At 40.6% G+C, this 144,179-nt stretch overlaps 1 pseudogene; it reads right to left on the minus strand.

Annotated features, from left to right (window-relative positions):
• Nucleotides 1–77,577: 77,577 nt before the first annotated feature.
• Nucleotides 77,578–79,675, minus strand: LOC147457960 (uncharacterized; annotated as a pseudogene).
• Between the last annotated feature and the right edge of the window lie 64,504 nt (nucleotides 79,676–144,179).

The raw sequence follows: 144,179 nt of genomic DNA on the forward strand, positions 1-144,179 counted from the left end.
TTGGTTGACGTTGTTGTACGTTGTCATTGTTTGTATTTCTTGAGTCTTCACCGTCCTCAAGCTCCATGTACTCATCACCTATTTCTTTTGTTTGTTTTCTTTCCAAGTAATCTTTGTACATATTTTATTTGTTAAAAATTACATCCCTACTCCTAAACATTTTACCATCTTCAGGATTCCATAGGCGATACCTAAAGTCACCTTCTCTGTAGCCAATGAAGAAACACTTTTTGGACTTTGCATCTAGCTTTGATCTTAGGCTTCTATCTATGTTCATGAAAGCCTCACAACCAAACACTTTGAGGAATGAATAATTCACCGGTTTACCTGTCCATGCCTCCTTTGAAAATCCCCCATCCAATGCCGTTGAAGGTGACCGGTTGATCAAATACACGGATATACTAACTGCTTCCACCCAAAGATCAAACGGTAAGCCTGCATGTAGCCAAATGCTTCGTGCTCACTCCATAATTGTCCTATTCATCCTTTCCAAAATCCCATTTTGTTGAGGTTTCCTTGGGGTTTCTTTTGCCTCCATATGCCATTGCTAGCACAAAAGCTTTCAAAAGCTTGGCTGCAATATTTGCCTCCATTGTCAGATCTGAGGCATTTAACCTTAGTACCTGTTTCATTCTCCACAAAGGCTTTCCACTTGTGAAATATGGAAAACACATCAGATTTATTCTTCATTACATAAGCCCATGTTTTCCTAGTTGCATTATCTATGAATGTTACATAGTACAATGAGCCACCAAGTGATAGTGTACTTGCAGGACCCCAAACATCAGAATGAACCAGCTCAAGTTATTTATTTTTTCTTTCATTTCTTGAATTTTGAAATTTTACCCTCTTTTGTTTACCATAAACACAATCTTCACAGAACTCTAAGTCCACTTCTTTCAAACCTGGTAAAGCTTCTTTGTTTGAGGATTTTCATTCCTTTGGCACTGATATGCCCAAGACGATAGTGCCACACCGCACTGTCGACTTCCGTAGCTATTGCACAAGTTGTAGAGATCAAATTTTTACGAAGAGAAGGAACATGCCTAACATCTTTAAGCTTCCATTCATTTTCATTAGCAGTTTTGACACAAACTGTACCTTTGCCGATAACTTCACAAGCTTCATCATCTCCCAAGTATACATACCCAAAATTACCTTTAGTGTAATCTTGGAAATGTTGCTTGTCTGGTGTCGTGTGGAATGAAGCCCCAGAATCTAGTATCCAACAATTAAACACATTGTCTAATGAGAGAATTAGAGCATCTTGCTCTACTTTACCTGCCACATTTGCCTTGATGTTGGCTTGTTGTCTTAAGAATTCGACTCCTTCTTCTTCTTGGACCAGCAATCCTTCTTGACGTGGCCCTTCTTGCTGCAGTTTTCCAACATTCAAGAACTGACTTTGTGCATGACTTGTTCTGCCTTAAGCGATCACGAAATTTTTAGTTTTTGAACTTCTCCTTAGGCCTTCCTCTTGTTTCCACTGACAATGCAGCACTTGATGATTCTTGTGTGCTTCTCCTTCTCATTTCCTCTCTTAGGAGAACACCCATAACATCATCAAAGTTAGGAGTATTTGTGTAGAAGATAGAATTACTTACAATGATCACAAGGCTGTCCCAACTATCCGGTAGAGATGATAGTATAAGGAGAGCTCCTACTTAGTCATCGAAATTGATTTTCATTGATTGAAGTTGACTTATGTTGGTGTAAAGTCATTTAGGTTGCAACTGAACCATTCTCTCCCATCTTTAGATTGAACAAGCCCTTCATAAGAAATACCTTATTGGATGTTGATGGTTTCTCATAGAGGCCGTCAAGTGACTTCATCAAGTGCTCCGTGGTCTTCATCTCCGAAACATTGAAGGCCAGTGTTGATGCCAAGCTTAACCCGATTGTTCCTAGAACACCTATTTAGGAAAATAGGGAAAAATTCACACATTTGGGACGATTCTTTGTGTCTCATGGACTTGAGGTAAGGTTGTATTGTACTAGGTTGTTGCACATATGAAAACTGAGATACAATGTTTAGTGGATGCTTATGAGTCTGCAAGATCCAATATGGTCCGTTTTCAACAACCATACTATACACTAGAGTGTTTTGCACATGTTAGTTTACAAATACACACACACACACACACTCACACACACTCACACGCACGTGCACACACACACACACATGCTCATGTACCGAAAATTTTCTTCCCACACATGCTTCATTTGATAAAACAATTAAAATGTAAGTTGCAAGAAAAACTTGGGTGACTAATGTGAAAAAAAACACCATTCATATTGAATAATATTTCTTGAAGATTACAAAGGTGGGATGCCATTATCAATGTTGATAATGACCATAGCTATGGGTGGACTAATTGGACCCATTGCTAGAAGATTACAAAGTTGAAAGGCGAATGCTAAGCGATCATTCCTCTTCATTTGCATTGACATTTGATGGTGCCTCATGTTCATCAAGTTTCAACTGACTCTCTTTGGCCTTGAGGATTATTGCCTTTGGAATCTTGATTTTTTCAGGAATTCGTCCACCCTTGGGCTTCCATGCCCAAATGATGCAGCTAGTGTCTTCCCAACATTGAGGATCATTGATGTTCTCTCTCCAATACTTGTTCCAACAATCCTTGTAAACCTCCACATCACTTGCATTCTTCTTATTTGAAATTGGTGCCCAGTATTGTATCTTCACTTGAAGATAGGTTGCCGAGTCATTGTTCTGATCAATATCTGTTGCTGCCACTCCTAACCAAATTGGGTAATTTTCATCACAAGGTTGCACAAGTACAAAGTCTCCCTTTGCCACATAAAGAGTTGGGTTGAACTCCTCAGCAGGTTTGTTGCGCATTGGACCACAATAGTGGCCCTCTATTATGTCAAGTGCTTCATCTAGGCCATCTTCCAATGGAACTTCAAGAGGATAATCTTGTTCACGCATACTCCTTGGCCAAAAGTCATCAGATAAAGTTTTTTCACTTTGTCCAGGGTTTTTCATAGCTTGCATGAGATTCTCCTAGTACATAAGAACTGGGTTGATCCACCTAGCATACTCACTTTCATCTCCTTTCTCTTGCAAGTGATCTTTCCACCAACTAACATACTTCTTTATTCCTTCCATAACTTTCTCACTATCTTTAACGTACTCAAAGGGTGGTAATACTTTTGGAACACCTTCAGGAAGCTCGGCTCCTCCTTGGTCATTTCTCTTCCATAACTCTATACCATTTTCGGGTAACCAATCCACATTTTTTTTGTATTTCATCAAAGGTATTCCATCACTCATATAGAACCTAAATTGCAATGGCTTTGAATGACCCACTAAGCTATCTGCTCCATCATGTAAGAACCCCTTTACAAATCCTTTAAAGTCTGCCACCTTTTGTAGGAGAAAAGGTGCTGGATGCATGCTAACACACTCACTGAAGATCTTCATCAAATTTGGAATTGTAAAAATGGCTTGTTTTCTAAGCTTCTCAGAAAAGCGACTGAACAATGCATCAATGTCTTCATGAGTGTGACCAACCATACGAAATCCAAGTTGTACAGTGTCAAAGACTCCTCGTGCAACCAACAATGATAGGTATGCAAACACATATTGATTCTTATTTTCTGAACCACAATTGTCAAGTTGCAACAACAATGTTCTTGGCAACCTCTTGAACCCAAATACATTGCCATCCTCCTGTACATGTGCATTAGTACCAAAGATTGATTGCATCCTTGGAAAATCATTTCCCTATCTAGAAGCAAAATTCTCAGTGTCCACATTCACATTTGTGATTAGATCAGTCTCTGCCTCTTCATTCTGAGCACTATGTTCCTTGCAGGACTGGTTTTTCTCCTTAAGCACTTTCATATGGTGATAGAGAGAAGCTGTAGACAAAACACAATCAAAAAGATTTGCTCGTGGTTCTACACTTGAGTTTTCTAAGCTCAAGTCACTTCTTGAGCTTAGAAAACTTCTTTCTAAGTTTTTTAGACATTTTGAGAGAGATACAATTGTGAAGTTGGGATCACTCGGCCATAATCCCAATGCAAAGTGACCATAAGTTGTTTGTCCATGTCCATGAGTGAGCATTCCTATCAAGGATACTGGAAGCCTCTCAACTCCATTGAGAGATTTTGGAACTGGTTTAATTTGTGGTATAGCAGTCTTATTATGGTCCATCTTGTCATGTATAATGCACAAGAACTTGGTTGGATTCATTTCTGAAGAGCTCCTCCAAGCATAGTACAGATTTCTACAGCTCATTTGTTGCAACATGTGTGATCTCCTTTGTGCCATGTATCTAGCACACTCCACCTGATTTTTGGTAGACTCCAGCTTGACCTTTATGGATGTGCAAATGTCACATTTAGAGAATGTGCTTGATTTTGATAAAGTGGCTGTCTTGAAGACTGTGTTCCACAACCTTGAGAATGTTGGCTGTGACAACGTTTTGTATTCCATTGTGACAAGTGTGTCGTTTACTTCCCGCAAAATGTCCACTTGTTTGTACATCGTTGGTAGAACACGTTGAGTTTCCCGAGTGCCATGCATGGTTGTCCTTGACTTATGTGGCATTTGATCTGAATTATTATCTATGAAGCCTTGTATGAGTGCTTTTGCCATCTCAACATGTGTCAAGCTCTTCCTTATTATTCTACTATTTCCATGATTGCCATTGCATGCTCCATCCAAGAATTTTTTACGTAGCCTGTAAAATGTTGACTTTCCTATTCCATGCATTATATACCATGCTTTACTACATACCTTCTTTCCATAAAAAGTAAACTCAAAGCATTCTTCTTCTTGATCTTTTCTATGAGCCATGCTCATACAATCCAATACAAATGTGCATCGACTAGTGTAGATTTGTCCCCAAAAGTCTGCCCTCGCTTGCATGATTTTGGATCTGTTTCCAATCTGGCAGCATCGCATCTCACAACAATCAATTGTTGCAACTTTGTGAATGTTTGCAGCATCACATTGTTTGTTGAAAGCATGAACATTACTTTTTTTTCTAGGCCTAACTTTATGTACATAACTCCTTTTCTTACCTGTCCCATCTCTTATATCATAGTCACCGGAAATGGCATCCTTCTCTCTATCATTTTGCATATAAAGAAGAAGACCTAGTTCTGTACTGGTGGTACCTTCTTCAAAACTAGTTTCAGTGTTGTTATGTATGCCATCATCCTCACAGTCATCACTGGAAGCATATAAGCTATCAAGGGAATCTCCCGTTTCTTCCATGAGGAAATCTTGAATACCCTCAATGGCAGAAGAGGATCAAGTGTCTTTGATCAAGGGCTCACCATTCTCAAATGTGAGTTGCCTAATAGGCCAGCTTACCAAATTCAAACTTGAAATATCACTTTGATGTGGATGCATCGACCCTTCCACAATGACACCCAAGCTACTCTCACCTAGTTCAGTACAGTTTATAGCCTCATATGGGTGGACCAGCAATACCACTCCATTACCAAGTTTTGTAGATCTATGGTCAGCCCAAAGGATGACTCTTTTCTCTTTCCAGCTTGCTCTATCTATCAATCCATCTTCTTGACCAACAAGAAAATCCTCATCTATTGTGTGAGATTTTCCTTTGTCCATAACAATATTATGCAATGGCCATTTGATGATGATTCCAACTGCTTGAGACATGGTTCTTGCATCCATTGTGACGAATGGAATCAAGAAGGTGTCATCAAAACTTTATAGTACATGTATCGCCACACATGTTGTGCCAATCAATTCAAAACCACAACGTTGAGATGCATCAGTGGAATGAATAATCCCACGAGCTTTCCTTGTGGAACCATCAACAAGAAACACTGAATCACCTTGTTTTTGACCCTGCAATTTTTGAGAAAATCAAGATATATCAGCAAAATTGTATGTCTGAACATATAACTCAAAATTTAATGCATTCCCAAGATACACTCACAATTTTGGCAAAATATTGCATCCCATTCAATTAAGAAAATCTACACTGAGTCAATCCATGGAGGATGGTAGGAGGCTCGAGCTCAAGTTTGAGCTTATATGTACATCCAAGTGCTAGAAATATAAAGCTGACAAGAGTTGCAAGATAGGGACTATGTTACATTGCAGAGGCACCCATGGAATTTGATATGAGGATGGAGCTTTTATGCACATCCAAGTGCTAGAAATATATAGCTCACAAGAGTTACAAGATGGATCTCGAGTTATACTGAATCAACCCATTGGGGATGGTAGGAGGCTCGAGCTCAAGTTTGATCCTAAATGTACATCCAAGTGCTAGAAATCTAAAGCTGAAAATAGGTCCAATATGGTGACTAAGTTACAATGCCGGAGCATAGATGGAGCCTACATGTAGGTCTAAGTGCTGGAAATCTTTAGCTTAAAATAGTTGCAAGATGGATCTCAAGCTATAAGTCAACCCATGCACGACGGTAGGAGGCTCAAGCTCAAGTTTGATCCTAGATGTACATCTAAGTGATATAAATAACTAGATAAAAAGAGTTTCACAAAGCCAAAGTTTCATAGAGGCAAGCATGGAATTTTGTAGGTGGCTCGATCTCAAGGTTGAGCCTAAATGTACATCCAAGTGTTAGAAATCTATACTTGTCACACGGGTTGCAATATGTAGCCCAAGTTACATGGAGGCACCCATGGAATTTGGTAGAAGGCTCAAACTCAAGTTTGAGCATAGATGCACATTCAAGTGTTAGAAATCTACGAGCAACAACAGGTGTGAGAAAAAACCCAATCTATGTTGAAGTAGCGTTGAATTTGGAAGGAGACTCAAATTGAAGTTCAAGCTATATTATATATTTAAAGAGTTGTAAGGTGGAGCCAAGGTAATGAGGAGCTTTACATCAAACCCATGTTTCCTTGAATGACCTATCAAAAGAGTCGGAGCTTACAAGAAGGTGAGGCTTCAAGTAGTTGCATGAGTGGCTCAAACTTAAGTTCGAGCCTAGTTAGTCATATAGTTTTCTTTTAGGATAGGACATTAGTTCGAGTATAGGTGGCCTTGGAGATTATGCTATGACAATTGAGCGTTGATGGACATTCAAAATACAATGAGGTTTTTGTCTCAGTTGTTTATGTGTAAATCGATTCTTGGTGATTATAGTCTTGGTGTTTTACGTGTTGTAGCAGGACAATTTTACATGCAAAAAGGTGCAATGAAATCGGTTAAGGAAGAGGTTTGGTGGAGGTGGGTCCCTCACTCATTGATCCTAAGAGGTTTTAGCCAAGGGAAGTCAAAACTATGTCCAACTTGTGAGTATTATTTTCCCAAAACTCTCAAAAAACTAGTTCTAGGCACCCCTAACTTCGTTGAATTTTTTGACCCCTTAAACGTCATTTGTTTGAAAACTGTTCATAAAGCCTATTTGTAAACAACAGTTTTTTGAATAGGGTTTGTTCAGAAAAGCGTAGAGCCGCTCTCAAGCTACAGGCTCATAAAAAAAGTTTTGCAATTGGACTCCGTATGTGAAAGTTATGCTGATTTTCGTGAAAAGTTTTTTTTTTCTCTTCTTTTAAGCATCATGAAAACCATTAGTTTTGGTCAACGCATATGAGTTTGCTAATATAACCTTGGTAGGGTTGGTGGGAAAAGCTATTAAAGGCTTTTTAATGCTTTTAAAACCTTCTATATTATAATAGGTTTGGATTTTTCTACAGACTGTGATGAATTTGACGACGGCGCGATAGGTGAGATTCTTTACTCCCGCATCTCCTTGCCCTCTAGGAATCTGCTCACGGCCCCACAAGGCTCTTTTTCACAACTCTAGATTAATTCTCTATCTCTCTCTCTCTCCCTCTCTCTCTTCTACATTAAAACAGGGTTTCGGTTTTTGTGCAGATAGTGAAAAAAATGACGACGACGTGACAGGTATGGCTCTTTACTTTCCCATCTCCCTCTCCTCTATGAATCTATTTGCAGTCCCAAAACGCTCTACATTAACTCTGTGTGTGTGTGTGTGTGTGTGTGCATATCTTTCTCTTTTTGATTGCAGGTGAAGATCTGATTGCAGTTTAGATTTGAAGTTTGAATTTCAAATTCGAAAGGCTTATCCAGGTGCACTCCTTTGTCTCTCTCTCTCTCTCTCTCTCTCTCTCTCTCTCTCTCTCTCTCTCTCTCTCTCTCTCTCTCTCTCTCTCTCTCTCTCTCTCTCGTGTGTGTGTGTGTGTGTGTGTGATATCTTCTTCTAATCTTTCTGTGTAATTACCATCATCTCCTCTTAATCACTCCCTAATCTCTCTATGTAATCTCCCTTGCCTCCTCTTAATCACTCCCTAATCTCTTCTAATCTCTCTATGTAATCTCCTTTGCCTCCTCTTAATCACTCTCTAATCTCTCTATGTAATCTCCCTTGCCTCCTCTTAATCACTCCCTCCCTTCCTCTTAATCTCTGCTAAACCTGCATCTCAAAAGTCCAGTCCTCAATATCATTCTATTAGTTTCTAATCTCTATTTAATCTACTTCTAATGACTACTTATACTCATTATTTTTTGCTACCGTCTCCTTGATACACCTTTTAAACTCTATCATTAAGTTAATCAAACTACAACTACGTCTAAAATCACGCTCTATAAATTGAAAGTAAGTGGCTATTCTTTCATTAGAGTACTTAATCAATAAGTACTTTAATTAAATTTTTTTAAAACTATAATTAAGTAATTAATCTACTTAAAGAAAAAGATAGATAACAACACTTACTTGGTTGGGTACTGAGTGTGACACTTCCACTTGACGTAGATTCTTTGCTTTTGATATTTAGCTCATTTTTGGTGCCTTGTTTCCTTGTTGAGAAACTAGAACAATGTGCTGATGTAGCTTAAACCTCACCTTAAACCTCACCTTCTAATGCTCTCAAAGCACTAGCATATTCCACTCTAGTGTGACCTCATGAGCTTATTGTGGATATTTTAGCATGATAGCGTTGCCTCATGCAAGTGCTTGAGAGTTAACTAGGGCTAGAGCATAATAGCTCTAGGGAAAGTGGCTCAAATTTAAGTTCGAACCTCGCCTACATATGCTATTGTAGCAAGTCTGGCTTAATGGCATCCTTGTGGCTACTTAGGAAAAGAGGCTCGAGCTTAAGTTCAAACCTTGCCTACATATGCTAATATAGCAAGTCTGCCTTGAGCTTAAGTTTGAGACTCAACTGTATATGTTACTTTAGCACTAGGGTGTACGGTTAGCCTCATGACATCTGTGTGGCTACCAATGCCAGTAGGCTCAAAATTAAGTTTGATCCTCACTTGCATATAGTAGAGTAGCACCATCATGTAGGGCTTGTTGCTACACGGGGCATAGAAGAACACCTTTAGGCTCAATCTTAAGTTCGAGCCTCAAGTGCATATTCTTTAGAACTAGGATGCAAGGCTTGCCTCATAACATCCTTGTAGCTACCAATGGAAAGAGCCTTGCTTGATGTGTAGCCCTACTATGCAAGGGCACATCCTCATGACATCCTTGTGGCTATCAAGGACATGGAAAAATATCTTTAGACTCAAGCTAAAGTTTGAGTATTTCATACTGTAGTGCTAGGGGGAAAGGTTAGCCTTGTGAAATCCTTATAGCTACTAAGGTCATAGAATAGCATCCTTGTGGCAAACAATGGGAAAAAGCTTGCACTTAAGTGTAGAACTTGCTTACAAATGTTAGTATAGCACTACGATGCATGTATAGCTTCATGACATCCATGTGGATACCAAAGGAAAAGAAAACAACTTTGAGGCTCGAGCTTAAGTTCAAGCCTCAATTGTATAAGCTATTGTAGCACTAGGGAGTATGTCTAGACTCATCCTTTACAGATACTAATTCCAAGAGGCTCAAACTTAAGTTTGATCCTCACTTGCATAGGCTAGTGCAGCACTAGAATGCAAGCCTAATGCCATCCTTGTGGCTACCATGGGTATAGAATAGCACCTTAAGTTCAAGCCTCATTTTCATATGCTAGTGTAGCACTAGGATGCAAGGCTTTCCTCATGACAGCCTTGTGTCTACTAAGGGCAAGAGGCTCGAACTTAAGTTTGAGCCTTGCCTACATATGCTAGTATAGCACTAGCATGAAAGTCTAGCTTCATGACATCCTTGTGGATACCAAGGGAACATAACAACACCTTTAGGTTCAAACTTAAGTTTAAGCCTCAATTGCATATGATATTGTAGCACCAATGTGTAAGGCTAGCTGAGGGATATCCTTGTGGCTACTTAGGGAAAGAGGCTTGAACTTAAGTTCAAACCTCGCCTACATATGCTAGTATAGCAAGTCTAGCCTAATGACATCCTTGTGAATACTTAGGGAAAGCGGCTCAAATTTAAGTTCGAACCTTGCCTGCATATGCTATTGTAGGCTATCTTAATGACATCCTCGTGGCTACTTAGGGAAAGAGGCTCAAATTTAAGTTTGAACCTTTCCTACTTATGCTAACATAGCAAGTCTAACTTAATGTCATCCTTGTGTCTACTTTGGGAAAGCGGCTCAAATTTAAGTTCGAACCTTGCCTACATATGGTATTGTAGCAAGTCTGGCATAATGACATCCTTGTGCATACTTAGGGAAAGAGGCTCGAGCTTAAGTTCGAACCTTGCCTACATATGCTAATATAGCAAGTCTGTCTTGAACTTAAGTTTGAGCATCAATTGTATATGTTACTTTATCACTAGGGTGTAAGGTTAGCCTCATGACATCTGTGTGGCTACCAATGCCAGTAGGCTCAAACTTAAGTTCGATCCTCACTTGCATATACTAGAGTAGCACCAGCATGTAGGGCTTGTTGCTACCAAGGGCATAGAAGAACACCTTTAGGATCGATCTTAAGTTCGAGTCTCAAGTGCATATTCTTTAGCACTAGGATGCAAGGCTTGCCTCATGACATCCTTGTGGCTAGCCTTATTTGCATATGCTATTGTAGCACTAGGGTGTAAGGCTAGCCAAGGGACATCCTTGTGGCTACCAGAGGCAAGAGGCTCGAGCTTAAGCTCGAGCCTCACCTAGATATGTTAGTATAGCACTATCATGAAAATCTATATTCACTAAGTCCTTTTAGGATTCATGCAAGAATAGAAAGACACTTAGGATTGAACTTAAGTCTAGCCTCATGGCATCCTTTTGGTTACCAATGACAAGAGGCTCAAACTTAAGTTTGATCCCCACTTGCATATTTGAGTGTAGCACTAGCATGGAAGGCTAGCTTGATGACATATTTGTGGCTATCAAGGGCATAGAATAGAACCTTTAGGCTCGATCTTAAGTCTAGGATTGAACTTAAGTCTAGCTTCATGGCATCCTTTTGGTTACCAATGACAAGAGGCTCAAACTTAAGTTTGATCCCCACTTGCATATTTGTGTGTAGCACTAGCATGGAAGGCTAGCTTGATGACATATTTGTGGCTATCAAGGGCATAGAATAGCAACTTTAGGCTCGATCTTAAGTTCGAGCCTCAAGTGCATCAGGGAATAAAAAATCACTCTTAGGCTCAAACTTAAGTTTGAGATTCCTCTCCATATGATAATGTAGCACTAGGGTGCATGCCTAGCCTCATGACATCCTTCTAGCTAGAAAAATCATAGAGCTTCACTTTTAGGCTCAAATTTAATGTAGCACTAACTTGCAAGACTACTCTCATGACATCCTTGTGGCTAGCAAGGGTACAAAACAACATCTTTTGGCTCAAACTTAAATTCGAGCCTCGCCTACACATGCTAGTGTTTTTTTTTAAATGTACTATTTAACTTAAACATATGCTCCTTGTTTAGGTTCTAACATTGTTCTTTTTTGTTGTTTCAGGAATGGAGGCTTCCAATGTACCAAGTATACCAGAGCAGGGTGCACAAGTCTTCACACTCGATGTTCTTGAAATGTCCACTCACGCCAAAACTACTGCTCCAAGAATAAAGGTTGACAAGACCTTTGAGTTAACAAAATAAGAAGGAGTGAAGTGGTTTGTGGATACCTACGATACAGATGCAAACTACAAAGGTGACATCCATCTATATTTGTCACAAGGTGATATGAAATATGGAGACATGGGGATTGTTGTGGGTGTCAAAGATGATGTGGATGCAACAGCAATGCCATGCTTTGCATGTAATGTGCTACCTATTGGAGAGACCACAAAGGCAAACAAGTTTTTCTTATCATTGGGCACTTTTCATGTAGCAGACATGAATGGTAGAAAACTAGGAAAAGAAAATTCTATTGTAAAATTAGGATTGAAGATCTCCAGCTTCACTAATCAAGAAGACTCGGGTGTGGACTGTGTGGAAGACCTAGTGAAGGCAGTGAAACATGCAAAGCGAGTCTTGAGCTTACCAAAGAAGATTGTACCTGCAAAGAAACCAATAGGGGCACTACCTAAGAAAGTTGTGGAGAAGACAGGGAAACCATAGTTAGGAGTGCACTTGCAGCATCAAGAGGTGCCCGTGCAAGCGCTTCAACACATGTAGAGAAGATCACTGCCACCATTAATTTAGAGGAGCAAGAAGGTTCACAAGGGCAAGATGCACAAGGGCTAAGAAGAAAAAGAAAGGCAAAGGATGATTCTACTCTTGAGGAAGATCGACAAAAACTAGCAAAGAGGAAGATGAAAAAGAGTGCAGAAGAAAAAGAGGTTTCGGAAGAGGAGTTGATGGACATGGAAACTCCATCCAAAGATAACAAGGCACCGACCTTTTTAGAAATCAAGAAGGGATTCTATCCTTTTGGGATCAATGAAGTCTTTAGCATTGACGTGACAAGGTGTTTTTGTACAGAAGATTAAATCTAGATTGGGTCAGGATTTTGACTTTAGACTTCATTCAAGAACCAAAGCAAGAGGAGATACTAGCAATTTTGATGCCTTGTGATCCTTCCAAAAAACATCCTCTTGACAAACTTGCCAAAGAGGATGTTCACAATGTTGATTACTGGATCATCTTTTGACAACACTCCATTAGTGCTGCAAAACGTTTGCAAGGTGCAAACGTTGCAAAGGTTACCCCTCAATTGCGTCAAAAATTCAAATATAGACGATCAAATATTATTCTCAATTGCCCACCAAAGATCTCTCGTGAAATCTCCAAAGATGCGAATCTATCTGTTGCAATGTCAATGCAAAAGGAGCCATTTCTTGACCAACTTATGCAAGCACGAGCACAGTGGCATGCAAATGGTTGTCCTTCTAAGCCACCACCTGGTGTTGACCAAACCAAGAAGGACTTTGAGGCTTGGAAGGTACTTGTTTTATTCTTTGAAAACATGGATGTGAGTCTTTTTAATCAATATCTATTTGTAAACTAGAGTCTATCATAGGCTCAAGCAAGACCTCCATGTGCTCATTTAGAACTTAAATTGAGGTTTTAACTTATGATTTAGTGTCACTTGCATATGAGGCTAAGCGAGGCTCGAACTTAAGTTTGAGCCTCACTTACATATACCCATGTATTTTGGACTTTGCATAGATGTATGTGAGCATATAAAGAAACAATTCAATCTAGCTAGGCTTGAACTTATTAAGTATACGTCTCAATCCCACAAGCTAGAGACTTGTCAATATTGATGTTGGAATTTTCAATTTTGCAGACCTTTGTTGAGACAACAGAGCACACACTTCAAAAGGGATTTGTCAAGACCGACTTGCATTTGCTTCTATGTGATGAGAAGATATGGAAGAATTGGGTCAAGATCATGAGACAATATGCTCGAGGCTTGCTATCAAATACAAAGGGAGAAACAATTGACGAAGGTTCCAACGAAAATCCTAAATTTATAACTATGAAGGGTGGTCAGATTCGACAAGCATCTGGCACAGCAACACTGGCACCTGCATTGTTCAGGTGCATTTTAGGCCTCGAGAATAAATAATTTCTTGAACTACAAAATGCAATCCTAGACAAAACCATCTTGCTAAAGAAGAGCAAGAATACCCCTCATAGAATGGACATGGATGAGATGGCTTGGAAGCTAAAAACAGATCGAGTGTTGAAAGAAGCAATAATATCATTCTTCTTTGATTTGACAAGGGAAAATTTATCTTGGGATCAAGTTTGTGAGAAGTACAAGCTAGGAGAGCATGAGTACAATCAAATGAGGAGCTATAGCCAGTACTATGTCAAGGACTCCATCAACAGAGCAAAGAAGACTCCACCCTCACTTCCAAAAAGTGTAATAACTCTCCTCAATCATCTTTATAGAGCTAATATGGGCATAATATCTCAAGATGAGTCTATTCCATGGAGAATCAAGGGGGTGGGCTTTGATATGGGGAAGATCAAAGACTTTTGCAATACAGAGCACGTACCATTTCAATTGGTTCTCTTGGATCTTCATGGTACTAAAGAAAAGCTCTCTATAGATTTTTTTGCAAATTTGGCACTCAATCTAAACACATTGAATGCACAATACGAATATGTGATAGTGTGTTTCATTGATTTCATCAATATCGGAATGCTTGTTGAAGGGGTTTCTAGCCAGTCAACTAAGGTCCATATTGAATATGGAAATATCCAAGCAACAAGAGATGACTCATGGATAGATGGAACTATGGACTCTGCAATGGTTTCTCTTTTTGTAGCAAGGTTGATAGATTTGAGGATATTGACAAAGCTCATACAAAAAGAGTCTTTTTCTCAGGCTCTTGTGGCAAGGATCATGAATTTATTGATAGAAACTTCATTGATGGCCTTATCACAGGATTTTGTCCTGAGCAAAGCTATGTGTTGGAAATTTTTTGCGGTGGAGTTGTGTTGGAGCAAAGCTTGTCAAAGAAGAGAAGGGCAATTGCTCTATGTAAAGATGATTTTGAAGCAATGGAGTTAGAATCTCAATGCTCTAGTCTTTTGGAGAGCAATCCGTCCTTGCAAGAGTGGTGTGGTGCAAGTCAAGCATCACTTGTGAGACAAACAGTGGAGCTGGATGATAAAGAAAAAGAAGACCTTAACAATCTTGACATCGATGAGCAACAAAGCAGAGAGGATGTTGATGGAAATGAAGACAAGGATAACGTAGACAACACGAATGATAGTGAAGTTCAAGAAGCTATGAATTTTGATCATCAAGGGGGGGGCAGACAATGTTGGAGAAATGAGTCCAGTTGTGGATGTTGAGTGTGCAAAAGAAAATGATGAAGATAATGAGGATGATGATGCAGGCAATGAGGATGCACAAGAGGATGATAGAGCCCCTCAAGACATTGTAGTAGCTGATGAACAAGGTGCGAATGCTTCTTAGAGTATTTTTGATACTAGGTTTAATGATGCATGCCATTACCATGTACCCACAGACTCCTAAAGTGTAAAAAGGCAGGATAGTGTATTGAATTGATCAATTGTGATACTTTAGGTCCTTCAAACACTATTTTCTTAAAACTATCTTGTGTCTTTATCTAAAAGTATGTCATTTTAATTATATTTAATTGTTGTTGTTTTAAAAAATGATGGGGGGGATCAAACTTGAGTTTGAGCCATCACAAAGCACATGTCTTTATTTAAAGTGACAATTCACAAAGCATAGCTAACATATAGATGTGTTTTAAGAGTAAGAAATTTTGGTTTTGGTGAGACAATAATGAAGCATTACCAAACACTAACGAGGCTCAAACTTAAGTTCAAGCGTAACAAGGAGAGATAGTGAAGCACTTGTGTATGAACTTCAATCAAAAAGGTCATGTTTGGCTGAGTTGTTCTAAGTGAGACTTGAACTTCCTTATCCTAGTGTAGCACTTGCATATGTTACGTGAAACTCATAATGTCTTTGGACCTAAAAAGACATTGAAATTTAGTTTGTAGGCTCGAACTTAAGTTTGAACCTTGCCTCCACATGTTAGTGTAGCACTACCATGTGAGGCCGAGCTCATGAGCACTACCATGTTATGCCAATCTCAAGAGCATTGTAGTAATATAATCTTCCAAATAGCTATACTTATAGATCATGAAGTGAAAAGGATCATACCTTGAAAAATTCATAGTTAAGAGTTTTTTTGAATAGGCCCTAGATGTGCACAATATAATAATTTTATACATAGTGAATGCGTTGCGACTAGACATGGCTTGAGATTTAAGCCTTACACTTGAAACATAAGCTTAAGGTTAATACCTAAGCCTTAGGCATGAACTTAAGTTTGAGCCTCAAAAGTCCTTGTCATAGAATCCTACCTTCGTACTTCCAACTGAAGATTACAATTTCATATCCTATTGTAGCAATTACATATGTTAAGAAAGAGAAAGAGTCATAATCTATAACAAGAAACTGAAATTTATTTTGTAGGATCGAACTTAAGTTCGAGCCTTGCCTTTGTATGTTAGTATAGCACTACCATATGAGTCCAGTCTCATGAGCATCGTAGCAAAAAAATGTTACAAATAACAAAATACTTATAGATTATGCAGAAAATTGGATGATACCTTGAAAAATTCATAGATAAGGGGTTTTATAAATAGGTCTTCAATGCACATAGTATAAAAGGTTTTCACATAGTGAATGATGAAGACTAAAAAGGGCTTAGGACTTACATTTAAACTTCAAACATAAGCATAAATTTTGAGACTTAAGTTTTAGGCTGGAACTTTGAGACTTAAACCTTAGGCTGGAGCTTAAGATTTATAAGCCTCACTTTCAAATGTGCTTTAGGTATCATTCTAGGTTGGCATTTTTGTGTTAATGTGCTAAATGGAGCCTTTCTAGCATAAAACGTATGGGTTAGATGATGGAAATGAAATGGATTCTATGGTTATTGAAAATCCACTAGACTATTTTCTAAACAGGTAAAAATTTGGCTTTCTTCATCTTTCAAATGAAGACAACAAAATAGAAGACGGAGATAATATATCTCAAGCAGCACAAGTGCTACCCACCATTGTTGGAGAGACCGAGTTTCATAAAGGTGATCTTGTAGAGCACAAAAGTGATCTTGTAGAACAAACCTCTCAAAAAACTTCAAATGACATGACTAAAGAGAGCGAGAACATGCTACCTACAATTGGAGAGACCCAAATTCATGAAAGTGACATTAGGAATAGTGAAGAGGAGAATGTGGTTGTAGAGCATCAAAGTGAGTTTGTTGTGCAAAATTCTCCAAAACCTTCACAGGACACTAACAACATGACTCAAAGAGATGAGGATGTAGAGGGTAGTGAGAAGAAGGGTGAAGCCAATGAAGAGCTCCAAGCGACTCTTGCAACCAAGGACATACAAGGAAAAACTGACAAAGGGACAGGAAAAGTGACACCAAATACAAAAAAAGTTCAGAGCATTCAAGAAAGGGAGCAAGGGATTGAAGTTGGTGAGAAAAACAAAGGTACTTATTTGTCCAATGTGATTAGTATAGATATGGCCCTTTCTGGAAGATAATACAAAATTCTATTATGTTGTCTTTGTAGGTGAAATTGACATTCAAAATCAAGGATCTAGTGTGCCACAAGTAGACATCAACATTGAGGAGCTATATCCTGATGCACGAAAACGTAGGCCACTTGGAAGATTATATTCTTTTGAGAGAGATGGAGATAAACTAGTCTTTCAATCTTCCCACATCAATAGAGAAATGCAATCACTTTTAGGAGACATCATTATAGATGAGTATGGGAGTATGAGGCGTAAATAAACGTGTGCAATTTACAATTGTGTGCTGCAAATATATGATCCCTTGTTTTGAGATTTATAAGTGCAAAAACTTAAATTGTTATCATTCTTTTGTATCGTATGCAATTAGCATGAAGAAACATGCACTCATTCTTGATCTTAATGGAGTTTTACTCAGCAAAGAAGACAAGAGGCATCCATGTACAAATTGTGTCAAAATTGACCTTGGTCACACCACAATTGTTGTTCGTCCGGGTTGTTTTGAATTTTTGGATGAGATATGTCAATACTCTCATGTTGGTATTTGGTCCACCATGCTACAAAAGAATGTTTGCACTTATGTGAACACTCTTGAAAAACATGCACATAAAAAATATCATTTCTTTATGGTATGGGGACAAGAAGATTGCTACATCCATAATCTTCGAAAAGTGTATAGACCGGACAAGCCTAATGTTGAGGCTATGTTTAAGCCTTTTTTGAGGGTTTGGTATCACTGCAGGAATTTATGCAGTACAAAGAATACATTGCTCATTGATGATAGCCCTTTCAAGGGATGTATTAACCCAAATGATAACTGCTTATATCCTGAAAGTTTTCAAGGGAGGCTTGACTATCTTCTTTGCAATGAGCTTCTACCATACCTTTTAAATCTAAATAATACAGATGACATTCGATCTGTTATTTCACTCAATTGGCTAGGACAATCTCCAATCACAGAGGTTCATGAACTATTTACAAAGTTTCAAGACATTATCGAAGAATGGGACATGTTCAATGTCCAAGTTCTAAGGGAAGAACTTGACAACAATTCAGTCGAAGTGGAAATCTCATCTTGTGCATCTTCACAGCTACCATTGTGCAATAACAAGTTAAGTTATGTTCAAGAAAGTAGTTAACTCCTTAAGCAAGGATCCAGCTATGTTGGCATCCAAGTTTGGTGTGCCACTATTATCTTCAAACTAGTTGAACTTGTTAAAATTGTCTCACAAAACAAAAAATTTGAGTGATCAACATGATATTGCTTATGCTACTAGCTTGGGGTATGGTCGTGGTCATTTCATTAGCAGAGTTGCAGCAAAAGCATACATATCAAAGCTACAAAAGGCCTACTTAAGCTTATGGATAGGACTCACTTTAGATTTATCAAAAAATATAAAAAATAAAATCAAAATTTTATCTAATCTAGTATATTTGTTATTGCAGGTGGAAGAAAACAACCAGTAACGGCTTGGCGTGCGCGTTGACTCAATCACCTGGAATGTTCACATACAACTAGAGTGGTGGAAATGTGTTAAGAAGATTTTGACCAAAACAATGTGTTGGGCTCTAGTATTCCGGCCAAAACAATGTGTTGGGTCCAATTATTTGAACATGAACCAAATATGTACACTTTTATATTTCATCAACTAGATGTTATTCAGCCTTGGAAAAGAAGTCTCTCTTTTATCTTTGTGGTTGGAGCTCTTTGTACAAGATTTCTTCTGTGTATTGAAGAAAAATATTTTCTTTTGTTGTCTTCTCAAGGTTTAAGTCTATATATATCATGGATAAAATAAATAATGTTGGTGCACAGTGTGTTAATTGAAAATAATATCTCTTCCATTGACCATCATGCCTTTTTTTTGGAACAGGAGATTCTGAAGCATATAAATTTGATTTCAAATGTACAAAGCATTTACTATTGAGGTGGCACATGTCATTGAGGACTCATAGGCATAGAAGGAAATTGATTCCACCACCCTTAGATACTATACGGAAACAAAGAAGAGTATTGATCCTTGAACTCAATGGTGTTTTACTTAAGACCATTGAAATGCAACATGGTGATGTATGCCCAGATTGGGGAAAACATATGCATCTCGTTGAAGAGAGTACAAATGTGTGGCATTTTATTCACAAAGATGCATTCACTTTCCTTCATTTTTGCATGCAATGGTTTGAGGTGTGGATTTGGAGCACTAATAGATTGCAAAGGACTCGTCGTATTCTTGAGTTATGCTTTCCACAACACCATCAAAAATTTAATGTCATAGCAAGACAGGCAGCATGCCAAAAGACAGATCTTCTAATTGGATACTATTTGTATACCACAAGAACTTGGATGTAGCATGGAGAATTTTTCATGATCTGGATGGAAATAATACCTTAATTTTTTACGAGGCCCTTTACAGTGTAATGTGGAATATGCCCGGAACCTACTTGATTTTTCCAAAAATGTGGAATCAATCAAATGAAGAGCTTGAAAGTTTTTTGGAGAGAACAATCACTGCATGGTTACTTGGTTGGATCTATGCAAGGGACAAACGAGAGTATACTTGCAATATGTTGGTAAATGAAGCAGCTTGTGATAGAGAAACCTTGTACATATTGGAGCAATACATGAGAAAACGCAAAGTTTAATGATGTATTTATAGTCATTGAGCCTCTTGACATAGTATCATTTCCTCAGATGAGTTGTACAATACTTGGATCCATGTAAATATGTAAATTGGATTTTATTTTTTATCTTGGTGTTTCTAAACACTACACTATTTTGAGGTCCCTTCAATTCTAAAATTTGTTTTTTAATATTGTAGATTCTTTTTATGAGTGTTGATATAGCCAATTCTTTACCGTTAATGTCTCAAATCTGAGCTACTGATTCAAAGAACTTTTTCTACATGAATAATGTAGTATAATGCAAATTGAGTTAGTGCCATGATTCCCTCATTCTTTTGATGTCATTGCAGTTGATGCATATAAGTATGTATATAAATACACATATCCCTATAGATATGTGTTAAGGGGTATATGAAACATAGAGTGTAACCGTGAATAGATGATAGCTCAAACTACACAAAAATACTAAGTTTTTTAATAGAATTATAAGAAATGGGACTTGAATAATTCCCAAAATTCCTAAATAGGTCTTCTAGTGCCTTTTGGTCAAGGACCTCCTAGTGGCAAATAGAGGTCCATGTGTGGCCACCCTTGAGAAGACAAGTCCTTCTTTGAAATCAGCCATCGGCCATTGAATTTGGCCACCGGCCATTGGCCATTGACTTTTGACCACTCGCCACCGACCATTGACTAACAGCCATCGACCAACCGATTGGTCCTTTTTTGACCACTTTTTTATCACCATCCGGCCATAATATTCCAGCAAAAATGATTATTCCGGTGAGATTGGCCATTAAATTTTTTCTCGAGATTGGCCGTGGAAATTTTGGTTTCTGGCGAGTGATTTTTCTCCACGCACGATGGCTTCTCCCATAACGGGAGACTTAGAAATATGCATTTTAATACAAGAAACTACAAGCGGTAAATCAGGCTCGATACTTAACAAGTATTCCCCCCAAGCATGCCCCTAGATTCCTTGGTCCACCCCCCCTTGTAGCTCATGCTTGAAGCTCATTGGACCCCTCCAGGCCTAGCCAATCACAAGCAAGAGGTAAATCAAGTAACAAGGGTAGCCTTGGGACAAGTGTACCCCTTTCCCCTTTGAGAGATAGGACTTTATAAATGTAAAAAAATAATTAAGTTTGCTAAATTATCATTGGACCCCTTAGGTAGCCAACCAATAGGCTTTAGGTACACCATGAGGGCAACATGAGGAGGAACTTGACAAGTGTCCCTTTTGCTTTCTTTGTACCAAGCTTGCCTTGAGTGAGTGTGTGGGTGTTGTCTCTCATCCCCCATCTTGTAGGGCTCTCCCCCTCCTTGTAGGGAATAGTGTTGACTTTTGCACACCTCAAGCCACTCAACTTTGGATGCGGTTCCCACCACAAGCTTGGCCCTTAAGCCCCTCAAGCTTTGTCCGGGTTCCTACCTCAAGTAGAACCCTAGCATCTCAAGCATGACAAGCACCTCAAGCATCCAAGTCAGCAAGCACCTCAAGCATCTCAATCATCAAGAACCTCAAGAACCTTAGTCATCAAGCATGTCAAGCACCGTAAGCTTAGGCCGGGTTCCCACCTCAAGCTGAACCCTAGCTTACCTAAGGTCAAAGGACTTTTACACTAACTATTGGAGGTCTTCAATGAAGCTAACCCTAAGGTCTTTATGCTCATTGGTTAGCATTTCTCTTTGATAGAACATCTCTCATTTTGGCCCCTTTACCATTGTCCCCTCTTGTTGAGATAGATCTATAAGCACATGTCTATATCTTAACCCTTGGTCCTGTTTATTCTCTCACATTATATGATCAGTTTAATATGAGAAAATCATTTGGGTTGGTTAGATATTAGATTTTATGACACCATTACTCTCATCAAGATTCTTAGAATAAGACCTCGCATGTGGACTACAGTAGAAAAATGCCTAGAAAAATTTGGGGTAAGGATCTGACTTCACAAAATGCATGAAGGAATCAGAGAATTAGAGAAGCCTCACCTAAACATGCAATCGGTACCCTTAAAAAAGGTAGGAGAATACTGTGAAGGGGAAGATGGCAATACCATACTTCCAATGAAATTAGATGGTTTCACAATCATAGCAATTCTTGACAATGGAGCAAGTGTAGCCATTGCAACCAAGGATGTAGAAATGGGGAAATTCGCTTTGAGAGCCACCAGAATGAAATTGCAACTTGCAGATGGTTACATGGAGAGACCCATAGGGCTCCTAGAAAAGGTATATGTTACCTCTTGCGGCATTGATTACAAGCTTACCTTTGCAATAGTGGATTTTGGCAAGAATAATAACTACGATGTCATGCAGCTCCGCTTCCATGATGAGAAAATTACTAGAAGGATACACATTGTGCTTGATTGAAGTCTACTTGATTATTTATCAATGATCATGGCATGATAGCAAGCTAGTTTTACAGATTCCTTAATGATGCTAAAAAAGGAGTATGCTTGAATTGAGCACAAATGAGATAATGTGATCTAGAGCTACAATGCTTGAAGTGCTCTACCAGCTTGTCCTTACGGCTCGTCGATTGGAGCTACGGTGCAAAATTTATGGCAATTTGAAGGTTGAGTCAATTGCAGATCCGTACCGGATTGGGAAACTACATCTGAGGGGACAGAAATGAAATGAATGCATGGGCCTGAAGTGCTCACTTTGTGGAGCACATTGGTCTTTTTAGATCAGCGATCTGAGTTTCGGCTGCCAAGATATTGGTTGTTAAAGATTCGTTGAGCACATTGGCCTGAATGTGCTCACTTTGTGGAGCACATTGGTCTTTTTAGATCAGCGATCTGAGTTTCGGCTGCCAAGATATTGGTTGTTAAAGATTCGTTGGGGGGGAGCTCCGTACCAGTCTGGTCCGCTCGGTTGGTATGCCAATTGGGAGTTTTGAGCTTTATCCAGGTTTTGGAATGCGGTACATTAAATGCTCAAGGAGAATCTTGTCTAGAATGTCATCCCTTGCAAAGCATTGGTAGCAGGGAATGCTCGGTAGACAATAATTGAGCTCGGCATAAGTTCAGTCGACACATAGGACAATGGTAGGAGAATTTTGGATGACCTAGTACTAGGTCCAGGCCTAATGCGGTGCTTTAGCATTAATTTGGTTGATATGTGAGCATTGATTGCAGAGTATGTCCAAACTATCTACGACACAGATGCTCTGATGCTTTAGATCAATGTGAAGGGAAGGCCTTTCGTCAAAAGTAATCACCGACATTTGCATCTTAATGGCATGTGGCAACACCCGCAACATGGAATGGGCAGCAAAACTCACGATGATAATGTCAATTGATGGCTATTGGAGAAGTTGTTGTGCTTGGCAATGCCTTTATTTGCACTTTGCAAAGCCTCTGAGGACATATATGTTCAATGTGGTGCCCATGGAGTGCAATGGCCTCATGAAACTTTTGTCTGAAGTTCAGTCAAGCATACAAGAAACGCCGAAGCAAGCTCTTGCCAGAACAATGGTTCATATGGCTCTGACTCTACAAGTCCGGCAATGGCCCCAAGATGCTAGCATTCGGCCACCCATAAGGGCTTAAGGTTTTTATTGTGTGTGAAGTGGGGAAATAAGGTAAATGAAAAAGCGTGAGCAGGCAACACATGCAGCTAGGGAGGAAGAGGAGGCTCGCGCAGGCTGGGAGAGAGCTCGGGTGAGTGCGAGGAAGAAGGAAATTATACCCAGCTTGCAATGGCGGCCATTTCGATATTGGCCACATCAGATTTGGTGCAGGTCGTCATCCGAGGCTGCCACATCTCCAGGGGGGCTTCTTGTGCCCTGTCACGGCGGCGTGACAACAAAAGAGGAACGAGCTTAAAAATAGAAGGGGGGGAGACGTGTAACGAGGAAGGAGAGGAGATTGTGAGGCAAGAGGATTTGAGGAGGAAGAAAGCAAAGCAATAGAAGCTCTCTCTCTCTCTCTCTCTCTCTCTCTCTCTCTCTCTCGTTCTCGAGGAGGAACGGCAGAAGGAAGTTCGCTCTCTGTCTCTCTCATACTCGATTAGTAAAGGAAGGGGTCAATCTTGCTCTCTCTCGTTCTTGAGTAAGCAAGGCTCTCTTTCTCTCTTGCTTGAGAAGCAAGGTGCTCGAAGCAAAGGAAGATAGGGAAGACAATCTCTCTTTCTCTCGTGCTTGAGCAAGCAAGGCGCTTGGAGCAAGAGATAAGCAAAGAGGGGAAGTTGCATAAAAGATAGAAGGGAGCTCGCAGGCAAGAAGGGAGCCGAGCTCAGTAGGAAACAAAACAAGGGAGTCAACGACGATAACTGAAGATGTAAAGCTGAAGAAAATCGATTTAGGAAAACCAACACATAAGGATTTTTGTTCATCAACGACAGCTTAGGTTCACTTAATCTTTTTGATGAATCACGAATCCCTTAACGGCCCAGGGTAAACTGTAAAGGGAGCTTAAAGTCCTAAACCATCATTTTCATTAGTTAATGGTGTCGTTAACGGCACTACTTCATAATTGTTCATCAATTTTGTCGGTGTTACTAGTCTCCAAGAAATTTTTGTGCATTGGTAGCATTACCAAGTAACTAATAACTATTGTATTGTGCGGTGCGGCAATTCTTGGCTTTCAACTTTCCCATAGCCAATAGCCCAATGCTGACCTGGCTCAAGTTTGGAACACATATCTCCCAACAACAACATAATACTTGAATGACCATTCATGTGACAATGAAAGATGGTCCAAGATTGAGGATATAATCATATATATCTCAGACACATGAAAACCAGTATGAGAATAAACCTTAAGGACCATAGTTACAAAGCTGTGGACCGAGCCGCAATAGAGGAATTTGATTCTACTACGTTAGTAAAATTTGAGCCTCCAACTTGGCCAGGTAAACCAAAGGAATTATGGATGTGTGGGGAATCCAATTGTGGAAGCTTAAAACGGGAAGAATGTATTCTAGAAAGAGTTATTGAGGATAAGGAATACATTCCGAAACCTTTCCCAGAGGAGGCCCTAGAACCCTTAGAATGGATGTATATTCTAGAAACATTAGATGTGTGTGCTAATGCGAAGGAACTGACGACTAAGTTTTGTGACAAAGACGGTTATAATGTGGTTCCATACTATCTGGTTGATTTAATGGACAATGATGGTGGTGAACGAATCTCAGGACAACCAAGAAAAATTAAACACAAGGAAGAGGTGAATGGGGAGTTGTTCTACAGCTCTCCTGAGCATCTTGAACGAGACGATGATGCAAATAATGAATGCTCTGACAACCCCAGTGAGCAAGAGAAAATGATACCGGACGTGAGGTTTTACGATTTCCCAAATAAAAGACCTATAGGTCAAGCACACTACAAGAAAAATAAGGTGGCACACAAAGAAAGAGATAACCCAATGCCTATAATGAGGAACAAAACAAATTTTTTATCTCTGTTGAAATTCGAAGGCTACATTAAAAACAAAATTTCAGGCCAATTCTCTAAAGATCGAGACTCTAGGACACGAGACAGAGCTAGAGATGTGAGAAAAAAAACTCAGAAGTTGAAAACGGAAACTAAACCAAAAAAAAAGAAACAGAACTGAGCAAAATAAGAGAACCAAAATGGACTAAATTTGAGTGGCAAAAGAAGTACCAAGAGCTTAAAAAAACTTAAGGAAAGTATGGACAACTGAATTGGAAAGTGGAGAAGCTGAAAAAGACAACAGTGAACCATATGAGTGTACCGTCCCACTATAGGAGATTCACTATTCAAGACCGGAAGATAATATTGACACAATCCAGACGACAACAATGTGAGAAGGAGTCATATGATGGACCAAAGGATGCAAGGAAGATAGATTTAGTAGGACCTGGGAGGAACCAAAACCAGTCTATATAGCAATCGATCTGAGTCAAGAAGAGGAAGAGGAGCTTGTAAGCTTTCTTTGAGAATATAAGACGTGTTTGCAAGGTTTTATAAGGACTTAAAAGGGAGTGTATCCTCCAATATGTCAGCATACTATCCCCTTAAAATCTGATGCAAAACCTAGCAGACAAAGGCCATACATATTTAATGACACCTTTGCTAAGCGCATCAAGGAAGAAATTGATAAGCTAAAGGAAGCATAGTTTATCTATGAGATAGAACAATCAACTGGGTATCTCCAATCGTTGTGGTTTCTTGTCAAGAAACCATGCAATACATGGAAAATGGTAAGATGGTTCATCATATTGCTGGAGTTTGACTTTACTATAGTGGTTAGAAAGAGAAAGATGCATCTTTGAGAAGATCACCTTTCTAAATTTCCAAATGGACAAGCTCTAGAGGGAGTGGATGTTGATCTCCCAGATGCATATCTCTTCAATGTAGAAATGGTACCTAAGTGGTCCCAAGAGATAGTAAGTCTATTATCACACGACAGAGAAATCGACAAGAAAGACCAAGACCATAAACTATGAATGGTTAAGCAAGCTAAGAACTTTCAAGTTATGGTGGACATTTATATCATATCGGCTCCGACGGTATCCTACAAGTGTGCATAAATCAAGAGGAATACGATGCCTACTTGTTGGAAGCACATAATCAAGACTTAACATTTCATTGCTCATTCACAAAAACTTATCAACACTTGAGACATATAGGAGTCTTGGCCAACTATGCATGCTGATGTTCATAATTATATAACTATTTGTGCCAAATACAGATCAAACCCATCAGTAGAACATGCGACATTGTTTCAAATAACAGTTACACAAGAATGGAGTCAATACATTGTTGACTTCTTGGAAACACAAACATTACTTGGAAATAACACTAGAGCATGTCGTAGGGCGATAGAAATAAAATCTCATGACTTCACTTTGATTGAAAAAGAGCTTTATAAATGAGGAAAGGATAACCAAATATGTGCAACGGAAGGCATGTACCTTCCAATCCTTGAGTAAGTACATGAAGGAATAATTGGAGGCCATTTCTCAGGAGAAACGACAACAAAAATTTTCTTGACCGCTGGAATATGGTGGCCAATACTACATATGATGCAGACAAATATACAAAATGATGTGACTCTTGTCAAGATACCAAGTGCTGATAAAACGGGATGAGATTCCCTTACGGCCAATGATGGGAGCTAGAGCTTTTACTCAGTGGGGAATAGACTTTGTGGGACCAATTTCACCCTCCGCTCACAAAACACATGCCCAATATATCATTGTAGCCACAGATTATCTCACTAAATGAGTCAAAGCTAAAGCTACACAAAAAGATAATGCCAAGAATACTGCACAATTTCTATATGAAAATGTCTTTGTTAGATATGGTCTACCGATAGAAATAGTCAGTGATTGGGGCACACATTTTATAAATGAAGTAATTGAAAATCTTCTTGATGATGAGTTCATGGTACTTCATAAAAAGTATACTCTATAGCACCCACAAGCTAATGGGCAGGCAAAAGCTACAAATAAGACTCTATGTACAGTCTTAACCAAAATAGTCTCAGAATCAAGAACGGATTAGGATCAGAAGCTACATTTGATACTATGGGTTTATAGAATTGCTTATAAAACCTCGATTGGAACAACACCATACAACATGGTATTTGGTCTTAACGCTATCTTGTCTATGGAATTCCTAATCCCAACACTAAGAGTAGCCAAACAACTAGAGTGAGCAGTCCATGAAATGTCTTCACAAATAGATGACCTTGAAAGGCTAGATGAGCTTCGCCTAAAAGCAGTAGCTTCCATCTACGTGCAAAAACAAAGGCAAAAGGGTTTTTTTGATAAGCATGTACGATCAAAAGAATTCAAAATAGGCGATGATGTCCTGATTTACACTTTACAACAATATGCTAAGAAGCTAAAGAAGAGAGGAATCAAAGACTTATCACCAAGTGGTGCCATTAAAATTGCCACATTAGATGGTGATGAAATGCCCAACTCGATTAGTGAATTGGCTAAATAAATTTTATCTACCACTAACCTCGAGTATGCTTCTAAAAATCCACAAGGAAAAGAAAGAGACCCAAGAAAAATAGTAGATTGTTGCAGAAGCACAAGCAGAGGCCAAGGAAGAATAGAAAAGTGGAAGCTTCTTTGACAATAACTACAGCACGGGCCTCCCCTGAAGATTAATGCCATTAAATTAATAGACTTTCAAAATGAGAACATGCAAGATCCCGCAATTAGTGTCAAACTAGGATGAAATCAAGCGGAGGAGATAACAATGCTTGATTCAAGTGCTCAAGGTAATCTCATCTCTTACAACCTTTATAAGCAACTCCAACTTGACAATCAATTATAGCCAACACAACAAGATATCCACATTTATTTAGAGCACTCAATCAAGGTAATGGGTTGAACAATACTCTTGGTATAGGTTCACCAATATGTCTATCCGGATAAATTTTTTATGTGGTAGAGGATAAGCCAACACAACATCCTTTATGGCTTGGGAAACTGTGGTAGAGAGAGTACAATGTAAAACTTAATTAGAGCTCCAATATAGTCAACATCCAATTTGCTTCAGGGAAACAACAAGTTTCTTTTGCTACTGTAGCTTTAGACAAACCATCAATGATGCACTTGACCGATAAAGGTAAGCAACCCTTACAAACAACCATTGTCCAACAATGGAATCCAAAGATACCAACAACACAATCAAAGCAAGTCATTATAGCAAGTACTCTTTCCCAAGATGAGAGTTCAACAGGTAAGAAACAATCCATGGGAATTCACGACAAGAACCATGACAACCCCCACCTACATTGCAGGTGGATAAATTCTAACAAAAATTGCATACGAAGCCATTGGTGCACATGGAAGGTAGCCAAAACCACCACCTCAAAATGAGTGGCTAAGATTAAAAGAAGATGTGGAAGAGGATATCCCTGTGGCTACAACCCGTGCAATTACAACTCGACCGAGGAAAAAGCCAGACGGTTCCAGAAGACACTGAACAAGAGCTACCAAAGAAGAAAGGTAAAACAAAGATTACAAGGGGGGGAAAGCAAAAGGACACTAACAGTCAAAAATAAGCTTGCATTGAAAGACTGATCGAGCAAAATTCATGCCATAGCTTATGAAACCCGGCACCCTAAAGATACTGGTACAAACCTGTAATAGAAGTTAAAAATGTAATGGACTTGGTACTTTTGTGAGCATAGCGGGTGAGCATAATTGATGGTAGCAACATAAACATAACATTTAGTTAACTTGGCATGAGCAATACTTTTGCAAGAGAGAGAGTTTAGAGAACATGACAACAATTGAGGACCAGATTTACGTGGAGTCGGTCCCTCTCCAATAGGCATTTGTATTATAGTTTCTCCCATCAATAGAGACTTGTTACAATACAATATTTGTGTTCCCTTGTGACCTATGTGATGCAATAAAGATAGAAAGCTTCATGCATCACGAGCATAACATAAACTTGTGAAATGCTTTAAATATCCCAAGCCTTAGTCCCAAGACCTCAAACACCTTTGAAGGTGGAGAGAGCTAGCAGGGACTGAGGGTAGAGAAGAGGAAGAATAAATATTTCAAAGGAGAAAGAACTATTTCCTCACTTATCATCACTCTTCTTGCTAGCATACATAATAGCATAGTAATGAAGATGGAGAAGATGGAAAGCTTAAGCATTGAAGCATGGCTCTTGGGTGGATTTGCATTATATAGCCAAGAGTGTTGGTGTAGGCTCTCATCCCTCTACTTGCTTGGAGAAGAAGAGGGAACTCTTGCACTTTGCACTTCACACAATGAGTGTGTGTGTGTGTGTGTGTGTGGGGGGGGGAGAGTATACCCCACAAGCATGCACCTAGCTTCCTTGGTCAACCCCCCCTTGTAGCTCATGCTTGAAGCTCATTGGACCCCTGTAGGCCTAGCCAATCACAAGCAGGAGGTAAATCAAGTAACAAGGGTAGCCTTGGGACAGGTGTCCCCCTTTCCCCTTTGAGAGAAAGGACTTGAAAAATGTAAAATAAATAAATTAAATCTTTTTAATTATCATTGGACACCTTAGGTGGCCAACCAATAGGCTTTAGGCACACCATGAGGGCAACATGAGGAGGAACTTGTCCCTTTTGCTTTCTTTGTACCAAGATTGCCTTGAGTGAGTGTGTGGTTGTTCTCTCTCATCCCCCCTCTCATAGGGATCACCCCCTTCTTGTAGGGATTAGTGTTGGCGTTTGCACACCTCAACCCACTCAACTTTGGACCTGATTCCCACCACAAGCTTGGCCCTTAAGCCCCGCAATCTTGGGCCGGGTTCCTACCTCAAGTACAACCCTAGCATCTCAAGCATGACAAGCACGTCAAGCATTTCAAGCATGACAAGCACCTCAAGAATCTCTGCCATCAAGCAACACAAGCATCTTAGTCATCAAGCACCTCAAGCACCTTAGTCATCAAGCACGTCAAGCACCTTAATCTTGGACTAGTGTCGGGGGATATGTGTTCGAAACATGAGCCATGCAGGTGCCGGGACTCTGGCTGTAGGAGGTGTGAAAGAGAGAGAATAGCAGACACTGAAACATCTGACAAATACCATAATCATCAATTATTTGATCAATGCTTTGAGTACAACTTAATCCTTAGCCACGGCGGGCTGTTAACAGCACGGTCACTTGAATCATCTGTTAACTAGGAGTTTAAGCTCTCGTTTATAGGATTAACCGGGCCGTCAACGACATTGGACTTAAAAAAATGCTAAATCAATCTCTAGCTAATGACAGTGATGGAAATTTTTCTCTACCGGTTTAACTGCTTCAAATACCTTCAAGATTTTGCACTCCTCCTGTTCCTTGCTTAATCTCGTTTTTCCCTTGCCTTCTTAATCATGGCCGCTCATCTTATGCTCGACGAGATACAGACTTCATTCTTGCTTAGATCCGAGATCGAGAGAGAAGGTCGTTTTTTCTCCTCCCTGACTCCGTTCACCGACTTCTCAAGCTGTAACCTTCTTCCTTGTTCAAGCAACTCCTCCTCCGTTTTGCTTCAATCTCAGATCCTTGGTTTTTACTCTACCTTGGTTCTCAGGCACGAGAGGGAGGTAGCATGTATCATGCTTCAAACTCTCCCTTGCCTCTTTTTCTTTGCATGGCCTGGACAAGAGAGAGAGAAGGCTTTGTTTTCTTTTCCTTGCTTCTCCTTATCGAGAGAGAGAGAGAGACTTTTCTTAGTGCTTTTCTTCACCTCCTCCTCCCTCCGAGCTTTGCTTGTTTTGTTAGCTGATGAAGAAAGCGAGAGAGAGGGATCTTTTGCTTGCCGAGGATGAGAGCAAGAGAGAGCTTATCCCTTTGCTCCTATTTGAGGACAAGAGAGAAAGAGCTGGCTCCCTTCAAAGCCCCTCCTGCCTCTCCTCTCTTCGTTACCAGTACTCCTCCTCTAGTTCTTTCAGCTTTGCTTGCCGAGCATGAGAGCAATAGAGAGAGAACTTTGCTTGCTCCCAGCCTCTTCCACCTCCCAACCCTCTTCGACTTATGCCTTTCTTTCCTCCTTTGCTATGCCTAGAACAAGCTCAAGAGAGAGAGAGACTTTGCTTTGTGTTTCTCCCCACCTCCTCTCTCCGAGCTTTGCTAGCTGAGGACGAGAGGACGAGAGGGAGCTTGAGAGCTTTGCCTTGGTCCCTTCCCCTTCTGCCGTCTTCTTCTTCTTGCTGAGCCTTGCTTACCTTATTCTACCCCTTCTTTTCTCTTTATACTCTCCAAACCCTACCTCACTTACACCAAAATTGCAATGATAGCGTCCTCGATGACGTGGTTTGGGAGTCGAATCTATGACATGGCAGCCCGTTTTTCGGACAAAGCCAAATTCGGTAGAAGTGGCCCCAAAAGTCTTCACCCCAGCCCGCTCTTCACTTCATCCTTCTTCACCCACTATTTCTAGGCCTTGTAGCGACCGCCTCGATCTCCTCTTCCTCTCGCCTGCGTGGTGTTTTCTGCCTGCGCCATTTCGCCATGATTTTTTTTCTTTTATTTTCTTCCACACTCAAGCACTTACTTAGTTATTTGGACGGCCTATGATTTGGTAGGCGGCCACTAGCCCCCTTAGCTTTGGGTGGCCAGCCTTTAACTTAATTGAGTGGCCTAGCCACTTTGTAATGGTTAAACATTTGGCGTGCATATCAAGCAAGACATGCTTTCGTAAAGGCACCAGATTTAGCCAAAGCATTGCCTAGCATACTCCTTGACCAAGCATTGCCAAGCACTTCATCTTTCCCTAGTAGCATGTGTCAAGCAATCCCATCATGGGTTTTGTTGCCCGTATCAAGAGACAACCTTTTAGACAAAGAGCTGATCAAGAGCTTTTTGTGCTTACGCAACGCTACCACATTAGGCATACACTCCATGCTTTTGTAAAGGCAGCATAGTTGGTATATGCATGGGCCAAATCATTGTTCAGACTGACATGCTAGCCAAAGCATCCCTTCACTGAAAATATCATCCGGATCCCAAAATTCATCCTGCTCAGTTGTGCCGACTGCTGCTGACACCGGCCTCAAGCCATGCTATCTCATGAGCACGAACTCGGTCTGACCAGCCGTTAATTCCTTTAGACTTCTCAAACTGCATAAAACGCATAAAAATCATTCAGAGGCTGTAAAATTTCCAGATGGCACTTTGATTGAGTAGACCAAATTGGTACGGACCCGGCCCCCTGTGAATCTTTAACGGCCAATATCTTGGCAACCGGAACTCCGATCACTGATCTGAAAAGACCGACGCGCTCCACAAAGTGAGCACTTCAGGCCCGTGCATTCACTTCATTTTTGTCACCTCAGTTGCAATTGCTGAATCTTGTATAGATCTGCAATTGTTTTAAACTTCAAACTGTCATAACTTCTTCACCATAGCTGCAATCGACGAGCCGTAAAGACAAACCGGTAGAGCACTTCAAGCAATACGGTTCTCAATGATAATCTTGCATCTGTGCTCACTTCAAGCATACTCATTTTTGGAAAAATTGAGGCATCTGTTGGCCCTTTTAAGCCGCATTTGGTATACATTAGTCATTAAACTTGGCATGTTAACAAGCCATGATCACTGCTCGCTAAATGTGTAGGATTAAAACAAGCTTAGGTTGCATTTCTTTACTCTTTTTTCCATCATGAAAGCGGAGCTCCACGACATCCACCCCCTCTAAACCTGCACAGCCTCTGGTCTGTGCCAACTACACTTCAATCTGTATCTGCTATAGATACCTTAATCTCTTTGCCATCATCAGACTCACGTAATTGGTAAAGATATGAAAAATAAAATAAGGCTTATACCCTATCATCAATGTTCTTTCATATCAGAAATCTCTGAACCGTATCTTTCATATCTTCAAAGCATTCAATTATGAAAAACCTGTTTAGTGAACCCTACCAGACTTTAGTGCTCCAATTAATGATGCAAACGGCTTGACCATTAAGCTCTCTTTGAGGAACCCTATCAAGCTCAAGTATGCCGTACTCTGTCTGCACATGGAATGTTCGCCAAGTCCTTTGCCTCAAGTTCTGGTAGCAGAACCAACTCAAAAGATGTGAAGATACTTTATCAATTGTCCAAAGAAGTCAGCTAGAAGCCAACCATGTAATCTTATTGAACGCATAACCAGACACTCTTGTGACTTAGCATAATCTAGAAAACAAAACATGTACCATGCAACTTGCAACAACAGACATCTGGTATCACCAAATCGGCAACTTACACTTCAGTAGCCCCCCAGGATCAAATGGGATAAAAAGGAATTTCCCAACTACTAGAGCTTCATAATATCCACATGAGCATTTCTGGTGCAAATATGCTACCCCTGGTTCAAATAGCACACAATTACTATGCATACTTAATAGTATCCATCCACATTGTACCTGCTAACGAACATCCTTAGAATCTCTTGGATCAAACAACATTGAGATCACATAGCATTGATGGGCTCTACAATATACTAGAGCTTCATCTAAAGCATAGTGCAACACCCACATACCGTAATGCTCGTTACCAGAAATCATTAAAGAAATCTAACTCCCTTTTACTGGCAGCCAAGACATCATTGAAATAAGCATCATAAGGAATAACATCCAAATCCAGCCACATATGGCACATTGTCCAAGGAAATGAAAAAGCCTATGCACTTTATGTAGTATCAAGGATGGTTTAACTTCATGAACCCCTCTAGCTTCATAGCCATCAGGAAAAACCTTGGGAGTCTCTGGACCTGTATCATCAGACCAATTTTTATCTGTTGAAATTTCAACTTGATCATGGAAAACAGCTTTATCCTATAGATATTCATCCATAGCATCCTCGAGAAAATCACCCTTGGAACTCTCAACATTAATCAAAAGTGTAGGAGTTATCTCCTCATGCAGCCCATGTACAAGCATAGATGTAAAATCCCTGTCGATAACCTGTTCACAATCAGCATGATCTAGAAAGTCTTCATACTCATCTATATCATCCTCTGCTTCCTCATCTGCATCCATGTTACTTAGCAATCCATCATAGCACTGCAAAGGCTCATCTGGCACCCCCTCTGAAGAGGTTCACATATCAGAAATCTCTTCTATACTGTCATAATCATCTCCTTCAGATCTAGAAAAAAAGTCATCGATTATGGCATCTTCTTCCATGATAATAGCATCTACAAACATATGGTTAGTAGCTATGATAGGTTCATTGGCATCCTCAGGCTCATCCTGTGCTGGGTCCACCATCTTAGTCACTTCATCATCTACTGTGTATATAATAGCTTTTTTTATGCACTCATCTGCAGCAAACATATTGTCCTGCTTGGCTTTAATGCAAATAGTTTCAATAATATCTTGTAGAAGCTCATCTACTTGACCAACTCCTTTAGAATAACCCATATCAAGGTCAGCAACTTGTGAACCACTTGTTGTACAGTTTGTGTCTTCACTGAAACCATTATTGGAGGTAGCGTCCATGCGAGCAATCTTTGAAAAAAAATCATACAAATCTGTTTCAGCATTAAATTCATCGTTTGCCTTTTCTTCGTTGCTCAAAATAAGCTCCTCTGAAACTGAATCTACTACTTCGAGCTCAGCATTTTCTTTGGCTTTGCTTCTTGCAGAAATATGCTCCCAGAATTGATCGTAATTAAGGATCTGCATCTAATCCCCTTCACCTTTACTGAAGACAACCTGGCTTCGTTCACTAATCTCCTCTATTTCCCGATCTAGAATCCTTGAGATTTCGTAAATAAATTCCTCTACAAAATAGTCCCACCGTGTGGGATATGCTTCTGCTAGTTCTTGAACCTTCTTATTAAAATCTGAGTTTACAACCTCTTCAAAAGCTGCAATCATCTGATTTTCCGGAACATTTTGGCTCTTCATCTCGCCTTCATAACATGCAATAAAACCTTTTGGATCATATCCCTGAAAATTATGATACTGCTCACATACAACATTAAGTGCTAGTTCTACAGCATCATCAATCTGCTTTTTGATCAGCATGGCTTTCGTTTCCTGTAGACATCCCAAAAAATGACAAATTTGCAACTGCTAGATTTTTATCAAATCCATTAGAACTAAAATCATCAATAAACTCCTTTAATTTTTATGGCATCTTCATCTTTACCTCCACCCCGGCTCGTTTTATGTCTGGTTCACCAAAGATGTCGGGGGATATGTGTTCCAAAGGTGAGCCGACAGGCCTCTGGCTATAGGAGGTGTGAACAGACACTGAAAGATCTGGCAAATACCATAATTATCAATTAATTGATTAATGCTTTGAGTACAACTTAATCCTTAGCCAAGGCAGGTTGTTAACAACACCGTCACTTGAATCATCTACTAACTAGGAGTTTAAGCTCCCGTTTACAAGATTAACCGGGCCGTTAACGACACTGGACTTAATAGACTATTAAATCAATCTCTAGCTAAAGACGGTGATGAAAATTTTTCTCTGCCGCTTTAATTGCTTCAAATATCTTCAAGATTCTGCATTGCTCTTGTTCCTTGCTTAACCTCGCTTTCCCCTTGCCTTCTTAATCATGGCTGCTCATCTTATGCTCAACGAGAGAGACTTCATGCTTGCTTAGATCCGAGATCGAGAGAGAAAGTCGTTTTTTCTCCTCCCCGACTCTGACTTCTCAAGTTGTATCCTTCTTCCTTGTTCAAGCAACTCCTCCTTCTTTTTGCTTCAATCCGAGAGCGAGAGATCCTTCGTTTTCACTCTGCCTTGGTTCTAAGGCACGAGAGCGAGGTAGCCTGTATCATGCTTCAAACTCTCCCTTGCCTCTTTTCCTTTCCATGCCAAGGACAAGAGAGAGAAGGCTTTCTTTTGCTTGCCTTGCTTCTCCTTCTCCAAATAGAGAGCCTTTTGCTTAGTGCTTTTCTTCACCTCCTCCTCCCTCCGAGCTTTGCTTGTTTTGTTAGCTGATGACGCGAGAGAGAGAGAGGGAGCTTTTGCTTGCCGAGGATGAGAGCAAGAGAGAGCTTCTCCCTTTGCTCGTATATGAGGACAAGAGAGAGAGAGAGATGGCTCCCTTCAAAGCCCCTCCTTCAAAGCCCCTCCTTCCTCTCGTCTCTTCGTTACCCTTACTCCTCTTCGAGCTGCGCTTGCCAAGGACGAGAGCCAGAGAGAGGGAGCTCTGCTTGCTCCCAGCCTCTTCCCCCTCGCAACCCTCTTCGCCTTATGCCTTTCTTTCCTCCTTTGCTATGCCTAGAACAAGCTGGAGAGAGAGAGCCTTTGCTTTGTGCTTTTCCCCACCTCCTCTCCCAGATTAGCTAGCCGAGGACGAGTGGACAAGAGGGAGCTTAAGAGCTTTGCCTTGGTCCCTTCCCCTTCTGCCGTCTTCTTCTTCTTGCTGAGCCTTCCTTACCCTATTCTACCCCTTCTTTTTTCTACACCAAACTTGCAACGACGGTGACGTGGTGTAAGAGGCGAATCTATGACATGGCAGCCCGTTTTTCGGACAGCGCAAAATTCGGCAGAAGTGGCCCCAAAAGTCTTCGCCCCAGCTCGCTCTGCACTTCTTCCTTCTTCGCCCACTGTTTCTAGGCCTTGTAGCGACCGGCTCGATCTCCTCTTCCTCTCGCCTGCGTGGTGTTTTCTGCCTGCGCCATATCGCCATGCTTTTTTTTCTTTTATTTGCTTCCACACTCAAGCACTTACTTAGTTATTTGGACGGCCTTTGATTTGGCGGGCGGCCACTAGCCCCCTTAGCTTTGGGCGGCCGGCCTTTAACTTAATTGAGTGGCCTAGCCACTTTGTAATGGCACAACATTTGGCGTGAGTATCAAGCAAGACATGCTTTCGTAAAGGCACCACATTTGGCGAAAGCATTGCCTAGCTATGACCAAGCATTGCCAAGCACTTCGTCTTTCCCTAGCAGCGCCTGTCGAGCAATCCCATCATGGGTTTTGTTGCCCTTATCAAGAGACAACCTTTCAAACAAAGAGCTCATCAAGAGCTTTTTGTGCTTACGTAATGGCACCACATTAGGCATACACTTCATGATTTCATAAAGGCGCCATAGTTGGTATACGCATCGACCAAATCATTGTTCATAGTGACATGCCAGCCAAAGCAGCCCTTGATTGACAATATCATCCGGATCCCAAAATTCATCCTGCTCAGCTGTGCCAGCAGCTAAGACCGGCCTCAAGCCATATTATCTCATGAACCCAAACTCGGTCTGACGAGCCGTTAATTCCTTTAGACTATCAAACTGCATATAAAGCATACAAACCTTACTGAGGCTGTAAAATTCCCAAATGGCACTCTCACCGAGCAGACCGGATTGGTACGGACCCAACCCCCAATAAATCTTTAATGACCAATATCTTAGCAACTAAAACTCCGATCACTGATCTGAAAAGACCGACACGCTCCACAAAATGAGCACTTCAGGACCGTGCATTCACTTCATTTTTGTCACCTCAGCTGCAGTTGCCCAATCTAATACAGATCTGCAATCGTCTTAAACTCCGATTGACAAGCCGTAAAGATAGGCCGGTAGAGCACTTCAAGAACTACAGTTCGAGATCATAATCTCCTATCTGTCCTCACTTCAAGCATATTCATTTTTGGCATCAGAGGCATTTGTTGGCCCTTTTAAGCCGCAGAGCATGTTAACAAGCACAGATCAGCTCACTAAATGTGTAGGCTTCAAAGAAGCTTAGATTGCATTTCTTTACTCTTTTTCTCATCATGAAAGCGGAGTTGCATGACACCGGGCTTCCACCTCAAGCTCAACCCTAGCTTACCTAAGGTCAAAGTACTTTTACACTAACTTTTGGAGGCCTTCAATGAAGCTAAACCTAAGGTCTTTATGCTCCATTGGTTAGCCTTTCTCTTTGATAGACCATCTCTCATTTTGGCCCCATTACCATTGGACACGTGTTGACATATATCTATAAGCACATGTCTATATCCTAACCCTTGTTCCCATTTATTCTCCCACATTAAATGATCAGTTTAATATGAGAAAATCATTTGGGTTTGTTAGATGTTAGATTTTATGACATTACCTCTCTCTTGAAATCATAGTTTTCAAAGCCTTCATGATTAGTCAACCTACTTAGCAGGTAGAGGATCCCTTTTTACCCTACGACATCTTTTATAGATGGATGACCAATCCATTTGGTGCGTGCGGGAGACATAGCTGCCGCAAGCATGTCTTCTCTTTAGTCCATTTCATTCTCCCAAAGTAGAGTGACAAATTCTACTTGGTATTTGAGAGACGTCGTCATCACAAACATGATTCCAAGCATGCATACTATTTAAATTTGTGCACAACTACAATAGAATTAGTCTTTTAAGACAAAAAACATGGGTCATTTAAAAGAAATCTGTACATTTTCTTACTTTAATGTAGCATTTTCAGCATTGACAAGGTCCACACTATCCTTAAGATGTATTCCTTGCATCCATCTAGCATCTTCAAAAGGATAATTTTTGAAATTAATAAGATACCTTCGGATATATAGTACCTTGTCTTCATGCCGAAGGATAGCTTCGGGTTCTAGCACCTCTTCTTGGTCTTCAACTTCGGGAGGGTCTTCAATAATTGGTTCACTTGGTGGCTTCCCTTTGTAGGGCTTAAGTAGGCTCACATGAGAGGCATTGTGTATGAGCCAATGGTTGGGCAAATTGAGTGGGTAAGCAATCTCATTGATGGGCTTCAAGATTTGGAAAGGACCATCCTAACTTAGCATAATACTTTTGATGGCCACTATGATTTTTGCCGGTCGTTTGCCTCAATCGAGCCTTATGAAACTTAAGTAATATCCAATTATTTTCTTTGAACGTTAAGGCCCTTTTGTGCTTGTCAGCAGTAGCTTTTTGCGTTTGTTGAGAGATGGATATAGACTCCTTAATCTTTTGAAAAGATTCTTATAGGTCATGGCTAGACTCATCGGCAACGAAGATCTTCCCATGTACTTCGAGTAGCAAGGGACTTTTAAGTCTTCCCTTCATGATCTCCAAAGGTACTTTTCCATTAGAAGTATGTAAAATATTATTGTTGGCATACTCTACAAGAGTTATGTACTTTTCCCATTGTGAGCGTTGATCTACTTCGGTAACACAAGTCTTGAGTAGATCAAGTATCGTAAGATTTGATATCTCACTTTGGCCATCCGTTTGTGGGTGATAGGCCGAAGAGAAATTCAATCTTGTTCTTAAATTTTCAAAGAGACCTTTCTAGAAGTTACTAGTCATTCTAGGATATCTATCTGACACGATGGATGTTGGTAATCCATGGTGTTTGAAAATTTGAGATATGAAGAGACTTGCCATTTGGTGTGCCTTAATAGCCTTTTTTGACAAGAATAAAGTGTGCTTGCTTGCTAAACCTATCGACTATTGTCCATATTCCGGTACTCCCATGGATAGACTTGGGCTATCCAAAGATGAAATCCATGGATATACTCTCCCATGGTGAATTTGGAATAGGCAATGGCTAGAGTAATCTAGGTTGCTTCCCTCTATCATACTTGGTCTTTTGGCATACTACACATTTTGAAACATACTCTTGTATGTCCACTTTCATGGTAGGCCAAAATAAATACGTCTCTACTACTCTAAGAGTAGGTTGAATACCTCTATGCCGCCCATAGAGAGGAGCATGGGATTCATACATAACTATCTTAGGAAGGGAATGGGTAACAATTGCCTATTGCCGTGGAGAAGATAACCATCTTGCAAGGTAAATGGTTCCTCTTTATTCCCCAAATCAAGGGTTGACATTATGTCTCTATATTCAGGGTCAGTAGCATACTCATCTATCATAGAAGATAGATCATTGTGAGTAGCTATAGACACCGCATTAACTTTTGGTCATCATGAAAGTGCATCGGCCACTTGATTGTGCTTACCATCAGTGTGAGCAATATGAAAATTAAATTGCAAAAGAAAATTTTTCATTTGTTTGTTGGAAAGCTTGGTTTGTATCATGAAATACTTGAGACTTTGGTAGTCAGTTGGTAGAATAAACGGAGTCCCCAATAAGTAGTGCTTCCATGTGTCTAGGACATGTAGAACAGGTTAAAGCTCTTTCTTATAAATGTCAAAGACTCGTTCATCAGGATTCGATATTGAGCCTTCGTCTCTCATATGCTATCGCATGCCCTTCGTGAAGCAAAACTGCTCCAAGGCAATCACCAAAAGCATCACATTGGACCTCAAATGGCTTTGAGAGATTGGGAAGCATGAGGACGTGTTTGGAGGTAAGCTTTTCTTTGAGCTTATCAAAAGCATACAAGAAAGAAGTACACACGGTGCAACTACTGCCTCTTGAGTCTTCCTCAAAATTCTCCACAGTGGAAGTAACACACACTGAGGTGGTGCATGAATGTTGTCTCACAGCTTCCATGTGGCAACAAACCTTTGGACCAAATGAGTTAGTATGTATGCACGGATATCTGCAAGCACACAAGGTGCGTATCTTGGTAGATGACGGGGCTACTCACAATTTCATCAATTATGGATTGGTGAAAAGGCTCAAACTACCTCAAACTCCGAGTACCCACCGCTACAAGGTAGCAATGATGAATGGATATGATATTGAAATATGGGATACTCAATGGCAAGCTGTTCCATTGGAAGTACAAGGGTAATCTACTTGTTTGGATTTTCAGGTTATGAACATGGAAAGGGCTCACGTGGTTCTTGGTAGGGAGTGGTTTCATAGCCTAGGACCATCATTGAAGCGTAGCTATGAGCACAACAGCTTGATGTTTGAATCCCATGGCGCACATGTGTTGTTTTTTGGAGAAAAATATATACCTTCATCACCACTGATTTGTATTGCTGAGCTTATGCAACTCGTTTCTGATAATGAAATAGATCAGGTTTTCTTGTGTTACTCACTGTCTCATTTTCTTTCTAACATTGAGTCTGTTGAACATTCCTCAACGTCGCATAATTCTCTCTCCTCTATTCCACCAATTGCTAATTCTAAACAACCAAACGTTGCTAGTCAATTACAAAAATTATTAAAGGAATTTTAAGATGTATCACCAAATGATTTGCCATCAGGATTACCTCTGACACGATCAGTACAACATAGCATTGACGTGGCTGCAGGCTGTAAACCTGTTAGTAAACCACCTTACCGTATGAGTTACTTAGAGGCTGCTGAGGTGGAACGTCAACTTGTTGACTACCTTAGCAGAGGGTTTATACAACCCAGTTCTTCACCATGGGCTTCGCCTATCCTTTTAGTGAAGAAAAAGGACGGCAGTATGCGCATGTGCGTAGACTATCGGGGCTTAAATACGGTTACAGTTAAGAACAAATACCCATTGCCAAGAGTAGATGAGTTATTTGATAAGCTAACTCATGCTTGCATTTTTTCGAAAATCGACTTCGGGTCAGGATAGCACCAAGTCCGTATTTGGCATGCCAATATACCTAAGACTGCATTCCGAACATGGTTTGGACACTACGAGTTTTTGGTGATGCCCTTTGGGTTAACCAATGCACCCGCAACATTCTTGACACTTATGGATAGTGTCTTGAAGCCATATTTGGGCAAATTTGTCATTGTTTTCCTCAATGACATCCTAGTCTATAGTGCTTCTGAAGAAGAGCACTTACAACATCTCAGGCAGGTTTTTGAGTTTTTACGTACAAACAAGTTATATGCCAAGGAATCTAAATGTGATTTTCTAAAAGATGAAATTCATTATTTAGGGCATGTTATTTCAGCTCATGGCCTATATATGGATCAATCAACAAGGCAGGGCAAGGCTAGGTGGTGTGGAACGGTATTTCAACTAGGGCAAAGGGCCAAGGGCATGCCTATATAAAGGGTGGTTGGGTGGTGGACTCTCTGGCTCCAGTCACCCCTGTCTTACATTTATCCACTATCCTTATTTGATGATAGCCACTTTTAAGGTCAATTCTACTGAAGTAGGTAGAGCCTTGTAGCTTATCAAACATATCTTCTACCCGAGGCACGATTTTTTTTTTTTTTGATAGTGATATGGTTTAGTGCTCGATAGTCCACACACATATGGTACATTGTACCATCTTTCTTTTGCACTAAAAGGACTAGAGAACAAAAAAGGAGAGGAGATAGGTCTCACCATCCCTTTGTCTACCAATTTCTATACTTACCTCATGATCTCCTCTTATTGAGCTTGAGAGACTCGATAAGGAGGCTTGTAAGGCGGTGAGCTTCCTAGAAGGAGCTCAATTTGATGGTCATCATCCCCTCGTTTTGAAGGTAATTCCATAGGGATATCATCCATGAACACATCTTGGAATCCGTTTAGAAAATTAGACAAGTCTAACTCTTCTTGATTCCTACCATTTACATTTGATGAAATATTAGGATCTTTTAGAGACTCTTTGACAAAAATCATGTATGCAAAAACTGAGCTCTTCATTGATTTATCAAAAGCAGGAGGATTTACAAGTGGAATAGTGCGATTACGCTCACTAGAATCTATATACATGTTCTTTCCACTGTAGGTGAAGTAGATTCTTTTTTAGGGAACTTCATATTGGCAGCCATGCGATCAAACCATGGCGCCCCTAGGATAGCATCCTCATGTTGGAGAGGAGAGATGAGAAAGTCTTCTTTGTCGACATAGCTTTGGACATGAAGCCTCAAATTCCCAATCAAGGGAGTAACGGAGGCTTGCTATTTCTTGAAAGCTATGTCAACCATTACAATATCTCCCATCTTGAAAGCTTGAATGCCCAACTTGGTGGCAAACTCCGTTGATATGAAGTTGTGAGTACATCCAGGGTCAAACAAGATGAAGAAATCACGTTGTCTTACCTTTCCTCAAGAATAGGAAAGTGATGATTGAGCATCCTTTTTTGGAGCCTCGATGGTGGAAGCCCTAGGAGTGTCATTGTGAGCATTCTTCTTGGGGCAAGAACAATAGCCATGGCATTGCTCTCCACACTTGAAACACTTATGGTCCTTGCGAAAAGCTTCAAGCTCTTCATGAGAGAGTTTGTTTTTGCCTTTGTAAACTCCCTTCTCCTTGGACCCCTCGTTGTCACTTGTTGTTGGAAGTGCCTTGAGAAGAATTTTGAGCATTGGTTTTCCCTTTTGCATCATTTTTATCTTTGTTTTCCATGGGCTTGACATTTTGTCTAGCCCCTTGTTGGAAATTGATGTGTCAAGCAACCATGGTGTGATGGATTACTTCAGTCATAGACCCAGCTCGTTCAGAGTTGACATATTCGTCCATCTATTCAGGTAATCCCACACAAAATTATTGCTTTTGCTCAGCAAAGTCCATCTTTTGGAAGACAGTAGCCTTGAGATGTAAATCCCAAAACTTTTCTACATACTTGTGGATAGACCATGAGTGTCAGGACACCAGCATGGACGGACTAGACAAGGGCAAGGCCGGGCTAGGCAGTGTGGAAAGGGAGTCCAACTACGGCAAAGGGCCAGGGGCTATGCTATTTAGTGGGTGGTTGGGCGGTGGACTCCTAGGTTCTAGTTCCCCTTATCTAACATTGGTATCAAGAGCTTGGTTCTTTTTTTGGAAAGGCATAGCCGTGGAGGAGGGGAGCCACACAAACTTGCATAAGCAAGTAGCTGTTGGGATCACCAAACCGTGGAACATCTCTCTTGTGAGGAGGATGACAAGCAAGAATTCCATGGGCAACCCCCCTTGCCAGGAAGAGTGGCCGAGGTGGACCTGCACCAAATTCGTCCCTTGCGGGCTCTATGGCTTCGGGCTGGGCGGGGGAGCATTTCACGACCTAGGGCCAAAGCCCCTCACTTCGTACAGTGGCCCCCATGGCCCCCTTCCTTACTCGCGTGCTACTGTGAGCCGCTGCACGTTCGCTTTTTCACATTATAAGGGCGCCCAACCCCCTTCGGGGTTAGTGGCCACACCCTATTTTCAAGAACAAAAGGCGGTACCCACAATGGGGTACCCCACCCCCTTCCTTGTGTGCGGATTCGGCAAGGTCCGACAAGGTGCGGCATCTCGACACGGCGGGCATAAACTTCGAGTACCCAATTCTCTGTGTATTACCGACAGAAATAGAGATTTAAGAAAACCATTCTGACGGGAGTTCAAAGTACAATTACCTTTCAAAATCGATTAACAATTGCAACTATAATTGTTTCGGCTACCAAGGAATTGCGAAATTCCCTATACGACGGACAATTCGGATTGATTTCCATCGGGATACTATCAATTTTGACAGAATTAGCAAGGCTAATTACACTTTGCAAGTGCCCTCAATCTCAGGTATTTTTGCTGACTATTCCTTGCACAACATTGTGTCGCCATGGATTTGGATCAATATGACATTTGATTTTGAGCAAAGTATGCCTGATCATGCCAATGATGGCCCGTGGCCGGATCCTCTCAAGGAGAGTACCCGCGACGCTATGGCAGGTAAATTGCTTAATATTAAAGAATTTTGTGCACTTCAGACACGCATGACAGTCATGGATGAAAATTTTGTGCACTTCAGACACGCATGACAGTCATGGAGAGTACCCGTGCTATGACACTTACGAATTGCTTAATATTCAAGAATTTTGTGCACTTCAGACACGCATGACATTCATGGATGAAAATTTTAAAGCTTTAAATGCAAATGTTGCTAAACTATCCACATTAGTGATTCAATTAATGCAACAGCAGCCCAAGGGTCTTGCTGACACGCTCATTCATGAGCACATTTCTACGCAAGGGCAAGGCCCTTCTAATCTAGCGCAAGGCCCAAATGCTGATATTTTGCATACTGTCATTGTAAAAGAGGTGGATGAATTGTTGAAAAACACCAAACCACCGATTTTTAAGGGAGAAGATCGAGATCGCAATAAGGATGTAGTGAATATCTTTCTCAGGAAGTGAGATGGAATTCACTCCTTACGGCGTACTTTGGACGCACTCAGAGCTCTGCAAATGAGCTTAACTTTAGAAGGCAAGGCCTACAAATGGTGGATGTCTCTCAAGGAGAAGAACATCATACCACAGAGTTGGGCAGCTTTTGAAGATATGTTTAGCAAAGAATTTTTGCAGAAAAATGAGGCAGATTAGAATTGGATGGCTTGGGACACATGTTCCATGTGCCAATACCCATCATTGATTTAATATATCTCTCACTATATCGGGATGGCATCCTCAAATTGGAAGGCTTAGATAACTTTCAACGAGCTTAAGAAGTACGTCAAGACCCAAGACCCTAAAACACTTGAGGAAGCCATAGTGAAAGCACATATTCATAATGATCATGATGAAAAGAAAGCACGTAATAGTCACGTGCCTGCTAATACACATGGTAATACACGTCCTCAATATGGACATAATAAAAGAAAATTTATAGTTGCCAATTCAAACGCATCTAAAAAACCTAAGGGGTCTAGGGGTCCTCTCTCTCCTGAGGACTTTGATAAAGCTAAGAAAGAAAAATTATGTTTTCAATGTTTAGGAAGAGGTCATGGAAAAAAGTATGTCCCAAGGGGAAATCTATTGCTCATGCCTCAAGGAGAAAGCAGTGCACATGATGCAACTGCTACCTCTTGAGTCTTCCTCACGCTTCTCTATAGTGGAAGTAACACACACAGAGGTGGTATATGAATGCTGTCTCACAGCTTCCATGTGGCAACAAACCTTTGGACCACATGAATTAGTACGTACGCATGGATCTCTACAAGTCCACAAGGTGCGCATCTTGGTAGATGACGGTGCTACTTAGAATTTCATCAACTATGGATTGGTGAAAAAACTCAAATTGCCTCAAACTCCGAGTACCCACTGCTACAAGGTAGCAATGATGAATGGACATGATACCAAAATCTATGATACTCAATGCCGAGCTGTTCCATTGGAAGTAAAAGGTTACTCCACATGCTTGGATTTTTAGGTTATGAACATGGAAAGGGTAGATGTGGTTCTTGGTAGGAAGTGGTTGCATAGCCTAGGACCATCACTCAAGCGTAACTATGAGCACAACAGCTTGATGTTTGAATCCCATGGCGCACATGTGTTGTTGTAAGGAGAGAAGGATATACCTTCATCACCATTGATTTGTAACGTTGAGCTTATGCAGCTCATTTTTTATAATGAAATAGATCAAGTTTTCTTGTGTTACTCACTGTCTCATTTTGTTTCTAACATTGAATTTGTTGAACATTCCTCAATGCCGCATGATTCTCTCTCATCTCTTCCACCAATGGCTAATTCTAAACAAGCAAACATTGTTGGTGAGTTCCAGAAATTATTAGAGGAATTTCAAAATGTTTTTCCTAATGATTTTCCACCAGGATTACCGTCGACACTATCGGTGCAACATAGCATTGACGTGGCTTCAGGCTGTAAACCTGTCACTAAACCGCCTTATCGTATGAGTTATTTTGAAGCTGATGAGGTGGAACGTCAGCTTGATACCTTAGCAGAGGGTATATACAACCCAGTTCTTCACCATGGGCCTGTCCTATCCTATTAGTGAAAAAAAAGACGGCAGTATGCACATGTGCATAGACTACCGTGGCTTAAATGCGGTTATGATTAATAACAAATACCCATTGCCCCAAGTAGATGAGTTGTTTGATAAACTTACTCATGCTCGCATTTTTACGAAAATAGACTTGCGGTCAAGATATCACCAAGTCCGTATTCGACTTGCCGATATACCCAAAACTGCATTCCAAACATGGTTTGGACACTACAAGTTCTTGGTGATGCCCTTTGGGTTAACGAATGCGCCCGCAACATTCATGACACTTATGGATAGTGTCTTGAAGCCGTACTTGGGCCAATTTGTCATTGTTTTCCTCGATGAAATTCTAGTCTACAGTGCTTCTGAAGAAGAACACTTACAACATCTTAGGCAGGTGTTTGAGTTGTTACGAACAAACAAATTATATGCCAAGAAATCTAAGTGTGATTTTCAAAAAGACAAAATTCACTATTTAGGGCATGTTATTTCAGCTAATGGGTTATATATGGATCAATCCAAAGTGGATACCATATGAAAATGGCCTTCTCCTAAAAATTTGGAAGAGCTACATATTTTTTTGGGATTTGCAGGTTTTTACCGAAGGTTCATTAAAAACTATGCTAATATTGTTGTTCCCATGAAGGATCAACTAAAAGGCAAAGGCAAAGCTTTTCAGTGGGGATCCGCTCAACAGAGAGCTTTGATACGCTCAAGGATGCATTAGCTATAGCTCCCATACTGGCTATTGTAGATCCTTTGAAACCATTCGTTTTGGAATACATGGCTTTGTATACATGGCTTTGTTCAAGCTTATGTCTTGCATTGCCAAAAATGTCAAGTTAACAAAGCAGAGTGTCTGAAAGCAGGAGGACTCTTACATCCTTTGAAGATTCCCAATGGAAAATGGGAAAGCATCTCTATGGACTTCATTGTGGATTTACCAACCACTGTACGAGGACATGACCCAGTATGGGTGGTCGTAGACCGGCTGACTAAACTATGTAAGTTTATTCCAACCAAATCAACGGTTAAGACACCGTAACTAGCCATGTTATTTGTGGACAATCTATACAAATTGTATGGTTTTCCAAGTAACATTGTCAGCAACCGTGATCCCAAGTTTAACAGTCACTTTTGGAGAGCTGTGTTTAAATGATTGGGTACACAACTGAACCTTAGTACAGCCGATCATCCAGAAACAGATGGTGAGACTGAACGTGCTAACCAGGTGCTAAAGGATATCCTAAGAGCATATGTCATCAAAAAATAGTCAGACTAGGACGAATACTTATCTATTCTCGAGTTTTCCTACAACAGTGCTAAGCATGTCACAAGTGGATTTAGTCCTTTCATGCTCATGTATGAGTTTCAACCTAGGTCACTAGTTACGGTGGGGTTGGCAACCGAAAAAATCCAACAGGTTAAGGATTTTCTCCAAGACCACATGGATATGTTGAAACTCGCTCATTAGAATGTTCGACAAGCACAGGATCGGTATAAGAAGTATGCCGATGAGAAACGTCGACAAGTTACCTTTGAAGAAGGGGAGGAAGTATTTTTACGTGTGCCAGAACATTCAGAAAGTCTAAAAACTAGGCCAACACCTAAATTATCTCCACGATATTGTGGGCCTTTCAAAATACTCAAGCAAGTAGGTGATCGTGCCTACAAATTATTGCTACCTTCACATTATCGTATTCATCTGTTGTTTCATGTAAGCCGTTTACGTAAGCGGCTACATGGGGATGACAATGTCATTGACCAAAAGATTTTGGTTGATTTCATTGAACCTCCTACCTTACCGCATGAACCTGAACGTGTTCTCGATTATCATGAGTTGCGTACATGTCATCATGCACGTCAACAAGCCTTAATCAAGTGGAAAGAGGGACCTGAAGAAGGTGCCACTTGGGAAAACATTAGTTTTCTTAAGAAGAAGTTCCCCACTTTTGTTTTTGAGGACGAAAACTCTTCTTAAGGGGGGAGTAATTTCAGGACACTGGCAAGGCCCGACTAGACAAGGGCAAGGCCAGGCTAGCAGTGTGGAAAGGGAGTCCAACTAGGGCAAAGGTCCAGGGGCTATGCTATATAGTGGGTGGTTGGGTGGTGGACTCCTAGGTTCTAGTTCTCCTTGTCTAACAATGAGAGAGAAGCTTCAAGCTGCACCATTCGTTGAGCACTTTGTCCTTTGCATTGCTTGCAAGGAATTGCTTCATGATGGAAACTCGTAGAGTTTTCCATGTCTTTAGGGATTCATCGTTGCCACAAAGGATATCCCACCATTGATGAGCTGATTTTTGGAAGTGCATAGCTATATGGCATAGCTTTGAGGGCTCCGTGAAGCCCTCGTTTCCAAAGGCCACATCAAAATTGCTGGATGAAGACCAACATTTTGTTGGTAGCACCAAAGGTGCCATCATAGGTGAGAGAAGAGATACTCTTTCCTCCCCTCTTGTTTTCTCTAGGAGAATAGCCATAGCTTTCATCGGAAGAGGAGGAAGCTGAAGAAGAAGAAGAAGAGGGTGACCTTTTTCTAGCCTTTTTCTTCCTTTGTTTCCTCTTTTCCTTTCGTAATGACGAGGAGAAGGACTATGTGTTGATCTTTTCCTCTTGGGAGAAGTTGGCGATCGTCTAGATTTCCATCTTCGTGGAACCACATCTTTAGAGGAACTTAAAAGTTTCATTGCTTTCTTGCTCTTTGGATTCCTACTCTCGTATGGGGGAGAGTCTTCTTTTTGGAGTTTCTTCAAGAGGCCTCCTAAGCTCTCTCTCCACTTGGAGAGGAAGGGAAATCCCATAAGCGCGAAGTTGTTGAGTAACTTCGGCTAGCAAAGTAGGGTTGCCCATAGCTTGCTGCAACCTAGTTACGAGATAATTCACAAACATGGAAGCATCATCATTAGCACCTTCTTGTGCAAAATCAAGCTATCAATGTTCATTCTACTCTCTTGCTTATTGTCAGCCATGTTAACAAAATTTGTGTACGTACTTAGTATATGATTTGGCAACTCAAAACCTTAGTTGACACCCGGGGCGGTCACTTATCAAAATCTTCCTATATCACGTGCGTTCAAGAGGTTATTAATAATACCTCAATATACATACTATATTTACACTACGTGTCTATTTAAAGAAATCCCATCCCCCTCTGTATGTATACATTTTGATACATTTTGATCTTTTAATAATCCTCTCGCGTTAACTCACGTGATAGCATACACATTCTAAAAAGTGACCGCCCCGGGAGTTAACACTCCTCTTAGCCTTTGAAAATTGGCTCTTAAGTATATACACCCATGAATTGAAGTGGTTAGTTATAGAGAGTAGTGGAGTAGGTCTAACATAACAGAGTCGCCAAGGGCTACCTCCTTTCGGACTCTTATGGTTCAATAAGGGTAAATCCGTGGGCAAGTCTAAAAAGACTCCATTATTAAGTCCAAAGCTCCTCATGTGTAGACCATATCCCACATAGTGGGCTCAAAAAACCCGATAATAGATCCCAATTCCACTTACCCTAATATAATTAACAAAATCAACCATTTATAGGCTACTTAAGCAACAAAAGAGAAACCAAATGCTCTGATACCAATGTATTGGAATTGGCCTATTAACTTGAGATTAGCTAAAATAATACATAGTACTTTTGTGAAATTACTTGTGAGCATAGCGGGTGAACATAATTGATGGTAGCAACATAAACATAGCATTTAGTTAACTTGGCATGAACAATACTTTTGCAGGAGAGAGAATTTAGAGAACATAACAATACTTGAGGATCAGATTTATGTGGAGCTAGTCCGCCCTCCAATAGGCATTTGTATTATGATTTCTCCCATCAAGAGAGAATTGTTGCAATACAATATTTGTGTTCCTTGTGACCTAGGTGATGCAATGAAGATGGAAAGCTTCATGCATCACGAGCATAACATAAACTTTGATGAAATAGTTAACTATCCCAAGCCTCAGTCCCTAGACCTCAAACACCTTCAAAGGTGGAGACAGCTAGCAGGGAATGAGGGTAGGGAAATGGAAGAAGAAACATTTCATAGGAGAAAGAATTAGTTCCTCACTTATCATCACTTTTCTTGCTAGCATACATTATAGCATAGTAATGAAGATGGAGAAGATGACAAGTTTAAACATTGAAGCATGGATCTTGGTTGGATTTGCATTCCATAGCCAAGAGTGTTGGTGCAGGCTCTCAACCTTTCTACTTGCTTGGAGAAGGGGAGGGAGCTCTTGCACTTTGCACTTCACACAATGAGGGTCTGTGTGTGTGTTGTGGGGAGGGGGGGGGGGGGGGGGGGGGGGGGGGTATACCCAAAGCATTCCCCTAGCTTCCTTGGTCGAACCCCCCTTGTAGCTCATGCTTGAAGCTCATTGGACCCCTCTAGGCCAGTAGGAGGTGAATTTTGATTTCTTTGTACCAAGCTTTCCTTGAGTGAGTGTGTGGGGGTTCTCTCTCATGACCCCTCTCGTAGGGATCGCCCCCTCCTTGTAGGAGTTAGTGCTGATATTTGCACACCTCAAGACACTCAAATTTGGACAAGGTTCCCACCACAAGCTTGGCCCTTAAGCCCCTCAAGCTTGGGATGGGTTCCTACCTCAAGTACACTACTAGCATCTCAGTCATCAAGCACCTCAAGCATCTCAATCATCAAGCACCTCAAGAACCTTAGTCATCAAGCACGTCAGGCACCTTAAGCTTGGGTCGGGTTCCCACCTCAAGCTCAGACCTAGCTTACTTAAGGTCAAAGGACTTTTACACTAACTATTGGAGGTCTTCAATGAAGCTAACCCTAAGTTCTTTATGCTCCATTGGTTAGCCTTTCTCTTTGATAGACCGTCTCTCATTTAGGCCCCTTTACCATTGGCCCCTCTTGTTGAGATAGATCTATAAGCACACGTCTATATCTTAACCCTTTGTCCCGTTTATTCTCCCACATTAAATGATTAGTTTAATATGAGAAAATCATTTGGGTTGGTTAGATATTAGATTGTATGACATAAAGTAACCAAAGAAGTACAAAGATCCAAACTTGATAGTATGTGACCTCATCTTCAGTGCCTGTCGAAATAGGAAGAATAAGATTATCACCTTCATCATGCATAGCTTGAAGAACAACTGACACGTCGTCCGTGCCCAAGAGTAGGGGCAGGTTTGTATAGAGGTCATTCATGTTGTGAATGTATATAAAACCAACGAGCTGAGCTTCTATCACGCTCTGGAGGTGATTGGCATACTTGGCCATGATAAAGGCTAGCATTTTTCAAGCTAGAGTAAGAATACTAGAAGCGCTAGAGATAAAAACGTCAAAAGAGTGAGTTACTAAGTCAAACAATAAGTGGGCTTTTAAGCTCCCCACTTTTATTGAAATTACTACTGACTATCTTGAACATTCCAAAGGAAGAAACATTGAAAATACACTTACTACCATGCAAAAATGGACGAACGTTTTTCATGATTCTTTTGAATGAGTATCCTTTCTTAATGAGTAAAGAAATAAGATGGCATGACTAAACAACAAAAGCAGAATTGCTTAAACAAAGATGAGAAAATCTAAATAGTTGAGAGTAAATGACAAAGTACTTAGCTAAAAGAGAAATGTTCGAAGAAATGTGAGGCATACGGATGATATTTAGATTGGCATATTCCGGTTCAAGGGGTTTATCATAGATATCTGTTTCCAATCCCAAGGGAGTCTAAAAATCTTAAGGTCTGAAAAGGCACAACAATCACTATAAATACCTTCATAAGTTCAGAATAGTCTAAACTCACAAATTATAAGAGAGAATAAAACACTCATAAAACTATAAAAGCAAGGGACACAAGAAAAGAAAAGAAAAACAAAAATAAACTAAATCACTTTGTTTGCTACGAAACAAAACTAGATAAAACAAAACATTATTAACTTAAAAATGTTTTTAGAAAAGGCATGTGTAAAATAAGTTGACACAACTTACTTGGCTTAGAACAAGTACTCAACTTTAAGAAAAAAAGAATAAGACATCTTAAAAACTTAATCCTAGAACTCAAACTTCACACAACAACTTCAAACGGAACACATTCTTAAGTCCTTAGATAAGTTAAATACAAAAAGAAAAATGAATACTACTACAAACCTACGAAGAGCAAAGAACCAAACTTGACAATATGTGATCTCAACTTCGATGCTTGTCCTACAGGATGAATAAGGTCTGAACATCACAACAATCACTATTTGTAATGCAATTAAGTTCACAAAACTTCTTAGGATAAATTCCCCTACCTACAGAACTCGAATTCAAGTACATCAAATCTTGAAAAGAAGGAACTTCAGGAACAAAAAGATCATCTACAAAGCGTCTTACATTAAACAATTTGTGCAAAAATAATGGGCAAGTGTTAGCAAGAACAAGACGCTCCATAAAATAAAACTCATAAGTAAAAAGATAGAGATTAATAAGAAAATAAGCACAATTGGTGTCCATAGGGATACCAATTGTTTGCTTGAAAAGAGAGTCGCCGATGGTTACATATAAATTATGAAAAAAGAAAAGCTGGCCAAGATATGATGTCAATATCATCTACAATCCTAGTGAATCTCTTTCTTCTTTGGTCTACGTCTACATTCTTACTTTATAACCATAAGAAGTCAAGGTTCAAGGCTGATCTTTCTACTAGCAATGCCTTATACCTATCCTTCTTAAGCTTGTATGCGAAAACTTTTGAAATAAGAGACTTGACTTTGAATTTAAGGTCCTCCAAATTTAGCTTTGTACATAGCGTTGTAAAGTCAAAAGTTTGGAGACATCAAGGAGAAGATTTCTCCTTAAAGCTTCTTCAAGAGTTCAGAAACTTTACAACAGGAATCACACCTCCTAAATCATTTAAGATCCAACTTGAATCTATAGGTACCTCTACTTCCTTTAGCAGATTTTTCCACATGTCATCCGAGTGTTGCTTGCGTCCGAGCGTCCATATTAGCACTTTTCTCTCTTGTATAATTTATGTGAAGCTTGCCACCTCAAGACCTCCTTCAAACACACGGCAGTTCCTTGTCTGCCATACATTATGTAAGAAGACGTACTTGACGATTTGAGTGCTGACGAGGATGGCAGGATCACGTGAATTCTTCCATCCAAGGAAAAGATCAATCTTGTAAAAACCAATTTTCCATGTTCTTTGGACCCACTTACATATTTTCCCTGCGAGGCCTTTGATAGTTGGGCAATCCATAAAAGAGGTGAGCCACATCTTCACTAGCCAACCTGCATCCCAAGCATCGATCTGACCCAATCCCTCTTTCCTGAATCTTCAGCCCCATCGGTAGAGCACCCCAAATTACCTTTCACAAAAAGACCTTCATGTGCTGTGAAATCTTTGGCTTCCAGATGTTCTCCATTACTTGCACCCACCTTTTCTCCGGCCATTGTTTTTTCCATATCTTGTTAAGAGGGCTAGATCAATTCTTCTTATGCATCATTGTCTGGTAAATGTCTTTAGGATGGGGTTTCCAGAAGAGACTGCTTCTGGGCCATTTCCAAGCATTCCAGTCAAACTCCAAATCACAGATAGGCATCACTATATTGTCAAGCTCTTTCCTCACTTTGTGGACCAGCAAGACCTCCAAGCTATTCAGTTGGTACTGGGTAACTAGAAGGTCAATGGTTTTCCAACTCTTGTTGTCACTGTCCCAGAAATGCCCCAGCCAATTCAGACCCTTATTTTTAAGGGAGATTGAAATTGGAATTTGAAATGCGATGCTCAGGCTCGTTTCTCTTCTTCTATGGTGCGTTGATCTCATGCTATAGCAGAAGACTCCTCTTTGAATAAAGTCTCTTCATCTCTAGCACTTTCTTGCGCAATAGTTTTGTTGAATCTCACCTCTCCTTCGACAATGCCATCGTCTGTTGGATGCCTTGTCGACAATTTGATAAGTACTTTGTGCACTTGCATGCGTATGTAGGTGTACAATTACTACGCTCGCTTTTATTATGAAACTCTAGCAAGCTCACAATGTAATGAAAGTTGATATATAATTATTTTAATGAAATTGTCAGGTGGAAAAACCATGAGTGAGCTATGGGCTTTGCAGAAGGATATCAAATTTACATATATTTTATTAATCATGTGCTCTTTAAGAGCTACGACCATTGTTATGTACGTCTGAGCAGTCTGTTCTCACTTTGAGTATTCAAGAAATCTATACATAAATATATGCAAGACGAAAATGCTCACTCTTGGATGGGAGGAGATTGCACACAGTGCCTATGTTTATTCTTCTTTCCTCTCTTCGCTTCTCTTTCATCGTGTCGGTGTAGGCTGTAGCACTCCGCTCTAAGAAGTGCATCTCAATATGCTATCCCTCTCTCTGTCTCTCTTTGTGCGTGTATAGCTCGATTATGTGTTTGTGCGACTGTCTAGGTATACAGATCTATCAATATATGGCTTGTAGCTACGCCGCCTGTATCTTTTGTCTGTGCTAAGTACTCACGAATCCGTTTTCATGATATAAAGCCTCAGAATCCTCCACGTAGCCTCATAATCATGTGGAAAGTGCATCGTACTTTACACCTAAGCTAGAGTTCAAATCTCACCACAGATACCTTATCCCTATAACGGCTATATTGCTTATCCAAGCCTATAAAAGGAACTCCCCCTTGTATTGTTCTAGGGTAGTTGTATGTGTAATTCAAATTCAAATTTTCCCCCTCTACTTGGTGTGAGCTCCCCCTTCCCTTCTCTCTCACACCTTTCTCTTTTCTCTACCTCCATCTCTCTGTCTACTCTCTCCTTCTGTACTCTCTCACTCTATCTTCTATATAGCACTCAAGTTCACATGGTATGAGAGCTTCAGAACTTGAGATCATAAGTACTCTACGAGCCTTCTCTCAGAGCAACGGCCTATTTTACGCCCATCTCTCACTTCCAAGGTTTACTCGCTTAGCATGACTAGCGCCTCGTCACCTATGGTTGCAACCACCAAGTCAAGGTATTTCACCATTGATAAACTCAATGGGAACAATTACAATGTATGGAAGCTGAGAATGGAGCTTTATTTGAAGGAACTTGACCTCTGGAATATTGTTTCTGGAGATGAAATAAGACCAAGTGAAGATGAGTACGCCTCCGACATGGAGCTACACTCGACATGGGATTCAAGGGACATTACGGCTCAAATGGAGATTATACTCCATTGTGAGGATAGGCAAGTCCAAATGGTGCGGACTCTATCCACCTCTAAGGCTATTTGGGAGGTTTTCAACAACAGTCATGAGCACACTGATCTTGTTTACCAAGTCTCGCTAATCAAGAGCTTGTGAACAATACTATGCAAGAAGGCCAATCTGCAGTCAAGTTCTATCTGGTATCTAGACACTGGAGCTACACATCACATGACATATCATTTTGATTGCCTTGCACACTACACTCCTCTTCAACACCCATTTTAAGTTCTCATGGGGGATAGCAACATCCAACATGCTCAAGGATATGGCACTGTTGCCATTACCCTGCCAAATGGCACTATAGCTCACTTAGACAAGGTATACTATGTACCTGGTCTAAAGCAGAATCTAATCTCAGTAGGAGAGCTCACCTCCAAGGGCATTACGGTTTCTTTCACGCATGATAAGTGCATCCTGCATACAATGGATACAAATCACAAGCCTTTCTCTATATCTTGCCCCAATGAAGGATGCTTGTATCCTCTCAGCTCCAGCAAAGTCCAAGCCAAAGCACTTTCAACAGTCATGAATTCTCCTAATCAAGAGGAGATGCTTACTTGGCGCTACAGGCTAGGTCATCTCTCGCAACAAGTGCTCAAAGATATGCAGCAGAAGGAGCTAGTGGTAGGTTTGCCAACCACAATTACACCAATTACATTTTGTGTAGCATGCGTATTGGGAAAAGCTAAGCATTTCAAGTTTCCAAGGTCAAAGTCCCATACAACTCAACCTCTTGAGCTTATCCACTCGGATTTGTGCGGCCCAATGCAAACACAATCACTCACTGGCAACAAATACTTCCTAATCTTCATCGACAACTATACAAGGTACACTCATGTCTAGTTCTTGGCAGATAGATCTACAACATTTATCAAGTTTGAAGCTTTCAGAGCTGCGGTGGAGACACAATTGGATCGCAAAATCAAGGCACTAAGGACAGACAATGGTGGGGAATACAAAAGTAATGAATTTCAACAATATTGTGTATCAAATGGTATTAGACAGGAATTTACAATTCCGAATCACCCTCAGCAGAATGGAGTCGCCAAGCATAAGAATCTTACTTTAGTCAAAGTTCCTCGCTCAATGCTAGCCCTCGCTCGCCTTCTTACTACATTCTGGGAAGAAGCCATAGCTACTATCACCTACATTAAAAATCGAGTCCTCTCATCCACCAATCCACACAAAACTGCTTACTAGCTATGGTTCAACCACCCGCCCAACATAACCCATCTCAACATCTTTGGTTCCCCTACATATCCTCTGCTCACTAGTCCTCAACCCAAATTGTCTTCTAAGAGCATCCACACTATCTTCTGCGGATACGGCGACACTCATGGGGTTAAGGCATATTGCCTTTACAATTTGACAACCCATAAGTTTTTGTTCTCAAGGTCACTGATATTATACAAATTTCTTATCTTCAATCATCCCGATGAAGCTCTGCCCTCATCAACTACTGAGCTTCTTCTGCCTACCCCAAATACACTATCCGCTAAATATCCTACGTCCACTACATTTAATAACCCAATGCTCCATGGTGTGAATAAACCCTTAAGCACTTTAATTCAAACTAAAAACCCCACAAGCTTAAAATTGAAAGCTGCCAAATGCTCACAGCTTGCACATAATGAAAATCGCCACCTACACACATAGGTGGTAGTGCTCCTCAAGGCACCCTATCCACCAGCGCCACTTCATGGCATGCACACACAGAATCCTCCACTCTCACACACACTACAATAAGACCACACATACACACATGCTCAGCCCTCTGTATCATGGCAATCATCACCTCATGAGCGCCACTTCTCAAGCTCCATTGCACCATCTCCTGCTCCAAGCTTAAGCAGCTCCCTACCTCATTCAGCAACGACCCAAAAAAACCCTCATTTAAGACCCTTAGTTTCTCCTTCCTCGTCTCTAAGCATGGCACTCACACCTATTGTAGTATCATCCTCATACTCAACCCCGCCTACTTCTACTACTTGTAGAAACACCATCACTCCCATCACCATTTCCTCTTCTTCCTCAGCCCTCAAGGCATCCAATCATCATTCTATTCAACCCTGCGGATCAGCCCCAATGGATGATGAAGGGATCGCCTCCCCTTCGCCCTCGACACTGCTCTCTCGAAGCCATCTACGAAGCAACTTCCTTCGCCTCATTCTTACTTCAAGAAGAATAAGACCTCTCCATCAACATCCCCGACCCACTCGAGGAGAACACCCTCTCAGTTGAAGACACCATTGCCTCTCCTGAAGGCGAACAATGGATTGAAGCCATGAAGGAAGAGCTTCAAGCACATGAAGAAGCTCAAACTTGGACTATCACGCCAAGGCCTGACGACGCCAATGTCACCGGTTACGAAGGATTCTCAAGAAGAAGCATCGCCCCAACGATTCTGTCGAACGCTACAAAGCAAGGCTTGTTGCAAAGGGCTATATGCAACAACATCGTACAGATTTCACTGATACTTACTCTCCCATCATGGGTATCACATCATTTCGCATACTTGTTGCATTAGCCACTTTCTTTGACATTCCTCTTCATCACATTGACATTCGCACTGCCTTTCTACATGGATGGCTAGATGAAGTCATTTATATTGCTCAACCGCCCTACTTCTATTGTGATGATCCCACTATCTATGTATGCAAGCTAAATAAGCCTATATATGGTCTTAACCAGTCTGCACAACAATGGTTCAAGCGCTTGCATGCTCTTCTTATCAAATGGGGATGGGTTCAATGCACTTATGACCCAAACTTACTCTATCATACTCTCTTCATGGATGGGCAATCATTGGTGTCTATGTCAATGATATTCCTATCATTGCTAGTGATGAGACATATGTCTCACATGTTGTGAAAATGTTCAAGGAAGAATTCCCAGTCCATGACAACGGCCCTATGACCTACTTCTTGGGCATAGAGGCCAACAGGGATCCAAATGGCAAATTTATCAAGCTCTCACAATGAAAATACATTGAAGACATATTGGGTGAGTATGGTCTTGTCTCTTCTAATGCACAACTTTCTACACCACTACTTGTCAAGCATAAACTATTCACATCTCTGCCACCATCTGATGATGATAGTTATTCTATGTCAAGCTTCCCCTATGCTCGCTTAATTGGATGGCAAAGGTACCTCATTTCATGCACAAGGCTTGCCATTAGCTTTATAGGTCATGTATTATCTCGCCATATGAAGGCACCTCACAAATGCCATGGTCTCACTGTCAAGAGATCACTGCGCTACTTACACCACACTCGCCATCATTCTCTCACCTATTATAGTCGGCACCACTCATCACCACTGCAACTCAAAGGTTTTGTTGATGCCAACTGGGCTGGGCAAGACCCGAATATGCATAGCATCTCTAGGCATGTATTTCTTCTTGTAGGTGGTGCTATTTCTTGGCGAAGCAAGCATGAGACTTCAATTGCTCTATCATCTGCCGAGGCAGAGTATATAGAAACATCCCTCACTGCTCGAGAAGCATTGTGGCCTCACCAACTCCTAGAAGAATTGCCAATTCCATGTGCCACTCCTCTATTCATTCTACATTGTGACAATTAGTCAGCAATTACAATGGCAAAGAGTCCTCAGCTTACCAAGCGCACAAAGCACATAAAGCTCGCGTATCAATTCATCAAGGAGCTAGTAGAAGACATCTCTGCCACAGAGAATGTTGCCAGTTTGCTTACCAAAGCAGTTCCTCCTGAGAAACATATTCTTTGCTCAGCAAGAGCCGGTTTGGAAGCTCCCTAGCTTCATCTTCAACAACATTCATTGTATTTCAACATAGATTTATTTTTGTATTCGCATTTGAGGGGGGATCTCCTCACAAATGCTATATGCTTTCTGTTATGGTTTTGGTTTGAGGGGGGATGTGGAAAGTGCATTGCACTTTACACCTAAGCTGGAGTTCAAACCTCACCACAGATACCTTATCCCTACAACGGCTATATTGCTTATCCAATCCTATAAAAGGAACTCCCCCTTGTATTGTTCTAGGGTAGTTGTATGTGTAGTTCAAATTTGAATTTTCCCCCTCTACTTGGTGTAAGATCCCCCTTCCCTTCTCTCTCACACCTCTCTCTCTCTTCTCTACCTCCATCTCTATCTCTACTCTCTCCTTCTTTACTCTCTCACTCTATCTTCTATATAGCACTCAAGTTCACAAATCAACCATCATCAACGGCTTGGATCTGCACAAAACAATAATTAATCTTCTTTTCAGCGCAACGCTTTTCAGCCTAGATCTCTGCACTTCACATCGTCGTAGACACGAGCTACTACATTTTTGATGCCTGCCGGCTCTGGTGAACAACGTCCGATAGCCGCACCTGCAGCTAAGAGGTCTCTCTCTCTCTCTCTCTCTCTCTCTCTCTCTCTCTCTCTCTCTCACACACACACACACACACACTCATTCTCTCTCTCTCTCTCTCTCTTGGTCACTCTCTCTCTCTCTCTCTCTCTTGGTCACTCTCTCTCTCTCTCTCTCTCTCTCTCTCTCTCTCTCTCTCTCTCTCTCTCTCTCTCTCTCTCTCTCTCTCTCTCTCTCTCTCTCTCTCTCTCTCTCTCTCTCTCTCTCTCTCGTGGTCACTACTTTCATGAATGGGCATTGTCGGAGGTTGGCCTTGATTATCACATAAAAATTACTTTTTTAAGGGAGATTGAAATTGAAATTTGAAATGCTATGCTCAGGCTCGTTTCTCTTCTTCTATGGTGCCTTGATCTCATGCTATAGCAGAAGACTCCTCTTTGAATAAAGTCTCTTCATCTCTAGCACTTTCTTGCATGATAGTTTTGTTGAATATCACTCTCCTCCGACAATGCCATCATATGTTGGATGCCTTGTTGAAATTTGATAATTACTTTGTGCCTTTGCATGCATATGTAGGTGTACAATTACTACGCTCGCTTTTATTATGAAACTCTAGCAAGCTCACAATGTAATGAAATTTGATATATAATAATTTTAATGCAATTGTCAGGTGGAAAAACCATGACCGAGCTATGGGCTTTGCAAAAGGATATTACATTTACATATATTTTATTAATCATGTGCTCTTTAAGAGCGTGACAATTGTTCTCACTTTGAGTGTTCAAGAAACCTATACATAAATATATGCATGACGAAAATTCTCACTCTTGGATAGGAGGATATTGCACACAGTGCCTATGTTTATTCTTCTCTCCTCTCTTCTCTTCTCTTTCATCGTGTTGGTGTAGGTTGTAGCACTTCGCTCTAAGAGGTGCATCTCAATATGCTACCCCTCTTTCTCTCACTCTCTGTCGCTCTCTGTGCGTGTATAGCTCGATTATGTGCTTGTGAGACTGTCTAGGTATACAGATCTATCGATTGATGGCTTGTAGTGTGTTATCTTTTGGTATCTTGCAAGATCCTCTACACTTCCGTTTATACCAGTGGTATCAGAGAAAATTCTATGGACATCTACTTGTTGGTTGTGTGGTGTGCCTACAAAAACCCAAAAAAATAATAGATTGCAAGCAATAAAACCATAAATAAACATACCTAGTAAACCTTAATTGCACAAGGTCACAACTAATCATGATCTCGGAGATAGAGAGATAGATAGATAGAGAGAGAGAGAGAGAGAGAGAGAGAGAGAGAGAGAGAGAGAGAGAGAGAGAGAGAGAGAGAGAGAGAGAGAGAGAGAAAATTGGTTACATCAGTTCACACTTGGGCATAAAATTATTCATAAAGAGATCAATCCAATGATAAATGAATGTCTACATCTCAACTTATGAATTAACCATAAAATACTAGGTGTTGCTACAAAATCCAATGGTTGTCTCTTCATTCCAATCAATTGCTATCACCTTATTGTCTTGAACGTACCAATTCACTGATCTGATAGCACAACACCCGACAAGTGATCATAGTTTCACAAATCTCCTTAACATTGCAATGCTCATAAAAGAAAATCAGTTAAAAATATTCCACAGAGGTGATAAATGACAGACCCACGGACCTAGCAAATCGCACAAATGCATAATCAAAGCCACATGCACACAAAGAGAGCGACAAAGAGCGAGATAAACAAAGAAAGTACATGTAGATGTACCTCCTAGATCTGATCACTACACCCGCACGGCAAGAGAGAAGAAAGGCGAGGAGAGAAGAATAGATAGAGGTGCATAATGTAATTGAAATTAGTTGACAGGTGGAAAAAACATGTCCGAGCTATGGGTTTTGTGAAATGACATCACATTTATATATATTTTATTATTCAGGTGCTCTTTATGAGCTATGATCATTATAAATAAATATGTGCAAGAGGAAAATGTTAACTCTTACCCGGTGGGAGATTGCACTCAATGTCTATGTCTATTCTTCTCTCCTCTCATCTCTTCCCTTACGTCGTGCTTAAACTGGTGGATTTGCACATAACTAGTGTTTTCTAAATCAACAAATCTAGATCAAGATGAGCATTTATACTTTGCGTGAATCGACGAATATGTGTGCACTTGATCAATGGACTAGACAAGGCATAAAAAGACAAAATATTTACAGCTGGTTGGTACTTAATTGGAGTAGGTTGAAATGTTGAAGTACGTACCAATTGTTACCGATCATCCCAAATCAACTGATCTCATGTGAGTAGGTGTATAGTTTATGTTGGGGTATAGGCGCATGTGCCTTGCCCGGTCGCCCAGAGTCTGGGCGCCCACTGACTTGTATACCTTATACATAGCATAAGTGTATAGGGGGTTGCTCACTCTTTTGAGTCTCCCCACCCATATCTGTGTCGTGTGTCTCCTTCTCTCTCTCTCACTCTCCGTCTGTGGTGCTCCCCGATCCCCTTCAATTGGTATCAGAGCGTAGGTGCGGAGGGAGCGCGTGTGTGCACAGTCACGACGACATCAGAGAGCCAGTTTCATTCCCAAAATCGCGTCCGTGCGCATGCGCACTTTCAAGAGTGCAAACAGGGTTTCGACTTCGGCATCGGCAAATTCAGCTTTTCGAGAGCGTTTCCATCAAGTTTCGTAACGTTTTACCCCCCTTTCGAAGCCATTCGAGCCATCAAAAACCTCATTTGAGCTACGGTTGAGGAGCTGCATTTTTCAGCCCTCTTTTGGCAGTTTATGCTGCGTTTTTGGGTAGAAATGGAGGTTTTTGGCATAGCTTTCACACTCGGACTCGGATACATGTGATCCAGGAGTCTACCTTGGGGTTTTGGCACGCTCCAGACGCGCTCGTCATATCAAGTTTGCTGCAAGTTTTTTTTGCAACAGCAGTTGTTTACTGTGTGTTGAAGATTCCACACATGGTTTGCTCTCATATGTGAGAGTGATATTTGCTGCAAGTTTCCTCACAGGTGGGAGGATACGATGTATGCCTTATGTGGTTTGATGCTCAGGGAGACTAATGTGATTGCATTTTGAGCTCGGCAATGTATGCCTCGAGCATGTTTTTTGGCAATCACAGGTAGAGCAGATATTTGTGTACTAGATTTGTAGGTGTTTGCAATGATGTATGCAAAGTGTGGAGATTGGTGCATGCATTTAGAGTACGGTTTGATGTGCTTTGGTTGCTCATGGTTTTGAGCGTGCAGTCAGTTTTTGTGGCCGTTTTATTGACAAAACTCTGGCGAAATTTTCCCAGGAGTTTTATGCGCATCATTTATGCGATCTAGGTAGAGATTGCGGGTTGCACTCAGCATTTGCGTGCGGTGTTCTCTACAGGTGAGAGATTTGTGCGTGTGTATGCATCGATACCGCACATTGTGGGCTTGGTGATTAGCTCATGGGTTTGACAGGCGTACAGTTATCTTGGCACACTCACAGGAGTGAGTATTGTGATGTATGCTTGTGTGGCTACGAGCTAGGTAGCCGGATTCGAGCACTAATGGCTTGAGGTTTTTCAGCAGGTTTCAGCTACAGGTTTACAAGTTTACAGGCAGGTTTAAGGGCTTATTTGGGCGCTAAATTTTCAGCCATTGTTTCCTCTTTGCAGGTGTCCATGTATGGCTCAGTTGTAGGATGATCTGGGACACGTTTGTGACTTGTTTATGCAGCTATTTAAGAGCTGAATTTTGGGGCTGATTTGCAGCCATATTTGCAGACTTTTGTTGATGCGATTCGAGCCAGTTTAGGGCTGATTTGGTTGACATTTGCTACTCATTGTTGGTTGCTCTTTTGCGAGCATTATGGCTGATTTTTCATTTGACTTCCAGCGTTATGGTTTGACACAGTTTGATGGTGCAGATTTTGTTGCTTGGAAGGAGCATATGCTTGTTGCATTGGCAGATTTGGGGCAGGATAAACCCTAGCGTGGTTTATCGGCAAAGCCCAATTCTATGCGTGATGATGATTGGCAGGATCTTGATGAGTTAGCCATGTCTACGATTTTTTTGCATCTGGTTGAGTCTATTTACTAGCAGGTCTTGAGGGACTACAACTCATGCTTTATGGTAGAGTCTACATGCTATGTACGCGACATCCATGTCTACAGGGGAGTCTAGTCCCACTTCTATGTCCATGGGAGAGATTGGTCCCACACGCAAGTCTCAACGGCATAGAGACTTGACATGTTGGCATTGTGGACATAGAGGGCACATTAGGCGTCGATGTTTCAGGCGTTTGAGACAACGGAGGCGACAAATGCGTGATGCAGATTTGGGCATGACAGATGCTAGTGAGATCAGTACGGTGGTTACTGAATATGCTTGTGACGGCGATGTCACATTTACATCTAGCTTGTATTCAGACGATCTTATGTCTACGGATTGCATATCGGATTGCACATTGTCTTCACATTGGTTACTAGATTCAGATGCTACTTTCCATGTCACGTCGCATCGTGAGTGGTTTAGCACGTTTTCTAGCGGGATTCTTGGCAGTGTACGTTTGACTGATGGATCGGTGCATGCGATAGCAGGTGCAGGAGATGTGAGACTGTCATCACCGAGTGGTGCATCTTACTTGTTACGACATGTGTGCTATGTACCAGATTTGACAGTGAGTTTGATCTCGATTGGTCAGCTTAGAGATTGTGGATGTCAGATTTCGCTACGAGTGCGAGATTTTGTGATGCATTTCGGTTCGCTAGTGATTGCGAGAGGTGCCAAGAGTGGTACAGGTTACCCATTGCATGTGGATCACGGGAGAGACGGTGTTGTCTCTGTGATCATGCAGCCAGGTAGACAGTGAGAGAGCAGGCAAGTCTCTTTTTCTTGTGGGTTGCAGGATGCTTTGCATGGAGTGCAAAGTAGTGAGCTCGTTGTGCACACAGTTGGGGCACAACTTGAGCAGTCACACAGAGAGGTGACAGAGTCAGACATGCATGCTTTGCTAGTGATTGAGCAAAGCAGAGAGTCAGTTGTGTGAGATACTTCTATGTAGGATAGACAGGTAGAGAGGTCTTGCTCTAGTGAGTCACGACAGGAGGAGGTTGTGCAAGAGTCTATGCATATGGAGTTAGAGCATGAGAGCTCTAGTGAGTCACAGCAGATTGAGTGGTCATGTTTGCAGTGGATGATTGCAGAGGAGGCTGAGACGTCAACGATTATGCAATCATTCCTTTCTATGCTCGACAGTGAGCATGGGGATATAGTTGTGCAGGATATGTCTTCCAGCAGACACCTAGAGCAGCTAGTTTGCTCTGAGGTTGCACGACAGGTTGATGCGTCTTTTGCGGACAGTCAGGAGATGCATGTGGCTGACACGCCTTGTCAGTAAGAGATGCCTATCTCCAGGGATATATATGTTGATGCATGCTCCGTAGAGCTAGCAGGGCCCGCTAGCATTGCATCGGCATTCGGTAGTCTCATGTATGAGATGTTGATCTTGAGACCGGATATCGCAGCTGCAGTGGGAGCATTTGCACTTGGGGTCGTCAGTCGTTTGTTGACTCATGATGGCATAGTGCACGAGGGAGATATGCAGGTATTGCGTACATACTTGCAGTACGTGTGCTCTACGTCTGGTGGTGTATGGACTTACACCGGAGTAGGATAGCCGGATGCACACGATCACAGCCAGCCAGGGGGCATCGGTTGAGAGCGGTTTTCTCTCGCCTTTTGTAGTCTTTAGACTAGATTCTCTTGCTTAAAGGCACAGTCGCCTTTAAGTGGGAGGTTGTTGGGGTATAGGCGCCTGTGCCTTGCCCGGCCGCCCAGAGTCTGGGCGCCCACTGACTTGTATACCTTATACATAGCATAAGTGTATAGGGGGCTGCTCACTCTTTTGAGTCTCCCCACCCATATCTGTGTCGTGTGTCTCCTTCTCTCTCTCTCACTCTTCGTCTGTGGTGCTCCCCGATCCCCTTTAGTTTATTAAAAAATCATCTTAGTAGAAGCTCCAATCAATGAGCATACAAGCCATAATGTTATGTAGGCAAGTAAAAGAGCTCTATCTTCTAAAAGTGTCCGCTGGTACTCTTGTTTGTTGCAAAGTTGTTTAGGTATAGGTATAGCCTCATGAAAAATTTTACAAAGAGTCACTTAAAAGAAATTAAGTATAATAAGCATTAATTTATCAAATTGATATTAAATTGGGGGATTGTCATATAAGAAGTTGTTGTAATAGGTAGTGGGGAGTCTGAAGATCTTAAGCTAATAAGGGAAGTAGAGTAAGCAGTAGAGTGGTATCTGGGTCGAAGTATAAATAGAGAGAGAGCTTACTTATCAGAGATAATCTTAATGGTTTTGCTAGATGTATATTATTAGAAGACATTCAAAAATTTCATTCTTGGAGGTTTATATGATAGCATTATATTTAGCTTTATCTATAAAAGTGTTTCTAAAAAACAAAGCACTAAAGATGATTTCTTGTTAAAATCAACAACAATGCAATCGCACTCTAAACACATTAACATTTTAAAAGTGTTTCTAAAAAACAAAGCACTAAAGATGATTTCTTGTTAAAATCAACAACAATGCAATCGCACTCTAAACACATTAACATTTTAAAAGCTATTAATGATAAAATTGATGTGACGTTGGTATTAAAGCAGAAAAATTTCAATATAAACAAGCATATAATTAAGGTGCTATATAAAATTTACAGAGTAGTTTGCAAGGGTTAGATAGTCAGTGGATATAGAGACTGAGGTCAATTAATGACTCCAAATAAAAGACTAACGATGGGGCTTGATGTAGACAACTGTCAAGTAGTCTATCCCTAATTGATTATGTAGATATATAACATTATACTTGGGAATGAGTTGTAAAATTGATAAAGTGAAAACTAATCAACGAATACTTATTGAGCTCATGATGCACACAGGTATAGGATGGTGAATGACTAAATTTTTGGGTAACTTAAAAGTAAGGGTGGTGATGCACAGGTTGTGGTATGAAATTTTGACATAGGAGTAAGTATGTAAATTTTGAGTAGCATCATTCATTTCACAAAAGAGTGAGAAAAGAAAAAATTTAGGTACATGCTTTATTGAGGGGATGGATACTTGTACTCATAAATATGGTCACAATAGGATAAACATGTGAATTTTCAAATGGTTTATCAACAGTCGTTTTATGTTTACTGGGTCCAATAGAGAAAAATACTAATCATGAAGCTTGGCAGGAGAATGTATACAAGGAAATTACCATTTGAGTTAGAGAATAGGTGATTTGTTTATTTATTATCCATGTAGTTTGACAAAATCTTAGCAATCAATCATTCAATAGAAAGAATCAGACACAAAGGACAGAAATTATGCTCGTATACAAACAATTAAATAAATGGATAAAACAAGCCTACTTATAGAGACATAATTTTTTGGAAATTTAGCAGGGAGAATTGCAGCATCATAATTTACGCTTCTTCTTGTTCAAGTCTACTTACACTGCTGCTATCAGCAAAGATTTTCTTTACTTAAGTTCTATTATTGTTAGGAGCATGGCTCAAAAAGAATGTAAAAAAGAAGCATCTTAAAATAGCTTCAAAAGATTTAAATTTGTGTATAACATTTCATAGTCTTTACACCTATATCACTCCCTTTTGATATGAACATGGTCGTCTACTGGCATGATCTGGGAGAATGTGTTGAAAAATAGAATCCATTGAGGGCCAAAGACTTGGATTTGCAACCTTGATAAGCACACCTCAAGGTCTCTCCTACTTGCTGGTCATCTCAAGACATGAGACCCAGATGAAGAGGAGTCATACATTGCACGAGCGATAAAAGTATGTCAGTTTGTCTTGCCCTAATTTTCAACTTGGTGAAGGTGGCTTTGATTGGTCGCGGTTGGTTCTATGGTTCACTCAAGTTTGACAAGTTCGCACCAAGAGGTATAATGGGCACAATATATAGAATGCCCTAGTAGTGTCCGTTCTGGACTGGATTCCTTTGCTACTACACGATCACTTTGATTCTCTTGGGCTTGAATTTTAGCTTTAATTGCATTATTAAGGGCCTCCACTGGGGCTTGTGCTTCCTTCAGTTGAAGCTTCATTTTTTGATATTCCTCCATGAGCTTGGAGAAGTCAACGAGTGGTGGGTGTTGTTCAAAAAGGGCTTCCATGATAATTCCACAGTGATCCTTGCCTTGCCTTCTCAGCATATGTTGGGGGTACCCTTGTAGCATAGATCTAACGACCAACAAAATGATCAATCTGGAGAGATGAGCTACCCGGCTAGGGCATGGAAACATTCACATGGTTAGTGAGCTAATCATGGCAACACGAATGGTGACTCTATGAGATGAGCTTCTCGACCTATCGCGGAGCTAAGCCACAATGATTGGCAATCTCCACATTTACTTCCCTTCACCTCCAATCAACCCAATCACACACACTAATGATTGCAAGACGCACACAACACTAATCCTATCATGCAACACACCATGTTGGGAGCCCATGGTACCTTGTGCTCTTGAGATAGCTACTCAAACCTTGCCACAAAGACCACAATGTTGTCCAACATGACGCTTGTGGCTACATCCATCCTCCTCCATAAGGTCCGTTCAATAGGGGTGAAATCCAAGCATAGATCAAAGCTATGTTGCCCCATACCTATATTGTGTACTTTGTTTATGCTAAGTACTCATGAAGCCCTTTTCATGATATAAAGCCTCAAAATCCTCCACGTAGCCTCATAATCAACCATCACCGATGGCTCGGATCTGTGCAAAATAATAATCTGCTTTTCAGTGCAGTGCTTTTCAGCCTAGATCTTTGCACTTCACGGCGTCGTAGACACTAGATGCTACCTTTTTGACGCCTGCCGCTATGGTGAACAACATCCGACAATCGCACCTGCAGCCAAGAGGTCTCTCTCTCTCTCTCTCTTTAAAAAAAAAAAAACCATAAACATGGGGAACTTATATCAAGAAAGATCAGGAATTACATCAGGAGGTACCCACGCCAGCCTCGGGATAACAAAAAACAATAAATCATCTAGCAAGGCAAAGCTTCTCAAATCAAGAGGCGGCCTACAAAAGTAGGGTAGAATACAGGGTCTGGGTATAACAAAAGCAAGGTAGAATGCAGGGTAAAGCTCGTTGTGCAACCTGGGGGAGAGAGTCGATCTCATTTTGCAGATGAGTAAATAACAAGTTTCCTTCTTGAATTTGACTCTCGATATGGCACAGCTCAATGGCTTTGCTTCTCTCCCACTAGTCCCTAATGAGCATCTTATCCAAGGTAGATAAGGAAGGCAACTGACCAACAAGCATCCTCTTGAAATGGAACTCAGAGTTCTTCAGAATAGATTTCTTAGTCCTTTAAAGGGTGACTTGATTCTAAACTATCTTAAATTCTTGCTAATTAATGTCACAAAAAATTTCTCAAACTAGGCGTATGATAGGGACCCTCAAAGATCAATAAATTCCTTTGCCGCCAAGAGATCCATAGAAACTCAACCCTAGCTTTGTTCCAAAAAACAGTTAGATGGCCAGCATAGTCCCCAAGTAAAAGTTTATTCCAAGAAAGGGTGAAGCCCAAAACTTTAACTAAGGGGGCTTCAAGACCTGCTGGTTAGAGGGACATTTAAGAAAGAGGTGGAAGATATCCTCTATGTGTTGCTTACATTCAACACATCTTCCATTCCCTAGATTAGCTTGCACCACCTTTTCCATGTCCACAAAACCTTGTGTCATATTAGCCACAGGAGTATAGACTTCTTGGGTTCTATACATTTTGACCAAATGTTAGAAAACTTGAATCCCCATTGCTTTTTGGATAGAGATACCTTCCACCTATTATTTAATGTAGCATACAGTGGGGGTTTATGTTCCCGGGGATCCCACTAAGGGTTTTCCATTTTGAAGCGACCATCCCAAACGTAAGCGTGAAGGTTTAAGGAGGACGAAGCTTGGAGAGCCCATTTCAGATCTTCTGGGATGATATTCATTGTTGCTTTGAGAAGAGTCAATTTCCAAGGAGACGTCCTGAATTGTAGAGATATGTCCAAATCTGACAACCAATCCTGATTATTATAATCCCAAATATGATTCCAAACATGGATACCCTTGTTGTGTAAGCTCAATGCCCGCTTTAGTTGATGGGTAGGAACAGGGGGGAGCTGAAGAGAGGGCCACCAAATAGAGTCACCAAAGGGAATGGAGGAAAAATGTCTAGAAAGGTCATTGGGTTTGAGAGAGCTCCTGTGACGGTTCCATGCCTGGCATAACAATCTGACGAGATCTGAACCCAAAGTAGTGAAATTCTTCTTGCTGTGGGTAGGGGAAGGTTGCTCTAGCTTCTATTTTCAAATAGCTTGAATTTATTTGAGTCCTTGAAGAGAAGGAGTGACCAGTCCTCATCCGGCGATTGGAGCGCATAAAGTATGAGTTTAAGAGCCATCTTGTCAGCCATGATCTTCCAGTTAACAATGCAGAGGACTCCCTTGGTCTTGAGTAGGGTGCAGATTTTCCAAGATACCTTTGCTGCTTTATAAAAGGATCACTTGCCCAAAGGAAGTTTCTACAAGTTTTGGCAATTATGTCTAAATGACAATCTATCAGTCTCCTACAACCAAAAAAGAATAATACATACGCATTTAAAAGTTGGTGTATCACCAACACTCGTTCGCCAGCGAGTGTTGACAGCCATTCCACCTATAGAGTTTTCTTCTGAACAAGTCACAGACCCAATCCCATAAAGATTTCAAAGAAACACCAAAACCCATAGTGATACCTAGAAGTCTCATAATCTGGCCTTCCTGAATGGTCTTACATCCTGTCTTGATAAGCCACTCAGGGAGGGGGTATAAGAGAAGACCCCTTTCTTGAAGTGATTTAATTTTGAACCAGACACAAGGAAAAACAAGTCCATCACTAGCCACAAATTTTTGATGGAGGGTTCGTGATTCGCTAACATGGTGTCTGTGGCATCCGCAAATTGAGACAGACACTCGGACTTGTCAGAGTTAGGGAGAGAGATTCCCTTTATAAGACCTCTCCTCATCCTACCCTTGATCATGCAATTGAGATTGTTAGCAGCTACAACAAACAAGAGGGGAGCAATAGGGCAGCCTTGTCGCACTGAGCGAGACAGGTCAAACACTTCAGACAAGTGTCCATTCAATGTCACTCTGGCACGAGAATCCCCAAACAAAGTTTCACATAAAGTATTAGCCGAGTACCAAACCCCATGGCCTCCAAACATCTCAAAATAAAAGACCACTCCAATTTATCATACGCCTTATTGAAGTCAATCTTTATGAAGACAAAATCCTCTCCTGATTCTATTGCAAACTCAAATCCTTCCCAAAAAGAGATCACTGCTTCGACCAATTTCCTCCCTTTTATATGTTGTATTCAACATAGTGAGTGGGTGCCAGTTAGTCAACCCGTCCTTAGCTCCCCTCTTGTGCAACAGCTTAATCACCCCAGTGTTAACTGAGCACAGAAGGGCTTGGTGAGAAAGGGACTTCTCCCAAACAGCAAGAAGGCATGGTGTTAGCAGATCCCTGAAGGTGGAAAAGAATTCAGCTGGTAGACCATCCAACCCAGCGTCTCACTAAAAGATATCACTTAAATTTGGGCGCCAAATTACTAGCGTCATTGGCGGGCGTCAGTATATGTGTAGGTAATTATGGAGGGAGATGAACAATTTAAAAAATCATTTTTAGATTTCCGACCCTGTTTCAATGTATCGTTCAACGCCTATTCCGATGCACTTTCTGACACCTATACGAATACACTTTTTGATGCCTCCACTGATACCTGTACCGTCAGACCCTGCAAAAAACAAACCCGCGGGCTTTCCCTGTGCATTTCTATTCTTCTTGCACCTTTTCTCTTGCTCTCTTCCTCCACACCTCTTACAGATCAGGTGCAAAACAAGTTGTCGGAGGTGCTAATCTTGCTCGTGGAATACTCCATGGATAGCACTAAGGTGAGGTTGTTTTCAAGTTTACTTGTAGGTTGAGGGTTTAACATGGCGTGTGTGTGTGCATTTTTGTAGGTTCGAGGACGTTTACAATACCTTTTTCTGCTCAAATAGGTCGCATGTGAGTGCTTGAACTTTTAATGCATATTAAATTTATTTAAATTAATTTGTATATTGATAAAAGAAAATTTCATGTTTTAAACTTTCAATATGTTAAAAGAAATTATGGTTTGTGTTGTGAAATTCGTTTTGAATTATGTCGTTTTTGAAATTATGCAATTGAAGAGGTTTAGGTTTTAGGTTTCGATAAGGTTTAGTGTAGGTTTTATGTTAGGTTAGGGTATATATAGGTTATATGTTAAGTTACGCTACGTTACGTTAGGTTAGCTTATAAGAAGTTAATTATGTTAGGTTAGCTTATATGTTAGGTTCTAGGTTAGGTTTAAATTAAAGGTTAAATTAAGTTATAAGTTAGGTTATAGGTTATACGATAGGTTAGATTATAGGTCAGATTTAGGCAACAAGTTAGGTTATAGGTTGTACATAAAAAGCTAGGTTAGGTTATATGTTAAGTTAACTCATGTTTAGGTTATAGATGGACGTTGTGTTTGGACAATTAGAACTTATGTACTTATATGTTAATTTAAACACTTATCGGTGAAAAGTCCAAACACGACCATCTATTATCATCTAAACCATAACCCTTTAAGCCTATTAGCAGACTGAAATGGCCAAGCGCTACACTAATTGGATTTGGAACGACCAAACCAAAAGTTGCCAAACCTAAGCGGATTTACATAGCCTACTCTAACACTCCAAATATAATAATGTATTAGTGGCCAAAACAAAAGTCGCTAACCTAAATCTGATAACCCTTAGCAGCTATCCCTAAGCAGACTAAATGATCTAACGACACCCTAATATGTTTTAGAGCACGTTACCTTAGCGGCTTTACATAGTGTGCCCTAACTGCCTGAACACGGTGCGCCATCTATTAGCAGCCAAACGAGAATCCATAGAACCCTAAGAGGCTAGCTCTAAGCAGATTGAAATGAAACAACGCTACACTAATCCAATTTGGAGAGGCCAAACGAGTGCTTAATTTTTGGGAGCTCCTAATTTAGAGCTTTTTAAAAAAGATTTAGGTCTTTGCAAGTTGTGGGTAGAATTTGGAAAATTATTATAGTTGTACAAATTTTTTTTGACTTTCCAATTTCATGAGACTTTTCATTTCCTATATTATTAACCTTCACTTTCCTAAGCCATGTTCAACCTTCCAATTTCCATAGCCTTCCAGTTTCCACCAACATCCCGTCTCTCAATGTTTTAGGCTAAAGTAATGAATTTCTTTTCTTTTGAATTGTAGTGAATCCGATGAGCTCTAGAAACAAACAATATACTCCCCATATTTCATGTAATAGGTTTTCAAGTTACACATTACCCAATAAAAACAACATTTTTTTAGAATCTACATACGATGTGAGATCAAGTGTTGATCTAATGGACCATATGCATCAAATTTGGTAGCATGGCATTGAGCACAAAATTCCAAAGAACCTTGACTTGATAGTGACCTTGTTTGCAAAGAGAGAAATTGTCTATGTACTAACACAACCATCTCTATAGAGGAAACATAATCATCTAGGGTCAAGTCATCATCATTAATATTTTTGGTTTTTTCATCCATAATATGCAGCATAGGGTGGTTACAAAGCACGTATTTTCACCTCTAAAGACAACAAATTGAGGAAATAAATTCTCGTGTAGGTAAGGAAAGCAAGAAATGGAGATCTAGCATGTTAAGGTAACAAGCAAGGGGTGAGAAGTGTCCAGAGATATGCACACAAATATATTGAGGTGATAGGTATGGAGCAAGTTTGGCATTCCATTTTCGAGATTTACCACCTAAAATCACTATGGGATACAATTGAAGATGATTCTTTCTCCATTTTGAAAGGCAAAGGACATGAGAAAAGACATCATCTAGCTAGTTGAAGGCAAATGGATTTCTCTTTTGGAGGGGCCCTTACACTTGATTGCAAATGGCTTATTGTGGTAGATCTTTGAGGTATTCTCAATGATAGTGAATATTTAGATTCTAGATTCTTCCTTTATCGAGGTAAAAAGGAAAAGTTAAAACAATTTTCTTTTATGAATGCTACTGACCCATTAAAGATTAATTGGGTTAGGCTAGTTTCAAATACTTTGTAGCAATTTTTTGACATTCCTTATTTGTTGGTGTGTTCTGATTCTTTGTTAGATGGCTAGAAGGGGAAAACCACCCCACCATACAAAGTCTAAAATTATATGAGAATCTACTAGGTAGGACAACACAAAAAAAAGATACAACGTCAAAGCCTAAGATTTTTGAGCTAAAGTCCTAAGTCCATGTCTTACATGTATACATCTCTTTCCATATGTGTGAAATGATGGTAATCATAGATTATTTATCTTGTCATTCTAGTTCTATTTCACTATGTATGTACTCAAGTGATCAAAACCATCAGTTGCTAGAGTGGCATGCTATGTCATTCTCATTGCGGCTATCAACAACTACTTTTTTTAAATCCATACTAACAATTGTAAGTGAAGGGTGTTATAATAACTCAACACATAATCAACAAACGAGCCTTAAGTAGTACAAGTTCCTTAAGGGGACAACACTTCTTAAAAGGTGATGTACAATTCATAAGAAAAAGACCATGTTTATACTTATCTAGAAGCTTTAGCCAGAGGAAGCAGTCTGTCTCCCCCCTAGAGGGCACTACCCTAGAAGTTGATGTAGTGCATGTTTCCATTCTTTAACGTGCACAATTGTCTCTACTCTTCACACTATTAAATATATAAACTTAGTTCTTTCAAGCATGATATCATTGAGCTAAGCTACCATAGAGATTCTCCCAAATACACAAAGGTTTAGATGACTGTATCTTGCCATTTGTGTTTCTATGTCCTCTGTGCCCATTTGTAAATTGACCCTGTGAGGAAGGGCGATCATTAATTAGATGGGGTCATGATCGATTGGGATATGGTTGAAAAAGGAGAACCCTTGTCTCAAGGAGGCTAAAGTGTATGAGAGAATTCTAGCTCCAAGAAAGAATTTTTGAAAGCTAGGGGGTTTGCATGGGAGGAATACTCAAAAAAAGCAGCAAAGTGGTATCATCACTAGAATGGAGAGAGACCTTCAAATAATTCAAGTGCTCCATCTTACATTGTTCCCTGGGCTCTCCAAGCTATGAGGAGGATCCTTAAATACCTTTTGGAGGGAGCGGAGCTTGATGAGTAACAAAGGAATCTCCAAGCTGGCACATTTCTAGAATGATGGCAATTGCTATTCAAAGGATGTGTACTTATTGGCCATGCAATGTAATTTGAATCTTAAATGAAAGGCTAGTGATCAATAGAGTCTTAGAAATTATCATTTACTCATCAAATTGTGGAGGGTTGATTGGTCAAAACAGAAGTGTGTAAAAAGTATAACCAACATGTGGAAAGTAAAATGGCCAAGCTCAATGAAGATAATGGACCCATCCGCACTATGAATATTATTCCTATCAAAGGGATTGGAAGAAACACTTTGCTCTAGGTGTAAAGTAACTTTGGAGGATCTCTTAAACTTCTAGGCTTTGATTTGATAAGGATACTACTAGCTTTGCACACATGGAATAATTTGTGTGTAGTTCTCGGCTCAACACCCCAATGCCACATAGGTCCTTGGGTCTTACCACCCATTCTAATTTCACCCCACTACCATCGAGTTGTGTTTTTTGTGTTATTTTTCCATAGAATCCATTTAATGAGTTTTAAAAATTCTTTCCAATTGCGCTCGATCATTTTCAGTATAGGTGAGACCAAGATGTAAAGATACAAGTGGATGTGAACCAATTGCAAAGGGTAGTAGGGACAAGCATGCAACCTTTGCTTTATTGATCTTTTCACTTCAACCATTCCTACTATACTGCGGCCAACCACTTAAACATGCAGGCACGTAGCAAGAGCATATTGAGTTTTAAAAAAAAAACATTTATCAACTTGATAGAAATTAATGTTATCAAACAAACTAACCTTTGTTCTTGTGGATGTGAAACCATTTGATCCTCTAACGGTAAGGAAAAAGGGTTAGAAACCTATCTTTCTATTGAGCTCAAGGCCATTTTCCTTGTCATCCTATATAACAATTTCCTCCCAAACACGTTTATCATGTGTAAGTAATTTGGTTTCTCTCTCTCTCTCTCTCTCTCTCTCTCTCTCTCTCTCTCTCTCTCTCTCTCTCTCTCTCTCTCTCTCTCTCTCTCTCTCTCTCTCTCTCTCTCTCACACCAGACCCTAGCAAAATGGACGTGTGTGTCACAAAAAGCAATTACTAACTTGGTTGACTTAAATTTTATCAGTAGGAATCTTCTCAAATTCCAGTGTCTCCTTCCCTTTGCATTCCGATTAAGCCCACTCCCTGCTTATTACCATCGTCCCTTGCATCACCCATCTCCTACTAGCATGTCATACGATCGCCCCTCATAAGCGACGATGGTTCCTACCCGTTCTGCCACAACCTATCACATTTCTGCCAGGCAATGTGAGACACACATTCCTCCCAATGAGTATGCCCCTTTCATCAAGCAGAACCACATGAGACACACAAACACACACACACACACACAGAGGAAGGATTTTGTGGCATGTGTAGATGTTTGAGAGACAGAGATAGAGAGAGAGAGAGAGAGAGAGAGAGAGAGAGAGAGAGAGAGAGAGAGAGAGAGAGAGAGAGAGGAGAGTGATCGAGCATTGCGGCGGCACGACGGTGATGAGGCGGTTGAGCGCGATGCAGCGGAGGCTTCCTCTTGTTTGCGGTGAGAAATACTCCACAACAGCAAGCGTAGAGCGGTGAGTGACACACCATTGTCATCTTTGAGCTTACTAGTTTAGGCTAGTTGCATGCTTGGAGACATCTCTGGCTCCCACAGTGTTAGGCAAGTCCCTTGCTTCTATATGTGCGGCAGAAGCCCACATTTTTGGTGCCGTTGGCGGGGAATTGCCCTGCACTAAACTCAAGAGGCACTCTGTGCTTCTTCTGTGAGTGTTTGTGTTGGAAAGGTAGAGAAAGAAGGTGTGTGGTTAGTTTTGAGAAGGATTTGTGACCTTTATGTTTGTTGTAGTGTACTAGTTTTGTTAAAAAAGTATTGTAGTGTACTGTGTTTTCTCTGTTGATAAGGTGTTAGAATTAAGGTAAGGTGTTTTTTCTGTTGATAAGGTGTTATCTCCAAACTCAGTCACCTGCTCCCCCTGCCTGCGGCATTGCAACATTTTTTACCATTCGATGTTGGATAGGTATGCAAACAACAACAAACATGCCATTGTCATCTGCTGTCAAAAAACTCAGACGTGAAACTTTGCCGAATTGACAAACATCCATGTCATTCCATTCCTGTGTAGATGACGACGGGATACCATGCACAAGGCAATTTGGAGGCAAGAACATGAATGAAGCGAACACTGAGACAGCCACCCAAACCCCATCTCATTAGGAAAATTTTGAACTCATTTTTGGACCTTTTAAGAGTGCCACATCATCAAAGTTGTACAAAAGAAAGCAACCCGCCCGGTAGACCCCTCTAAATATTGCTTAGAACCCCATGATATGACCTATCATTGGAAAGTTCTTGAAAAATGGATTCTAAAGAGCCAAGGTCCGAAAAGTTTGGATGATTTCTATGAAAGTTATGCCATTTTTTTTCAATCAGCCAGGTTTTGTTACAGTTACGATAATCTAAAATCACCTTTTTCTAGATCTACATGAAGGCAATGTCCGATACATGCATGCTATATATCAATAGATAGCATTTGAAGAGTAGATTCTAAATATCCAACCTCCGACAAGTTTAGATCTTATTTGCAAAAAAATTACCGATCCCCACTTTCTAAAAGCTATGCCACATCAACAATTCTTACAAGGCCTATTTTTGAGTCCAAACTTTTCCTAATGCGGACATACACATGGTCGTCCTTTTTCACTTGGCCTTCGATGCCTGCCAGCATGGAGACAACAATCTCATTTTCTTCCATGCTTGTATCCAAGAAGGAGATAGACACATTCTGCTTGTCGAACACTGAAGAACACAACCAACAAAACAAAGTAGTTGGTCAACAAAATACACCTCAAAAGATGATAGCGTTAAGATTCTCAAAAAGGTCTTACAAAAACCTAGATCATCGCTCGCCACCATCTGCTGATCTCCCTCATGATGATCTAACAATTGCTCCAAGGAGTGGGATAATTATTTAAGCTCTTTTTCATTTGGCCCAACCGCATCATGCTCTATATTATAGATCATTAAAATGGTTCTCGTAAAGACAAGATTCTCGGATTCTTTTCAATTACAGATTTTGTCATAAATTTGCAACTCACTTCTTTTCTTTAATTCCCTTGAGGAGGGTTTCTTTCCTACGTCTTTTGGAGTCTCGGTCTGCAACAAAAAACTCTTAGCGAAGTCAGAGTTTCAAAATGATGCGTTTGTAATGTTCCAAGATCAAAACATACTCTAGAATACGATACTTGGTCGACTTTCTGATATGAAGGGGATGTTTTTGTTGTTGTAGTGGTTTTTGTAGGTGTTTCCAACGTCTCCACTAGAACAGCCCTCCGTGCACATTCCTCCCTCTCCTTGACAGCATTGTTATGCTGCAATTCTTCGTTGGCAGGAAATTTGCCCTCTTTATACTCAAGAAACCAAGGGCACGAGTATTAAACTGTTTTGTTGAAGTTACGTGCCAACTGTGCTAGGTTGAAAATAGTATCTTTCTTTGAGATATCCAAGACGTCAGATAGAGTCCGAGAGCTTCTAAAGTTGAAGTTACGCCTGTTCAACCACCTACAAAATCAAAAGATGTTAGACCAATTTTGTTCTTTCCACGTTGAGCTCTCCCAATGACAGAAGTGCTTAGAGCAATATTCCAACCTACAAATACATATTTGACCGGCGTCTATGAGTGCTTTCTTAAGGTCAGGGCTACCTCTTCCCGAAGATTTAAATTTTCCAAGCTCGTATTGGAACACCTCAGTTTTGTGAGTCAACTTTTCTCCTTCTAGAAAGGAATCAAGCATCTCTCCTGGACCTAGCTTGGATGTGATATTTCTCATGTTGTTGTATAAAAAATGAGCTTCGTACTCTATGGTGTTCCATAGAACCTCCACACGCATCCAATCATGGAACGAGACATGGTCAGTTGCAATAAAGGACACAGAGAATAATGTCAATTACATTGAGTGAAACATGCCATTTTTTAGTCTCCAAAAAAAAAGGAATGATAATACCTGTCTGTGGAATATCCAAACTTTTGACATTTATAAGATCAGAAGACGCCATTGCTCGAAGAATGTAAATTCTCTTCTCAAGGGGCAGATAAGCACATGCCAGAATGTACAATCTATCCTCAGTAATCCACTTGGGCCGGTTAGTCCATTCAATAGTCCGCAGGGTTCTGAACATATAATCAAATCAGCACTAGACATAGAGTAGTGATCCACAATACACTTTATTACCTCCACCATTCATCGCCTAGACTGGGATCAACAATAGCGAGTGCCTGCTTTGTTCTCCTCCTGCTCGGACCATCTGCCTCAAAAAAAGATTTCTTGTAGCATTGTTGAAACTCTAAAGGTAGCATAGTGTCCTTTTCAGCTTGTAGTTGTTTCAAGGCTATAGCGTACTTGTTCTACAATGCATTCCAACCTTTGAGATGTGCACGTTGAGTAAATAAAGACTACATAATAACGTATACTTACCGGCTTAAGCAATTGTGACACTGTGAGGTCCCCACCCCACCGTATCAAACGGTGGATTTGATGGTGAGCCTGGTGGCCACTAGATCTATAGCGGAAGAAAACAAAGTGGTTCAGGGTTCAACTAGCGAACGGTCTCTCATCACAAAGTGAGTCGAGTTCGAGCCTACTAGTAATGAGATCTAGCTCCACCTCGCAGGGGAAGCGTACTTAACCTATCTAGCGATCCTAAGACCCACCTTCCAAGAGGAGAGAAATCCCGAGTGCCTTTTTACCCATGTTTCAGAGGCATGTACACTTGAGACTTCGCCGCTCTAGGGGCAATGAGAATTACTAGTGTCGATTTAAGCACTATGGGGACAGAGAGTTCCCGACCAATCGGGACCACCCTTCTCATAGGCATTGGCAACCTGAGCCAAGCCCCCACTTTCCACCCCCACACTCACACTTCCTTGTGTGTCCTAATTACTACCACAATGGCTATTCAACAGATAAGTTCCTTGATTAGATTCCGATTCACAAGGTTCGTTAATACAGCCCTTCAACCAGTATTGCAAAGCGGCACCAAGACAGTACTCTAGTAAAAATTCTACTCAAACTTATTCATTAAAATTCCAATGTTCTAGAGGTAAAACATCCCCCCTCCAGCGAGAGTTTACTCCTCTCATTGTCGCCTAGCTTCCCATACAACTAGGTATGTCTACCGCATAGAAAGCACGACATGGACATTCCCACCGCTTAACCAACAGACGTGGGTTCCCACCGCTTAACCAGCAGACGTGGGTATCCATCGCTTAACCAGCTGAGTCGTGGATTCAAGAGCCCTTAACCAGGAACTCTGCCCCCTGTGATCAAGAGGCGGTTCAAGACTAGTTCAACATTGGAAATAGAATGAACAGGCCAAGATAAATTTTCCCTAGCAGACATTCTTTCCTATTGCAAACAGTATATCCATCAACCATTCTGTCCTACTTAAACTTTAATATACAATTGAATTCAAATACCGAGGTTTCCGTCGGATTTCTCCAACATGTTTAGGGGTATATCCATTCCTAGCTAATCGTATGCAATGTTAAATTAAACAACTTGAATGAAATTGTGACCTACATGTTCTATTTCTTCATCAATGGCCCGTGAGATGGCCGGTGCTTGCTTGTCCATGGGAGCTTTTCCTTTCCCGTTCACATTGCTTGTTCCCGCCTCGCGGTCGTGGGCACCACTGAAGCGAGTTCTCTTAGCCGGGGCCATTTTATACTCACTACTTTAAATGATAAACTTGAAGAAAAGAGCTAAAGTCCAAGAGCATCATAACAATCCAAATGATAGATTAGAATCATTGAACAATCCTCCTTATGCAAGAGGGTTAGATTTTTCCTTCGAGATCTAGTAATTTTATGGGTAATACTTTACTTATCCTATGGGAACCGGCTCTAAAGTTAATCACTTGGCTTAGATGATTAAGAATTTTAGAATTTTACTAATTAAATTACAAGAGAGATGAATTAAGAAAGCTTAATCACTTTCCTAGTGCAGTTAGAAAGATGCAGAGTTACCGCATGCATAGGTGAGAGAAAATTCTCTTCTTAGTGGCCTAATGACGGATTAATTTTTGCCTTAATCACATCTTAATATGTGAGAAAAAATTGAATCTAACTTAATTACATTGCTATTGAGTGGTAAAAGGGTGAATTTCATCAAGTCTACATTATTACCAGCTGACAATTTATTAACTATGCTGCCTAGAGAAAGAATCTTTCCTAATCATGTATTAATCATTGATTCAGAATGATGAATGGCTGCATAAATTAGCTAATTGAATGATGATTATGTAATGGAGTATAGCTATGTAAACTTAGAGAGAAGCTATTGGGAATTATAGATAAAAGTAGGCATAGTAGACGAAGAATTTGGGAGAATAATGATGAGAATTAAGAAGAGCCGAAATTAAACCATAATTACCGTGATTAGGGGCTGAGAATCCCCTGATTTTTCTGATCCAATGAATCCTCAAGATGAGAATTTCGGCAGCACCTCCCTCCTTGCTTCTCCTTAAAAAACTGTGTGTGTACCGGCAGCACCTCCCCAAGGTGTGTGTGTGAGCATGTGTGTGTGTGTGTGTGTGTGTGTGTGTGTGTGTGAGAACACCCTTAAATAGGCTCCTCCAAGCTGAAAATCGACCAGCCTTGCTATTTGCATCTGAATGAGCACTCAGTTAATGCATGGCAAGTCTAGTTTCCTGCCTACCAAGTGTCCAGCTAGCTAGTCTAACTGGCTCTCACACTCACTCTCAAGCTTGGAAACTCTCCCACAACTCCCACAAGACAAGAGGGTGCCCCCTAATTGCTAAAGCAGGCTCTGAGTGGCCTGGGACCTGTTCCCACACAGCTTGGAGCCCCGGTGCCTCCCCGCACAACTTTAGGAAAAATTGGTTTTAGGCTAAAACAGCCCATACGAGTCGGAATTTAATGCCGTAAATTTCTATACTAAGCTCTAACTAAGGCGCACTGGTCCGAGTACCTGCCATATTTAGCAGTCCCCGGGGTTTGAAAATGCATTTTTTTCAAATGCGAGGTACGGGTGCAGTTTTTCGAGACGGTCAAAACTAAACGGGTCGGGTGACCAAAAACTTACTATTTTTGGAAATTTTTCACAAAAATTATTTTAATTCACATTTGGAAGCTTTATAACATTCTAAAGAACATGGCACTCACATTATTTGGAAAGCTGCTAAGAATAGTAACTTTTTTCATTATGTTTATTTCATGGTACAAGGGTGCTCTTTTTGGTTGGGGTCAGAGACCTTACATAGTTTTCATCACTAGACTCATCCTCATCTTCATGAAGCTCCTCCAATCATTTCCTTGTAAGACCATATTAGGTATTTTGGTAAAAATCTCACATTATGGGAATCTCCAAATCGACCGAATTCATGTAATTTGGGAATTTTCCACTTAAAGTGGGAAAAATTGAGGTGTGTGGCTAGTAAATAAAGTGAAAATCTCATAGGATTGTGGTGTTGATAAACACCAAAAGTCAAGAGGATGTACAACACATGGATTTTAATAATAACTATAAATTACATAAAACAAAGGAAGATACAAAAAAGATTTTGTTTACAAATTGACTAGTATAGTCACAATAGAAGCTCTACATAATTCTACTCCACATTTGATACCATATCTGAACTTTGATCCAAGTGTGGCTGATGTGCACGAGTGAGGCCTTCTTTGGCTTTTAGAGCATGTCTTTCTGGAATCTTTATTCTAGAAAATGGTCCTTCTTTGTTGGGTCTCCAGGACCAAACAATTGCATCTATAGTTTCCCACACTTGTGGGTCCTTATAGTTGACAGCCCAATAACCCTTCCAACAATTACTGTAAGCTTGAGTATCTGTCATCCCACTTTTTCTCGCGCAAGGTGCCCAATATTGAATCAAGAGTTTTCTGTAGTTTGGTGATGTAGGCTCATTATCAATGTCAGATAAAGCCATTGCAAGCCACACTGGATAGATTTCTGTGTCACTCGGAACAAGCATAAGAAAGTCACCTTGGTGCACATCAGACATAGGGTCAAACTCTTCCCTTGGCCTATCTCGTTGAGGCCCACAAAAATGATCGTTCAACTCTTCAAGGCCTAGGAATCTTTCTGCTCCTTGTTGCAAATTCAGTGTAGTGCTTTGTAGGTGAGAATATTCTTGAGTTTTTGGCCAAAACATTTCATACAAGACTCCCTCTGATATGATTGCTTTTCCAATCTCTTCAATTACCTTACTCCAATAATCTATCACGGGTCTATAATATCGCGGAATACTTGAACCATTCCCTAAATTTTTCCAAAATTTTATATAGTTCTTTAGCCCCAACATGACTTCTTCGTGGGCCTTGACATACTCCGCCATTTGTACTAGAGGTGGATCTCCATGTCGTAACATTGGCTTGCCTTCTGTGTCTGTTTTCCAAAGGCGAATACTTCCACTCCAACTTGATACACCTACATGTGCCTTATATTGCATCATTGGTGTCTCATCCTGCATAAAGAACCTGAACTGAAGCGGTTTGGAATGTCCAACAAGTATGTCTTGTCCATCACAAAGATAGCCATCACAATATTGCTTGAAATCGGGGATCTTTGTGAGAAAAAATGGAGCTGGAGATGAAGATGAGCTGTTTCGTAATGTATCCATCAAATGTGGCAAAGTATAGGTTTGTGTAACTCTCAACTTCTCTGAAAACCTACTAAACATGGCGTCTATGTCCTCATGTGTATGCCCAACCATTAAAAATCCCAGCTGGATGGTTTTGAAAAGACCCCTTGCAACAAGCATTGACAAATAGGCAAATAAGTATCGATTTTTGTTTTTCCCTGCACAATTATCCAATTGTAGCAACAAGTTCTCTGGCAATCTGCGAAATGTTGACCCCAATTCCTCTTCTGCAATTTCTGACGACTGCACAATGGGCTCTTTTCCATCACTCAAGTTATGGTAGTCCAAAGCATCCCTTGAGTTCAAAGCATGTAGTAGTGAAATATTGCTCCTTGGAAGTCCATTTGTTACTAGATCACCAAGAGGATGCTTATCTATCCTCTCGAGGTTATGTAAACAATTAGCAATTGAGCCAATTGTAAGATTTGGATCAGCTAGCCACAAACCATTCAAGACAAAGTGTCCGTAATGACCTTCTCCATGTCCATGAGTGATCATGCCAATCAATGCCACCTGCAGATTATATCCTGAATCCACACCCTTGGGAACAATGCGTAATCTAGGAATGGCAGTCTTCTTTTGATCCATCTTATCATGGATTATGTATACATATTTTTGTGGTTGAGTTTCTGAATACGTGCGCCATGCATAATATAGGCTTCTGCAACTCTTTTGTTGTGCCATGTGAACTTCTCTCTCCCTCAAGAGAAGAGCTCTCTCTTCAAGAGAAGGTTTAGCTTCTGACCTTGCCTTGATTGAGCTACAAATATTGCACTTAGAGAACTCACTCGTCTTTGTTAAAGTGACATGTGGGTACTCTTTGTTCCAAATTCTACCAAAAGAAGATTGGGATAGCTTCTTCTCATAGCCCATTTGGTCAAGTGTCGTGTTGATTTCACATAAAATATCCACTTGTTTGTATGTTGATGGAATCACCAATTGAGTCTCTCTTGAGCCATCTAGCAGTGTTCTACTTCTATGTGGCATCTTCTCAGAGTTGTTTTCCACAAACTCATTTAGTAGTGCTCTTGCTAAACTAGTATGTTGAAGTCCCCTTCTCAATGTACATGTGTTCCCATGTACATATTGGCGCACACCATTTTCAAAGTTCTCCTTGTATCGATAAAATGATGTCTTTGGTATTCCATGTAGCTCATACCATGCTCTACAACAAACAATAGAGCCATTTAGCCTGAATTGGTATCGTGACTTCTCATCTTTCTGATAACATATAGAAAGAACATCATAAACATAATTAGTGCGTGATTTTTGAGACTCTCCCCAAAATTGTTGTCGTAACCTTGTCACCATATCACGATCTGCAAATTGGCAGCATTTTTGTGCACAACAATCAATGCATGATACCCTTTGAATTGATTTGTTTGAAAGGTAAAAAGTCGAAGCTGGTGCTGCTTTTGATTTTTGAGTCCTGTTCATGAAAGTGTATCGTCTCTTCCTTGACAACTGGACAACATTACTCCCATCAAGTTTTTTTCCAACATTGCCATCGTTGGATACATCCTCATATGTAGCATGCATGCCATCAACAGGAACAAAGCGTTGTAATGGGCTCCCATTCAACATTGTTGTCTGCTTGATGGGCCACTTTAGCAAAGTGATGCTACCCACTTCAACCACATCATCAATGCTTGCATTTTCTCTTTCAATACCCACACCCACACAATCAGGACGAAGTTCCTGAAAGTTGACATAATCATGTGGAAATACATATAAGATGGTCCCTTCATTCATGGTTTGCATCATTGTGTCATCTTTTAAAAGGACCCTCTCATTTCTCCAAGACTCTCGAATCATTGCTTCAAATTCTGGGCTTGTCATAGGTATTGCATCTGTAACTAGAGGATCAGAATGATCATGTTCTTCATCACCATTGTAGCTTTCGTGTGGATCAATTAAGTTCCCATTTAATACAAAAGATTGCAAAAGAAGCTTTGACCATCGAACAACACTCCATAATGAGCCTTGGAGAGATGAAGTATCCATTGTAGGAAAAGGTAGGACCACATCCTTCAAGCATTCCTCCACTAGTATGGAGACATTTCCCAGCCCTATCTTTGTACCACCACAAGTGGAATCTGGATCTGTTCTACACACACAACCAATACCAACGATTTCATTGTCAAGTATCATATGTACTTTCTCCCCAGATTCGAAGTCCATCCTGTAAGTAAAAAGATTACATTGTTAAATCCATAGTTATAGAAAAATACTCTTCAAACCAAAAATCATGCTACAACATGAAAAAGGTTTGCATAGGTTGGACAAGTGGTGAACCTTGAGACCAAATCCTCCTTGCTATATAAATGGAAGCAAGGTTGGACAAGTGGTGGACCTTGAAACCAAAGCCTCTATGCTATATGAGAGCATAGGTTGGACAAGTGGTGGACCTAGTTGTAATACCCACTGCCACCTATCAACTACTATAGGACTATGCTTTCCAATGTCCAAGTATCCCTTGAGTCTTTCAAGGTTGAACACGTGGTGGACCTTGAAACAAAAATCCCCTTTCTTTATCAGAGCATAGCTTGGACAAGTGGTGGACCTAGTTATAATGCCCAATATCCAAGGTGAAATACCTTAGGACTTTGCTACCTTGCTTGCCAATGTTTACGTAGCCCCTCATTTCTTTAATGGAAGTAAGGTTGGACAAGTGGTGGACCTTGAAACCAAAGCCTCTTTGCTATATAAGAGCATAGGTTGGACCTAGTTTTAATACCCACTGCCACCTATCAACTACTATAAGACTATGCTTTCCAATGTCCAAGTATCCCTTGAGTCTTTCAAGGTTGAACACGTGGTGGACCTTGAAACAAAAATCCCCTTTCCATATTAGAAAGGTTGAACACATGGTGGACCTTGAAACGAAAATCCCCTTTCTTTATCAGAGCATAGCTTGGACAAGTGGTGGACCTAGTTATAATGCCCAATATCCAAGGTGAAACACCTTAGAACCTTGCTACCTTGCTTGCCAATGTTTACGTAGCCCCTCATTTCTTTAATGGAAGCAAGGTTGGACAAGTGGTGGACCTTGAAAGCAAAGCCTCTTTGCTATATGAGAGCATAGGTTGGACCTAGTTGTAATACCCACTGCCACCTATCAACTACTATAGGACTATGCTTTCCAATGTCCAAGTATCCCTTGAGTCTTGCAAGGTTGAACACGTGGTGGACCTTGAAACCAAAATCCCCTTTCCATATCAGAACATAGCTTGGACAAGTGGTGAACCTAGTTATAAAGCCCCTCCTTTCTTTAATGGAAGAAAGGTTGGAAAAGTGGTGAATCTTGAAACCCAAACCCTTTGGCTATATATAGAGGATATCTTGGACAAGTGGTGGGCTTAGTTGTAGTATCCAATGTCCAAGGTCCAAGGTGAACTATGTAAAGACCTTACTTCCAAAAACAGAGTCGTACAAGTGGTTCTCCTTGAAACCAAAACCTCCTTAGTGTATTAGAACATAGCTTGGAGAAGTGGTGGACTTAGTTGTAATGGTGAATGTCCAAAGCAAACTATTATAGGACCTTCCTTCCCAAATCAAGTTTGGACAAGTGGTGGATCTTGAAACCAAAACCCCCTTACTCTATTAGAGCATAGCTTAGATAAGTGGTGGACCTAGCTGCCATGGAAAATGTTCAATCTGAACTGCTGCAAGACCTTGCTATTAAATGTCTAGGTAGAGCTAGCTTCTTTAATGGAATCAAGGTTGGGAAAGTGGTGCATCTTGAAACCAAAAGCCCTTTATTGTATTAGAGCATAGCTTGGACAAGTGAGGGACCTAGTTTTAATGTGTGATGTCCAAAGAAAAGTATTACAAGACCTTGCTTTCCAATATTTGAATTGGTCAAGTGGTTAAAACTAAGTATAAAACTTTGACCATTTTCTTCTCGAATTGCCAAAAAGCTAGTTTTAGACACCCCTAAATGAAAATGGTTTAGGGTGGCCTTAAACAATGTTTTTTCAAAGACTTGAACAAAAGGGTTGTCGAAGAGTAATGACAATTTATTGTGGCTTGAAGTGCCTGAGTATGTGAAAACAAGCCTAGGTTTTCCACGAGGCAAAAGGTGACATAATAAGAACATTGGAAAGTTAGGATTGACCATGTGGCCTAAACTTTGGCAAGTGAAGTGGTGGCCAAGTTTTGTGGCAACAGTGTGCACTTGGTCTATATGTGTTGACCACTTGGCTAATTCTAGACCTAAGGCCCAAAACCTTTGTGCACCTTAAATATAGTATGGGACATAATCTTTAGAACAGCTATAGTAAATTAGTAGTTAGTTAATATGTTAATATTTGTATTATTTTTAAGTATATGCTAAATAATTTATGTTCAAAATTTCACTAATGAAGAATGTTCCCATTTAGCACTCCAGATGCGGGGTCTTAGGGCAATGCCACAAATGGGTGGACAAGGCAGCGCTTCCAATTGAAGGGTTTGGGGGTACGCTCTTGATGGGGATGTGGAATATAGCGCTCTCGATGGCGGGGCTTGGGAGCTGATTTTGGGATATTGTTCTGGGCGGGTCCGGGGACCCGGCAGCGCACCCGGACGGGGTCAAGCACTTGTAGCATACGTGCATTCTTAATAAACCCTATCAAGATTAGACACACAGAGAAGCAAAACGACACAGAAAAGCAACAGAAAGCGCACACGGATCGCACACAGTTGGAGTATTCGCGCGCGTAGAGGAGCAAGCTCGGCATCGTACACAACACACAGGTGGAGTGCACAGGATTGAAAGTTCGCGCACAAGACAAAGAAACAGCAGCGTACACAACGCTTTCTAGAAGGGCAGGATCCGGGCAGTCTTCTCAGGAGACATTGCACACCTCACGAATAGAGAAAAAATAGGTATTTCTCTCTCTCTCACTCAGTGTCTTTCTCCATATAGAGAAGATGGTTCTTGTAACTCTTCTTGCACACACACTCTCTCGTCAAAAGACAGAGTTACATAGTTTAAAAGTATCCCCGCACACATACACATATTCCACACATCGTCTTCCTCTCTTCCACATACATAACCACAGTGAAATCTGTTATCTTGCTGTCTCTCTCTTGAAAATACATGCACATATTCCCACACATCGTCTTCCTCACTTCCACATACATAACCACAATGAAATCTGTTATCTTGTTGTCTCTCTCTTGAAAATACGTGCACATATTCCATACATCGTCTTACTCTCTTCCACATACATAAACACAGTGAAATCTGTTATCTTTCTCTCTCCTCTCTCTAAAAAAAAGTTATTTATCTCTCTCTCTCTCTCTATCTATCTATCTCTGTATTTGCTATCTCTCTCTTGAAAATACATGCTCATGTATGTGTGCGTCTGTGTTATCTATGTGTATGTATGTCTATTTGTGTTATTTCATTGTAATACTCATACATAATGCAGATACACAATTACACTTAATTACGATATGCACACATAGTATATATACATACATAAATATCACAAATAACTAACACATTGTAATACTAGTAAAATTGAATGGAAGACTTACTTGCGTGATCTGTTAAAGTCGATTCTTGTAGCGAGTTCTGGATGTATGCTGAGCTGATTTTCCTCTAATCCATTTGTAGATATGATTGTAACTTCTGTTTCTCAAAAATAGTAGTGTTGTTTAGTGATACACCTAATGGACATAAATGGTTTAAACTAGGACATGTAGACCAAAAATACGTGTATTTCTTTGGATGAATATATACACTTTTTGGTGACCCTTACCACAAGTGGTGGACCTTGAGACCAATGGACTATAAGGACCTCCAAACAATACCTTGTACACTCAATCCTTCTTGGTATCTAGGTTGGACAAGTGGTGGACCTTGTTCAAATTCTCTAACCACTCTCTCTAACATGGTGACATAATTTAGGTGTGATAAATTCATATCTATGCAAACTAATATCAGTTTAGGCTTGTTAATTTGAATTTGTTTGAATTTATGTACAATATAATGATTTGAGGTTTGCATATTTGAATTTAGGTGGTATAATGATATCTTTTTGTGGTAAACTTGAATTTAAAATCAATTTACGTGGAATATTTTAAATTTAAGTAGTAAAATTTAATTTTTTATAAAAAAGTTTGAATTTTAAAATTTGGGCGGGATAGTTTAAAATTTAGGCGGGATATTTAAGATTTGGGAGGGATATTTTAATTTAGGTGGGAAGGTTTTGAATTTATAGCGAGATCTCCCTTACATAAGAGAGTATAGGTTGGACAAGTGGTGGACCTTCAAGCTAGAGCATCCATGCTACTGGACATGATAGGTAGGGAATCTAGTTGAATATTGTATGTATAATATATATGTAATAGATCTAGCTTGGACAAGTGGTGGACCTTGGAAAAACCCCATGTAAAACATATCATGCACATTCCAAGTGGTAAAAAAAATATCATTTAGATATAGCCTTATAGGTTGGACAAGTGGTGGACCTTAACACCCAGATATTCTTCATATAATGACATAGAGTGGAAAAACTGGTGAATCTTGAGACCAAACCATGCTACTAGCGATAATAGCTTGGACAAGTGGTGGACCTTGAAGTAAACCCCCCATCTACGAAATATCGTGGGTTTAAGGTATTTCGATGGAGCCTAGCATCTTGGAGACATGGTGCATCTTGCTTCTCTTCATGTTTCAATGGAGCCTATCTTGGACAAATGGTGGAGCATCCTTCTCTCCATGTTTCAATGGACCCTAGCTTGGACAAGTGGTGGACCTTTGCTTCTCTCTATTATTCAATAGAGTTAGCTTGGACAAGTGGTGGACCTTGGAACCAAACCCCCATTTAAAACCTATCATGGTCACTCCAAGTGGTGAGAAAGAATAACCTTTAAGATATAGCCTTATAGGTTGGACAAGTGGTGGACCTTAACACCCTAATATTCTTAATATAATGACATAGAGTGAAAAAGTGGTGAATCTTGAGACAAAACCACTCATGCTACTAGCACTAATAGCTTGGACAAGTGGTGGACCTTGAACGTAAACCCCCCATGTTTCAATAGAGTTAGCTTCGACAAATGGTGGAGCATCCTTCTCTCCATGTTTCAATGGACCCTAGCTTGGACAAGTGGTGGACCTTTGTTTCTCTCTATGTTTCAATAGAGTTAGCTTGGACAAGTGGTGGACCTTGGAACCAAACCCCATGTAAAACCTATCATGGTCACTCCAAGTGGTAATAAAGAATAACCTTTAAGATGTAGCCTTATAGGTTGGACAAGTGGTGGACCTTAACACGCGCATATTCTTAATATAATGACATAGAGTGGAAAAGTGGTGAATCTTGAGACCAAACCACTCAGGCTACTAGCAATAATAGCTTGGACAAGTGGTGGACCTTGAATGTAAACCCCTCATCTACGACATATCGTGGGTTTAATGTTTTTCGATGGAGCCTAGCATCTTGGAGACATGGTGCACCTTGCTTCTCCTCATGTTTCAATGGAGCCTACCTTGGACAAATGGTGGAGCATCCTTCTCTCCATGTTTCAATGGACCCTAGCTTGACAAGGGGTGGACCTTTGCTTCTCTCTATGTTTCAATAGAGTTAGCTTGGACAAGTGGTGGACCTTGGAACCAAACCCCCATGTAAAACCTATCATGGTCACTCCAAGTAGTAAGAAAGAATAACCTTTAAGATGTAGCCTTATAGGTTGGACAAGTGGTGGACCTTAACACCCACATATTCTTAATAAAAATGGTGAATCTTGAGACCAAACCACTCAGGCTACTACCAATAATAGCTTGGACAAGTGGTGGACCTTGAATGTAAACCCCTCATCTACGAAATATCGTGGGTTTAATGTATTTCGATGGAGCCTAGCATCTTGGAGACATGGTGCAGCTTGCTTCTCGTCATGTTTCAATGGAGCCTATCTTGGACAAATGGTGGAGCATCCTTCTCTCCATGTTTCAATGGACCCTAGCTTGGACAAGTGGTGGACCTTTGTTTCTCTCTATGTTTCAATAGAGTTAGCTTGGACAAGTGGTGGACCTTGGAACCAAACCCCCATGTAAAACCTATCATGGTCACTCCAAGTGGTAATAAAGAATAACCTTTAAGATGTAGCCTTATAGGTTGGACAAGTGGTGGACCTTAACACGCGCATATTCTTAATATAATGACATAGAGTGGAAAAGTGGTGAATCTTGAGACCAAACCACTCAGGCTACTAGCAATAATAGCTTGGACAAGTGGTGGACCTTGAATGTAAACCCTCATCTACGAAATATCGTGGGTTTAATGTTTTTCGATGGAGCCTAGCATCTTGGAGACATGGTGCACCTTGATTGTTTCAATGGAGCCTATCTTGGACAAATGGTGGAGCATCCTTCTCTCCATGTTTCAATGGACCCTAGCTTGGACAAGGGGTGGACCTTTGCTTCTCTCTATGTTTCAATAGAGTTAGCTTGGACAAGTGGTGGACCTTGGAACCAAACCCCCATGTAAAACCTATCATGGTCACTCCAAGTGGTAAGTAAAGAATAACCTTTAAGATGTAGCCTTATAGGTTGGACAAGTGGTGGACCTTAACACCCACATATTCTTAATAAAGTGGTGAATCTTGAGACCAAACCACTCAGGCTACTAGCAATAATAGCTTGGACAAGTGGTGGACCTTGAATGTAAACCCCTCATCTACGAAATATCGTGGGTTTAATGTATTTCGATGGAGCCTAGCATCTTGGAGACATGGTGCACCTTGCTTCTCGTCATGTTTCAATGGAGCCTATCTTGGACAAATGGTGGAGCATCCTTCTCTCCATGTTTCAATGGACCCTAGCTTGGACAAGTGGTGGACCTTTGCTTCTCTCTATGTTTCAATAGAGTTAGCTTGGACAAGTGGTGGACCTTGGAACCAAACCCCCATGTAAAACCTATCATGGTCACTCCAAGTAGTAAGAAAGAATAACCTTTAAGATGTAGCCTTATAGGTTGGACAAGTGGTGGACCTTAACACCCATATTCTTATATAATACATAATAAAAGTGGTGAATCTTGAGACCAAACCACTCAGGCTACTAGCAATAATAGCTTGGACAAGTGGTGGACCTTGAATGTAAACCCCTCATCTACGAAATATCGTGGGTTTAATGTATTTCGATGGAGCCTAGCATCTTGGAGACATGGTGCAGCTTGCTTCTCGTCATGTTTCAATGGAGCCTATCTTGGACAAATGGTGGAGCATCCTTCTCTCCATGTTTCAATGGACCCTAGCTTGGACAAGTGGTGGACCTTTGTTTCTCTCTATGTTTCAATAGAGTTAGCTTGGACAAGTGGTGGACCTTGGAACCAAACCCCCATGTAAAACCTATCATGGTCACTCCAAGTGGTAATAAAGAATAACCTTTAAGATGTAGCCTTATAGGTTGGACAAGTGGTGGACCTTAACACCCATATTCTATAAAAAGTGGTGAATCTTGAGACCAAACCACTCAGGCTACTAGCAATAATAGCTTGGACAAGTGTTGGACCTTGAATGTAAACCCCTCATCTACGACATATCGTGGGTTTAATGTTTTTCGATGGAGCCTAGCATCTTGGAGACATGGTGCACCTTGATTCTCCTCATGTTTCAATGGAGCCTACCTTGGACAAATGGTGGAGCATCCTTCTCTCCATGTTTCAATGGACCCTAGCTTAGACAAGGGGTGGACCTTTGCTTCTCTCTATGTTTCAATAGAGTTAGCTTGGACAAGTGGTGGACCTTGGAACCAAACCCCCATGTAAAACCTATCATGGTCACTCCAAGTAGTAAGAAAGAATAACCTTTAAGATGTAGCCTTATAGGTGGTACAAGTGGTGGACCTTAACACCCACATATTCTTAATAAAAGTGGTGAATCTTGAGACCACACCACTCAGGCTACTAGCAATAATAGCTAGGGATAACCATTAAGATATAGTCTTTCAAGGGGTGAGAAAGAATAACCATTAACATATAGTCTTATAGGTTGGACAAGTGGTGGACCTTAACACCCAAATATTCTTAATATAATGATAGAGAGTGGAAAAGTGGTGAATCTTGAGAGCAAACCACTCATGCTACTAGCGATAATAGGTTGGACAAATTGTTGATCTTGAATGTAAACTCCCCATGTACAAAATAACGTGGGTTTAAGGTATTTCGATGGAGGCTAGCATCTTGGAGATATGGTGCAGCTTGCTTCTCTTCATGTTTAAATGGAGTCTATCTTGGACAAATGGTGGAGCATCCTTCTCTGCATGTTTCAATAGACCATAGCTTAGACAAGTGGTGGACCTTTGCTTCTCTCTATGTTTCAATAGAGTTAGCTTGGACAAGTGGTGGACCTTGGAACCAAACCCCCATGTAAAACCTTTCATGGTCACTCCAAGTGGTCAGAAAGAATAACCATTAAGATATAGTCTTATAGGTTGGACAAGTGGTGGACCTTAATACCCAAATATTCTTAATATAATGACACAGAGTGAAAAAGTGGTGAATCTTGAGACCAAACCCCTCATGCTACTAGCGTTAATAGGTTGGACAACTGGTGGACCTTGAATGTAAACCTTCCATGTTTCAATAGAGTTAGCTTCGACAAATGGTGGAGCATCCTTCTCTCCATGTTTCAATGGAGCCTAGCTTGGACAAGTGGTGGACCTTTTGCTTCTCTCTATGAGAAGAATAAAGTTAGCTTGGATAAGTGGTGGACCTTGGAACCAAACCCCTATGTAAAACATATCATGGACATTTCAAGTGGTGAGAAAGAATACCCTTTAAGATATACCCTTATAGGTTGGACAAGTGGTCGACCTTAACACCTAGATCTTCTTTATATAATGACATAGAGTGGAAAAGTGGTGAATCTTGAGACCAAACCACTCATGCTACTAGGGATAATAGCTTGGAAAAGTGACTGGCCTTGACGTTAAACCCCACATGTAAACAATATCGTGGGTTTAAGGTATTTCAATGGATCCTAGAATCTTGGAGACATGGTGCAACTTGCTTCTTTTCATGTTTCAATGAAGCCTATCTTCCACCAATGGGGGATCATCCTTCTCTAAATGTCTCAGTGGAGCCTAGCTTGGACAAGTGGTGGACCTTTGCTTCTCTCTATGTTTCCATAGAGTTAGCTTGGACAAGTGGTGGACCTTGAAACCAAACCCCCATGTAAAACATATCATGGTCATTCCAAGTGGTGAGAAATAATACCCTTTAAGATCTAGCCTTATAGGTTGGACAAGTGGTCGACCTTAAAACCTAGATCTTCATAATATAACGACATAGAGTGGAAAAGTGGTAAATCTTGAGACCAAACCACTCATGCTACTAAGAATAATAGGTTGGACAAGTGGTGGACCTTGAATGTAAACCCCCCATGTACGAAATATCATGGGTTTAAGGTATTTCAATGGAGCCTAGCATCTTGGAGACATGGTGCAGATTGCTTCCCTTCATGTTTCAATGGAGCCTATCTTGGACAAATGGTGGAGCATCCTTCTCTCCATGTTTCAATGGAGCCTAGCTTGGACAAGTGGTGGACCTTTGCTTCTCTCTATGTTTCAATAGAGTTAGCTTGGACAAGTGGTGGGCCTTGGAACCAAACTCCCATGTAAAACCTATCTTGGTAACTCCAAGTGGTGAGAAAGAATAAAGTTTAAGATATAGCCTTATAGGTTGGACAAGTGGTGGACCTTAGCACCCGGATATTCTTAATAGAATGACATAGAGTGGAAAAATGGTGAATCTTGAGACCAAACCACTCATGCTACTAGAGAATTGGACAAGTGGTCGACCTTGAATGTAAAGCCCCCATGTTCAAAATATCATGGGTTTGAGGTATTTCAATGGAGCCTAGCATCTTGGAGACATGGTGTAGCTTGCTTCTCTTCATGTGTCAATGGAGCGTATCTTGGACAAATGGTGGAGCATCCTTCTCTCCATGTTTCAATGGACCCTAGCTTGGACAAGTGGTGGACCTTTGATTCTCTCTATGTTTCAATAGAGTTAGCTTGGACAAGTGGTGGACCTTGAAACAAAACCCCCATGTAAAACCTATGCTGGTCACTCCAAGTGGTGAGAAAGAACAACCCTTAAGATATAGCCTTATAGGTTGGACAAGTGGTGGACCTTAACACCCAAATATTCTTAATATAATGACATATAGTGAAAAAGTGGTGAATCTTGAGACCAAACCACTCATGCTACTAGCGTTAATAGGTTGGACAAGTGGTGGACCTTGAATGTAAACCCCCCATGTTTCAATAGAGTTAGCTTCGACAAATGGTAGAGGATCCTTCTCTCCATGTTTCAATGGAGCCTAGCTTGGACAAGTGGTGGACCTTTGTTTCTCTCTATGTTTCAATAGAGTTAGCTTGGACAAGTGGTGGACCTTGGAGCCAAACCCCCATGTAAAACATATCATGGACATTTCAAGTGGTGAGAAAGAATACCCTTTAAGATATACCCTTATAGGTTGGACAAGTGGTCGACCTTAACACCCAGATCTTCTTAACGTAATGACATAGAGTGGAAAAGTGGTGAATCTTGAGACCAAACCACTCATGCTACTAGAGATAATAGGTTGGACAAGTGGTGGACCTTGAATGTAAACTCCCCATGTACAAAATATCGTGGGTTTAAGGTATTTCAATGGATCTTAGCATCTTGGAGACATGGTGCAGCTTGCTTCTCTTCATGTTTCAATGGAGCCTATCTTGGAAAAATGGTGGAGCATCCTTCTCTCCATGTTTCAATGGACCCTAGCTTAGACAAGTGGTGGACCTTTGCTTCTCTCTATGTTTCAATAGAGTTAGCTTGGACAAGTGGTGGAACTTGGAACCAAACCCCCATGTAAAACCTATCATGGTCATTCCAAGTGGTGAGAAAGAATACCCTTTAAGATATAGCCTTATAGGTTGGACAAGTGGTGGACCTTAACACCCAGATCTTCTTAATATAATGACATAGAGTGGAAAAGTGGTGAATCTTGACATCAAACCACTCATGCTACTAGTGATAATAGGTTGGACAAGTGGTGGACCTTGAATGTAAACCCCCCATGTACGAAATATCATGGGTTTAAGATATTTCAATGGAGCCTAGCATTTTGGAGACATGGTGCAGCTTGCTTCTCTTCATGTTTCAATCAAACCTGGCTTGGACAAATGGTGGAGCATCCTTCTCTCCATGTTTCAATGGAGCCTAGCTTGGACAAGTGGTGGACCTTTGATTCTCTCTATGTTTCAATAGAGTTAGCTTGGACAAGTGGTGGACCTTGGAACCATACCCCTATGTAAAACCCATCATGTGCATTCCAAGTGGTGGTAAATAATACCATTTAAGATATAGCCTTATAGGTTGGACAAGTGGTGGACCTTAACACCCAGATCTTCTTAATATAATGACATAGAGTGGAAAAGTGGTGAATCTTGAGACCAAACCACTCATGCTACTAGGGATAATAGGTTGGACAAGTGGTGGACCTTGAATTTAAACCCCACATATACAAAATATCATGGTTTTAAGGTATTTCAATGGAGCCTAGCATCTCAAAGACATGGTGCATCTTGCTTCTCTTCATGTTTCAATGGAGCCTATTTTGGACAAATGGTGGAGCATCCTTCTCTCCATGTTTCAATGGACCCTAGATTGGACAAGTGGTGGACCTTTGCTTCTCTCTATGTTTCAATATAGTTAGCCTATATTAGACAATTAGTAGACCTCGAATCTCTCCATGTTGTCTAGAGCTGAGCTTGGACAAGTGGTGGACCTTACTTCTCCCTTCCCTTAGTTTACTAGCTTAAATGATCACTATGTATACTTGCTTAGATCTAGCTTGAACAAGTGGTGGAACTTGTATTCACACAAACTTAATCCATTACAAAAAAGTATATGTTAAAATAACATTTGGTTTTTTTTGTTTCAGGAAAGATGGCTCCAAAAAAACAGGTTGCAAGGGTTGCTGTCTCAGTTGACTATACTTGCAATGATCTTAGGAAATGGTATTTGGACATACATGGTATAGAGGGTGCACAATTTCATAAGGTGCATCTATTTATTGCCAAAAAGGAGAATGACAGCTTGTTTGAAGATGTTGGACAAGTTGTGGAAGCATCTGTCTCTGTAGTTGATAGTCATCCAGAGGTGGAATGCATTGACATTCTAGTTCCAATGAATCTAGAATTTCAACTATCTCCAGGAGCATATGCATTGGAGCGCATGTCTAGAAACAAAGAAGAGACAATGTTTTCTCGAGGATGGAAGTTTGCAGAATCAAATCCAAATATCACAGCAGATCAACTTCAAAGCTCCATCATTGCCACACTACAACGAAAAAAGGTGAAAGCTTCACGACCACCATCCACAAAGAAGCAAGCAAAAGTGCAGAAAGTAGAAGCTAAGCGAACTAGTTCCATTTTGGATGTAGACAAGGCATCTTTGGCATCCTCATCAACAGAGGGTTCAATGTCAAAGATGAGAATTGTGGATCCAAATGTTTTAGAAGCTGAGGCCATGAAAGGACAAGAAAAAGATACAGGTGGAATGAATAAGTACATAAATTATTTTCCTTTCCAATATAGGGAATTTGATATCCCTATTCAAAATTGTTGGCTTGCTCCTGATCACTATAATGCACGTATTATGGATAAAAAACACGCTGAAAGTGTGTTATTTGGATTTTCACGGAGTACGACCAAGCCTGCAGCATGTGCATATTTGATGCCTGTTCGAAATGCAAAATCAAAGAAGGGGACTCCTTTGGCAGTAGAAGAGGTAGAGGAGCAAAAAATTAAAGATTATCATTATTGGATTCTTGATGGGCAGCATTCAATCTATGCTGCAAAAGTTTTGCTTCACAATGAACAAAACAACAAAGAGATCTTTGAAAGACTGATTAGCGTGTATAAATTTAGAAAGGCTCGCATTGTTGTGAATGCTCCTCCATTTGTTGCAACTGCTATATCTGCCATTGCAAATGAGGAGGCTCAGGCATTGTATGTCAAGCAACCTTACAGCCAAATATTGAGACATTTACGGAGTCAATGGATCTTCTCAGGACGACCACCAAAGGCAGCAAGTGGAATTGCAGAGGGACATGCATCTCGTGCCGGATGGGATGTAAGTTATTTTCTTTGTCTTTTTGATAGTGTTTAATTAACAAATCTTGCTCAATAGTTTAATTATTTCTCTATTTCTTTTTAGGCTTTTCTTCGATTGGCAAGAATGAGTGCAGCAGCAAGTTGGATTGCTAAACAGGCACACATGGTCACGTACTCTGATTTAGTTTATGATTGCTGGATAGAAATCATTGAAAATCTAGAAGAGGAGAATAAGAAACCCCCAACAACTGTATTTAGATACCTTTGTGGCCTTGAGGAATCAGAGGTAAAGACTATTCAAGAAGAGATTAGAGATGAGAAGATTTTACTGTCAAAGAGTGCAAAGGATGGTGATGCAACTGACATGTATGATCGAATCAAGCAGTTGAAGCAAGACAAATTGATTCAAGATGCACTTCTTGAAGGCTTCAACAATTTGAATGAGTCTTCACCATGTAAAGACTGGGAGGAGGTGGTCAAAATGTATAACATCAATGATGTTGTTTATAAAACAATTTTAATGCTATGCGAGGAATGGATCAGATCTAGTTTGACGCGTGGAACAAAGAAAATGGCTTTTCCAGATGGAGCAATAAAATACATGCAATGGGCAATTCACCTTCAAAAGGAGAAAACTGAGCCTAGAGATTTGCCATGGTCAATCTATGTGGTGAGCCTACAAATGGAAGGCAATCTCTACTTGATGCGCCACTTCAATAATAAAGTGCCTATTGGCTTATGTGTTTTAGATATGACAAAAAACGTTGGAGGCAATTTGAAGTGGAGTGAGGAGACATTTAACAATGCTTTGGATGGGATCTTGGCTATTGCTGGAGGGTCAACAGATCCTGGATTTGTCTTTCTTGCATTTGTGGATTTCACTAACTTCACAAAATTGCAATGTGCCTTTCACGCCATGGGAGATAATCTGAGCTACCATTGTTGTGGTGCATTGCATCACTTTCCATCAGCTCCTTGCAAAGGAGCAATTCAATTCCTAACAGTTATTGCCTTCTTGGGACAAGGCAATGCATTTGAAGACCTGAGAAGAAGATCAGAGGAACATCCCATGCCAATTGATTGTTCTCTTCTTCAAGTAGCAGATAACGATATGTCAGATTTGCAATATTTGGAGGCCAAAAAAAGAGCTTTGGTCAAGCACTACATTCGTACATATTGTTTTGAAGACCGCAAGCTTGTTGATGTTTTTGGTGATGGCTCCTTGGTTGCACAAGAAGGAATACAACAGAAAAAAGAAGTTATCTGCTTAATTGATAGTGTGGAGGAGGCAAAAAGCGTGGAGACCATGCTGCTAGACTTTGTTAAGTCTCATGAAGATATAGAAAAATGGGCTGGACTTCAACAATCCACTTCGCAATCAGGCGACATTGTGCCTGTTACAGAGGAGTGCTCTCCACAAAGAGAAGAAGAACAACAACAACACCATCCTCTGTCAATGGAGGACTTTTTGGAAATGGAGACACGTATGTTTTGAGTTTCTTGTGCATGTTAGTGTTTCTTGTTACTGATTTGATACTCTTAATGTTAGATTTTGCTTTATATAGTATTGATTGAGTTTGTATTTTTTATCTCAAGCATTCAAGGTTTGAATGTAAATAGTAAATTACTTGAGTTTTTGAATGGTGGATCTGTAGACTAAAACTATAACATTTAATACTCACAAAGACTTAATTACTTAAGAGCTTGAACTCAATAAGTTTTGGACCTTTTATCAATACCCCCTTGATATGATACATTAGATCGTAGCATGGTTAAATGGTGATGCTTCATAAATTGAACCTAGCTTAGACAGGTGCTGAGCCTAAATTTAAACTAACCTTGCTAGAAGGGAGCTTATGTTTGGACTTTGAGAACTAGCATAAGTAATCAATTAGAGCATAGATTAGACATGTGGTGGTGGCCGGCCTTAGAGACCAAAATCTTAATGAGCTTGGAAAGGTATTTAAGTACTGCAATTTACTTAGTTTTAGTACTCATTAAATGCATAGCTTGACAAAAGGTGGACCTTACATGGATCCTAATTTCAAGAGGTGTGGTAGACCTTCAAAACAAGCTCATATAGCTTGGACATGTGGTAGACCTTGCATGAAGACTAGTTTAGACAAGTGTGGTACACCTTGTAACCAACACCCATTTGTTATATTAGCTTGGACAAGTGGTGGACCTTGCTTTTATGTTTCAATGGAGCATATTTTGGACAGGTGGTAGACCTTGTTTCTCTCCATGCTTCAATGGAGAGAAACTTTAGCTTGGACAAGTGGTGGACCTTGTTTTTATGTTTTAAAGGAGCATATTTCGGACAAGTGGTAGACATAGTTTCTCTCCATGGTTCAATGGAACCCACCTTAGACAAGTGAAGTACCTTGAAACCAAACCCCCATAATACAACCTACTAAATAGGTTGGAAAATTGGTGGGATATGAAACCATCCATGATAGAGCATAGTATAGGTGAAAACGTAGTGGTCCTTATATCAATTACCCATGCATAGCTTGGACAAGTGGTGGACCTTGATTCTCTCTATGTTTCAATGGATCCTATCTTGGACTAGAGATATATCTTACTTAGTTCCATGCTTCAATGGATTGTAGCTTGGATAAGGAGTGGAACTTCAAACAAAACTCCACAGCATAGCATATATTAACAATTCATGGGTTTTATAGAGATTGTCTTGCCTATTTTGGAGAGTTGGTACACCTTTATTCTCCATTCTTCAATGGATCTGAGGTTGGACAAGCGGAGCTGGAGAAGTGGTCAACCTTAAAATGAAACCTCCCATGCTACAACCCATCATAGATCGTATATGTAGTGGACCTTGAAACTCTTTTATGTCCCTAGCTTAGAGAAGCATTGCACTCTTGATTATCTCCATACATGAAGGCAAGGTTGGACAAGTGGTGGACCTTCAAACCAGAATCTCTATGCAATAATAGGCAAGTGGTGGAGCTTGTTTTCTCCATGTTCCAATGGAGCCTAGCTTAGACAAACAATGGAGCTTGCTTCTCTCCATGTTTCAATGGATCCTAGCTTAGAAAAGTGGTGGAGCTTTGCTTCTCTCCATGTTCCAATGGACCATAGCTTAGACAAGTGGTAGACCTTGAAAAACACCCCCCGTATACAACATATTATGGGGTTTTCATGTTTCAATGGCTCCTAGCTTGGACAAATGGTAGAGCTTGCTTCTCTTTATGTTTCAATGGATCCAATCTTAGCCAAGTTTGGGTGTGACCTTGAAACAAGAATCCCCCCCCCCCCATGTACAACGTATTATGGGTTTTGAAAGCACTGGGAGAAAATAATAGCTTTGATAAGTGGTGGACCTTGCTTCTCTCCATGCTTCAATGGAGCCGAGGTTGGACACATGTTGGAGAGAAGATGGTTGCCCATGAAATAAGACCATGCATGCTATAATCAATCATATGTTGTACACATGGTGGACCTTGCAATTGTTTTATATGCCTAACTTGGACAAGTGGAGGACCCTTGATTACCTCCAGATATCAACAACAAGCCAAGTTTGGACAAGTGTAGTACCACCAAACCAGAATCTATATGCTACAATAGAGTATAGGTAGGACACGCGATGAACCTTGATATCAAACCATCCATGCTACTAGAGATGATAGGTTTCACATGTGGTGGAACCTTGTATCAATGTTCTATGTGTAGTTTTTGACTAGTGATAGACCTTGAAACTAATCCCTCTAGGCTACAAGAAAAAAGAGATGGATGAGGAGGCTAGACTACTTTTGTTGCATCAATGCATCCCATGTTACCACATATACTATAGGGTTCTTGGATAAGTGTTGGATCTTGTGTCAATGCTCCATGTCTAGCTTGGACAAGTGGTGGACCTTGGTTCTCTCTATGCTTCAAATGGGCAATAGATTGGAGACACAGTGGCCTTTTTTTTCCAATGATTTTATTTTTTGGAAACCTTGGAGGCACCATGTAAGAGGCACTCTAAGTCTTCCATACAATGGACCTATTGGACTATAAAATAATGATATCTTTCTTTGATATTGTCATTATTTTATGCATAATATTTTCTTCTTTTTGCAGACACAAAGGAGTTAAGTGATATAAAAACTAGATGTATTTCACACTATGATTGGCATGAAGATCCTTTTGGGACACCAACTTTTCCTATTCCCAAAGATGTAATTTTCCATATTAACGGTGTGGATTTTGAAGTGCGACTTTCATGTATTGAAGGAGCTGGTTATGGGCTATTTGTGCATACTACCCTGGAAAGTGGTTTGACTATTCTAAACTATGGAGGGCATAAGTATAGATTTCAAGACTGGAAAAAGATATGCAAAATATTTCCAAGAGCTTATAAATATTCTCTTCTAGAGGATCCAAACATAGAAGAAGAGGAAGATCAATCATACATTATTGGTTGTGTAGAAGAAGGAAACGTGTCGGGCTATATAAATAGTTCTCACAGTACAAATGTCTGTCCCAACGTACGCTATACATTTGATCCAAATTTGCCACCTTGGCATAAATGCACCTCTTCACACATCAAGTCAGAAGAATATGGCCATGTATGCATTGAGACTATTTGTCAAGTTGAAGCAGGAGAAGAGTTGTTTGCTGACTATAACTTTACTTGACATTGTAAAGTATTGTACATGGATGGAAATCTCAAGTACATGCATCATTTTCATTTTTCATGGATGAAATCTCAAGTAAATATAACATTTGATTATTGTTTAGTTTATGCTCAACGAGAATCTAGAGTGCTCTTATGCTTTGTGTGTTGTCTAACATATTTGACTACCTTGGCCATAGAATCTTGATTCTACTCTAGATTTGTGATAAATCTTACCAAAATTTAATCAATGTCTAGGTTGGACAAGTGGTGGGGCTTCAAACATTACTGTCTTAAACAAGTGGAGTTATCTTACTTGAATAAGTGGTGGCCTTTGAATCCAAATCTAAGCCAAATCTCTAATTATTTTCTTGTAGTCTAGGTTGGACATTTGGTGGACCTTGTATCCATGTTTCCTCAACAAGGGTGGCTTTTAGTTTTCACTTTAAGTACTCATCTTTAATAAAGTGTAGGATGGAAAATGTTGAGTTAGTAGATTGTATTTTAGACAAGTGGTGTTTGGTGTACGAATGCTGAAAATGGTTGCAAGGATTCTAACAACGACTTTACCTTAAATAAATTTCTTACTAGGAGTTCTACATATAAATATGGTGAATAAAATTCTAGTGGTTTTGAGATACCATTTGTGTGTGTGTTTTCTTAGATTCACAAACTGGGATGGATAATGCTCCTATGGTTCAGTCAACAACTATAGAATCCATAGATTCTATGGTTTCTAAAGTGCCCAAGATGGATGATATTTCTATACTAGAGTCTAGTGTTGTGCAACTTGAGCAAGCTTCCAATAATGAGAACCAAGAAATCGATGCTTCAAAAATGCAACATACATCAAAAGAGACTGAAAAGTCCACTCACGAGCTATTGCCAATTGGTACTACGTCATGTAGCGTAGATGTTGAGAAATCCATGCTTACAATTATATTGGATTTAAATGGTCTATTGTTGAAACGTTCCCCTCAACCATCCTCACACCACAACTCAGTGCAAATGGATTCAAAAAGATATATTATACTCAGGCCAGGTTGCATCCAATTCTTGAAGACTATTTTACAAAGGTTTAATGTTGCAATTTGGTCGACAGCTACTAGGAATAATGTGTATCAAATCCTTGCAGCACTAAACAACTTAGCTGAGGATACATTGCCTTTCTTTGCAATTTGGTCGCAAGATGTTTGCTACACCGCTCAAACTCAAAAATTGTTTAGACCCGACAATCCAAACGTTGAGGCAATGTTCAAGCCTCTAGCCAAAATTGCCATGGGGTTTGAATGTGATCCACAAAGAACAGTGCTTATTGATGACTCTCCTTACAAGGGATGTATTTCACCAGCAAACAATTGCATTTTTCCACCACAATTTGATGCTGAGAAGATGGTTGACAATATGCTCTTGGAGGAGCTACTGCCATACTTGATTCAGCTTGATGAGAGAAGGGATGTGCGTGATTTAATTGCTTCTAATCGTTATGGACAACCTATAGTGACAAATGATAGTGAATACAAACAAATCATGGAGTATTGGAAGCAGAAAAATGATGTTTGGTCAGCTAAGGTGTTCTTTACAAGAAGAATACCACCTGCAAAAGGTGACAGAGATGAAACTATCATTGAAGATGCAAGTGACACAAGCCACCGCAATGAAATGAGAAGAGCCCAAATACAAGAGATCTTGGCAAAGGAGCGTACACCCATTGAAAGCATGAAGGCGTCACAATTGACCACTTTAGCTAGGCAATTGGGTTGTAACACAAAAGGAGTTTTGAAGGCAACCACAGCAAAGGCTTATATAAATAAGGTGAAAGCTGAGAACAATCTTCTAAGGCTGGATAGAAAGCAACCCTAAGGTACTAGTGACATGTCATATATTCTTGATACACATGCTTGAACACTCATGTGCATGGTATCTAACAAATCTTTCTTTTTATTCCTTCTTGCAGGATCTTACAAAGGATACTACTAGATGGAGCTCAATCAATAGAGATTTTGATATTTTTGCTCAAAATAATGAAGCAGTCACCTACATTTTTTGTTTATCAATTTCTTGAGAGACTTTATTTTAGTTTGTAATCATCAAATGAAATGAAAAGTATCCTTCTTATTAAGATTGTTGATCTTTTTCTTGTTCAAACCTTTCAATTGTGATTTATAGTTTTGTTAGCATGAGATTGTGCTTTTTTAGTTTGAAAAAAACTGTCAAAGATCCAAGTCTTTTTGGCTTTACTTAAGTTATTAATTGTGAAAGATCCAAGTCTTTTTGCTTTACTTAAGTTATTGATTGCCTATGTAATAGTCCTTAAAACAATATCGGATGGCTTTCTTGCTCCCATGTCTCACATTGGTCTTTAGGTAAGACAAGTGGTGACCTTGAAAGTATGGTCTCATATCTCGATCAAGTGAAGAGACATGAAGCTTAAATATCACTACTATGTATCTAGTGTTAAACTCCATCGAGACAAAGACTAGATAGCCAAATTGCAGTCGAGTTTAAGTGAAAAATCCATTTGAGCTAAGGTAAAACTTATAGTGCCTCATTTTTCTAGGATTCTACCCCATCAAGGAAGTTAGAATCTAGCACAAACCAATTAAGACTCTTTTGGAGCCTAGATAGGACAATTCGTGGAACTTATGAAACTTATTATTGAGTTAGAGTCTAGTTTAGATAAGCAAAAGATCTTCAAACCAGCACTTGACTTTCTTACTATTCAATATTCAAAGTCCCTTGAGGCTAACAAATTACATACCCACTTGTAACCTAACTAATGAGTAATTATATAGATCTAAGCAAGTATATATAATGAGTCTTCAAACTAATAATCCAAGGGAAGAGAGTAGCAAGGTCCACTACTTGTCCAAGCTCAGCTCTAGACAACATAGAAAGATGCTAGTTCTACTAATTGTCTAATTATAGGCATGGAGAAATGATAGAAGGTTGACCACTTGTCCAACCTATCATCTCTAGTAAGATGGGAGGTTTGGCCTTAAGATTCACCATGTAACCAACCTATACATCATTGTATTATGAAGAGTAAAAAAGCAAAGCTCCACCACTTGTCCAAGCTAGTTCTAAAATCCACATGGAGATAAGCAAGCTCCACCATTTGTCGAATCTCTCTTCCATTAAAACATGAAAAAACTCATCTATGTTGTATAGGGGGACTTTTTTCCAAGGTCCACCACTTGTCCAAGCTAGGATCCCTAGTAGCACGAGTGGTTTGGTCTCAAGATACACCACTTGTACACTCTATGTCATTATATTAAGAAGAACTATGTATTAAGGTCCACCACTTGTCCAACCTATAAGGTTATATCTTAAATGGTATCCTTTCTCACCACTTGAAATGCCCATGATATGTTTTACACGGGGGTTTCATTCCAAGGTCCACCACTTGTCCAAGCTAACTCTATTCAAACATAGAGAGAAGCAAAGGTCCACCACTTGTCCAAGCTAACTCTATTCAAACATAGAGAGAAGCAAAGGTTCACCACTTGTCAAAGCTAGGCTCCGTTGAAGTATGGAGAGAAGTAACCTCCATCATTTTTCCAAGATAGGTGCCATTCAAACATGGAAAGAATCAAGATCTACCATGTCTCCGAGATTCTAGGCTCCATTGAAACACCCTAAAACCATGATATTTTGTACATGGGGTGTTTACATTCAAGGTCTACCACTTCTCTAACGTATTATACCTAGTAGCATGAGTGATTTGGTCTTAAGATTCACCACTTATCCACTCTATGTCATTATATTAAGAATAACTGGGTGTTAAGGTCCACCACTTGTCCAACCTATAAGGGTATATCTTAAATGGTATCCTTCACCACTTTTCAAGGTCCATCACCACTTTTCCAACCTATAAGGTTATATCTTGAATGATATTTTTCCTCATCACTTGTAATGTCCATGCTATGTTTTACAAAGGGGTTTTGTTCCAAGACCCACCACTTGTCCAAGCTAACTCCATTAAAACATAGAGAGAAGCAAAGGTCCACCACTTGTCCAAGATAGGCTCCATTGAAACATGGAGAGAAGGATGATCCACCATTTCTCCAAGATAGGTTCCATTGAAACATTGAGAGAAGCAATCTCCACCATGTCTCCAAGCTAGGCTCCATTGAAATACCCTAAACCCATAATTTTGTACATGAGGGGTTTACATTCAAGGTCCACCACTTGTCCAACCTATTATCCCTAGTAGCAAGAGTGGTTTGGTCTCAAGATTCACCACTTGTACACTCTATGTCATTATATTAAGAAGAAATATGTGTTAAAGTCCACCACTTGTCCAGCCTATAAGGTTATATTTTAAATAGTATCCTTTCTCACCACTTGAAATGCCCATGATATGTTTTACATGGGGGTTTCATTCCAAGGTCCACCACTTGTCCAAGCTAACTCTATTAAAACATATAGAGAAAGAAAGGTCCACCACTTGTCCAAGCTAGGCTCATTGAAACATGGAGAGAAGGAACCTCCACTGTTTCTCCTAGATAGGCTCCATTGAAACATGGAGAGAAATAAGCTCCACCATGTCTCCAAGTTGCTAGGCTCCATTGAAATACCCAATACCCATAATTTTTTGTACATGGGGGGTTTACATTCAAGGTTCACCACTTGTCCAACCTATTATCCCTAGTAGGTTTGGTCTCATGATTCACCACTTGTCCACTCTATGTCATTATATTAAGAGGAATTAGGTGTTAAGGTCCACCACTTGTCCAACCTATAATGTTATAGCTTGAATGGTATTTTTTCTCACCACTTGTAATGCCCATGACATGATTTACATGGGGGTTTTGTTCCAAGGTACACCACTTGTCCAAGATAAATCTATTGAAACATAGAGAGAAACAAAGGTCCACCACTTTTCCAAGCTAGGCTGCATTGAAACATGGACCTTAATACCAAATTATTTCTAGTAGCATGAGTGATATTTTGTACATGGGGCGTTTACATTCAAGGTCCACCACTTGTCCAACCTATTTCCCTAGTAGGTTTGGTCCCAATTTCACCACTTATCCACTCTATGTCATTATATTAAGAATAATTGGGTGTTAAGGTCCACCACTTGTCCAACCTATAAGGTTATATATTGAATGGTATTTTTTCTCACCACTTGTAATGCCCATGATATGTTTTACATGGGGTTTTTGTTCCAAGGTCCACCACTTTTCCAAGATAACTCTATTCAAACATAGAGAGAAACAAAGGTCCACCACTTGTCCAAGCTAGGCTCCATTGAAACATGGAGAGAATGATGCTGCACCATTTATCCAAGATAGGCTGCATTGAAACATGGAGAGAAGCAAGCTTTACCATGTTTCCAAGCTAGGCTCCATTGAAACACTCTAGGGGGTTTTATTTCAAGGCCCACCACTTGTTTAACCTATTATCCCTAGTAGCATGAGTGGTTTGGTTTCAAGATTCACCACTTGTACACTCTATGTCATTATATTGTGTTAAGGTCCACCACTTGTCCAACCTATAAGGTTATATCTTAAATGGTATCCTTTCTCGCCACTTGAAATGCCCATGATATGTTTTACATGGGAGTTTCATTCCAAGATCCACCACTTGTCCAAGCTAACCATATTCAAACATAGAGAGAAACAAAGGTCCACGACTTGTCCAAGCTAGGCTCCATTGAAACATGGAGAGAAGGAACCTCCACCATTTCTCCTAGATAGGCTCCATTAAAACATGGAGAGAAGTAAGTTCCACCATGTCTCCAAGATGCTAGGCTCCATTGAAATACGCAAAACCCATGATATTTTGTACATGGGTGATTTACATTCAAGGTCAACCATTTCTCCAACCTATTATCCCTAGTAGGTTTGGTCTCACAATTCACCACTTTTCCACTATATGTCATTATAATAAGAGGAATTGGGTGCTAAGGTCCACCACTTGTCCAGCCTATAAGGTTATACCTTGAATGGTATTTTTTCTCACCACTTGTAATGCCCATGACATGCTTTACATGGGGGTTTTGTTCCAAGGTTCACCACTTGTCCAAGCAAATTCTATTGAAACATAGAGAGAAACAAAGGTCCACCACTTTTCCAAGCTAGGCTCCATTGAAACATGGACCTTAATACCAAATTATTCCTAGTAGCATGAGTAATATTTTGTACATGGGGGGTTTGCATTCAAGGTCCACCACTTGTCCAACGTACTTTTCCTAGTAGGTTTGGTCGCAAGATTCACCACTTGTCCACTCTATGTCATTATATTAATAATAATTGGGTGTTAAGGTCCACCACTTTTCCAACCTATAAGGTTATATATTGAATGGTATTTTTTCTCACCACTTGTAATGTCCATGATATGTTTTACATGGGGATTTTGTTCCAAGGTCCACCACTTGTCCAAGCTAAATCTGTTCAAACATAGAGAGAAACAAACGTGCACCACTTGTCCAAGGTAGGCTCCATTGAAACATGGAGAGAATGATGCTCCACCATTTATCCAAGATAGACTCCATTGAAACATGGAGAGAAGTAAGCTCCACCATGTTTCCAAGATGCTAGAGTCCATTGAAATACCCAAAACCCCTGATACTTTGTACATGGGGGGTTTACATTCAAGGTCCACCACTTGTCCAACCTATTATCCCTAGTAGCATGAGTGGCTTGGTCTCAGGATTCACCACTTGTCCACTCTATATCATTATATTAAGAAAAATTGGGTTTCCATATCTAAATGGATCTTTGCTTGGATAAGTGGTAGACCTTGAGACCTAAATACCCATTCTACACTAGAGCATTGGTTAAGCCTTATACACTTCAAGAATACCTTTAACAACAAGTAGTAGTTATTAGTTGACTTAAGTCTAGTTGAACTCCATGGTATTGAGACTAAGAGAGAGTGTAGCATAAAAAAGAGTCAGGATTTTAATTTGACTTTCTTTCTATTAATGAGTAGATCATAGATGGATTTTGGTATCTAATAAAACCTTAGGGTAGACAATGTAAAACTCATGTCTATTGTTGTGTTTGCATTAAGTGTTCTTGTTCTTTAATTTCAGAACCATTACAGAAAAATGGATTGGCTATATGCTGGCATAAATTGAAGAAAACTATTGAATTACCCATCCAACCTCCTCCAAGACCTTGTCCAAGGAATGAATCACCTCCTTATCACCTACCACTTGCTTTCAAGGACATCAAAAGAGTACTTATCTTGGATCTAGAGGGGTTACTTCTCAAGACAGTTGAAATGAAACATGGAGATTCTATGCCATCTTGGGCTCAACACATGCGACTTGTGGAGGACAAAGATGAAGTTTATCATGTGGTGCGACCAGACGCACAAAGTTTTTTGGATTTTTGTGCTGAATACTTTGAGCTATGGATATGGAGTTGCTATAACTTAACAAGGGTGCAACGCATCACACAAAAGTGTTTTCCTGAGCAGTATACCAAGTTCAAGGTGTTTATGAGTAACAAAAATTGCCAAAATCCAAATATCATGTTAGGATTTACAAGGGTTTATCACAAAAATCTGAGTGATATTTGGAAGATATTTGAGGATTTGGATGCAAACAATACCTTAATTTTTGATGACACTCCATATAGGGTGATGTGGAACATGCCAGGGACATATCTTATATTTCCAAAGATGTGGAGGCAAACTTCCGAGCAACTTCAAAACTTCTTGCAGAGAACCATAATTCCATGGTTGGTAGGATGGTTGTATGCAAGAGATAAGAGAGTCTATACATACAACACAATTGTAAATCAGTATAGTGATTCTGAGACAAATTATGTCCTTGGTGTGTACTTGTCAACACGAAAGCATTGAATAAATATGGCTATAAGATGCTTTTTTTATTCTAATGTGTATCTTTCAACATTTGTATAATTTGATATAGTCTTTTTTTTAAAAAAAAGGTGTGTCAATTTTATGAACACTTGAATGGAGTGCACCCTACTCTAAGGGGACTTCAATGTACTATTGGAGTGCATCCTATTGTAAGGGGACTCTGACGTATTGCTAGAGTGCACCCAAATTTTTGGGGACTCATTTTTTATTTGATTGGGGCCTATGTTGGGTCATATAGTAAAAGAAATTCATTTTTTGTCAATTCATATCGAGGTTGCATTTATTTGGAACTATGAAAGAATTGATGTTTGATGTCAAAATAAAACTTGTAAGTGTGGATCAGAGAATTCATGGACTTTAAATATGTGAGAGGGATCTTTTTCTTGGGCACAAATGTTTGCTTCAAGAATTTTGTCATTACATACTTTATGTGAAAGAGTTTTAGAACCTAAAAGACTTTGAAAACAAAACTATGGAATCTAAGTGCATGTATTCTTGAATGGCTTGAAAGTTGATGTATACATGCATGTCGCCTTGATGAAGATTTAGATCTGACAAGATGGAAAGATATAATTCTTGGACGTTACCTTTGTCAATTTGGTAATAACATATTTAACTTTCTTTTAATATGGGTGGAAAATATATTATTATGTGCATTTGGAACCTAATTGCTTGACCTTCAAACCAAGATTCCTATGTTATTTTTTCATATACTTTTTTGTACTGAATTAAGATTGTGGATGCAAGGTCCACCACTTATTCAAGCTAGATCTAAGAAAGTATATATACTGAGTCTTCAAACTAGTAAACCAAGGGAAGAGAGAAGCAGGGTCCATCACTTGTCCAAGCTCATCTCTAGACAACATAGAGAGATGTTATGTCTACTAATTGTCCAATATAGTCATGGAGAAATGATAGAAGGTTGATCCACTTGTCCAACCTATCATCTCTAGTAAAATGGGAGGTTTGGCCTTAAGATTCACCATGTAACCAACATATACTTCATTGTATTATGAAGAGTAGAAAAGAAAAGCTCCACCACTTGTCGAAGGTAGTTCCAAAATCAACATGGAGAGAAGAAAGCTTCACCATTTGTCCAAGATAGGTTCCATTAAAACATGGAAAACCTCATATATGTTGTACATGGAAGCTTTTTTCCAAGGTCCACCACTTGTCCAAGCTAGGATCCATTAAAACATGGATAGAAACAAGGCTCCACAACTCGTCCAACCTTTATAGCTGCGAAGTGTACCGGTTTTCTAAACTAGGCATGGGAAAATAATAGAAGGTCCACCACTTATCCAATATATTATCTCTAATAGCATGGGAGGTTTGGTCTCAAGATTTAGGAATTGGCTGACCTGTATTTCATTGTATTATGATGAATTTGGTTTTAAAGTCAACTACTTATCCAAGCTATAAGTTTATATCTTGAATGGTATTCCTTCCCATCACTTAGAAAACCAATGATATGTTGTACATGGGAGGGTTTGTTACAAGGTCCACCACTTGTCCAAGCTAGTTTCATTGAAACATGGATGAAGACAAGCTCCACCATTTGTTAAATCTAGACTCCATTGAAATCTAGAAAATCCATTCTATGTTGTACATGGGGTTTTTGTTTTAAGGTCCAACACTTGTCCAAGCTAAGATCCATTGAAACATGGAGTAGAGAAACACTCCACCACTTGTCCAAGCTAGGCAACATTGATAGTAGTTCGTTTATTTTGAAGATCCACCACGTGTCTAAGCTAACTCTATTGAAACATAGAGAGAAGCAAAGGTCCACCAACTATTCAAGCTATGCTCCATTGAAACATGGACAGAAGCAAGCTCCACCATTTCTCCAAGATAGACTCCATTGAAACATGGAGAGAATCAAAGGTCCACCATTTCTCCAAGCCAAGATCTAGTTGTCCAACCTATAAGGTTATATCTTAAATGGTAATCTTTCTAATCACTTGGAATACCCATGATATGTTTTACATGGGGGTTTTGTTCCAAGATCACCACTTGTCCAAGCTAACTCTATTGAAACATAGAGAGAAGCAAAGGTCCACCACTTGTCCAAGCTAGTCTCCATTGAAACAAGGAGAGAAGCAAGCTCCATCATTTCTCCAAGATAGGCTAGCATGGATAAGTGCACCTTGAAACCAACCTTCCTATGAGGCAATAGAGCATATGCTACATATTTTATGTATGCCCCATGCCTCAAATTAAGAAGTTATAGATTAGAAGTGGACCTTGCTTAAATGTCACATGCAATAAATTAAGGAAAAATAGCCAAGTGGATTGTATTCCTCAATGGATCCTTGCTTTCACAAGTTGTGAACCTTGAGTCACTTTTACATTAACTTGGACAAGTGGTGGACCTAGAAACCAAGCTCTCCATGTTGAGATAAGTTGTAGGTAGGACAGTAGAACATAGACAACGATAATGGATGCAATATACTCCTCTCCTAATAATCCAATTGATTGAAACCATGATATTTTAGTTTTTTTCATTGTGTATTGTATGTGCATAAAGTGGAATGAGACCTAAAGAAAACTCAAATTTTTGACAAAATCTCTATATTTTATACATGATATATTGAAAGTTGTCCAACCTGGGAATTGGGATTTTCCCACTTTACCTAATATGGTCTTTTGTGTCCATATTATATAGCTTCTTGGAAATTGTCTTTCCATAGAGGCTAATCGTACCATGTCTCCAATCCTGAACAACTCCCACTACACGTAACCATGGTCTGCCCAGTATAATAGGATATGATCCCAACCCTGCTGGCATCACATGAAAATCAACCTCTATCTTTGCATCATATGCTTCCACTTCTAAGCTCTTAAATACAACACCTAAACATTTTACTTTATGATGGTTTGCCAATCTGATCCGAAAGCCTGACACCCCAGTCACTGTGAGACCTATCTTCTCAACGCATAAGTGTGTTATGACACATATTTGGGCTCCGCCATCCACATAACCTTGTCCCAAATTTTTCTTTTGTGTCATACATCTACTATTGGGCAAATGTCTGGTAGCTCATCCATTGCCAACACCTTTACTGAACCCCCCTCTCTGGCTATTTCTCCATTGGATTAACCATCCTCTTCCATTGTCGCTTTAGCTTAGGCACCATCTCTATGAGCTGCCCAAAAGTAACATCCGCCTTCCTGCTTGTCAGATCCTCCTTCAAGTCATAGCTTAATTGCCCATCCCCTAGTGGAAAATATGACACATGAAACTTGCGACGAGCCCTTCTTTTCCTCTTGGCCTTGACATCCTCGCCTTCATGTCTCTTTCCTTTCTTCTTACTTGGATCTGGAGCACTTCTTCCTTCCTTGTCCTTTGTGGTCCTCTTCCCAATAGGCATCACTAATGTATCCTCTAGCTTTGATGCCTTCGCCAAGGTGACTACACTTAACACTTTTGTCTTTCCCTTTTCCTCCTGGGTTAATCCACTGGTTCCTTCATCTCCCTTAATTTCGATGCCATAATCATTTGACCTAGTTAGCACCTGTCTTGGCAATGGATACATGTCTCCCCCCATCCTTGGTGGCTTATCACATTGCGGGCTGATGTGTCCCAACTCTCCGCAATTATAGCATGTGGGCGTCTGCCTCCAGAACCTACCATTGCTTTGTCCAACACCATTCCTAGGTCTTTCTTCACCTCCTGGTTGATTTGCAAACCTTCCTCGACCTCAATTATTTCCCACTTGCCCTAGCATGTTTAGGATGAGATTCTTCATTAAATCTACCACTTGCCTCATGTCTTGCCTAAGCCCATCATCTTGTATTTCTGTAGTGACCACTACAGGCATAACTTGAGAAGTAACAGAAATGACTGGTTCATGATGAACCCCTGGCATGCGACCTGGCAAAGAATCCATAGGTTGAAATTCAGACCTCATGGGGAAAGACTCTACTCCTAGCTGGCTCATTTTCCTCAGCTTCCACTCTTTGTTCCTTGCTACCTCTAGTGCGTCTTCATATGTCCTAGGCTTCTTTAGCTCCACTCTCCAACGTATATTCTCCCAAAGACCAGCCAAGAACCTGTCCTTCTTCATCATGTCAAGTGGGGGTACCTGTGGTGCTAAGGCCTTGCACATCCACTCCCATACCAATGAAAACTTTCGTATGTACACATCTACTGGCTCACCTTCCTTTTACACCAAAGCTTATACTTCTTGCCACACTTTGTCAGGATCTTCTGTCTTCCCAAACTCCACTTCCAATCCATGCCTTAGATTTTCCCAACTCAGTCTTACAGGCGGATCAGCCATACGCAACTCCTCGTCAAATGCTTTGGACCAGACTCGTGCATCACTCTTCAAACAAATTTGGAGAAGGCGTAACATCTGCGTTGGGTCATGAATTTGGTTGTTAATGCAAGCAACCTCCATCTTTTCTAAAAAGTCTTCCACATCTTCATCACTTCTTCCATGAAACTCTGGATAAGAGAAAGCCATGGCTACCCAAGCTACGATGCTTTGAGAACCCCTTTGAACACACGTGCAAGAACCCAAAACTTTTGACTGACTCAATTCCCAGAAACTTCAATGGAGCTCAACTTTAGATAAGGACAAACACATGCACATCAAATGAGTTTTCATAGTTAATCATCGGAATTACAATAGGCAAAGGGCATTCCAGGATCTCTCTTAATCTTCTTGGCACAAACATAAAGACTATGCGTTGCTGGAAAAAAATATTCCTGGACACATGAACGTTATCTGGATTCTCTGAGTTAAATGAAAAGGAGTGAACTGTCGTCCATCCTGATTATCCATTAAAAGCCATCCATGTAGCTTCCAAAAAAGCACACTTGACTAATTCTATGATTTTGCCAAAATTTCAGCAGCATAACAGCATAAATGGCTTAAAAGACCAAAAAACCATCCATCATAACTTGGAAATTTTTTGACAGAGTTTCCCCAGAAGTAGAGCAGTGAAAACCCAAAATATAGACCATATATGTATGCATAAACTGCCAACAATAGAACCCGAGCATCAAGTAGGAATCACTAGTACATAGCCTATGGTGAGGTTACGAAAAGGGTGCTCCAGCTACCTGTATCACCGAAAGGATCTCCACATTTGAGAATCCCCCAGCTCAGTAAAACCTCACGCTATCGACCCTCACACTAAGGCTAATGCAAATCACGTATAGTCAAGTCTCAGAAATGACTATCTTCGAGACCAAGTCTCAGAAATGGCTGGGACTACCAAATAAAACCAAGTATGGCTCCAAAAAGGTGTACAATGGCAGTTTCCATAAGTAACGTACAATACCAACAGACAATGCGCTCAAACATGCGCCAAATGATGCATACCCACGACAAATGCAAGTGACACCACTGCTAGTATATCACTATACTCCAGCTACTTATACCTATGTGAATCACCTGTATGTGTACCTATCTCTGTGACCTGTAACCTGTAACCTATAGTCTGCAACCTATAATCCCGAAGCTTGAAGCTCGAAGCAGAAGGTACTCGAAGAAGATCCTCAGTGGGGGCACCAAAAGAATGTGAGCGGGATGAAAACACACACAACGCCTCTATAATGACCCGACACACACTCTTGGAAAGATACACACACACACTATGGGGCACCACTGAGCTTACACAACACACCTAGCCGAGACAGGGAACACACCTATGGAGTGAGAGGAGAGAGACTATCCGTTTGCCCACTCCACACAGACACACACACACACACACACACCCAAAAAACTCAGCTCAAAAGAGGAGAACTTTTGATATTTAGATACAAATGATCTTGGGACAACACCAAGGGGGAAAACAGCTCACACAGTATGCGTAAAATATACCAGATACAATCACAAATTGGAGCAGATGCTTCGCTCATAGGAGAAACTTACACATCCAAAATAGAAAAAAAAGAGGGAGGTATTTGGCAAAATGGACAGTGTCAGTGAATTTAGAATGGCCCAAAACCCCAGTCTACAATGTCAAAGTGCTCAAATCTGACCTCGGATGAGCAGTTTACGGCCAAAACAGGCTTCAAAAACCCCAAAAACACACCTTCAGCTGTTCCTCCTCTTCTCTCCACATTTCTTCTGGTATTATCTCTATTTTATCAGTTCCCACACTTAGATTTATTATTTGGGCACCCTTGGCCTTTTAGATGACCTCAAACGGACCCCGAAGAGGCCAAAAACTAACCTCGCAGTGCATAGTTGTCACCCTTTTGCATCATCCGCACATCTGGCACTCAGCTTTTCTCAATAATGCATCCCTCCACCACGTGAAGTGGCCCCAAAAAAAATTCCTCATGATGACCTTTCTGCATAATTATCACAAGAAAACATCCACGTTGTGTCCGTACTCATCGTGCAACTATTGACCCCATTCGACCTCCAGACACCACTAGATGCCATCTGACGCACCTGCTTACCTCATGTCGTCGGCCCACGGATAGCTTCCTCGAGAAGTTTTACGCGCTACCAACTCATCATTATTATAGAAAAAACACACTGGTACTCGTAATAGTGAAAATCGATGCACTATGTACACCCTGTCCTACCTGTACACATGTGGGCCCCACGTAACCAGTTGGCTTTGGAAAATGAGCAATCCTTTATTTGATGCACCATGCATGGGTATGTACATATATGCAATACCTTCATCCAAAAAACTCCTGATAGCGTCTTTTGAAGCTAGGCCCATTGCACGCACCATCCACAACATGTCAGTGCAAGAAGTGGTGACATATCCAGAATCATTCAACCTACAAACCACCACAAAATACATGCCAAAAAAATTATGCACTTTAGAAGAAGCTTAGAAATGGTCAATGGTGGTTACACTTGCCTATTGATGCGCATCATAGTGCTCAACATATCTGTCTCATTTTTATCATCCACCTTCACAAGCTCTACTCGAACTCTAGGATGCATTGAAGAGTCATTTTGATAAGCCGGAGCTACACATAAGTATCTTTGAAACAATGTATTTATTGACAGCCAAATTTGATAATTGCAAAGACAAGAGAAACTTACATGTTTGCAAAACTCCCATCCAAGATGCGAGGCGATGATTCCCATCCCAAGTATAGAACATCTTACCACTCAAATCACTCCAACATGTATCATAAATTTCACGCTCAAAATCTTCATTGCTTGGCAAGGTGCCACAACTCATCGCACTGCTCTGTAATCTCGCTGGTTACTAGTACTGTCGGATGACCAGGAGCATCAAAACAGAACAAATAAATGAACCCTTTGGCTCAAAGTATACCTCTGTCAAAAACGCCTTTGTGAGATGTTGTAGTCTCTTGGGATCCCAATTAACCTGCCTTGCCTTCTCCAATTTCAAGAGACGACAAAGTGGCACCCAAGGCAACAACTGTTCTCGCTCATCCTCCTCAAGATCATTTCAAGATAAATGCAAAGATAAATTTAAAAGGTGGTGATCCATTTAGAGTTATGAAGAACAACTTACTTTTAATTTTGTGAGATGCTTTGAAAGCATGTCTTGACAAAGGGTAATGTCCTTATTCATGGGAAATTCTCCCCCAGCATTAGCTCCCTCTTCAATGTATGCTTCAATCTCTTCATCATGAAGCTCCTCTTCAGATTCTTCTCTCTCAAATGTGCATGTTATTGATTCATCTCGGATGTGTTCTTTAGCAAGATTTTCTTTCTTCTTTCGCTTTCTATCATATGTACTAATAGATTCAGCTCTAGTACCCGAAACTATCATCTCACTCTTTGTGCCTAGATGTAATTGGGATGACCTATCCATCGAAGTCTTTGTGGATGCGACCTCTTGTCCAATTTCATTGAGAATTTTCTAAAATAAATGGGAAGAGAGGAGCTTAGCAAAATGTAAAATATCCTAGAGAGTCTAAACTAGCCAACAAAACTCAGGCTCTCACCAGTTCATCTTTGGGCCAGGCAATGATGGTATTCACAGCACAGTGCAAAGTTTTGGTGTCCTCGTCCATTGGATTGAGATGACACAAAGGTGCATCCTTTCCAGCATAAACTTGAACCACAAATACACCATAACATCCACTAGGCATTCTTGAGCCATGCAGAACGTCCAAATTTGATACCTTTGTAATCTTCCCTCTACCAATAGCTTCTCCATTGTTCACGATTTCAACTAGACTTCCCACGATTCTTTTACCCCTTGCCAAGGGATCAGCTTTCTTTGCTTTTGTGGGAGACATGTCTACCAAAATGAGAAAGTAATTTAAATATAGATTTCAAATAGATATAGATAAACAATCTCTCTATGTCTTTGAAGTTCCTAATGTATTGTAGGTCTCTTTGAAAAGGAACCTTAATTTTTACTTGAATCTGGGGAGCATAGCACCCCACGATTCTAGCTTAATCTAAAAGATTGTTTAGAATGTAACTTAATGAGATTTCAGCCTACATTGATATTGCAGGGATTAAGATTCATGAATTTTAGGTAATGAAATGACTATTTGTAGAGCCAATGTTATTGTGCATATTTAACTTGAAAGGACATCTTCAAGCATAGAAATCAATAGAGAGAGAAGAGAAATGGACCTGGTTTGATATTCAAGCTAATTAACTCTGCAATTGTTGTTTATGCTCGTTGATCTTCGTGGACTTTACAACAAGGTGGGTTCCTATTTATAGAGATTACGACCTGCTTATCTCCTCTACAAGTGTCTGATTGGCTAGCTTTGGTCTGGGCTGCATAGCGCCCTGGGGATCCTTTAATTTGCTGATAACAAAATGAAGTTTGAAGCATGGAGTTGGATTAAGAGAGCAATTAGATTCTCCACGAATCCAACAATTCTCTGGACACTGCCCTTTGAAAAAAAATTAGCAAAGAAGGTGCCGAAGTAATCCAGCCCGGGCGCATTGTGCTCTAGAAAGCATACGGAAAAACCATTTTTGTGAACTTTATTAAGATCTCCTCACTATGTCTGGGGCACATTGCGCTCTAGCAATTCGTTGGCGCATAGTGCTGTGAAAAATTTTCATGAAAGGAAATATTAAAGTTCACCAAGGGAGGCGCCAAATTAGTTTATCTCGGGCGCATTGCGCTCTAGACAGTGTTCGAGAAAAGTGTGCTCATCTTAGCCTTGAGCCGGTTGCAAAATCATAGTAGCCGGTTAAAGGGAGGGCAAGAAAGAGAAAATTCCGCTTAAAATACATGGAAAATAGTGTAGTTTTGCAAAAAGACTGGCTAGTATTGTAAAATTTCCTGTTCAGAATTGTCTTGGAGGGATTTTTGTATGTTTGTGAAAATGATTTTTCCCGAACACTGGCTCTAGAAGACCACACGCAATAACCATTTTCATGAACTTTACTAAGATTTCCAACTTAAGCCGAGGCGCATTGAGCTCTGGAATACCTTTCGCAATAACCATTTAATTTAGTAACATTTCCAACTTAAGTCTCCATTCTCGTGAACTTTAGTAAGATTTTCAACCTAAGCCTTGGGCGCATTGCACTCTGGAATACCTTTCGCAACAACCATTTAATTTAGTAACGTTTCCAACTTAAGTCTGGGTCGCAGAGCGCTCTGGAAAAACTTCAACAAGCTGACAAACAATTGAATTTGATAAAATCAAAACCTCATCAAGGTGAAAACCAATTGTATTTAATAAAATATGTCAACAAAATCCATCAATATTCTAGGGTGCATTGCGTTTTGAAAAACCTTCACGAAGGTGATAACCCAATTCAAGTTTCATGGCACCAAGTTAATTTAATAAAAGTTTGTCAATACTCTGGGATGCATATCTCCCTTGGAAACCTTCACAAGATGCTAACGCACTACAAGTAGCTTACTTGAGATGAGTTTCTTAGCACCGTGGATGAAAAGGAAGTTCCACTACAATTAGCAATAGTTAGTTTATTTACTATTAAAGGGCAAAGATGCCACGAGTGGGATGCGCTGCAATACTATAGTGTATGGGGTAGAAAGGAGCTAGAGTAGGATAAAAACTAGTACAGGGGGTAGAAAAGAGCTGAAGTATGATAAAATCCTCAAATAAAATTTATGAAAAATACAATTCTTGGCAATTATCTAGGGCGCAAAGCGCCTTGGTGTGCCTTAAACTTGTGTGGAAGGGAGGTGGAGAATGATAAAAACCACCATATATATTTAATGCAATAAAAACAAATATTAAAAATGTGTAAATTATATGGATTCTTGTATGTTATGATAGTGATTTTTCTAGAACAATGATGAGACGCTCCTAAACACTCTGGGTTGGTAAAAGAATACTCTGGGGTGTCTTGTGCCCTATTATGTTTAGAGATTCAAATGCAACAATTTGGCCAGCCCATTGCCGTAGTGTGCTTAGGGATTCAAATGCTTAGAGTTTCACCACTCAAACAACAATCAAATTCTTATCGATTTATCAAAATTCAAGATGCATTATTAGTAAGCTCACATAGATGCAAACACAATCACCATATGGTGCTATAAATAGGCACATAAGCCCAAATACATAGGTTGTCTTAAAATAGGTATATAAAACACATAGCACATAGGTTTTCTTCACACCATACTAAGGTGGTTGATAGAAAGGGGTAAAAAATCCTCGTGTTGTCTATTAAGATGCAACCTATTTGTTTATAAATAGAGCATTAATCTATCCTAAATATCACTAGTTTATCAACAAGTCTCGCATTATGAATTCTACTCATATGGTGAGTTTATTTTTGGGCTCTACTGCTTCACAACCTATCTCTATTGATTGTTCACAGAGATATGATATGATCAACCCAAAAGATCATGGAGGGTCAAGCAACTTTGAGGTGTTTTCTCTTGTGCCTGCTCCTGATGGTGAGATTCAAACTCGTGTCACAGATGATGTCATGATAGGGGGGGATTTCCACTTTGTGTTGGATTTGACTTTTGCAAAAAAATTCTTGATCATTCAAAACAAAGGATCTTCAAGTAATATAACACCTGAAATTTTTCAGAAAAAGAACAAAGAGTCTATTATCGATATATCATCAAGTTCTTCAGATGCACTTGATGAAAAACCAAATCGTCCATCCTTTGAATATGAGGTTTTGAGTGACAGTTCCAATGAAGAAATAGTGAAGGACTTTGGCTTCCTTGGTTGCCATGGCAAATATGGAATGGATCAGAAAAAGGAGAATTTTTAGAGTATTGCACTTGATTTTGCTGGTTCAGAAAGCACTCTGCAGTGCATTCTTCTTTCTAAGCATAAGTATCATAGATTAAGCAATATTATTTTAAGCTGTGAAATTATTGAACAATTTGATGAGATTCCACAACACTACAATGGAAATTGTGTATACGAATTGCCCCCTATTCGTGATGGAGGCTCAACTATGGTGGGGATAGAACAAAAATATGATGGCCATTGTTGAGTGAAGCCGGTGCAAACTAGAATGAAGTCTCCTATTGTGGTGAGGAGAAGTAAATGTGGCGGATATTTGATGTGAAATAACCCCATGTGTCCCATTAGAGCCCATAGTGGTGTACCAAATGAGACAGCATGGATTGGAAAACTTTTGCATGTCATCCCATCAATTGGTATGAAAAGCAATGCAAATGTTTCTCTCACTTGCTTCCATTGGGATGAAGCACCGATAATGTTACAGGATCTCCCATGCTATGTATATTATGTGTTAACAGATAGCAACAATACTCGTTTGTTCATTCATCAAGGTACACACAATCATACAGTGGACAAAGGAGTGCTGAGGTCTGCTATTATCAGAATACGTGAACTTGTGTCCCGTGTCATTTCCAATGTACACTTAGTAGGACCAAGACAGATGCAATTGAATCTTGCTAAACAAATGGTGATGGGAGCTGTCATATGAGAGGATGGTGGTGAATTGAACAACAATGAGCTCTTGTCAATTTTGGAAGAGATAAGACCCTTGGTGCATATGCAAAGGTTTTTCCTGTAACTAGTTTAACTATAAACATATTTCCTGTTCATTTTTAGGCACTTACACATTTTGTTTTTAATGTAGATTCAAACAAATGATGAAGGAGGCCAATGGTAGCAGAATTGGTGTTGGTATTGAAACAGAGCTACTAAAATTAAAAAGCACTTGCAGATATCCTTTTTTCCATGGCATTTTATTTCCTAGTCAAAGTACTAAACCAAGATAGAAGATGTCATGTTTTCAAAATGTCAACCACTTGACCTGGTTCTGGAATTGAGCTAGTTAACAGAATGCGTCGGGATGGATCCGATGATCTACGTAGGATTTGGGTTTGTTTTGATCATGTTAGAAGGGTGTCCGGTTGGACAACCATGGCAGAACATGTGTATGATCCAACATACGTTTGTGTGAATACAATCAGACGAGTCATTTCTTCTGAAAATGAGTTTGTATTATATTGTATTGCAGGATCCAAGTGATGAAAACTATATCAATATGTGAAATGAAAGAGGAGGATACAAAATCCCAGGTCATGTTCTGGGAGATGATGAATGCAGTGATGCTCGATAATGGACATTTTCCAACAGAGTTTGGAGGGTTCATGGCTGACGAAGCCGCTGCAAACTGGAGAGCAGTTCGAATTGTTTTCAACAGAGGACCGCAAAATGTGATGGATGGTAGAGAATTCTCATGTTTGTTTCATTGGGAGCAAAGACTAAATATTCACACTAACCAGTTTGTAAACAAGAACTTTCAAGACGAACACAAAAGGCTGTGTGAAATGTGGTGTTGCGCTCGGAGTGAGGAAGAAGCTACAACCATGTATAGACGAATCCGTGCTTGGTGGGCTTCTGGCAAGGTTTCGGATCTAAATATTCCTCAAATGGATTGTTGGATGAGTTGGTGGCATGTACGCTATCCACGTTGGAGGAAGTTTCTAGTGGTTGTAAGTAGATGTAGTGTGCGTGTTATCGTTGGTCAAACTTTGAACAATTTTTTTATGGTAATAATGATGGGAAATGTTTTTAGGATTCAGAAGACATTACATTCATTCAGACAACAAATTTATCTAAGAAAAAACATGCAAGTTGGCTAGTAGGATAAGGAAACAAACAAATGCTCAATCTGTATGATGCAAGTGTTTCTGATCTAGCAAACTCGTGCTGCAAAGCGTGAAGATGCTTGCATTTGTGGAAGGTAGATACCATGGGGCTGGACCTACTGCAAAAAAACTAGCAAGAGGGATGTCACAAGGACCTGCTCCAACTGTTGCAACACTTTCTCGAGAGGTAGATGAGGCGATTGGGGGAACCCCAATTTACCAACGGCCTCATGTGGAAGGGGATAATATCACAGTAACACGAAAGCGCCACTAGTACTGTGACACAAGAGGAGGAAAATGCTTCCCATAGACCAGAGTATGTCACTCAAAATTTACCAAGGAGGGGAAGAAGTTCGTCTCAAGCAACACCAAAAATCATGGAAGATGATAAAAATGAAGATATAATTGTTGAAGAATCTGATATTCACAAAACAATGTGGGCAATTTGAGGAGTCGCTAGAGGTAGCAGAGTACAATGTCAAGGATGGTTGGGTGGTCAAGCTGCAAAATGAAAAAATAATATTAGAAACACTCGAATGGGTGTAGCAGCACCATCATTTTGGGGCATTAGAACTTGGGACAATGGAAATGAGGGAGGGAAAGGTCGTGGATCAAAAGCCCAGCACATGTGGTTTTGCAACGACAGTGTGGATCACACGTGGCAAATTTGCAACACAATAACCCATTGTCCATGGCAAGTGCCAAACACATGGCCTGTGGAAAAAGGAACAAATTTGACTCTAGTTGAAATGAAGATGTTAGAGGAAGGAGGATTTAAGATTCAAAAGAGGCTAGCAAATGAGCCGACAAACATGTGGTATCGTCCAGGTGTCTCAGCCGCTGTAGCCAAAAGAATTGACTCTGCAATATCTATGGAGGCTAAGATTGAGGAGCATGTTGTAATTAAAGAAAAACAACATGAGAGGTTTATGGTCGGGACTTCAAGTTCGCTTGTACGTGATGAGGTGTACGAGGTGCACATCGCCACAAACCCCATGTGTACATGTAGAGACTTTGCAGATCGAGCAGCATAAGGATGACCATACATAGCATGCAAACACATCTACTATATCTTCTTGCATATCTTTGGGTTAGATGTAAACCATAACATGTTCATCCATCAATGGAAGCTCACAATGAGAACCTTGCACGTGTGTTCAATGCGCGTCGCACCTTATAGATTGTGGAAATTTCATGTCTTTCAATCAGACTCCTCATTACAGATCTCCACTGGGAGTACAATTGTGACTTTATTGATTTCTGTAATTTTGTTGGTACTCCTCACTCATGTGTTGAGAAATTGATGAAAATATTTTTTCTAAGATCTAGGGATTGGCATGTTTTTGTTGTTTGGTTTATGTTAATTCTTTTTCATCAGTTTAACCCTTCTAGTTTTAAATCTTGAGTTGTTCGATGACCTTGGATTGTTGGTGAAGCTTCACACTATCTAGCTTAACTACTATCATTGGTGGTTTGGTGCCACAAGAGTTAAAGATTATTAATTAGTGGTAATACATGAGTACCTCTCAGGCTAGGAAAATTGAAAGAGCGTGTAACATGCACATTAGCTAGAGAAGTCAAGAGTGACGGGAGTATTGTGTGGCCCTATTTCTACTTGTTTAAGCTTCCATTTGGTGGATCTAAAGATGTGATTGAGCTCCATATTGTTGCAATTTTTATTTCATCTGTCAACTACTTATCATGAAACCCATGCATCATAATTTTTCAAGTTTCTCTTTATTTTTCATGTGACTCGTGCTACCTTGGATTAGTATATGAGCGTGATTGTGGCCATAGCCCTTAATAATTTGTGGAAAGAGGGTGGCAAGGTAAAGGCCATAGCCGTTAGTAAGTTGCAAAAAGGCGGTGGCAAGGTGAATAAGACTCCCCTAGCACTGAGGTAGTGCATGTCATGGTTCTCTTGAGTGTAAGTTCTAGTTGTGGTTAAGGGTTTTGATGAGTTCTTGCAAGCATTATGATAAATTGGTTCTATGCATGTTGTGGTTTGATCTAAGGATCCCATCTATGCAATGGCCAAGTCAAAGCTTTTGATTTTCAAGTTCAAGTGATTAGTTTGATTAATTCATAATTATGCTCTCTTTATTGTGTAGTTGAAGTTTTCAAAGATGTTTTATTAAAAGTTTTATCACCGCAAAGTCATATATATTCTCTCTCTCTCTCTCTCTCTCTCTCTCTCTCTCTCTCTCTCTCTCCCCCCCCCCCCCCCCCCCTTCCCAAGTGCCTCAGATTGTGGTCCCGGCAAAACTAGATGGTGCCATTATGATTCCCAACTTATGTGTGTGGTGTGTGGTGCTTGAAAATATTTATGTGTTGTTGTTTGCAATATATGTTGTGTTTGCTTTAGGTTTCAATTCCTATCAACATTGTTTTTTGGTCTAAGTATAGCCCAAAACAAAATCCAATTGGACATGCATACGTACTCCTAAAAAGTGTAATTGCCCACAAATCCTAACCCTAAGTGGGCACAATTAATAAATGTCAGTTTTAATAGTTATTTTATTTCAATAAAGGTATGTTTTTTACTATCCTATTTATTTAAATGCACTTCTAGCTATAATTTCCATTGTAAATAGTATGAAAACACTACAACAAAAAAAGGTGTCATCGACGCAGATATAGACGCACTACGTCACTATGTGCGTCAATATCCGCGTCCCTGTGAACCTGTCGCTATTTGTGACGCAGATATAGACGCAGATAGCGACGCACATAGCGACGACCATAACAGAAAAGAAATTCTTGGATAGAGGGCAGGTAGCCTGGCCTTTGCCCGGTTAAAAGATGGACACAGCCACAGCGAGACTTTCTGCCCTCTGCCGAAGAAAGTGAGTAACACCAAAATCAACCATGCTCCCGCGCGCAGAAATTTTGGCAGAGTTTCCTTTGTTTTTACATAAACTTTAAAAGAAAAACCATATCATGTATACACCTCCTACATGCTATCCATGTAGGATCTCACATGAGATTTAAGGCCAATGAAAGACAAGTACCGTACCAACTGAAAAGCATAACCATAACGAACCATAACCATAACTTAAAAGGATTACCATAATGAACCATAACCATAACTTAAAAGCATAACCATAATGTAGATAACCATAACCATAAACAAAATTAACAATAACCATAAGCATAACCAGAAAGTTAAACATAACCATTAACAAAACCTGAACCATAACTATGTCTATACAAGAATAGGAGAAATAACCATGTCTATACAATGACAATGAAAATAATTATAACCATAAGGGAAACAATAACTGTCTGTACAAAAAAGAGACACAGAAGCGTGTTTGTGTATCACAAAGCATATATATGAAATCCGGTCCACTAATGACTAGCCATCGCAACCTGCACATAGGACAACTCACAAAATTAGTATTGATATTACTTCACATATACTTACTTAATTAAATCAACTCACACATATTAACGTCTCACCTCAAGCGATCAGCAAGACTGTAAGGCCTCCCAGTCTACACGCTCTCCTGAAGCTTCAAGATCATTCAGTACTTCATAGATACCTCTGCGATATCCATCTGACTCCTCCTGGCCTGACGGAGCTCGATGCATCGCAAGATTCTGCGTTTATACAAAAATCAAAGTAATAAGAATACATGATTCATCGCGTTTTAAAAAACGCCGTAGTTAAGATTGGATTAGAAACTCACAAAATCATAGCAAAAGGTGTCAAAGCCTCCGCTGCCAAGATGAGATGTCCCCCTGGTCATCTGTCGTACCTGCGCGGCCTCACGTTGTTGTCTGAACCGCGTGTCCGCTGCCCGCTCATCCTCCCTGATCTGTAGCCATGTCTCGTGTGGGATGCCCGAAGGTTTCCGCGAGCCGGTCTTGAAAGCCTTCCGAGCTGCATCTCGTCGATGTTTCACGGTGTCCCGTGCAACACCCTTGATCCACCTCCTCGGAACAACAGAAGAACCCGGAGCAGGCTAGTACTCTCTCAAGATGGTCTCCACTATGTAATTGACTTTGTCCCCATTCTGATCACCCCACGACGTCAGAAGGCTGGTCAAAAACTACAGCTCCGCGAGCTGGCGAATCCGCTGTCGCATCTCGGTCCCGACTCTATCCATGTCAACAGAACCATCTACATGTACAGTATAGAGCTTGGAGGCACTGGCATTGTGTGCCCCCCAAGGTGTCCGAAGTGTGCCAAGAGGTGTGCCTGGGTAGGATGGGGGTCGTGAGCGAGGAGGGGTCGTGAGCATCTGTGGACCCTCCTCCACAACAACCACCACCTCCACCTGACGATCGCCGAGATCGGCGAGTGCGCCTGTGCTGCGGAGATGAGGACGTACCCACCTCTGTCCCACCCCTAGGTGTCGAAGCTGCCGTGATGGGAGAAGCATGCGTCGTACCCATAGGCGTCCTCCCCCCCTAGGCGTCGGACCCTCTGGTGTGAATCCCGGAGGCGTAGTACCCATGACTCTGTCTACCCAGTACTGAGAAGCCTCGGCCATCTGAGCAGGCGTCATTCGTGTAATGAAGCCCATGAATGCATCTGCACTCATGGAAGCGGGATCTGGAATCTGGTCTGCCATACTAAAGTCATGCACAAAGAAAGTAAAATAAAGCGTCAGAACACAATTGTTTAAATTAACTTTAAGCTTAATTTTAAATCAACGTCTTCACACAAATACTTACACGCCTAGGCCTCGACGAGTGAGGCATCATCGATAAGATCTTGCACCGTATCATCGTCTATCTCTAATTGCAAACATAACTCTGCCCCAACTCGTTCTGACAGATTTTCTTCATCCATTTCATCTTCATCTACAAGTGTCAATTCTGGCTCGTCTGCATCATCCCTCGTATATCTGTCAGCTTCCTCTTCCATACCTTCGTCCATCTTATCTAATGTCACAGTAGTATGGACGTCGTCTGATTGACTTTCCTCCATGAGATCTTGCCCTTCAAATACTTGTTTATTTCTTGGAGCAACCTGAACCACAAACCACCATTGTCGCTCTCGATGGTCTGATACAAAGACCACTTGCTCGCAATGTTCGGGGAGAGCAAATGTGTCACTCGCATCTGTCCAAATCTTTGTAGAATCTATTTGCACAAGTTTGTTTCCATCTCTGCGTACCGTTGCATTGCAACCAGAAGTAATCACCTTAAACCACTTCACATCCAACAAAAACATCTCAAACCACTTGAAGCTTACTTTCAGGATATCTGACACCAGATCAGAGTAATCCAGGTTCCTAGTGCTTTCATTCGTGTCTCTAGCACTGTCCCTGCTCTTTTGCATGAAACTAACCATTACCCCAATGTCAAACGTGTTTCTTCTGTTGTCAATTTGTTGTGTTCTGAAATGCTTTCCATGCGACCACAGTGCCATGTATTGATAGCCGTTTTTCAGCTTTCCATAATTGTCATAGTAAGCTACCTCACCCTATCAAATCACTCAAACATTTTGGTTATCCCTACCATTTCATTGTACATAGGCGTGTGTGAGTTAGGGGACTTTCCTTATATTTTCTTAAAAACCCTTAATTAGCTAGTCATTGGGCTAGTTGAGCCAAAAAAATATAAAAAATATAAGTATATTATGGCCCATTTGTGTGTAAATATTTCATTGTATATAGGGCCTAAATATAAGGATTTTTCATAATTATTTTGGTATTTATTTAAATATTTATACTTAGGTGTGTGTTATTTATGCTATGTACATTGACTCACCATTACCATATTTTTTCTTACCACTTTGCATACTCTTTATTCCATAAATAATTTCATACAACCTTCTCTTGTTTTTGGTGTAACTCCATCCCAACAAAATCCCAAAAAAACTAGTTCTATTTATGTGTATATTTTTTCACTATTGTGATTTTTCCTTCCTACATCTATTCTCTTTTACTCTCATAAATTAGAACACCAAAAATATTCACCTTTTTATGATAGACTTATAATGAGAGAGATTTATTTTGACCCCTTTATATTTTTTCCACCTATATTATTTATATTTGACATGTATATATTTTTTTAGACCCCTAAATATTTGATTTTCTTAGTTGTACTATTCACTTATATCATGATCTCAACAATATCTTTAATTATAGATCTACCAAATAAGGTGAAGGGTATGTGGCATGCATGCATGCACCATGGGGAGCTCACTATTGGAGGTATTCAAAAGAATCATCCAAAGAAGGACCTCACAAGGACCTTGTGCAGTGGAAAAAAGAGTCGGTTTTGCTGAATTTTTAAAGATCACATGCTCCCCGAATTTGGAAAGGTGATACAAACAAAAGCTGTAGCTCGTGAGCTGAACTTTCACCTCAAAGTTTTTCATATTTTTTTGAGCTACGAGCTGTGAGCTATGATTTTATTGGTGGACCCCAGTTTACCCATGCTATGCAGCCACACTCCCTCTTCCACTTTATCATTTTCCTCTTTGACACACACTCCTCCCACTCCCAAACCTGCAATTCCCATGTCCTTATTCACCCTCTTCACGATTGCCACATCTCTCACACCTCCATAGCCTTCATCCTCCATTTCTACACCCTATGTGTCCCCCTTTCTCTCTACATATATGTCCATATTACCATACTCTCTTCAACTTTGTAAATAACTTCAAAAAATCAGCAAAAATACAAAGATAACCTCTGCAAATGAAGGCTTTTATCATGAATCTTCCAAGGTTTGAAATAACATAGCTTCATTGACACGCGCTGCTTCGCCATGCTGACTGCTTCTTCTTCCGGTGCTGTAAAGAGGTGAATGTCAACTTCTCCAAAGCTTCAAACTCTCTTTACAAGCTCATCCCTTCTCTAACTTTTCTCATCATATATCTCACCATTTGGTGAATGATTTTGTAAATATCTTTTAGTGATAATTACTAACTACTAACCACTAACTTTATTGTAAAATGCACCCTCTACTAGAGTAGGCACTCCCAAATTATTCATTCAATCCTCTCTCCTTTCATCCTCAATAATTCTCTTCCCTTGAGCCCACATCCATGTGACTCAAAGGAAAAGAGAGACCCACCCTCATTAAAAAAAATAAAAATATGCATAATCTTTTATTCCTTCAAATAAACTTGATTAGGCCTAATCCTAGTCAGGGCTTCTAAACCTATAAATAGAGCCCTTCTCTCCCTTGTAAATAACCACATGATCACACTACACCACCATTAGGAGAAATATGAAACTTGCATGGGCCTTGTAAGGAATCCTAATTTTTAGGGATTAAGGCTAATGTTGTGTGGGGTTTAGGGGGCAAGGGCATTGAAGAAGGTAGTTTTGAGTAGGCTTTTCTAGACTTTTTTTTAGACAAATGTAGGATGTGGACCTAAAAGGTTGCTTTCTCTCTCTAGCCTTTTTTAAAGTGAAGGTAGCATAGGGGTGTGTTTCCACATCAGCAATTCCGTGGGTCAAAAAGAGTCAAAATTTGACTTTTTAAAAAAAAATTCATTTTTATTTGTTTTTTACTTAAAACTCCCTCCCAACATATATACATATCCAAAAATCATTTTTTGACCCATTTTTTAACCCACAAGCTTAGAAAGTCCATTTTTTCAAAAATATTTTCCCCCAAAAAGTAATAAACATTTTGTTCTCTCATCCTCCTCCCTCCTCTCTCCCTCTCTGCCCCTACCTTCCTCCTCCTCCCCAATCTCTCCCTCCCCTCCCTCCCTCCTTCTCTCCTCCCATCCTGCTCGGCCTCTCTACCCTTCCCCCTCTATCTTTTCATCATTTGCTTCCTCACGCAATAGCTTCCATGGTGCTCACGGACATCACAAATGGTTTGCTTCCACCACCACGTACTCCGCACACCAAAAGCATTCATATTCGCTTACCCACGGTATTTGCACCGAAGACCACTAGTGAAGGTGATCAAAAGTCATCACAGGAACGTCGCACCGCTTGTGAGACCAATGTTGACATTTGGGTGGATGGCCATTTGTACCCTTACGATCCTATAAGCCGCTTCCATCCACCGTTTAATAGCCTTTCCACATTTCTTCAATTTCTTGGGAGGGGAGAAGCAGGCTTGTTAGGCTATTGCAAGCGGCTGTGTATGGGTGCAGGTGCTTCTTTGCATATGTGGATGCACGAATGTCAAGCTCTTCACCTCAAGATGACGGCATTACAAGAGAGTGTTGCCTCTTCGGAGAGGGTAGTTAAAAGTCTTGAACAACAAATGCAAGAAAAGGAGTCCCACATCCAGAAGCTTACCAACACCATCACATACTTGAAAGAAACACCCCTTGGTGCAAGGGAACGCAAACGCCCCTATTCATCCATTGAAACTCTTGCACATTCCGGATGAGCACGCAAACGACGAGTTACAGCCACAAGGTGATTTGGTCTTTACTTGCATGCTGCATTCTTACTTCACACTATTTTCTAACATTTATGTTTATTTGTTGCTAGACACTTCATCCAGGAGGCATGCGGTGGAACAAGCCAAGATAATCGAGTCAACCTTCTCACTAGTTGTCTCAATACCGAGGACGTTATTTCTATCTTACAATCACCTGGAGGTAAGCACATTAAGGATGCAGTCACCAAGGACCTTATGCGTAAATTAAGAAATGTGGTTAATGATGATGACGTTCAACAAGCTTGTGATGAGGTTGAAATCAACACCAAAGCCTATCAGGCTATTTTTCAACTCCTAAAGGATGCCCTCAAAGAACATGGCATTGTGGAAAACCTATTTCTCGTTCCTCACAAGGTCAAGCTCGCAAAGAAGGCCACAAACGAAGATGTGTTCTCCCGCATTGGGACATACCTACACATTGAGGACACAATGCCAACTTCCCTTTATGCTTCGTGCGCAACAAAAACAAGGGGAAAAGGTAAGAAACAATCCATAAGACCTTCGAATAAGGGCTTTCCTTACACAATGTGGAACAATATTTTCGTGGATCTTAGAAGGATTCAAGAAGCCATGCTTAGATTTTACGAGTTACCTGAAGAAGGTGACACACTTTACTTTTTTCTTTGGTATTATTCTTTTCATAGAAGCTGAAGTTTAAGGTCTTAGCACTATTTATTTTGTAGTGCTTGGCACAAAAGTCGCTTTTGTGCTGAAACTCGATGAGTGTCAAATAGTGAAAGGCCGAAGGTTAGAGAGGCTAAGTGTCACTCTAATGAACGAGGCCCTTCTACAAACCAAGCGAAGGGATTCAGTCGAGCCATATCCCACCCTATCTTTTAGCGTGCAATCAGAGAAAGACATTTGGTGGTTGGGTGCTATTGAGGTGCCCAAAGAGACCAATGGAGTACTTTCGTGGATTTTTGAGAGAAATCCATGGATCACAGAAGTAATACACTCCCAAATTGTAGGTCAGAAGTTGGAGATTGAGGGCTTTGGTAGTTATGATGTGGAGTGGCACTTAGGTGGGGATTTGAAGACCATAAAGTGTTTGCTTGGATGCAAACAAGGGGCTTCTTCTCTCATGCCTTGTCCATTTTGCACTCGAGGGTACAAACCTAATGGACAAAAATCACATAAGAGCACTGCAAAGGCCAGTTACATGCTTCCATGGCAAGGGCATGGAGAACAAGGGTTAGATTGTCATGATGTCGGAGATGAAGGTAGAGAATGGGAAGCGTCTATTCTGAGATGTCCCATGCTCAATGCCCCAGACCGTGATCAAAAGGACCACACTTGGAATCCAATCTTTCGATTTCCTCTATCGAATGTACATTTTTGTACATTACACGCATTCATGCGTATTTTTGATAGGCTATTGAAGCTCCACATTGACTATGCTTTCACAATGAAACCGTTGGAAAAGTCCCAGGAAGCGATCGAAAGAGTGGAGGTACTCTTGAATTCCATTGGCTGCCATGGTGGAAATGTGTCTATAGTTGCTGCAAAGAACACAGGGGAGGCCCATGAAATTGCTCAACAAGTGTCAATGAGTGGACAAAAAGCTACACACTTTTTGAAGAAAGTTTCCCAAGGAAAGCCAAGTCGATATGATGCTCAAAGCAGCTCCAACCAGCAGGCAGGTAACCTTTGGGAGCTTTGGAAGGAGTTATGCAAAGCTACTACTGACAATGATTCAAATGGCGAGCTTGCAAACAAGCGCAAGCAAGTTTGGGCCCATTTTGATAAAATGGTCAAGCTTATGAGCCTTAACAGCACAACAGAAGAACAACGGCAATCATTTCAAGAAGCTTTGGCGGATTTTACCAAGGTCTTCACCCTTTCTTGGGGTGAAAATAACATCACACATTACATGGTAAGTCATTCATGGTGTATTCATTACAAGGGATTGTTTTTATTTACTAATGTGGATCGTTTGCTCATGTGAACAGCATATCTTGTTTGCGCATGGTGCATTTTTTATGCACAAGTATGGATCGCTTGAAATTTTTAGCACTCAAGGCATGGAGAAGTCCCATTATCGAGCAAGGGCAGTGTACTTCAAAAATACTCGACATGGTGGTGGAATGGTGCAATCCAATTATTTGGAGGAGATGTTCAACTGGTTTTTTCGCACAACATTTGCTCGTAAGCTCACAATGGAGCGTGCGCGACAATCCAAGATTGCTATTGAAGTGCGCAAATGGAGTCGTCAAGAGCATAGCAACAAGTGGAAAATGTCGCAAGGTCCCACCAAGCATGCTGCATGGCGACGATGCAGAGTGCGACAAGGATCAAAGTGGATACTGCGCGAGTCACTAAACGTGAACGCAGGGTCCAACTCTTAGCGACATGTTTATTTAAAAAATAATACTTCTTTTAAAAAAATTAGTGTGAACAGGGCCCTTTTTAAATGGGCCCTTATAAATATTGCATGCTCTCATAAATCACTCATTTCTTAAGAACAGGTGAGCTCTTACCAACGAAATGGCGCGCACCAAACAAACCGCGAAAGAGCATCCGCCTGCCAACAAAAACACCCTCCAAGGATGTGAGAAGCCGTCATGGCTTAAAGGCACAAGAAAACGGCCATGAACACCTGGCCGTTCCAGGAACTCTTCTGGTAGTGGGCATGGTGGTAGGGCACGAGAGTCATCAAGGACTGTTGAATCTCCACCTCCTCAAGATATAACACCTAGAAAGAGAATGAAGCAACGTGCCCAGCGCTGGAGAGAAGCAGAGGGCCAGCAAACATCAGAGTCCGATAGGGAGCAGCCGTCGCGTCCCCAATCACAAGCAGGACCATCCAGGACTCGGGTGGTCAATACAGACACCGAATCAGAGAGTGAGCCACCATGGCTGTGAGAAAACATACCGCGCACACACCGGGTGGCTGTTGGGGGGAAGACATTGCTTCAAGGCAAGGGAGCTCTCCCCACACGACAAGATCGGCAACCAAGGGAAGAGGAAGAATCAGAACAGGCTGCAGAACTAGCCCCTAAGCATGTAAACAGACGTAAGTCTAAGTTTTTCAAGAAGCCTTCACGCCGCTCGCCAGCAAATGTGCAAGTGCCCCCAAGACAACCGCAGCGACGCCGAAAAATAGCAAGGGCATTTGCAGAAATCCGCCACTACTAGAAGACGACGGAGCTCTTGATTCGACGCGCCCCCTTTGCTCGCACTGTGAAGGAAGTGCTTCAAAGCTATGGAAATCAGTATAGAATGCAAGCAAAAGCGCTAGAGGCTATTCAAGAAGCTGTAGAGGCCCACATCATTTCAGTGTTGGAAGATACCAACCTATGTGCCATTCATGCAAAGCGAGTGACAATACAGCCAAAAGATATGCAGCTTGCACGACGATTGCGATGAGACTTCGAGCATTAGCCGAAGTTACCGCTCTTTTTGTATTGCACACCCTTATCTTTGTAATGATTTGACTTTCCAATGACAATATGATCAACAATTGTGTCTACTCTGTCTATTATCTTTGTAATTTCAAGTTCTGTATGTAATTGTAGTCAATTTCAGTAAATTTGTGCATTTTAAGTAACCTTAGGGGTAGATAAGCCTACAAGGGGCTGAAAAAGGCCTGGCCACAAGGGCGCGCAAATGGCCCATCCAAAACTGATGGATGGGCCATTTGCGCGTCCTTGTGGCCAGGCCTTTTTTTGCCCCTTGTAGCCTTATCTACCCCCAAGGGTACTTGAAATAACCAAATTTACTAAAACCTATTGGTTTTGCATCAATATTTTATATGGATCCTTATGGACACCTTTTTTTGGTCATTTCAAGCTTTGAGTTCCTTATAGTAGGATATCAAAACTAATAACATATTGTGAAACCAAGTGTCCAATGTAATTTGACTTTTTGGTGCAAGGGTGTAGTAGGTAGAGCAAGTGATAGTTTGCTGGAAACTTCATTTTATAATTGATTTGAGCTTTTCAAGTGTCCTTGAGTGTGAACATATACTGGAATTGCCATAAAAAGGTTGCATTTAAATGAATGATGCAAAACCAATCCATTGCAATAAATTTTTGCTTTTTAAGTACCCTAGGGGGTAGATTGGCCTATAAGGGGCAAAAAAATGCCTGGCCACAAGGGCGTGCAAATGGCCCATCCAAAACTGATGGATGGACCATTTGCGCGCCCTTGTGGCCAGGCCTTTTTTAGCCCCTTATAGGCCAATCTACCCCCTAGGATACTTAAAAAGCACAAATTTATTGCAATGGATTGGTTTTGCATCAATATTTTATATGGATCCTTATGGACACCTTTTTTTTGGTCATTTCAAGCTTTGAATTCCTTATAAGATATCAAAACAAATAACATATTGGGAAACCAAGTGTCCAATGTAATTTGACTTTTTGGTGCAAGGGTCTAGTAGGTAGAACTAAAGCAAGTGATAGTTTGCTGGAAACTTCATTTCATAATTGATTTGAGCTTTTCTAGTGTCCTTGAGTGTGAACATATACTGGAATTGCCATAAAAAGGTTCCATTTAAATGAATGCTGCAAAACCAATCCATTGCAATAAATTTGTGCTTTTTAAGTACCCTAGGGGGTTAGATTAGCCTATAAGCTGCAAAAAATGCCTGGCCACAAGGGCGCGCAAATGGCCCATCCAAAACTGATGGATGGGCCATTTGCGCGCCCTTATGGCCAGGCATTTTTTGCAGCTTATAGGCTTATCTAAACCCCTAGGGTACTTAAAAATCACAATTATACTCAATTTGACTTCAATTACATACCTTGAAATAACAAAGTCAAAAAACAATTCATATCACCAATTGAAACAATTTTCAAAATTGACAAATCAGATTGAAAAGAATTTGCAATATAGAGAGACAATTTCAAATATTTTTTATTCCTTCTAGCACGGTGATTTTACATCATGTATCTGAGGCGTTCAGAATTTTTTTGACCATTTCTTGGCGCCTATTTTGCGCATAAGGCAACTCCCCAGTCAAGAGGGACTGCGCTATGGCATTTGGGTCAGTTGAGCCAATGGAAGCATGTATCCCTATCTGGGCAAGCACTTTACCACGAAAGCCAGTGCCAAACGCTCTGCATACAAGGGATCTACGCACTAGGAACACTTGATGCGCAGTTTGAGCAATGGTACTCAAACACAAAAAATTCCTCAAAGCTTTTAACGACCAAGTCATAAAATGGGCTTGGGGAGTAAATTCATTATGGATAATGGCCACATCGCCAGGGGGGAGTTGTCTGAGGTAATGCGCAAGGGAAGCTTGAGGTCCAAAGCCCGTCCGCTTGCCACCCGTCCTTGCAGCAAAATCATCAACCTCCACAACATCCTGTCATAAACCGATGAAGGTTGAGAAAAAAGACAACGAAGGATAAAATAGTAACATGAAAATTAGGTACAGTTTACCTCCTGCTCCTTGTCATCCTCCTCCCTGTTGCCCTTTGCATCCAAGTCAATGGTCCCATGCACCACAGATACAAGCTTTGGATCATCAGATGGGAGGTTGCATAATGGCATAGGCATTCTAGCAACCTCAACCTTGGCTTGCGTGGCTTGGAAATCTTCATCAGCCACGTGCAACTGCTTTGCTGCCAGGACCTCCGCACATACAACTGCAATAGTGTCAGCAACAGAGTCCCCATCTGGCAAGAGCTTGCTTTCTAGGGCATCTAGCGTATTGTCTAAGGGACATTTGCTGTTGTTGCATAGCACGCTCAAGCATTCATCCATGCGCAGGCCAAATGCTTTTTCCAAATCATGCAGGAACACAAACTCCTCCATATCCACTAACATTGAGGAGAAGCGGCTAATTTCTACCTCTAGGATAGCCACATCCATCAGTGGTAGTGGCACTGGAGTGTCACTAGGGCCAGCCGCAACTATGGATTTCTCAACCACTTCCTCAAGACCCCTAGGGTACTCCAGCTGGTGTGCTTTTCCTTCCGTTGCAGGGTTCATGGGGATAACCTGCTGCTCCTTGGTGTCCTTGATAAAGGACCCAACTTGAAGGTGTGGTAAGCGGAGCTCTTCCAAATCAGGTTCCTCGCTCACCAAGAAGATAAATGTTGCGAGCCGAGAAAGGTACTCCACCCCCAACTTGCGCTTCTTGAGCGCTGACACCCCAGGGGCTTGCTCGTCCAAGTAATGGCCTGCATTGGTTGCAATTTCTTGGAATCTTTGCAACCGCTTGGCGAATGGACGATAACCTTTGTGTATATAGCGCAAAAGATCGCAAGGCACCCAGATCCCTGTATGTGGGGGGATAGATACAGAATATTTTATGATGTGCTCCTCCATGAACGCAGAAATCTCCTCAAATGCATCCATGTGAAGGGCAACTGTGGCGTCAAGGTCGGGGAGACGAGTAAAAAAGGTGTGGAGGTCCAACTTCCCTTTGTATTTGGTGTCCTCGAGGAAGAGGATGAAGCGTGACAAAGGGGTGGATGTGGGTACAGATGTAGAGGCTGTGGCAGCATCCATGTTTAGCCTAGGGTGTGGATAGAGAGTGGAGGAGCTCAGGAGTTGCAAAAGTGAAAATAGTGAATGAGTTAGGTGGCCCCCCTTTTATAATGTACCCTTTTTTTAAGACATTAAAAAAAAAAGGCACTTTCACCAAAAAATGATTTGTCATCCCAATGCAAAAAATTATATTCAAAGGCATGATTTGCCGAAGCAAATCATGTTGATTACAGCGGGGATCAATATGAAAATTGCAAGAGTTACAAAGTTATAAGATCGATAGCACAGTTCCATCTATCCCCCAGTCCTCCTCGACCTTCAAATTGTCTTCCATTCTCTTCCCAATCTACGGACATTCATAACAATAAGCATCTAATGATCGACAAACCATGATGTATTGAAAATGTGGTGGAAGGATTCTCACCTTGTGACCTTGTAAACGAAATTGTGCTTGTTGAAGGGCCTCAAAAGCCATAATAACCAAATGTTCTCGAACATTACTGAGAGTCCAATGCTTGTTCACTTGGACTGCCTCCAAAGCATCGTTGGGCATCTTCACTGCAATGTCAAAGCTTGCAATAGCGCCGTCTACACTCTGTAAGGGAGTCCACACTCCAAGCTTTGCACATCCAACGATCATAGTGAAATCGTATGTACAAGGAGGTACGAATTTCAAATAGCGCATACCAATACCTGAAGCTCCAACCTTACAACGGTACCGGTCCCCGTTGTGCATGCCCTCCACAAAACCCCAGTCCTCTTCTAAAAGCCTTCCTAATTCCTCGTAATGCGCACCTTTACATACAAGCATTGTGGTAGTCTCCACAAATCCAAACTCTTTAAAAATGTGCACAAAACAATGAATAGGCAAACACCAGCTCAAGCCCACAGACCTAGAAGCTTTAGAGTATTTCAAAGAGTTTTGAACATCCATTATCATCTTTTTCTTGAAAGATGCTACCGACCACAAATCTGGGACCGGCCACTCCATACTTAATAAGGAAGTTACTTTGATGGGTTCAAGCATTCCAAATGCTTGTGTAGAAGTAGGGACAATATAGGAGTGAGAATAGAAGAAAATCCTTCTTTGAACCAGTTTGGTTGGGCAAAGATGCGGGAACATTATTGCTCCAATATCCGCATGTATAGCATTGAATGTGCCGGAGAGACTATGTAGTGGCTGCTCCTCCACCAACGTGGATGGAAATATGACTATAAATGCATGACAAATGTTAAGTATGAATCCATAATAACATTACACTGTGATTTCACACCTAGATTTGTATTCTCAAAACATGTACTTACAATGTGTTGGAAATCGAGGTGGTTGTTGCAAGTGCATGGTTGACATTGAGAAAACATGTTGCACAATGGCTATGGTCCCCTTGTCTTTGCGGTTCTTGAAGCCAAGGAGCTTTCCTTTCCAATAAAGATCCAAGTTTGCACGATTCTGCACACGATGAGGGCCAGTAGCAGATGGTTGCATGTATACCCAAGCACCTTTGGTGAACTCTTGTGGCACCCACTCATCATCTACACCTCTAGTGTTGTGGCATGCAAGTGCTGTGACCTCATCCTTTGGTCGCCTTTGCGAAGTAGAGTTGGCCATGGTTGAGCAAAGCAAACTAGGAGGAGGAGAAGAACCTTGCTTGTTGCTACAATGTAGGTGTGATAAAGTGATATGAGAAAATGGTCAACCCTTGTGGCAATGGGAGGAGAAGGTGGACAACCCTTGCTTGGTGTGGCACTGGGAGGAGAAGGTGGATAAGCCTTGCTTGGTGTGGCAATGGAAGGTGGTAGGGGAGGAGAGAGGAGCTTCCTTGCTACAACAATGGAGATGGTGTAAAGAGAGAGAGTGTTGGAGTAGAGGATGAGTGTGATGGTTGCAACCAAGGAGGGGTTGGAAAAGGGGTTCTAGAGAGAGAAAATCCCTTTTTGCCTAATAACTAATTTTGGGGGAGCTCTGGATAGCAAAAAAAGATTTTTTAAAAGTTTTTTAAAAATTTTGAATTTTAGGGTTTTTGGATGCACGTTTTGACTTTTTGAGATCAAAAAATGCTTTTTTGACCATAAAATAGTTTTAGGGGGGTTTTCAGAAGATGAAATTTGAGTTTTGAAAATTTTGAAAAATTTCAAATTTTTGGGATTTTTTCAGAACCGGATCAAAAAGGAGGGAAGTTGGAGGTTCCATATGGCCCACCGCCCCCCCTACCCCCCCCCCCCCCCCCCCCCCCCCCCCCCCCCCCTAGGTAAGAGCCCATTTAAAAAGTGTAAGACTACTTTGTCCCCCTACATTTTTGAGGGCATAGAGTGTGTCCACCACCCTCTTCTCATTGGCTGGCCTCTAATTAACCTTAATCCCAAAGGGCCCCTAGAGGGTTAATATTTTTCCTAATGCCATTCTCAACACATAACACACCACTCTTCAAGCCTAGTTGTGTAGAGTGTGTGCATCGTGAGTGCTCTATTCCATCACTACACATAGGTGCATGGAGAAGCTTGAAGTTAGTTATGCCATCTAGAGGAGTGGAGTGATACTATACTCTACAATCACACTATAAATAAGCTTCATAGTTTTTGGTGCAATTGTATGATGCAACTACGACTCTTCTCTCCAAATTGACTTGATAAGTTGGCTCATCAGGTGGTTGAGGGTATATTGTCCTTGAATTTTGTTGTGCCATTTCATGCTTGGTGGTTTGAGAGCTTGTTGAATTGTTTGCCTAAAAGGTCAATTGTAAGAGGGTGCTCGGTGAGAGGGATCCCGTGACCCTAAGACAATTTGTGTATTGGCAACAAGGTCAAGTTTTGTGTTGTCTCTCTATCAAGCTTTGTGTGCATCTAGTCTTTAAGGCTAAGACTGAGTTGCTCAAGTTGATTTGTGCTCTTTACCTCTCTCTGGAGTGGTGAATGTTTGTGTTTGGTGTGTGTGGCTATCTTGCATTCCCATCTCTTTGTGCATTTGAGTACAAGGAAATTTCACATGCCTCCTAGTTCACATCTACAACTAGGTGGTGCCCCTTTTCTTGTTTGGTTTCTCACTGTGGGTTGTTGTGTCTCTGATTGTGCTTGCCCCAGCCCCAATTGAGCAGCACGAGAGCCTCGAAGGGTGTTTAGAGGCCGCTCTTCTTGTTGCCTGCCGCGGACCGCCTCAGTATGTATGATACTTCTAGTCACATCCAATAGCTAGCTCTTCCTCTTCTAGAGATATGGGTTCTCCGATTTGTCGAGCTGCTCTCACTATCTTGTCCAACCATGCCATTGTAGGGAATTCAGGTAGAGGAGAGAGATAGTCTGGCAAGGGTAAGCCTCTAGTCGTTCGACTTCACCTGAAATCCTGTCCCTCCCTATTGCGTCTCTCTTTCTCTTATTCGTACCTTTCAAGCCATTTTTTTATCGGCGCTGAATTTAGTATACAGAAGTTCATGATCTTTTCTCGCATGGCCAGGTTCATTTTCTTTGGCACCCCTTGCCCTTGCGGCTCCTCTCCCACCAGTCTTGCATCCTCCTCATCGCTCCACATTCCAGACATTTCTGGGTCAGAAACGGATAGAAATTCGGTCATCAATACAAGAGACTCTTTCACCAACCATCCTTCTGCCATGCTCCCCTCTGGATGTGCCTTTTGGCGAACAAAACCCTTAAGTGTTTTCATGAACCGCTCTAGAAAGAACATCCAACGGTTGTGGACTGTACCTGCCACTGAAACCTCATCTCCTACATGGACGAGCAAGTGCATTTGGATAGTTAGGCAGCTCGTGGGTAGATACTTGTCAATCATGCAAACTGCCTCGATGGAGTTAGCCCTTGCGACTGCAATAGGTTCCTCCCGTATCTCCTTGGAAGAGATCCACCGCACTAGCTCTGAAATCTTGTATATGCAGTTCCGCACTTCCTCCGTTAAACACCCCTTGATCACAATCGGAAGAATGAATTGCAAGAACTTATACCAGTCGTGCGATTTCAATCCTGATAATTGATCGTCACGGGTGAATGTTGTCTTGAGACATAGCATATATCCTGTTGGCATCCTGAACTCTGAAATCACCCTTTTCACTTGTCGCTCTTCGTTTTTTAGCAATACCCATGGCGCTCTTGGAAGTTTTGTTTGGCCAGCTGCATTGGTGAAAGGCCATAGCTCTGGCTTCTTTCCAACTGACTGCAAATCACCTCGTGAAGCTCGATTGTCTTTCATTCCCATGATTGTCTTCCAGAGGAGCTCTCCCACATTCTTAAATATATGCATTGGATCCAGCAAATGGTTAATTAGTAGATCACCCCAGTACGGCAACGTATGGAGAATGGACAAACGTTTAATTCCTGGAACAGGTTTCCCCTCATGTTGCTCCCATCGGCGACGCAACTCTTGTACATGCATAGGATGACATTCGACGCCACCAAGCTGACCTTCGCGCAAGTGATGGCCATCTGGAAGATAACGGTGGTGGCCTTGATAAATTGTCTTTCGAAGAGAGACAGAATAGCGCACATCCAAAGACTGCCCACAA

This window comes from Adiantum capillus-veneris, chromosome 5 (assembly GCF_014529385.1).
Source record: "Adiantum capillus-veneris isolate H3 chromosome 5, ASM1452938v2, whole genome shotgun sequence".
NCBI lineage: Eukaryota > Viridiplantae > Streptophyta > Polypodiopsida > Polypodiales > Pteridaceae > Adiantum > Adiantum capillus-veneris.